Source organism: Argiope bruennichi, chromosome X1, assembly GCF_947563725.1.
Source record: "Argiope bruennichi chromosome X1, qqArgBrue1.1, whole genome shotgun sequence".
Classification (NCBI taxonomy): domain Eukaryota; kingdom Metazoa; phylum Arthropoda; class Arachnida; order Araneae; family Araneidae; genus Argiope; species Argiope bruennichi.
The window spans coordinates 133,234,331-133,378,509 of record NC_079162.1 but is presented as its reverse complement, the minus strand read 5'-3'; the positions used below and the strand labels follow the sequence as shown (position 1 = coordinate 133,378,509).

The window sequence follows — 144,179 nt, the reverse complement described above, 5'->3', positions numbered from 1 at the left end:
GGACAAAATGTCGGCCAGAGTTTTATTAAATCGCTCTGTTAATCCATTTTTTCAGGTAATAAGCTGTCGTCTTCCGATGATCGATATTTAAAAAAATTGATCAGAGCTGAAACAAGTCTAGATTGGAAGACAGTCCCACGATCTGTGATAATTACTCGAGGAGCTCCATGCCTCAAAATAATTTCTTCGAGCAAAAACTTCACTACTTCTTCAGTTCCAGCAGTTGGTAAAGATTTAGTTATTGCATATCAAGTGTCAAGTAAAGCGTGCAGACTAGGATTTACTTGTTACCATGAGCAGATTTTAGAAATCTCCTAAGAAGATCGACCCCCAATGCGATGGAAGGGTGCTATAATCGGAGAGATAGAAATCAAGTGTCCAGGTGGTCGTTGAGGAACGGATTTTCTTCTTTGGCATTCTCGACAATGCATGACGTATCGAATGACATTTCGGTACATCCCTAGCCAATAAAATATTTTGTGTGTTCTGTCATAAGTTTTTGAAAAGCCAAGATGTTCTGCATTAGGAGTGTCGTGAAAGTATTCAAGTATATCTGCTCGTAGATGTTTGGGAATGACTGATAACCATGCCTTTCCAGCCAGATCAAAAAATTTTTCTGTAGAGCACTCCATTAATTAATTCAAATTCTTTCTTATCCGTGGATGAGCAAATTTTTAGAACGTCTGGGTCTTTCTTCTGTTTGATAGCATGGTTCATACTCGTAATGACAGCTAGAAATTTATCTCGTCCCAGTTTCTTCTTCCACTGGATTTCTCGAGAGAGTGTCGGTTTCTTTGTGCTTCTTACCGGTTTTATATTTTATTGAAAAATCATGCTCTTGAAGGTGAAAGGCCCATTTTGCCAGTCTTCCCGAAGGATCTTTTAGACTCATAAGCCGGCAAAGTGAATAATGATCTGTAAAATCAGTAGAATGTTTTCCGAATAGGTAAGGCCGAAATTTGTTGATAGCCCATACAACGGCAAGGCTTTTCTATTCTGTAGTAGAATAATTCTTTTCAGCTTTTGCAAAAGTTGTATAAGCGTATGCAATAACTTTTTTTGACTTCATTTTGAATTTGCATCAAATACCATGCCCGCTGGCATCTGTATGAATTTCTGTCGGAGAGCTTTCGTCGTACATTCCCAGTACTGGGTCAGAAGTAAGTGCTTTCTTCAGATTGTTAAAGGCTCTTTAGGAGCCCAATGGAATTTTGCATCGCCTTTTAACAGCAATTGCAAGGGTCCAGCTAGATAACAAAAACCTGTACTAAACCTTCGGAAGTATGAACGAAATCCAAGGGAACTGCGTATATCGAGTACATTCCTTGGGGTTTGAAAATTCCTTACGGCATTTACTTTGTCGGAATCTGGAAGGACGTCATTATTAGATACAAGATAACCTAGTATTTTTATTTCTTAATCCACAAAAAGGCATTTTTTTTTTTTTTTGGATTTAGTACAAGGCTATCTTTTTGAATGCATTAGTGGACAATCCTTAGTCGTTTAAAATGCTTATGAAACCAATAGAATATAAATTTTTCAAAGAGGAAAATAAATAAAATGTTCCCAATTTTATTAATTTTTTTTTTTTTTTTTTTTTTTTTTTTTTTTTTTTTTTGCAATTTAAAGATTGTTGTTCATGTTAGCGGCATAATACTGAGATAGTTGTGAAAATTCCTGAAACAATTTATTGTTTGAATTATGTAGTTATTAGCAAGTAACAAGAAAGAGGTTAATATTTCAAGTTCTCATTAATAAAGATGTTTCCATTATTAAATGTAATTCAATTAACTTAATTTCCAGTCAAGTTTCTTCCTAAATAAAAAAAAAAGCGCCTCTTAGAGAAGAAATTTTTATGATAAAATTGTAAAGAAAAGAAGTTAACTTATCCAAATGAGAGCATCTATAAAGAAAAAGCTGAGATTTTTAAAATTGATATTAGGAACTGCCTAGTTAAAACCTATGTTTTTTCTAATAGCTTTAAAGAAATTCCATCAAATTGAGTTTAATGTGTTCTTTTTTGTAAAAAAAATGGCCCTTAAAAACTTTTATATCAAATTCATAAAATTTTTAGAAACAAATTTAACATTCATTGTTACTGAAATATATACTATAATGAGATCTATTATAAGAAATTAATTTCATTAGAAAATTGTTCATATCTTTCAAAGTTTCTTATACATACAGTTTGGCAAATTTTCATTCTGAGAGAATTTATATATATATATATATATATATATTATTTATATTTATATTTATTTTCCTTTTTTTGTCGGAAAAAAAATTGGAAAAATTTCAAAAATGCATTTTTGTTTTTAAAAATATATGAGGAATATGAAAATAAGCTGACGGTTATCATCAAAATTGAAATTGCCCTTTTAGTTTTTTTGTTAGTACTATGTAGTTCTTACATTAAATTATTATGTATATTTTCAATTTCTAAGGTTTAAGAAATACGTAGTGTTGAAAAGTTTTGTTTAAATCATGAATATAAAATAAGAAAGATTTATGTTAGCTGAAAATGATTGCATTCTTCCTTAAAAGTAAACCTATAGTTGTGTGACTGTATAATACACTCTAATCTCAGAAGATAGTTGTCTTCAAAGCTATAAACAATATCTTCTGTGAGAATCAAAAGCTTTTGCATCTATTCCATCTTTTTATTTTCTCGTGTATGAAGTATACAAAGAGAAAAATATTGTCAAAAGATTAGACCTTAAGATATTGATGAATCTCCATGCGTCAGAACTCTCTCAATTCGAAAAAGGCATTTTTGGAATTATGCCTATATGTCACTGTGTCTGCCTGTGAACACGGTGACTCAAGAGTTTTTGGAGTTAGACATTTGAAATTTGGTGTGTGGCATTTATACCAAATTTGTGTATTTCTGTCAAATTTTTGATGAAATTCATTTTGATGAAATTTATTGTTTGTCTGGTCGAGAACAAGAGAACACAATAACTAAAAGACATAAAGATCTAGGTACATAAAATTTGATACATAGTTTTATTTACTTGATAGTACAGAATATCATATCAAATACTGAGCCAAATGAGTCAACGGATCGACGGTCTGTATATTCGTGTGTCTGTGAAAACTATTAATCAAAAACGTTCTGAATTAGATAAACGAAATTTGGGATGTAATCTTCTCACAAAAATTGCAGATTTAATTCAAATTTCGGTTTCCATCGGATGAAAAGGAGAGGTCAAAAATGCATACTCGGTAGTCTTAATTACACTATGAAATATGAAACACTTACGAGTGGAACTCTGTCATGCGAAGATAAGAAGAGATAGGGTGGATATTTCATGTATTTTGTCTTTCTTCCGTCTTGACCCGATCTCATATTTCTAAGGTAATAAAGTCTGATTGCTCTAGGAGTTCATGGCTTGACCCAGAGTCCATTGTTGTCATACGGAGAAGGGTATAACACTCTTGTTAGGAAATATACGAAAAAAGGTTCGAGGACACCCTTCCTATTGGGTACAGAGAGGAAAAATGAATGGGCAGCATCCTCAGCAAAACAGTGTCAGTCTCTTGGTGCGGGATTGGAGAATGAGTGTCAATGCCATGTGTTTCTTTAATCATCTGCTTGTGATAAAGCGTTAACCTCAGTAACAGAATGCATGCTACTCTGTCGGAACAGTTTTAACTTTATTTTATGACTGGAGGAATAGTTTCCAAAATTAATGATTTCTGTGACTGCAGGCAGTCAGCTTTAAGAAACAAACAAGCAAGCAAACAAACAAAAACAGCGTATTTTTTAGCAGTCAGCAAAACAGCATATTTAAAAACTGACTTACAAAACAGAATTTCCCATTTTTTTTTTTTTTCATATTTCATTCATATTTCTCCAAGTGTTGTCGAAGCGTAGTATGAAATATTACGTTCGATTATTTTTTTTAAATGTGCAAACCGGATTTTGAAAAGTCTGGGTGGAGAATGACGTACACTCTTCACTCCCCTCTCGTCACACCTTTAGTTAAGTGATAACTTTTTTGCCTAAATATCATTCTTAATTATTTATAAACTTAAAGCAGGTGATATGAAAAATTCGCAGCAAGATAAACAAAGGCTTTGATGACGGAAAAAATTTGTAAAGTTGATTTAGCTGCAAAACCGTACATCATGCAATCATAGTCCAATTTTGATAAAACTGTTGACTTGTATGGATTTAAAAGTTTCAAGCTGTCTGCACCTTACAGTGTGTTTGACAAATTACCCTGCAAGGTGTAGTAAATATTTAGACCTTGAGTGCATTTATTTCAATATTTGTTGTTGTTGTTGTAAGTTATGGCACTTTACAAGCCCGCTGACGAACTCTTTCAAGATTTAAAATGTGATATCTAGAGCCAATTTTGAATATAAAATAGTTGCAAGAACCTTTCTTCTTGACACAAAGGAAGGGTTATTTCATTTAAAGCAATTTCTGACTCATAGGAGTCCGTGAATCCGACAAAAATGAAGGGCATTTGACCTCTGAACAGAAAAGGCGAATCTATTTTCGTCCGCCCATTAATGATAAAATATTTTAAATGAGTAGCAGCCTGAAGTTACAATTCATTTAAAGTATTTCATAAGCAGAGTAAAAAATGTGAAAATTGTCCGCATAAAGAGACCGCAGATGTACGATAGAAATTGTTGTAAAATTTTGTTTATTTTAACCGATAAATTAAATGATACTCAACAAAAAGCCTTGCAAAGCATCTTCATTTTGATACAATTCATCTGAGAGAATATTTTCTACATAAAATCGTAAATTCATTTTCTTTTGTATAAAAAAAGGCAATTTTCCTCTCCCCATCGTAAAAAATATCTCGTAAAATCCCATATCCCCACTCTCTATCATAAGCTTTATCCTTATCAAAAAAAAAAAAAAAAAAAAAAAATGAGACGAGACCTAATGTTTCTGTGATACGATGGAGTTTCTAGCATCAAAATATCTATGGAAGTGTGATCATGACAGAATCCATTTTAATATTTTGATAATTTTTAGCTTTTACTATATGGACTAAGCGTACATTCACCATTCTCTACATTACATTGACTATCACGTTGGCTATTTTGGACTCATTATTGATCTATAAGTATTCAAATATTTTTGATGTCTACTTGGTTTTCGAATCGAGATATATATGACCGTGATCCATTGCCGTGTAAATATCTTTTTCCAAATTCTATGGAATAAAGTTAGAATAACTTTTAAGGATTTTTCTCTGAAATTTTGCCATATTTTTCAAAGCATTTTATCTCGTCCAGAGAATTAAGATATTTATGCAGGGACTGTTTGCACTTTATCAAACGTAAAATAGCAGTTATAAGATTATGGAGGTGAATGAAAATTTAACTTTCATCTTTCTTGCATTTGTATCAATTAAAATTTTACAGAATAAGATTCATCACTGGAAAATTTAACAAATGTTCCAGTTAGTTATTAGCCTTATAAAAAATTTGTCCATTGAGATCTAATAAATGTATTAAATGTCTCTTGCTTTTAGATCCATGATCTTTCCAACTTTATCCTAGAGAACTTTGGAAGATATCTGCCCTTGGATGAATTTGACGCGAAACTGTATAAAAGACCTGTAGTGAAACTGATCTCTCCACGCACATGCTTACTTTTGCACATGTGCAAGTAATTCAGCCTCAAAGGGAGAGGCAGGGCAAAAAACTTCATTCCTCCCTGCGCCAACATGGTCGATTTGTAGAAGTAAAATTGTTGATCTGCAGTTAAAATCCGCATAAATCATGAATTTAACCATTAAATTGCTAGTAATAATGGAATTTTTAAGGCTTGAATCACACCAAACTGTAAATAAGTCCATCCTCTATTCAAAGAGTACAAACCAAATAGCAATAAAATTTTTAGCATTCTCCTTTCAAATGTAATAGTAAGTTTCATGGGAAAAAGCGCATGCACGCAACATAAGTAATGAAAAGCAGACCAACAGGCAAAAGAAGCAATGCGAAATGGGCAATTTTATATACAAACAAAGCTTCCTAAACCACATATAAAAGACCTCCTCCGTAAAAACATGCAAGAGGAAGGGCAAAGATATTGGAGCAATGGTGACATAGACAGAATTTTTTTTTTAATATCCTGCCCTCAGTTAACCTTCATTCCACTAACTAGATCAGAGAGGATATTATTTTCTTCTCAGAACACGGCCCTTTCCCTGTCTACCTTAAAAGGTTCAATCTGTCGGAGAGTGATCAGTGCAGTTGTGGTAGGATTGGCACGGCACCTCATTATGCTACGGATTGCATTCTCACAATGTCTTGGCATATGAAAAAACCATCACCAAGCCTTGAACGAAAATGGCTGCAAACAGTTGCCAGCAACTTTCTCTCCAGGCAAAAAATCCATAGGGTAATTAAATTTATCAGTGAAAATAGAGACATTTTCTTACCTCCCTAGCTTTCAACATCAAGTGTCTTATGCACAAGGACTAAGGGGGAAAAGCACCATAGTTTCTTCTTTAATATCTTTCAAATAGAGATTTTCTTTGCTACCATTTGTCAAATTATCTTATATTAGATTTTTCAACTGCATCCTCATCTACTATGTTACAAGGGCAGTAATCACAGAATTGCTAAGTTTTTTTTATATACATAATATATTTCTGCATATTATTACTCTAGATAATTTTTCTATAGTATTTCAAAGTAGAATTGTTCTATAATAATTCAAAGTATGTAAATTCTGTACATATTTATTTTCTTCTGTAAATTATCTGGTATTTAATAAAATTCCGTAACATGCCCATCGAAACGTTCAGTGATCAGAATGGTTAAGAATACGGGGGTATGAGAAGGCGTTCTGTTCAGTATCCTCAAACAAACAGATTTATACTGATTAATAACTGTTTTAATATCATCTACGTCATTCCAAAATCCCTGAAAATTTCAAGATAAAAATTTTTTAGCCATTATATATTACTTTTTAGGTGAAGAAAGGGCACTATCTCAGTAACTTGCAATCATGACAGTAGTCTCTGTAGGACATCCTTTCACACAATGTCGATCATCTAATACTTTCCGATGCCGTTTAAGAAAATCTTGCCTATTGAATAACAGTAGATTAAATTGTTGTTCATTTTTTTTCTTCCTTCTTTTTCTTTTTTGTTTTTTACTTTCGGTTTCAAGAAGAGAACTACGTTTTATTTCCATTGGATTTTTATCAGATAAAATACAAAAGGGATTATAGTATTTGGAATCGAACACTGTATCGAAGAACAGGTCGGTATTATAATGCTAATGGCAAATGCATCAGTTTGAGATCGCTAATCCGTTTTTGCGGCTGTTTTCTCAATACTATTTTCAAAGTGAATGAATACATGATTTTCACTTTAAGTTTCATAGAGGAAAACTAATTTTTAACTTCTTGAAATAAAATATTTTGTTTAATTTTAACAATTTTTATTTCCTTTTTATTAATACAACACAAGTATGTGCGTATATATGAAGGGCGATCATATATACGCACAATTAAAGATTATTTAAAGTAAACAAATTTAATAATTTAAGTTTTAAGGTTGAATTATGCATTTTAAATATGCTATATTGACAGGTTTTGGAATAACTAGAGTTAAAATAACATGTTTAGTGAGAAAAATATATCCTTCTCTTTTAAGTATAACTCTATGATCGAAGTTACATTTTAATTCTTTAAACATCATAGCTTTTCTTCTTTATCAATCTGAAGTTTTTTTCAGAAACGACCCCATAATTATTATTTATGGAAAAGTGTGAATAATTTTCATATTAAAATGTCCAGTTTTTCCAGCTTCATATAGGTTAAATGAAATAGTAAATGTTCAATTTCATGCTTGCTCTGATGTTGGCACTTCTACAAGTATGTTACCAAGATATATTAATTGGTATTTTTACTTTCTTTACGATATCAGCAAAGGTTTTATCAATCAGTATAATAGAAGGAACTTTTAAACTAATGACATTACTTTTGATGATAATATTATGTTACAGAATCGAATAAAGGATTCTTTAGCAGTTGTGTATATTCAAATTTTTTAGGATTGAAGTATTCGTACTCTTTTAGAAGAGAGTCTGACAACTTTCGGTTTCTTATCAAGGCACAAGTTTGAGTCAGAAGTATCCATAAGAAGTGAAGTTGGCAATTCCGGCTCTAAAAGACCACCCACCATCAAGCCCATCGAGGAATCGTAAATTCATGCAATCCATCGGTTACTAGATTAGATGTTTCTACGGTGTATCGGTGTTTAGGTTACCTAAAGTCCCCACTCAACAAAGACAGTAGCAACCCTTAACGCTAAGCCCCAGAAAAGGATCCTTTTGTTTCACCTCAAGCAGGTGATCAAAGTCTAACTTACCAACCGATCGATGCACTGAGGATCAGAGCACATCTGATGTCAGCCCAGAACAAGGACCGAAGAGGGCGTGTCGGAGAGTTACAACAAATTTGCGCAAACAGCGGAAAATCTCTCAAATCCTTGAAGCTCCTAGTTTCTTGGTAATAAGGTCACCATGCACATATTGGCTGTACATTTGAAGTCTGAAGTAAACAAGAGGAAACAGTTTCTTGAGGAAAATCCATTAATTTGCCATTGAGGATTGGAAGAGAAAAAGAGAAGAGGTGGAAGAAGTAGTGGATAAATCGCAAAGGAGACCAGTCAATAAGGTACATTTGAATGAGCCCTTCATATTTAAAGAAGCTGCGCTCTTGAGTAACCAATTGTTTGACACTGGTGCCAAAAAGATTAACATCCTATTCGGAACATACGAAACCATATATCTATCACTACTTGGGAATGACCAGGTACTATGATGGTGCATACCATCGTCATCTATTGTCTAAATGATTACAAAATCTCATTTCAGAGAAATCGGTCTCATCATCTTCCTGAAAGAAGCATAATTCTATCAATGTAATTCACCGATTCAGAAAACATATCCTTTTAGTCATTTAACAGACTGGACATTTGCACTGTATTCATCTTTTTCCAAATTATGCAAAACGCTTCAATACAGAAGGCACAAATATCAGAAAAAGGAAGATTATTTAAAAACAATTCAGAATTGTATAAAAGTGCAGCATTTAGAAATTTCCAAAATATCATAGTTTTAAAGTGGAGTACCGAACATGAGAATTGAAGGAGAAGCGTAAGCTTTCAGAGCTCATTTTATTAATGATAATATGTACATTTTTGAAAAGCACAGTCTTTGCCACACAAAATCCGAATATTCTGGAAGATTACAGGTATTACACACAAGGCATGTATCTAATTAATTTTCTATAATTATAATTGACATCCAGTAAATCCCTCTAATTAGATTAAAAAGATGTAGTTCTGCTGTTAAAAATCTCACCACCACGGAAATGAAAGAAATTACTTGTAATCCCTCTTTGAATAATGTCTGTTAAAAATGGTAAAGTCATGATTACTTGTTCAAATTCATCAACCTTTAATTAAACATCCTTCTTTTTGGTATGACTGATAAGTTAATTAAAAATGATCCAAGTTTTTCTTGCATTTAATTCAAAATAAGCTTTGAAATTTGTTTCCCCAATTTTATCACGAGTAAAAATAAGCATCCTTTACTGAATGATTAATGAAAACGAAGTTCCAAAACAAAAATTTTACTTACGGAAAAATTATTAAAGTATTTTTTTTATTTTAGCTGAGTTTTCTGAAAATAATCTACACCAAAAATGTAACTTTTCATTCTTTTCCCATTTTATTTTATATTTTCTTAAAGTAGAATCTACAGAACAGAACGCCGTCTCATACCCCCGTATCCATGACCATTCTGGTCATTGAACAGTTTGGTGGGCATGTTACGGGAATTTTATTTAATTAAAAAAATATTTACAGTAGGAAAACGAAACAAAAATAACTTTTTACAGAATTTACAATTGTATAAGAAATTATATTGAGATGAGACCGTTTACATAATTTTTCAACTTAGAAATATAATTTGTAGTAATAAACTTAGAAATATAATGCTGAAAGATAAAATGTGTAAAAATATACATATAATCTGTGTTCACTTATTTTTTATGATATATTAGATCATAATGCAGTTAAAAAAATCAGATGGAAAATAATTTGAGAAATGGAAATGAAGAGAATCTCTGTTTGATTGAAATATGTGACAGGAGACTGCTGTGCTTGTTTTTTCCCTTAGTCTTTTTTGGTGTGAGACTTGATGTTGAGAGCTATGGAGGCAAGAATAGGTCTCTATTTTCACTTATAAATTTGATTATACTGTGAATTTTTTGCCTGGAAAGGAAGTTGCCGGCGACTCTTTTCAGACATTTCTGTTCATGGCTTGGTGATGGCTTTTTCATATGTCAGGAGATTGTAAGGATGCATTCCGTAGCATAATGAAGTGCGGTGCCTATCCCGCCACAACTGCACTGGTCACTCTCAGACAGATTGAACCTTTTGAGGTAGGCAGGAAAAGGGCCGTGTTCTGAGAAAAAAAAATATCCTCTCTGATCCAGTTAGTGGGATTAAGGTTGACTGAAGGCAGGATATTAAAAATTTTTCTGCCTGTGAAACCATTGCTCCAATATCCTTGCCATTCCTCAAGCATGTTTTTCCGGAGGAGGGATTTTATATGTGGTCTAGGAAGCTTTGTTTGCATATAAAATTGCCCATTTGCGTTGCGTCCTTTGCCAGTTGATCTGCTTTTTCATTGCCTATATTTCCCGCATCTGCTTTAACCCATGAAACTTATACTGTTGGTTTTGAAAGCAGGACACCAAAAATTTCTCTTGCTGTTTGATTTGTGCTCTTTGGATTTGAAAATGCCAGGATACTAGCTCTATTGTCGACATGTATTTTAAAAGTATTGTTGTTTGAAAACTGAGATGTATATTTTACTGCTTCATGAACTGCAGTGAGTTCAGCTTGGAAAACAGTATTGTTGTCATTCAATTTGGCAGACCAGTGGTAGGACCAAGAATCATTGAGCAGAACACAAAACGCAGCTCCAACTCCATGTTCTGTTTTTGAGCCATCTGTGAAGATATTGATATTGGTTTATTTGAGATAAATTTATTTCTTCATCTTCCAATGAGATTTGATTGGGATTGAAGTAGAATCTACAGGCATATCATAAGAATATGCTCATTAGGAGAAAAGAGAAATAATCATTATTACAATGCAAAATGAAAAAAAAGGAACCGACTGCTCTATCTGTTCCATTTTTTTTGTGAACTTTTGGTAGGTGGATTCATTTTCAATTATCGATGACAAATACAAGAGAATACACAGGCCTGTTTAAATTTTTCTATTCTGGACAATTATTACTTAATTTAGATGCATATACGTAACTAGGACGGGTTAAGTAGGACATGGTCCCAGTGCATCATTTCAGAGGAGTTTAAAATTAGTAATCAGTTAGTTGCATTTAAGGACAAATTATGCTTTTAGATTCGTATTCCCCGAATTATTTAGAATTAAAATGGTTACAATCGAGTGAGGGAGAGAAATATAGTATAAAATCCTTTTCATAACTTGAGAGCCAACAAAAACAGATTTCTCAAAAGAAAAAAAAAAGATAATTTTATGCTGTGGAGATCTGTTGATCAAAATTACACATGCGAAGGGAAATCTTACTAAGATATTTAAAAAAATTTTTTTTGTCTCTATCGGCGTGGCAGTATACTTGGTCATCTTCAAATCTTTTTAGAATAGAGAAGATAATAAATGCATCGATTAATTTCTCAGAATTATGTCAGGGTGTCCAAAAAGTGGATTTATTTTCTTAAATATTACAATTAGACACATACTTGAAAGTTTTAATAAATAAAACAAACAACTATATGCAAGTATTTTGATTTCTGTAGAGGCTGATAATAAGAAATTATAGAAACTGAATTTTTATACTGCCTCCATAGTGAAAAAAATGTCAATAAGTAAAATTTTTCTCTTATAGTCATCTGTAAGCAAACAACATTTATCTGCAAATTTTGCTAAAAGCTTAGACAGATCACTTTTTCATATCTCAAACTGAAGTTTGAACTAGTATTTTGCTTCCAGAGTTTATCACAGTAGGTTATTATAAGGGCAGAATCATAAAATAATAACGCGTTTATTAACTTATAAATTTTTTTAAAAAAAAGTGAAACAATGCATTAATTTATGTGCTTTGAAATTGATTAATTGATGTGCTTTTCAGAATGTGCACTTTACAATATTTATATAAAACTGCGTTCTTCTACCATTACTTGACCTCAGCGATCCAGTTCATCATATCGGACATTATCAGGCTTCTTGAATTTGTTAGCGATGATATGTTAAGTCAACAGGAAGCTTTCTATAGACAGAAGAATATAAGCGATTCAAAATTAACTGAATATATTGATCACCATTCAGCTTACTGCTGTATAGAATAGGATATTTCTGAAAATGATACACCCCACATTAATAGAAAATTGTCCTTGGTTGTAAATCTCTTATATTAAGAATGAACTTTGTGATTCCAAAAGTAACCTTTTAACAATAGATGCTTTCATCTCGATAAAGCGACATTTGTCTGCTCAGATTACAATCCTCAGGAAAGAAGAATTTGATTCTATCTCAAGTTGCATCCAATTGCAAAACTATAGACTTCGGGCTTGATCGGATTATAGCTCTTTGTGGAGTCCACGAAGGCTATATTGATGCTAGTTATTAAGTTGAAGTGTTTCTTGCCCTGTCGTTTGGGAATGTTGAGTTCTGAATTGGCTATTTGTATAGTCCGTTAAAAAAGTATCCAGATACTGATCTTTATTCCGAAACTAATTACCGCACAATGAATCTGCAAATGCCTGTCGCCGTGGAAATACGTTTGCTAAAAGTGTAGGAAATATTTCATCGTGCCTCTATATTTAGAATTACTAAAACTCATTTTTTTTCAAGCGGAAACACCAAATTCCAAATGCATAGCTGAATTCTCCAGATCAAAATAACTCAAATACATATAGTATTTTGTAATTTTGAGTAAACGGTTGACGAGTTAAAAGTAATTGAAAATTTAAATTCCCAATGTTAAATCGCACTTTCCATTTTTTTCAATATATTTCAAGATTTAAGAGTTCATAGACGATTATTTTTAATTTGCATTGATTGATAAGCAAGACAAATGTTAGCATTTTTAAAAATCTGAGAGTATAATTTATGTTTTTAAATTCGCAAATTAAAAATGCTTGAAAAGAAAAATCAAAAATTTTGATGTCAATCAAAGGAGTAAGGCCTAGAACATCACTACTCCAAATTTTATCCATTTCCATCGAATAATTTTTAAGATAGTGTTCAGAACAGCATGGTTTGCGCTTTCTTTGGGAGCATCTCAATTTTATAAAAGGGTTCGTTGGCAGAAAGGAAAGAATCGCTAAAACAAAGCATGCTTTTTAACATTTCTTTGATTTTTTGAAAGAAACGTGAAAGTGAGATTTAAAAAAATTCTATACAAACAACAGATTCTACTCCTCTTCTTTTTCTAGTTTGGAGCAAATGGGAGTCGATTTCAGTTGTAGAAATGATTTGCGAATCACAAAAGCAAAATTCTATACAAGTACGAATTGATATGGAGTGAAATGTGTGAAAATTATTGAAAGGAATTCCTTGTGGATACATAATTTAGTACTGGCGAAATGTCCTTTAAAAATGAGCTTAAAAATGCGTTGTTCTTATTTAATACTCTTTTTGTTAAAAAGAGATTAAATATAAAACAATTCTTAAAAATGATTTTACGTGTCGCTTTTGGAAATGAAGAGAAAACCAATTTCTGACTAGATTTTCCCTTAAGAATTCCATCAGTGGAAACCAGCGAGAGTTGTTTCCCCGAAACTTTCTCTCTAATAAGAGTGTTCTCCTCTTCCCCCACATAAAAACTGTAGTGAAGGCCATTTTTTTTTTTTTTTTTTTTTTTTTTTCAATGTCCCGCTCGTAAGCTTTTCAGCTCCGTTGTATGGTGAGTATGCATTTTGAACACATTTTTTTCGAAACATTGAAAGCAAGATTTAATACAGAACTATATTTATAATAATAGGATTGCATACCAAATTCCATTTATTAAGTTGATGCATTTTTGAGTTCCTGCATCTTAATGTATACAATCAACGTTTTGCCGGACTTGGCTCGAAATTTGATCTTTAGATATTAAAATTGTTTCACAACTATTGTAGATTTAAATGGTTTATTAAACGGCTAATTGTTTACTGCAGTTATCACATACACTTGCTCTCGGACACAGATATTCCTAGTGAAGGGATTTCTTTCAAAATTTTATAGAAATCTACAAATCTCAAAATGTTTTGAGTTATTATGTTCACAAATTAATAGAAAGGAAAAAAATCTGTTTTTCAGATTCGAAATTATTTGAAATTTGGAGATTCATGAAAGTTTCGAGATCGACATTTTGGACGATTACCATCATTTCTCTTTGTATTCTCGTATAAATGTAAAAATGGACTTGAAATTTAGAATAAGAAATTATGTATTAAGATGCGAATATTTATCTTTCTTTCTTCTCACTGTTATGAAGTTACTGTCGACAATATTTCAAAATTCAAAGATAGGACAATGGTTCTATTTCTAACTCACTATCGATACACTTTTTAAAATACTTTCTATTTTTGTATTTTATATACGAAAAAGAAAAAGGCGTTGATATGAGAATACTATCGGCCACTAATCTTTTCTCTCTTTATAGTTTGGAGGAAGGGGTTGGGAGAAGCGAGCATGATATTATCATCACAAGCGTCTAGGAATCTTCAACAGAATCAGTAGATGAACATGAAATTCATTGTGTCTTCACTTTCTTTTGACGTAAAACTGAAGTTGTCTTAGAAGTGTGTGATTATTCACGTAATTTGAAATGAAATTTCAAATTTATTCCGGTATATATTCACAAGCAACAAATTTGCTGAAAGGCTTTCCCTGTGGGTCCTCAAAATGCTCTGGTTCAATTTCATTTAGCACTGCTCCATACTTTAAGGGTACTTTACTTATATACAGGGGTACTCTTGATATATATAATCCGACAAAGCATTCAACCAGTCTTTGCAAACGAAGCAAATGGGCTTATCGTTTCAGTTTTGGAATGAAAAGAGCAGAAGGAGATAGGAACTCGGTATGTAGCTTCAACTTTCGGAGGTAATTCAACAGCCGAAGATGTTTTGCGAGGATTTCGGAATTCTATGAAACAATTGAGAAAGGTCTGATTCATTCTGATTGATGGCCCATCAGTAAATAAAATTTTTTGAATTATTAAATGTTGAAATGTAAAAATAATTTTCAACTTTGTTAATAAACGTGGGTAGTCGTAGCCTGTATGTTGCTAATAATTCATTTGTACATGGTGAAATAGCATCCACATTGGATATTAAGCTTTATTTTATTTACTATGCATTATTTATTCAAAGTACTGCCAGCAAAAAAGATGGTCAACTTATTTCAGATGGCGGGAAAACTTTCCGAAACTTTTGGCTGATTTAGCTTTCCAGAGAATGCAGCTGCTGCTGAACAATCGATTTGATGTTATTCGTTGCAAATACTGAAAAGCACATCAAAATTTAACCTACGGGAGAGGCTGTATAATGACCGGTGATGGCTCTTAGGATTCAGCCTTAGTTCCCGCCAATGCTGTCGCGGCGTCCAGTCATTCAGATTTTTCCGAATGATTTAGGGTGGTCGGAGTAGTCGTAAAGTTATACTTATATGAGTAAAGTTAATACGAAATTTTTGAAAGATAGAATGCTTATAAGGCTGACTAATTAGAAAGAAATTTCGCGAATAATTTAGATCCGAAGAGGATGCACAAACAGTCTAAAATGTATCAAGATGAAAGCCAGTTTTTATGTTCTTGTGAAATAAAAGAGACGGCAAGAATAAGAATGGAATTGCATTTAAATAGAATTAAACAACTTTCTGAATGTGTTTGGAATTCAGATGATTTTAAGGAATTTAAATTATCCAGGAATCGATCTCAAAATTGTTCTTTTTTTATTTTTTTTATCAAGATATGTATATGTATATTCGAAACGTCAGATTTTAGATGAATTCGAAAAAAGGGAGTGGAGCAGAGAACTTTTAAATCTCATATATATATATATATATATATATATATATATATATACAAAAAAGGCCGGGGTCAAAATTTGTCAACAACATAAATAAGCAAAAATTATGATCTCAAAATGTTTTAAATATTAAAAAAGGAGGACATTAAAGAAGAACTAAGTGATTTAAATTAAATAAAATGTTGAAAATTGAAGATATGGTTAATGCACAGCAAAGAAATCTGCGAACAAATGAGTTAATAAGACAGAGAAGAATAGAGATTTTTAATGAATTTAGGGATTGAGGCTTAAAATATAGTTATAAAATATTTTAATGATATACTGATTTGAGTTACTTTGTTTAGATGTGAACAAAGATTTGTTGATTTATATCTGTTTCTTGCAATTTTCCTCTCATTCTACGAATACAAACTCTTGTCAGATTATCATTTATTAATGAATTTAGTTTCAACTAAAGTGTGAAAGATTTTTTGAAGTGAGCGCTTAGTCAGTTTATGAGTTTAGTTTAGTTATATTAAAGCCCCATTTTAAAGGAATACCAAGGGTATTCTGTGACGGACCTCGTCATTTTGAACCACGGTCAGATAACACTTGAGTTGGTAATCCCTCTCTAAACTTCCACACCAACCAACGCGAGGACATTTGGTCCCGACGGATTTAACGTGCACCAGACCCGCTTACACAGCGATTCTTTGGTGAAATCGAGTCTCGCACCCTCCGGTCCCGAAGACGAGACCTTACCATTAGGCCATCGCGGCACCTAGTAAGTTAATGAGAAATTAGCATCTAGTAGTAGCCGTGCGATAGCTACTACTCAATGCTAATAGCAAGCATTAAGAACGTTTGCATTGTGATCCCGAAATCTTCTTTGAACTTTAAGCTTTGATTTATTACTGACATGAGCACAAAATAAAATGTCCTTAATGCTCTTCAGTTAAATGCCTGGAAGTAATAAGCAATAATAATAATAATGGTTCAATTGAGCGTTGATAGTGAAAATATTTGATTTAAATTCAACATTTTTATTTTTATGTATGGAGTAAATTATTTTATAATTTTTGTATTTTCTTAAAAAGTCCTTGAATTGTTTTCTGCAATAAGTGAGGGAACCCTATTTAAAGATATAATTTATTTAAATTATTTTTTTATATCTGCTTGATTTGAGATTCATCTAACACCCGTGGCATTTAAAATTTTTTCAGACATTAATGTATGAAATTTTTTTCCTTACTATTAATGTAGTTTACCTAAAGGAGCTAGCTGTCAATGAACTTTAAAAAGATTTCTATAAAACTATTTTCACCATAAATTCTACTGAATCTGGGATTGCTGAAAAGTGATAATTCGGATTATGTTAGAAGAAATTCGTCAACGTGTTTAAATGACTTATCTCCAAGATTCAGTATAATATTATTATTACTATTTTTTACTGAATCCTGAATGTTTTGAAAACTTTAATGTTGAAAAAGAAAATATCTATTTTCAATAAATCTGAAATCTCACAAAATATTGAAAAGAAAATTAATTTTCGTGTCTGAAATTTATTCGAAGTCACTTGTATATAAAAATCCTTTCAAATTTCTTTAAAGGGTTAAAAGAATATTTCATTGTAACTTATTTGTGATATCTTTATATGTGAGAACCAGGGGTGTCATTCCAGAAATATACAGGCAGAAAAATTAAGTAGCTCTTGAAAATAGCTCGAGCCATATCTATCCGTACTTTCTAAAACGTGAAAGGGATGTCAAATTAATAAAAATAACAAGCAACTGGCAATCAGTGGCGACTAAGAGTTAAAAACTTTAATGTTGCGAACAGAAAGATCAGAAAGATGTATTTTATGTTTTGGCTCGATAACGATATTTTTTCTATCATATTTTGGCTCTGTGGTTGTGTGAAACGTAAAAATTGCGCGATATCTATTTCCATCAATTAGAAGAATGCGGCTGCGTTTTGTTCTTTCATAAAGACGAAATCGTCAGCAATGCTTTGTAGTGAAACAGAAAAAAATGTGCCGAGTTCAACACGATTATATTCATGGCAATTTCATTATTTATATGTGAGCCGCTTCCATTTCTTTCTGTTTCCCCTCCCTTACCAAATGCACTCGTCTGTCTGGAGAAGAAGATGAATTGCCAACTCTTCAACAGAGATGGCGAAAGAAACATTCCGACGGGGGGAGGGGGGAGAGCAAGACATCTTAGAAGAGGAGGCAAGCAAAATTTCTTAAATATATAGCATTAAAAAAAAATACAATTAATTTTAAATTGAATTAAATGTAATTAAGTATTTAATAGTTAATTAAATTATAATAAAAGTTTTGAGCAATAATTACTTATACATATGATGTCAACACAATAAGAATTGTGCAAAGAGAACAAGGAACAATGATAGAAATTAAGAATGTCATCTCAAATAAAGTGGGAAAAAAATGCTGGAAAAAAATTTCCGTTATTATTTATATCTAGTAACAAAATAAAATAGCAGCCGAAACTCAATTATTAACTGATTGTTGAACTTGATAATTCAACGGTATTTGGCTTTAATTGATAAAACATGTGCTGATGAAATGGTGGATATATTAAATGAAGTCAATCAAATCAAATGTTTAAAAATTTTTCAAATGAAATATGAATTGTTCACCATAGTATAAAAATTCAGATGTAGTTATTTTGATTATTTTCAGTGAAATTTGAAAAAGTTTTATTTAAAATAAAATGTTTCTTAATATAAACTGGATTATTATCACTGAAATGTTGTAATTAAAATATATTTGGCCGAATATTTTTTATGATAGATTTTTATAAGTAAATATTTTTTTAAAGCGGCTGTATTTTTCAATTCTTCAAACTAAAGCGACTATAAGTTCTTATAAAAGTAAGAATTATAATGAACAACCGGGAAAAGTATTCATACGCTCAAAATTCATGTATTACAACTGTTTTTTTTTAAATTCGTAAATGGGACGTGCACTAAAAGATAACATTAAAAAAGTTTCGTTTAGAAACACAAGTTAAAGCAGTGAAATTCAATTTTAAAATACAAAATTAGTTTCAATTAGAATATCATGAGGGTTGAACAAACTTTAAATTGTTTTCAATTACAGAATCAATAACCCCTCACCAGTCCATCCCGATTTCTCCAACATCCCCCCCCCAGCCCTTAATATTACTTTTAACTTACGATAGTAGCACTCATTCATAATTGAAGCAACATTTCATGCCATGGAAATAATGTGATCTTCTCTGATTTCCGATATAAATATAAATTCATATTCTAAAAATATAATTTATTCCTTTTTCATATTTAAAAACAAGACATCTACATATGATATAATAGACCAAAACTAAAACATTTTTAGAATATAATAACTTGATTACAAACTTCTTTATTATTTATTACTTATCAAAATAATTTTGAAATGTAGTTTACAAAAAATAATAAAGTTCAAACTCAACACCTTTCTATAATGAAAAATTAACTTCTAAAAGAACAGAAAGCAAGAAGAATCATCTGTTAAAAAATTCTTTTATTTAAAATATATATAATAATTACTAATATCAAACATATTTCGATACAAAACCAAAGATGAAACTACATTGTCTTTTATACATATTTTTAAAATTAGCAACCTATTATTATATTTTAATTTTCTCTTTGGAAAGATGAATGGAAGAGTTTTTTAACTGACAGTAAAAAAAAACGCAATAAAAAAACATACCTTAAATTTTCCTCTTAAGACAAATATAGAATATTTTATTTTGCTACAAGGCTAATTCTCTGAATGAGAAAGAGCGTTTCGCCTGAAAAGTAAGCTTGGGAGACTCCTTGGAATGCCTGTCATGTTTCATATAATCCACTATCTTAGGTACAATTTTATTGGTTATGCTGTAAGGGGTACACATAATAGATTACTTTTAACAATTACTTCAATTAATTTGGAGATGCTGGAAAGAGTCGCCCTTCCAACTTTTAGTTAGAAAAGCAATAATTTCACTCATCCCTATCATTCTCGGAAATTGTTTCACTCGAGTCACACGAACATTGGGATATTAAATTAGAAGAGGAATCGCTTTCATCTTTTCCTCCAATTTATAACACTTCGTTTCCTTGAAAAAAATCAGTCAAATTTTTTTAAAAAAAAGAACGAAATCTACCCCTTTTAAATATAACATTATGTACAAGATAAAATAGAAACAAGACGACGGCAGAAATGTTGGATTCATTGTACAAATCCTCCCTCCTAAAGGCAATAAATAGTCTCAGAAACAGAATGAATTGAATACTATGATCTACAGTTTATCTTCAAATAGCGGACACCTAATTTGTGAAGCTCTTTCCAAAATCGGAAAAAAAAAGGTGACAGTATAACTGGAGCATCCATACTTGCTTTAGACACAACATATTTTTATCTTTTTTCTCTATTTGCTGTACCAAAGAAGCAGAAAGCTATAACTCTCCAAGCAGCAATGGGAATTATTGACTTCTTGCCCACCACACACAGTATTAACTTTTTCTTAACGTTTCTTCAATATAAATTTTCGAAGGCAAAAAAAAAAAAAAAGCTTCAATGTGTTTTTAAAAATATTAGTATTTTTTTTTTCTTGCTTTTGTCATGGTATTTTACATGAAAGTTAGCTAAAAGAATTCTTAAATAAGATATTTTTTTAATTGCGAAACGTGTCGACTAAGACAATGATTAAAGAATAATAAGAAAAATGCACCTGCTAAAAATAAAATACTTAAAAATTAGATTTCCCATGAGTTTTAGGAATACATTTAGTCTCAAAAACGAGTATATTTCATTCAAAAGAAAGAATTTAGTTAAAGGATTCAAACTTACCTATCTCCATTTTTTAAAATATGTAAGTTTATTTTTAGAGCTTTTCTCTTGAAATTACTTCAAACTTGAATGTATTCTGAAAATGTAATTTTTGTTCAATTTTAATCGCTGAATATTTCAGAGTGTTAAATATGAATATACTATAAATATTTTTTTAATTAACTATCGTTTTATCAAGACACATTGGAATTATGCATTTTTGTCGTAAAGTAATCGGCAATAAATAAATAAATTCTTATTTCGATTTCATAATTATAATATTGAATATAAATCTGAATAATTTAGGAGCGAGCAATTCAATACGTTTAGTGCATTCATGGATACATTTTTTAACTGTGGATAACATATATAAATAACCTGCCATAGCACATATATTTTCTTTTGTCATCAAATTGCAGTCGGTAATATTTAATCAGTAAAATAGTTTTAGTTTAATGAATTACGTCTCTAAAAGAAACATATATTTTATAATTAAATAAATTTAATTCCGATATACGTATTTTACTTATATTTGTTTGTTAAATAAATATCATTTGACTACAATAAAGCATGTCTTCTTAACTTCTTCTCTAAGGTAGTAAACAGGGACAATTTTTCCACTTAGGGTAACTTAGCCAGTTTTTTTAAAAAATAATGATTGTTCCCTATTAAGATCCTGGGCAAAGAATAAAAGTGCCAATAATTTCACCGCATAGAGAAGACATCTAATCAATTGTTTGCAACTTTTAATTAGCGACTTTTTTTAATTTGTTGAATATTTTTTTTTTTGATAATCAACATAGATGCTTCGAAAAGTCCATTTATTCAAACACAACGTCCCTCGGGGGGGGGGGGCACCTCGAAATGAGGATGAGATGCTTCCGGCATGGTGGTTGGATCTCGCCACCCTGGAGGGTACACTAATAGGTGGGGGATCTGGCTCCTCCCATCAATGACGGGACGTACTTCCTTCGGGGAGGGTTGTACCGTGGCCGGTGACGGCTCTTAGGACTCAACCACAGTTCCCGCCAATTGCTGTTGCGGCGGTCCGGTCATTCAGTTTTTTGGTTTAAATCCGTGTGCCTTCGTGGCGGGTCGGAGAGTTAGATGGTTGACTTATTCAAACACAACAACTATTTTTTGCTTTAAATCAACATATATATCCATTTTAGAATTACTTTTAGATTTAAATTTAATGTTACGTTTTGATTTAATTATACAATTTGGCAAAGACGTGCTAGAAATCTGGATAAAAAAAGGACAAATTTATCAATTTAGAATTTTATATTTTTCTCAAATTCTTTCACACTTTTTTCAAGTCGAGGGTTTTTTGGGTTTATTTTGTAAGAATTTCAGAAGCAAAGACGACTAAGACCAAGTTCGGAAGCCACAGGCATCAAAATTATGATGATATTATAATGAATTCTGCTGTCTGTACTGTGGTAAAGAAATAAGAAATGGGAAATCATTCGGAAACTTTAATATCCCTTGAAATATCATTCAGAATAAATATTAATATCTCCGTATAAGAAGCTAAGAAATCAGATATTACTGAGCAGTGATGGGGAAGACGATAGCCTCCAACAAATCCAGACTTGTGCTGACTAGGGAGAGCCTTTTGATGCTCTTGATCATCGGTTCTTAATAATAAATTTCTTAGATTTTTGAGGGAAGGCAGATTCCACTATGTAACAGCTGATGGAGAAAGACCCATACTTTTCTAAGTACTTCTACAACAGTCAAATTGGGTGCAAAGGGTTCGTAAATGAAAGACGATCAGGTGAATGATCATAACAGCCGAGATGAATCTAGTTGTGCAATTTTTTCATATGACGCATTTTACGAACATGATGAAATGTTGGTCAGCGTGATTCAGGAGATTGATGGCACGGTTCTTCAAAACTAAAACTGGGAATTTTGTTGTAGCATAACTCTTGAAGAAAAAGAGAGTCAAGCATTTTATTGATAAACTCACTCAATTTATACGCCGGGGAGTTTGAGATATCATCCTGCGAATGACAGAGAAAAGACTTCCTTAACGCACAATTCTTACGTGTAGAATATTTTTGCATATGTTTCTTCACAATGAAGAGCCAATACGAATGTGTAAAGCATTTTTATTGCTTAAAAAACATTTTTTCTTATGTTTTTAGTGGGTTGTTTTAATACAGTTCGCAAAGTATTTCTTTTTCCAGGGTAATTTTGACAATGTTATGGTTTTTTTAAAACCTATAAATGTTTACTTAAATTGTCATGTATCCATAGAGTATAAATCTAAGGAAATCATAGAAAGTAATCGTTTACTATGATTTTGATATATTTTTATGCATTGCTAATTTACAAAGAAGTTGAAAGAAAAGAAAAAATGTGACTAAGTTGTTCCAGTATACGGTATTGTAAAAGAGTGCCGACAAAAGTTGCCTACGCTTTTACTAAGTTCACTTCAACCAGACAAGGAATTAACATAATGAACAAATTATAATCAATCAGAAAATCTCGCAATTTTAAAGCTGCAAAAAGACGCGATTGGATAAACAATTGAAAATTTGAATACGAGAAAACAAGTTGAAAGGCACCTATGAAATCGCTGCATTATCCTAACAGCTCATTTTTATAATAATATTTATTCTCCAATTTACCCCAACGACTCTACAGGTAAGTGATTAAAATAATTGCTGAAAATAACAACCCATTCAAATTTTCATTTTTCATGCCGATTTCTTAGCCAGTCAACTAAAAACAATGGGTAAAAAGCGACAATTGATTTCACTTTTTATCGTGTAAACTACAAGTCAAATAACAACTGAATCAGATATTTGGTATTCTGCTAATTTAAAAAGGTCATCAAATTTGGATGAAATTCTCTTTATTAACTATTTACAATATTATAGCTTTAAAATCAAATTTTCATATTGTTTGACCCTCTTTCTGAAAAGGTGAAGGTTTTTTGCCGATGAAACTCTTAATTTCTAGACGATAAAGAGGGATTCTCTTCCACCATGTTGACTGCACTCATCAAAGCCACGCAATGCTAACCCATATCAGGATTTTTTTTAAATTTAAGTATAATTTAAAACTAATAAAATTATTAATTAAATAAAATTATTCATGTTTGAATTATCGCATGCATTAAGCTAGAGTGTGATTAAAAATAAAAATGCACTAATAACTGCAAAATATGTATTATTGGTGTTTTATTAATTTAGGATTTTTTCGGTGTCTGATTAAAATAAATATTCATTAGAAATGTTTAAAAATATGTATTTTATTGTGAAGCGATTCCTTTCACTCGCACCATTCTATTCACCATCTTCCCTATCCCCAATAATACTACCAAAGTCAGAGAATGCTTAAGTTATGACTACGCCATTGGTGAGAGCTGATCTTAAGCACTGAAATTTTAAAAAATCTTGCATGCTAATCAGGAGAAAAAGTTAAGATTTAAAAAAGAAATTAATGATGATTACTTAAAATCAAATACATATTTTTCATTTAAATTTTAAAATAAATACGAGTAAAATATATAAAAACTGGAGAAAAATTAAAATGAAATCTACGATCGCAAATTTCAAGTTATCATGTGAGAACATTATTATTTTTAAGTCATTATTTGTCTGAATTAATTTAAGTCATTAACCAGTTTAAACCGGTATGAAGCAATCACGAGACTTCTCTATCGGTCTCTCTCTCTCTCTCTGTATATATATATATATATATATTATATATAATATATATATATATATATATATATATATATATATATATCCCGCTAGAGACAATGCGATTCATAGTATATGTAAATATTTAATTCCTTGATTTTATGTTTTCCTTTATTTCATGTTTCAGAAGATACTGGACATTTCTTTAGTTTACCAGACAAGTGTTCTGGAACTTTCCCTGCTAGTATAAAAGCAGAAGATTTGTCAGTCACTGTGTTCCGAGTTCAGAGTTGAGTTAATAAATTGGTTTAGCTCTACTTCTTGACTTTAAAGGCCTTGAACCAGAATTTGGACTTTATTACCCACCACCCAGAAAGACAAGGTAAATGCTTGCAGAACAAGAAACTAAACCTGGTTCTGCACAGCCACAATACAGAAATCCATTTGTATTTAAAGGAGATGTGGGACAGGACCCAAACAAATGGCTTAAGGAATATGACAGAATATCACAATTCAACAGATGGGATGACATGACTTGTCTCGCAAATGTGTTCTCCTTCCTGGACGGCACAGCGAAACTATGGTTCGAAAACAATGAAGATAAACTGACTTCTTGGGATGTGTTCAAATCAATGTTAAAAGAGGCATTTGGAGAAACGCAGCACTATTCAAAGAAGGCAGAAGATGAGCTAAAGAATAGAGGTCAAAAACCTGGCGAAAGCACGCAGTCGTACATCCAAAGCGTGTTGGGGTTATGCCATCAAGTCAAACCAGATATGTCAGAAGAGAAAGATATGTCTCATTTGATGAAAGGAGTCACCAAAGATGTTTACTAGGCACTACTGACGAAAGATATAACCAATACAGAGGACTTTATTAAATGGAGTAGAAAGATCGAAGAGATGCAGCAAAGGAGGATCCGGGGAAGGAAATTTGAAAGGCTCCCAAATGTCATACCAATGGCTGCAATTGACCAACAACTGGATCTGGTATCACTAGTACGTCAAATAGTGCGTGAGGAGGTTCAACGCCTCATAACTCCAAGACAAAGGCATTGAAGCAATTGTTCGGGAGGAAGTGGAAAATGCTTTGGCTCCTATGTCACAGACAACACCAGAGTGGACAAAGGTCAAACAAAGACGCCAACCTTCCTATGCTGACGTTGCCAGACGACCTACACCCGTAGTACAGCAACCACAGGGGAAGACAGATGTCTGGCGCACTATTGATAGAAGGCCCGTCTGTTTCCATTGTGGCCACCCTGGCAATGTAGTTCAATACTGCCGAGATCGCAAAGCTATTTTTGAGGCATATCGGGCTAATAGGAGAGATTTCGGCGTCCGCCGTCGAATGAGGGACGCTATGCCGATGAATACAGCCGATCAGCAGTCCGAAGTTTGTCGCCCAGCCCATCAAGAGTACGATCGCCGACACGCCGCTATAGATCTCCGTCGCCATATAGAAGATCCAGTCAATTTCCTAGCCGCAGAAATGAGGAAAACTAAGCGGTGCGACCTTCCTTGGGGGTGAGGCCACTAGTGACAAAAATCCTCCGATTGCCGCAAAGATGTCCGGAAGCAACATTGAAGTAATCGTCGACAATGAGCCAGTACCTGCCCTTGTGAACTCTGGAGCCTCATTTTCTGTTATCTCGGAGAATTATCGTCGCCTACTGAAAAAAGTTATGTTTCCAACGACTAACAATGTTCTTTTAAAAGTCGCCGATGGAAATTACGTGAGACCAATGGAAAAATGTACGCTTCGTATCAAAATCAATGGCCGACCTCAATCTTTTGAATTTATTGTTTTGCCGCAATGCAGTCATGATATCATCCTTGTTTGGGACTTTTTGGGCGCTTCTCAAGCTGTTATAGATTGTGGCCGTTCGGAGCTCTTGTTTCAAGACATCATTCGATAATTCCAGACTCCAGCCGCTTATTAACGTTGGAAGACTATACAGTACCTGCTCGTTCTATCAAAAAGATTACTGTCTTAGGGCGTAAGAACCATCCAGCTATCGACGTAATAGTAGAGGGAAATAGGATGCTCCTCTTAAACAAGGAAGTTGTCATTCCGTCTACTATAGTTATGCTCCTTAATGATAAAGCCGAACTATGGGTTGACAACGGACAAGGGGAACCTCAGATCATCCCCAAAGGCATGTGTATCGGATATGCCGAACCCTTAAGCAAAGACTGCGTAAATACCATAGATGAAGGATCACCTTATTCCACGACCACTTCAAAGACAAAGTTGGGTGTCGTCGACTGTACCACGATGATAGCTCCGGATTTGAGGATCGACCAAAAAGAAAGAATGTTTCATCTACTCCAGAGGTTTTCAGAAATTTTCGATCAAGAAAGGACGTTCAAGAACGGAAACCAACTCAATGTTAAGCATCGAATAAACACAGGCGACCACTTACCTATCAGTCAGAGAGCTTACAGAGTGTCCCCATCCGAACGCCGCATTATCAGTGAGGAAGTAACCAAAATGTTAGAAAGAGATATCATTCAACCATCAGAAAGCCCATGGTCATCTTCAGTCGTCTTGGTCAGGAAAAAGGATGGAAGTTGGCGCTTTTGTGTTGATTATCGCCGACTGAACAAAATTACCAAGAAAGATTTGTATCCATTGCCGCGTATTGACGACACCTTGGATTACCTGAAGGGGGCAAAATATTTTTCGTCTATGAATCTCTACTCCGGTTACTGGCAAATAGAAGTTGATGAAGCCGATTGTGAGAAAACAGCTTTTATAACACCTGAGGAATTATACGAGTTTAAAGTGATGCCATTTGGCTTATGCAACGCTCCTGCAACTTTTGAAAGGATGATGGATAATCTTCTGCGACATTTAAAATGGACAATATGCCTTTGATATTTAGATGACATCGTGGTGTTCTCAGAAACATTCGATGAACATCTTCAGAGGTTGAATAGCGTCCTTCAGTGTATACAGAACGCAGGCCTTATCATAATCCAAAAAATGTCCCTTTGGAGCACAAGAGATGAAGATCGTGGGACACCTAGTATCCAGTGATGGCGTACGACCGGACTCAGAAAAAATAAAGGCCGTGAGTGACTTTCCCGTGCCTAGGAATATCTATAACATCAGAAGCTTTCTGGGACTTTGCTCTTACTATCGCCGATTTATAAAGGACTTTTGCCATAAAGCCGAACCTCTACAGTTGTTACTGAAGGGGGACACAAAATTCTGTTGGGGACCTGAACAAGTGGAAGCTTTTAATACCTTGAAGAAAGATCTTATCTCCTATCCTGTCTTAGGTCTTTATGACGAAACTGCAGCAACGGAACTTCACACTGACGTGAGTGGATACGAAATCGGCGCAGTATTAGTCCAAATCCAAGATGGGAAGGAAAAAGTAATAGCTTATGCCTCGTTCATTCTGACGAAGGCTGAGAGAAACTATTCCACAACTGAAAGAAAATGCCTTGCGGCCATATGGGCTATAACTAAGTTTCGGCCATATCTCTTTGGAAAGGCTTTCAAGATCGTCACTGACCATCATTCCCTGTGTTGGCTGACAGGACTGAAGGATCCCTCTGGATGACTCGCTAGATGGGAGCTGCGACTCCAAGACGTATCAGTGGTGTACAAAAGTGGAAGAAAACACAAAGACGCTGATAGTCTGTCTAGAAACCCTTTAAAAGTCGATGCTTCATGGTCTGGGGATTCCATAGGTGCCCCTTTACTCACTAATCTCTCAGAAGAACAGATGAAAGATCCGGTATTGGCAAAAATAAGAGACCAACAAAATGCCGAAACAAGTAGGCTGGGAAACTTTGTATTAATCGAAGGAGTCCTCTACAAGAAGAATTTTGATCCGTCCGGAAGGAAATTTCTACCAGTGATCCCGAAGCATTTACGGCTCAGTATTCTAGAATTTCTCCATGACGACCCTACCTCCGGACATCTAGGATTCACCAGGACGTATGATAGAATAAGAAAACGATTTCATTGGCCAGGCTTGTACAGAAATGTTCGAAAATCTAAAAATCTATTCTTCAGAAGCCACCAGGTCATCTCGTGCCTATTCCACCAGCTGCCTCTCCTTTCCATCCCATCGGAATCGATCTGCTAGGACGATTTCCAAAATCGGACGACGGCAACAAATGGATTGTAGTATGCACCGATTATTTGACACGGTACGCAGTAACCAGAGCTTTACCGACGGCTGAAGCTACACAAATCACCAAATTCCTACTAGAGGACATAATCCTGAAGCATGGAGCTCCACGAGTTATCATTACAGACCGTGGACAAGTTTTCCAGTCCAAGTTGGTGTCCGATATTAATCGACTGTGCAATATCACTCATCGACTGACAACAGCCTATCATCCTCAAACAAATGGCCTCACACAGCGATTCAACAAAACGCTACCAGATATGCTTTCTATATCTTGATGTCGAACAGAAGAACTGGGACCAGATATTGCCGTTTGTCACTTCAACACTGCCAAGCAGGACACCACAGGTTTTACGCCTTTCTACCTACTACATGGGGGAGAAGCTGAAACGCCGTTGGATACGATGTTTTCTCTCTGCCCCAACGATTTCAGCCAGGAAGACGATTACGTTAGCCATCTGATCAAGAAGGCAGAAGAATCGAGGCAATTGGCTCGTGCACGAACTCTCGAGGCTCAGCAGAAAGATCGCCGGCATTATGACTCCAAACAGCGGATGGTGACATACAAACCAGGGGATTTGGTGTGAATTTTTATTCCAGTTCGTAAAAAAAAGGGCTTTCCGAGAAACTCCTCAAGAGATACTTCGGCCCTTATCAAGTTTTGAGGCGGTTGTCCGACGTCATCTATGAAGTAGCCGATTTCGATCCTAATTCTAGAAGGCGGAAACCGAAGGAAGTTGTACACGTTTTATGCATTAAGCCATACCATGACCCAGAAGAACAAGACGACCAACATTCTTATAAAATTATGGAGGTTCCGAAAAGAGACATTTCTCAAGATACTACTCCCCGTGAAGACACGACAACTTATACTGGCCCTGTGACTCGATCAAGAACTAGAGCCACACATTGAAATGTCATAACATCGAGACGCTGTTCTTTTAAGGAGGGACCAATGCCGCTTTGAAGAAAGATAGTCGAATCTCCATGGCCGAATGGTCATGGCACTGGACTCATAATCAAGAGACCGTGGGTTCGAATCCGGCTAGAGACAATGCGATTCATAGTATATATAAATATTTAATTCCTTGATTTTTTGTTTTTCTTTATTTCATGTTCCAGAAGATACTGGACATTTCTTTAGTTTACCAGACAAGTGTTCTGGACTTTTCTTAATGTCTCCAGAAAAGTATTCTGGAACTTTCCCTGCTAGTATAAAAGCAGAAGATTTGTCAGTCACTGTGTTCTGAGTTCAGAGTTGAGTTAATAAATTGGTTTAGCTCTACTTCTTGTGTGTGTCATTGAGTTCCGCATTAGAGTATCTACGTGGAAATCTATATAAAGTAATAATTTTTTAAACTTTCAATTTCAATTTTTCTAGCTGGCAAACAAAGTTTTGGAGCTCTACCGATTTTGAGATGAAATAACAGCTATGATGTCATAGTTTGACGTCAACCTTTTAAAAACACATCTGGTGTCAAAGAAGCATACGTAATAATAAAGCAATACAGGTAAAAGCAGTTTGACCATTTAAAAACGCATCTGCTTTAAAAGAAGCGTACGTAATAATAATGCAATATTGGTAAAAGCAAGTAAAATAATATATGCGATTAAAAGATGATGATGAAAATTTCCATTTATGCTTTATTCATTGCCTACGCGATTTCGAGCTTCAAAACCCCCTAACCAAAACAACATCATGTTCTCACATGATAATAAAAATATATTAAATGTTGATAATCGAAAAAGTATAATACTGAGTTAAAAATAAAGAAAACGATTACCATCGCCAGGAGCTGTACGTGCTCTATATTTAAATAAAATGCCTTTGAAGCACACACAAAAAAAATTACAAGAATGTTTCATTGGAAGCTGAGAAATACGATTGTTTTTCTTTAAATTGCAAATATTTATAAATTAATCTGTTTAGTTGATATTAAATTTTTCTTCTTCGTGTCTTTCATAGATCCTCCGTAGTGATGTGAGATAATATAATTTAGAGCACGATCGTTCTGTGGTTATTCAAACTCTTTCAGAAAACCAGTGGAATTTTTAATAGAGTACATTGTCTTCACTCTTTTTTTTTTGTGTGTGTGTGTGTGTATGTGTGGAAATTTGACTCTGTTTTTGTCAAAATGGTAGCTTCAATGTTCTTGGTAGCTTCAAGTCACGTATCTCTTGGAATTATGATATCACATTTTTTCCCCCAGCTTCCTCTTAGCCCTTCTTGATGAATATGATGATCTATTTTTTGACGGCGTGAAAGTGCTTAGAATTGTTGTTTGTTACTTACTATTGATACACGTTGCATGATCTACTGTATTCGGAAACTTAAATACGCTTGAAATATAAGCTTATTTCCGAATTTCCCCGAAAATGAATGCATTTTCATAAAGATAACATGTATGTTCGGGAAGATGTAAAAGTGTTTTTTAATTCCAAATTTTCCCGCACATTTTTTGTTTATATGACGCAGAGATTTCAACCAAATTATATAAAATTTACCGAATATATACCAAAGTATTAAAATTAAAGCGAATTTTTGAAATATTTAAGGAAATATGAATATTTTTATAATTAAATTTTAACTGTGATAACACAGAATACTTTTTTCTTCCATAATTTTAAAATCAGATTTATGGGGTTGGTTGTTTATCCAGCTGAATATCATTAAGATTCAGAACGATATCGGTATTGTAGTGAGCTAAAATTCAATTACTCTCTAGGAGAGGCTAAGAGACAAAGATTTTTCCACAAATTGACATTCTTTAATTTTGAATATTGAAGTATACTAAAATCTAAAAAAGGTTAGAAATGTACTAAATTTCCTTTTATACATATAAATAAAGTAAATTGCTTCAATCGCAATAAATTAAGCATCAGAAATAACAAAAAAGTTTAATAATGTTATTCAGTATTACTTGCACAAACAGTAGACATCTAGTTTAGTCCAGCCTTTCTGGAAAAATTAGCAAAAATGCATGAATTCTAAAGCGCCCAAATACTCTTGATCACATGCTGAATTAGAGCTATTCCAATTGACCGCCTTTTCTCACATGCATCAGAAAAGTTATATCCAAAAAACCTCTGATTGTTGCTTACCTATTTATATTTTAACTTATTAGTTCTTCATTCATGATGATAGATTAAACAGAAACCTTTATTTGATGCTGTTCACACTTAATGTGATATGGATATCTAGCTTTTGATAAAAATAAGTAGCATAAAAATGTTACAGCTTCCAAAGATAAGATTAAATAATGTAATATAGTTTATAAAATGCTAATAACAATATATTCTAATTTTAAAATACTGATTTTTTTGTATAATTTTTTTTTAAAAAAAGAGAAAAATTTGTTTCTTCCAAATGAAAAAATTCTTCCAAAAAGAAAAAAAAATGTTTTGCATTAACATTCATTTTTAAAAACTTAAAAATACAGCTTCGATTTCCATTTCAAAATCTCATATTATATTTATTCGAAAGCTAGTTTATTAAAAATATTTGAAAAAGAATTTTTAAAGAAGAAAAGACACAAAGCAGCCTCATTAACATATTTTTAAAGGGAAAGGCCTATCCTATCGATGAAAAGTTGAAGATCTCTGCCCCTCAATAAAGCAATTGTTTCCTTTTATATTACATTTGTAAAAGGTGAAAGAATCTAAATTTAAATTGTATTTCAAAAGTGCTGAGAATTTTCTAAATTCTGTCATTAGGTTTATTTTTATATTTTTATTTCTTTATTTCAATGTAGTGCTATATATCTCATCACAACGCATAAACTGTTGTGGGGCTCTATTTCGTAGCATGAATTTTCAAGCACTTTTTTCAAAATGCTTTCCCGCCTATTTTTAACATTGATTATTTAATGATCTCTTTATATTAAGACGATGTAAACAAATCTTCCTATTAATGGCCACAGATATTTTGGATGCTTTACAGATACTGTAGTAGGAGCGTTTTTAAAATAAAAAACTTTGTGTCATGCCATTGTCTTCTATCAAATAAAAATAAGGATTTTTCTGAAGTTGTATTACTTTTTGGATAAAAAATATCTCTTTTTATAACTTTTTTTTTTTTTTTGAAAAAAGGAAGAAAAGCATTTTCTATCTTCGAAATAGTTCAAAAATACTATTATTATTGTCAAATGTACAGCTTCGTTTTAATATTTCGACATTAAAATGGCTTAAATTCAATTTAATATAAAAACATTCCAGTTTTGGAAATGAAAAAAAAATTGACCTATTGTCCTGTATTACCTGCGAATTGATTATTTATGCAACTTATTGGAATTTTAAAGCAACTGCATTAACAAAATAAAAAATATAGAATAGTATTATTAGCAATAATTTTGGAGAAAGAAGGATGTATTAATATAAAAATATTAATAAATTACATTCTTTTTAATATAAAAAATTAACTTTTGATTTGTTATCAAATTCCCGAGCAGCTTCAAATTCTATCTTATCCAGCGCCAAGAATGAATGTCTCTTTGATTCCAGAAGTATTTTTCATTTAAATTTTTCACGTGCTTAAATAGCATTAAAATATGCGCGCCATTTTTAATAAGAAATTTTTGAAAAAAGTGATCCATTCCGATTTTTAGAAGCAGTATTTCTGTGGTAAAAAGATGTTTATTTCCATTATATCCTGATATCCATCTTTAGAGTTAGTAAAAAAAATCAAGAGCATAGAAAACAAATAAATAAGAAAGTATTCGAATCCATTATGAAAGCGATCATTTTTACAGATCACTTTTACAAAATTTTTTAAAAAATAAGTATGTTCTGCTATTGTATTGATTTTGCTTATATTTAGAAAATGAAAAGTGTCATACGTAACAAACATAAAATACTTATAAAAAATAAAAATAATAATAAATAATTATTTTAAAAGCATTGATAGTTTAATGAATACATTTTTAATATACCTTTTTACTCATTATCTGCTTCTAAAATTTTGTACGTTGATATTCTTACTACATCCATTCATTAATCCATTCAATCATTAATCATCTTCCATACCTTTCTTGATGTTTGCCATTTAATGGTACTCATTCGTTTGCATAAAAATTCCGAGGTTTAAAGACCTTGAAATTAGGAAAGTGTAGAAATTCTATCTTGAGAAATGAAGTGTCAAATTCCCAAGTAAATTTCCTTCATTTCAGGCTTATCTGAGAAAAAAATTGGAGAAGTTGAGGTCAAATAGAATAAAATAATGAGAACCTCGATATAAAATACCGCGCCAATTTCATTTACTGAAGAAATATGATATTAAAATATCATTTATGAATAATTCATATTTTTGCATCGAATGGTGATGACCTTGGTGACCATCGAATGGTGAACGCTTCCGTGCAATTCGTGTGAAAGAAAGTGCCATCAAATAGCCTTTTTTGCAAAGCAGAAAGTATTTCAAGTCGTAGAGTTGTTCATTTGAAAGATACTTATTATGCCTTCGAATGTTGTTGGTAAAATTTCCGGATGGAAATCAACTATCCTTCTCGAAAAGATAGTAGAGGTCTAAACTCAATGATGAAGTCATAAAATCTTAGAAATCAGTTTGGTTTCGTTCCTGTTCTAAAAAGTCGCGCCTCTAAATCAACATCACGGTTACTTGTTTGAAGTAAGATCAAAATTTCAGATTTGTCCATCGAGAAAAGCATGGGCATAATCTTTTTAAGAAATTTTTGAAAATAAAAAACAATATTTGTCAATCAAGTAGAAAAGCTTTTATGTTTATAAAAAGAAATACTCCCTGATTTTGTATAAAGCTAAATTGTTTTTAAGAATAACGTTTACATGAAGTATCGAAATGTTTTGAAAACTAAGTTATAAACAGCCCTAAATATTTATTTATTTATGTAAATTAAAAGTTGCCATAACGTTGAAAAGATCTATCCTTTTTTAACTTTATCTTTAGATATTACTCTTTATAAATGTTGAAATTTATAAAATTTCTCTGATTCTAAAACTTAATGTGAATGAAACTGGAGCCCTTACTGAATAATTTAAATAGCTTCAAAGAAACTTTATTTATTATTATATGCTGTGAAATTTTCACCAAATACCAAATTAATTACTTCTTTATTGGATACATATTTAGTAAATATCGTGAAATATTTTCTTAAACATTTTAAAAGATTTTTTCATTAAAACCTGAACAAAAAGTGGCAAAAATTTGCTACGGTAACCGAAAATTAAGGAAAAATTCGTGATATTTGGGTTAATTTATTCTTATTGTAAATAAAGAAAAACGTCATTTTTTTATTTTGATTTGATTATAAAATCAGAAGTAAAAGGGAACTAAACAGGATAAATAGGAAATAATGAATATAATTTTTCATACAACAAAGGGTTGAGGAAACAATGAATTCAGCGAGATGAGGATAAAAAAAAGTGAAAGGATGATTCTATGATAATCAAACTTCAAGCATCGAAACAAGATATACTTTAGAAGCCCGATTAATAAAGTAAAGCGAAAAAATCGCTTTTTCGAGTATTAAATTCTAAAGAAACTAAAAAATTGCAGCTTTGTTTGCTAATAAATGGAAAAATATTTGAAAAATTATACATTGTATTTTCAAATTAAGCAAATGGCCTAAAATTTGGAAAAAAGGCAAAATTTTACCTTTACATTTAAATTATACAATCTAAGATTTTTGAATTCTTGTGGCTTTTTAGAACGTCATTTTAGATGCCTAATTCAGAAAAATTACAGCTAGAAATTGTGCTCAACATATTTAATTAAAAAAATATGAAAAATTTTAGACTTTAAATAAAAAGTTTTCCTTTCTACCGTTTTACAGACAGACGAATAGTGACTTTTTAAGTTTTAAGGCATTTTTTATGGATAATTCATTAATTCATTTTATTCATCTTGTTTTGATAAGAGAGCAACTAATTTGTAGAACTTCAAAATTTCGACTTCAAATTTCACTTCTTCTTCAAATTTTTCTTCAAAAACTTCAAATTTTTCATGATATGAATCAAAACTCACCACGAAAAGATGGCTGCAATTCGAGATCCCCCTACACTTTATCTAGCCATTAAACCTAGAGTGCCTTAAATTATGCAAATTTAGGCAAGATTGTTTTGCTGAATTCAAATTTTTCTCATCATTTTATGGCATCGTAAATCAGAGAACGATATTAATCTAATATATCCGTCTTTGTTCGCACAATTTTTTCTGCGGACTATATGACTAGTTTTAAGAATTCAGACTTAGGAGCGTTTTATCTTACAGAACTGATGAAGCAGTCTCTTTCGTCAAGCTATCTATCATTGAGAAAGTGATAATTTACATTTTATCTAATTTATCAATTCAATGTAGAACATGGCATTAAAATTTTTTGAAGGAGTCTTGAAAGATTTTACAGATTTGGGATTTCAGGTTCTTATCTCTCGTAACACAATTATCTTATGTGTTATCTGTGATTCATTATATTGTAGTAAGTAACGTGTTCTTTGGATGGCAGAAAAATGCGTTTCTCTAAATCATGGGATCAATGATTCGTTTAAATACCATTTGGCTAATGTCTTGTTGAATGATTAATCTTCAAGTTGTGTTCAGAACATATTTTTCAAAATGATATTTCTTAACGTTGAACCAGGCAAGATATATATCATCACAATGTCGTTAATAAAGCATATTGAGTTCGTTTGTGAGAGTTGTCTCGAATATGAACAACTGTAAGGCCCGGTTTGCAAATGCCGACCATCTGGAGTATCGGAGAAATACAGGATTGCTTTCAGCCAGATCTGAAACACATTGCCCAGCCTGAAGATGACCAGCACTTATTTCATTTAATGTAATTACTTCGACATTTATTTCGTGTTTTTGCAGCGAATGACGCTGGTCCTGTCGTATCTCCATACAAATATTCCTATAAATATCTCAATGGTAAGTGGTAGAAGTAAATGAAGCAAATGAGCTATTGTAATGGGCGCTGAACGCAACCTTCTATGTTGCAGATAACACTAGTTCTTTACCATGTTTTTATTACGGTGCTATCAAAATCTCCATTTTCAGTTCAATAATATCAATACCTCCCAGCATCATTACCTCCCAGCTACTTCATTTCCACTTGGCAAATTTCACTAGAGGTTCGACTGGCTTGTGTTATGTAATTCGAAATATGGCTCATCTTTTCTAACTGCTTAGCTCCTACTTTTTTCTTTGAAAAATAATATTATATTTTCCGTTGTTTAAATTTTCCTTTATTACCCTGAGTCTGAGTTATCTATTCATATAGTATGCCTTTTAATAAAGCATTGCTTACATTTGTATAACAGCAAATCCTCGATTTTTAACGAAAGTTCAAACTGTTAATTCTAACACGCGATCTTAAAATGTAGCACATGATTTTTAAATGTAAAATTTATGTCATTAAGCAACTAAAATGAAAGCCTTAAACGCTATCGCATATTAAAAACAATAATATGTATAATTGGAGGATAGAGGTAAATTTTGTACAGTTTTTTTTTTTTTTTTGTCATTTTTTCAAATCTTTAAGTTTATTGAAAAAACTAATGAATCAAGATATGATTTGTTCAATATTTCTTAGTTGATTAGCATGCAAAGATGCAAATTTTCAGCCCCATTAGAATTTGGTAATCGAAATATTGATTTTTTCGTCCCCCCTAAGATATCACTCACTAGCTGAATAATTTGGCGAAGCTGGTTCAAAGCCAAAATTTCTTCAACCAGCTTTCAAATGTGAAAGATACTTCTTCGGGTGAAAAGACACCCTATTTTAGTACTTCGAGAGAAAAAGTAGAGGCTTAAATCAATTTAAAATTGAAAAATTATGTTCAATAATTTCACACTAAACACTATCCATTTGAATTTTTGAGAAAAAAAAGAACAAATACAATTTTCTTTCAAAAAAAGCAGAATCAGCAATTGAGATGCTTGATGAACTTGTTAGAAGTTTTCTTCAAAAAATACTCGTTATTTAGATTTAAATCCCTATGATAATTTTTAGCACTTGGCTTGTATAATTTATTTGGAAAACCAAAAATATGTAATGATTTGGAGGTATATCTATCATATAAAGACTAATCGATAACGATTCTTTTGTAGATACATGACAGATTCGCTGTGTCTCATATATACAATAAATGATACCTATTTGATGAAAGTTAATTTTTTAAGATGTGTTTGTATCTTATGTTACTTTAAAGGGTTATATTCAAATGAATAATGAAATAAATACTTATTAGCATCTTAGATCTGATCTGTAGGAAAAAATATCCATCTAAAAACGATGATTCTCTTTGATTCTTTGAAAGAAGATTTGGAATTGTTATAGTATAGTTCGAAGATGAGTCTTGTATTATATTTTTCAAATTCAAAATTTCTCGAAATTTTTTTTTCACTTTCGGTAGCATCAGTTTTATTTATATTGCACTATAATAAATAGTAAGTGTGCATTAGTTCCTTATCTTTAAAATATATTCACACATTGAAAAGTCTCCTTTTGAAAACGATGAAATAAGGAAAAGAAATTCAAATTCCCAAATTTCCAGGATTAATTTTTTAAAACTGTCCTAACCGTAAGGAAAACTGCTTATAAAAATTTGTATATACAGTCGTTGCTAAGTAAAATAAGCTTTTCTAAAATAAAGAAGCCATTTTTTTAATAGCAACTTAAAGCCCGCCGCTCTCAACTGTCTTTTCCTTCTGAAAATCGAACCTCCCCCCGAATGAGCCAATCTCATGTTCCAACAGTTAAACATTAGCACGATGATTCGAAAGAAATGTATCGATCGTCGTTGCACGTGATCAAATTTTATTTTATCATAAAAGACGTTTTTAACTGAAAGCAATGGAAAATAATCTTCTCTGTCTCCTATCGATTTTTCGCGGAAGGAATCGGCGCTCGCTCCGAAGCAATGCGCAAATGAATTATTCATTGAATTGAAAAAAATAATGGCGGATGCATTTTTCCGGGTTTCATAAGAATAAAGGATGCAATATCGATCAGCTGCATATCATCTCTTTCGAGCAAGGTAGAGAAACTCTCCGAAAGAGGATTCGCGCAGCACTTTTTCAATCATGAATTTAAAACTATTTTTAGAATGAATAGCTGCATATAATTTTTTATAACGAGCGGTATGGATGATAATGGAAAATAGTTACATTTAAAATAGGATTGGCATCATACCTATTTAGTTTTAAAGACATATAGATAATTATTCCAAATGTCTTTATACCAGCCAATTCTTTTATATCAGTCAAATATAATCAGCTGATCAACTCCTTTTGGAGAAGATTTCTAGGTAGAGAAAAATGATTCATTTTCTTAATTGAATTAAAAATAAGTTTGGCACCATTTCGATTTTGAATTTAAAAAATTACAGATAATTATATACATTCTAAATTAAAATGCATTCTAGTTAAGTTGTATACTTATAATGGTTAGCTACATATGATATTTTTCCAGGGAAATTGTATAAGATGGATGTTCTTTTAGATCAAATTAAATTTAGATTAGAAGAAAAGTTGATTTATTTTCTTAATTGAAAAATAAATTCGATTAGTATGTTATCTAATTAATTTTAAAGATGAAAATATAATTATGTAAGATATCAAGAAAATGATTATTTCCATAACAGTCAGCTACATATTGAAAAAAATAACATGAAAAGATACATTTTCATGTAAATAAAAATTCGAATTAAAAGTGAATTTATTTTCTTGTTTGAGAATTCCGTACTTGTTTAGCAACAATTGATTCAAATGCATAAAAATGATTTTGTTAAATTAAGAGAGAGCTTAATTTTATTAAACGAATTGTAGGATCATTTGTATATTATTAAGTTTTCCGAGAAGAAATCTCTTTAAACGATTCAAACATAATATAATGGCCGACTCTAGTCAATGGAGAATAAAAATTTCTTACATCATTTGTAACAATTAAATCTAAAAACTAAAATCAAAGAGTTTGAATCATTAATAAAAATATCTTTTAAGGAAAATGATAAACTTATAAATGACTTTCACCATAAACGATTTCAAGTATCTGTTTTCTAGAATGATGAAATTACAAATCGAGAAATGTCTAAGTAGTTTCAATTTCAGAAAAAAAAATTAAATTAACGTATAAGTATGGAGAATTAGCAATTATTTAGCAAGATTTTAAAGGAATCTTATTTATGTTCTTTCGAAATTAAATTGAACGCTTATAAACAGTGAACGACAGTTTTCAAGTAAAATTGATTCTGCATAATTAATCCCACTTTTAATCAAATATTTATGATCTTTCCGAGGAGAAAATTCTTCGATGGATCATTACTATAATCTGGTTTATTGAAAAATTATTATAGAATTATCATTTTAATTTCAAATAAATGTCTGAATTACAAGGAATTAGTGCATATTTAATAAATGTGTGATAATTAAAACTTGATTTAAATATTTGCAGAATGTTAAAAAAAAAAATGTTACTGATATTTCGCGAAAAATTAGAATAATCTTTTAAACGTTTGAACAATAAACTAAATGAAATAATAAGAAACATTTTATTTGCTTTCTGCACATTTTAACTTATTAAGATATATTTCTATCATTCTAATATTCCACAGAAATTTTTCTTTTTGTTTAAAGTCAAGGGGTGACGAGAATGTATTTTTACATGGTTTTTCATTCATGCTTCCAAAAATGAAGAAAAACTGAGACGAGAGTATTTTTATTTTATGCATATTGTCAGTTTTAAGTAAAAAGAGGCATTCATCCCAGGATGCCTAATCACTCTTTAATGAATCCAATTCTCATTCATTACTTTATAAATTATTTTTAAATTGAATAATTTCATAATCTACAAACTGTTTTTGGAATAATTTTAAGCAATGAATCCTTTCTTCATCTGTTTTTAAATTCAACGGATCTGACAAATATTAGTTAAATTCTTTACGGAAATATTCTATTTGCAAAGATATTAAAATATTTTTGAAGGCGTTCTAATGATTTCTTACAGCTCGTGATGCCCAAAGATATATAACTGCTTCTTTTTGGAAGAACACTTTTGACATCATTTACTGTTGATAAAAACTGTTCACGTTCTTCAAACTGCCGTGATTCTACTTGAAAGCGTCGTGCTTTTTCTAAAGAAATTTTAGAAACTGATCTATTTGATTGTCCAATAGCTGATTAATAAATTAAATTGGTGAAATTCTTGCTTTTTCCATGTTAAGGGGTTATAAAGCAATTTAAAAGCAAAAACTTACTTTTAACAATATTTCAGCGGCAAATATCATTCTCCACTTAAGAACTATGCATTACTTTCAAACGCCTATTTTAAATATGTTGAGAATATACGATCAGCGCAGCTTTAATCCTATTTCAGACATTAATAAATATTTTTCATTTGCTTTTCTTAATGGAATCGAATTTAAGTTTAACACATAGTCGTATGGGAAAGAATTTTAGAACTATGGTTTTATTCCATAATATTGATATCATTTTTACGTACAGACAAAATTTATTTCAACAAAATTTCATTACGATTTCTGTAACACCTTCTTTGAAAGGGAATGCACATCTTATTACTCTCTGAAGAAAATATATGCAAAATTTCGTTGCTTATCATTCATAAATTCCTCAGTTCCTTCGAATTTTAAATAATCAACATTCTAGCACGTGACTGAGTGCTGCCAGAATCACTAATAACGCGCTTCGTAATCAAACAATGCAGCACAAAGAATCCCACAAGAGCTTCCAATTCTCTCCCTTTGACTACATTCGAGGGAGTCAAATGCGTCATTTCTGTCGGCAAGCTTCCACCAGATTACGCCGCTCATACCAAACACTTTTTTCTCCCTCGCTTTTGTTACGCAATTTTGAAATAAGACTTTAGTATTTTTTACTATACAACACAACTACTTTGTATGAGTATCGTAGATCACTAAAAGTGTTCACCTGATCGAAATGTTGATTTCCGAAAAGTGAGTTTGGAACAGAGAATAAGTTTTTTGCCACCCCCGCTAGTAAGGTGAGATCGGAAGTTAAGTGTTTCCTATTTTGGTATGTTTCCTATGGAAAGCACCAATAGCTGAAAACTCTCTTCCCATTGACCAACTGTAGGAGAGGGAGTATTTTTGGTATAGGAATTAGCTCCTTCCGGCACTTTCACTTTACTCTCAACTCGCAAACGGAGTGCAAGCAAGAATGGCTAACCGTGGACCTTCTTATGGCCTTAGTGCCAACGTTGCTAACAAGGTAGGCTCTTCATGTTATTCTTGTTTACTTTTCACTTAAGTGGAGTTGGATTTCTCTTTATACTGGCTGTTTCAAATATTATGATTCCAGAAAAAAGGATTTTAGAAAATTTCTCCATCTAAAAAGTCTGAAATTAAATTATTGGTTTGGGTATTTATTATAAGTTCATGCATACTTACTTGTTGCTTGTAATAAGTATATACATCCATTTCTTGTAGCATATACGTCTAAATATTATATATATTTCTATTTCCTGTAGCATATACTTCTAAATTTTATATATGCATATACATCCATTTCTTGTAGTATATACAATTATTTCTTGTGGCATATACATCTATATTCTGTATATACATATACATCTACTTCATCGAAAAATTTGTTTTTAGAAAGGAAAACCTTTAATTATTATAACAGTTACCTGGTGCAAATCTTAAACTCTTTTAAAATCGGATAATTGCCATTCCGAACGATCAAATTCTGCGTTCATTTCGTATGCTCATTTGTCTTTTAGTTTTATTAATTCCAATGCATGCATTCTTACTTTTTCTTTGAAGATTAGGATCTTCTAATGTTTTAAATAATGCACTGAGAAAAAATAAAATCATGGTATTGATGTAAAGATGCATAATTTTTAATTTATTATGTTTTCAGCACAAATAGGAACTACATCTGAAAATTAGAGATAAGTTTATTTGCTCTAATCCTCTGTATAGAATTGATTGCTTGCTTTACGCTTATTTCTTGTGTTCAAAGAAGAGCGGATGCTTATGTGAATACTCTACAAGTATAATAAATTATTCATATGGATTCTTTGGAACGAGTGGATGTTTAAGCATAAATGTGCAAATCTTGCCGAAATGCAGTCTACAAGAGTACACTGAAACTAATAGAACTGAAAAATAAATATGCATAAGAAATGAACTCTGATTTTCATTATTTGGAATGACAATTTTCTGGATTCAAAAGATTTTAAGACTTCCAACCAGATAACTGTTATAGTTATTGAAGACTTTCAATTCTACAAACAAACTTCTTCGCAGTTGTTATGTGCGGACCTCTCTGGATATCTGAGGACAGTTATTCATTTGCAATAAGCTATTTGTTAAAACAATTGAAGAAAAATTGGATTATCTCTCTATAGACATAAATATACCAAGATGTTTCAAAATATATTATGCATAGTATTTTATTGAAATGCATGAATATTTTGAAATAACTCTTATCATTTGAAACAGACAAAAGATGTTAAAAGCGTTAATAAAAGATTACATGAAAGATTTCTTATAGAAATTACGTTTAAGAAAGGAGTAATTATTTTTGACTCTTAAAATTATAAACTTACGATCCCTAAAGCAAAAATTTTGTTTCTGGGCGACTTTCAAGAGTATTTTTTTCTTCCTATTTTTCAGATTTGAGAAGATTTTCAATCTGAACAATGTTAAAAATGGATATTATTTCAATATCAAAACGAAGGAATATTATTTATCCAAATTAATCATATGTGAATTAATCATATAATGCATTATATGCAATAACTTAAATATTTGAAATTGCACCATTTCATACTATAAAGCTACTGCATTTATTATACTTATGCATCAAATATGAATTTTGGAGAGCACATTACAATAAACAAAATTTTCAAGGCTTCCCTGTTTCCAAAGAAACATTTCATCAAGAGAAAATTAGATACATTTCACAACTATTTTTTTAAATGTTTTTATGTTTCTATTTTATTACATATGTCTGATTTTGTCAAATATAGTATAAATGCATCTAAGAATCCATTTAGTCAGTTTTAAAGTCCATTAAAGATGAGATTAAAGTATCTTGATGAACGGTTTTAATTACCTAATCTGCAAGATTCAAAGTAGGCAGAACTTTTAAACAATCATTTTCATTGATTACCATTTTCATTCCATGAAATTCGATTTATTTCGGAAATTTCTTAGAATATCTTACATCATTTTGTATATAACAAAATATTTCTACAACAATAACAAATATTTATAAATGGGAGTTTCTCGGGAACTTAAATGGAAAACTCGCATATAGGCAATTAGAATGATATTATTAAAAAATTTAATTGAAGAATTTCAATATAGCCGATTTATACTTTTATTTTCTTCAATTTTCAGTGTTTCAATCTTTTTAAGTAAGCACCATGTGTGTTATAAAATTCAGTACTCCTTTGGAAACATTTTATTAGAATAGAATTCATAATCCATATTCTGGTTTTCATACTTGAACTCAATTTCTTGGACTTGCAAATATTTCCGGTAGCAGCACTTGCATCAGTCATGGCAGAGTACTTGAATGTAAAATGATGTTCAGGAATTGAAATGGTTGAAAATAAAAATGATTAAAAAAAAATTGGTGTAAATTGCCTTTTTATTTTCATTATCACAAATCCTGGATATTTTAGTTCATAACACTTTATTTTTATTAACACTTATCCCCAATTTTAGAATGCTATATTTCTTTATAACGGGAGAATTTCGTTGTAGAATTTAAGAATACTAACTGATGCAGCTATGGGGGGGGGGACGGTTGCCCGGAACACTTTATTGGATATTTTTTTACTGGTATCTAAATATTTAAATCAATAAAAATATTATATTTTAAAATCTTACTGAAACAGTAAGGACCATTCGACTCATCTGACTCATTCTCCCCCGCTACCGAGAAGAAAATTTGATTGGTGATACACTAGAAATAGGGGTTTTTAGAGTTGGTCTGTACTGCATTATTTTTGGTATTTGTTCTTGGACGATAATATCCATGAGATTACTGAGGAAATATGCCTGACATAAAATTGGGAATGAAAATCAGTCTTTATCCTGTAGCATGTGTGGTCACTGCAAGTATAAATAGAAAAAAGTGAGAGAATGTTTTAAACCAATGGTACCCAAAGTGTGAGCCTGGAAGAATCTCACTTTCTTGAGAGGTGCCATTATATATTATATAATTTTCATAATTATATTTATTTTTACATTTATATAAAAATTATTGACTGTTTTGCGAAAAGTACACATAGGAGTTTTTTTTGCAAAATCTAAATTCAACAAGGGTATCGTGAATCTAAAAAATCTGGATACATTTGCAGGTTTTTAAACATGAATTGGTTTATAAATTTTGTTTTGATTTCATTCCAAATTTTTTGTACCTTAATATTTCCAATAAGTTAAAATAGGATTATATTTAATACTAAAGACAAAAATAAATAAATAAAAAAATAAGGATGTATACGTGATTTTCTAGCAGTTACATAAATTTAAGCAAGACACTTTTATCCGTATGGTCTTTAAGTAGAGAGGTCAACTCTCGAGTTGCTTTTTTTAAAATTAGAGATTCTACAAAAGTCAAATGACTATTATAAAAAAATGCCCGCACTAGTTAACTTCATCAAAAAGAAAGAAAGTTGTTTTGGCGATGACGCATCACGGCGCGGGGGAAAGATTCCATATCGAAGTTTCGTCGAAATGGGAAAAGGTGAACTTGGTGTGGCTGAAAATCAGGAAGTTATTTTAAGTTTCTGACAGAGGGAGGAAAAAGAATGAAAAGATGGAGCACGTGTCTGGAACAGTCGCCGTGGGCGGACAGCATCGTGCTATTTTGAGCAGAAGTGGCAAATTCTTCCAAATTTAGATCCCCCTGTGTTCGCAAAGTTATACCATTTAGTAACTAGTCGAGGCGTATGTGTAGGATTAAACGTTACATAAAAATTGCACTTATCAAATTAATGTTGGTTGGTGGTTAGGCATGGGGCCAAAATTTCATTGTATTTTATAATCATTATTTTGAGCCTAATTTTCTTTCTTTTTCTTTTGGAGCAACATATAAGATACAAAAAGCGCAGCCCACTTGTCACAAAGAACCTTTTCATTTCTTTCAAAATAAACACTGTCTAGAAATCTAGACCTTTTCAAGCGCATCATTGATGCTTTGGCCACTTCACAGTTGTTATTTAAAAAACACGTTTATGCTTTTTCTTTCCTTTGAAAGTATTATTTTATTTGTTATAAACTGAACTCCCTGTATCTAACGAAATGGAATGTAATAAGATCGTTAGACGTGTTTAGAATCTTTTATGTTTATTTCGATTTTGTCTTTATGCATTTCCTTCAATATTTATTGATTATCAGTTTTCGATTATATAGCTTTTAGTACAGACATAGCAAGATGTTTCATTATTTTGATTCCACACCATTAATAGAAGAAAATTTCAACCCATTCCACACATAAAATTTAAAGCAAGTCGTTCACTTTTATGCCGTGTCGTTTTGTAAATTATTTTCGATACTTAAGACATAGTTATGAAAAATTCGTCTAAAAAAGATGTTATTTCATGATCAATATTAAAAGCTTCTGGAGCTCCATGGTCAAGGTCTTCATACATATCTTTTGCATAACTTATTGCATCGTTTGACATTTCTCGTTTCTCTATCAATACCGTCTGCAGACCACTTACATTTTGAGCGCCCAGTTTTATATCAATTCAATTTGTTTCTATGTACTGTTGTACATCATTTCGTGCAGCACAGGTTGCCAGAAGTCCAAGAAAGAAAGAAACGAAAATGTCTGCATTGTAACTTGCAAAGTTCCTGCGCCTGTTGTTGCGTTTAAGCTTTTATTCGTCTCTGTCAGTTTTTCCAAAATGACCAAAATATCTGTATAATAATGCCGTGTCGTATAAACGTTATCGCTTCATTGCATATCCCGAACTTATTTTTTTAAGCTTTTGCCCGTAGTTGCTATCAGAACTCCCCAAATCAAATGAATTCCAAACTACCAAAGAAAGTTACTGCACTCGCTTCAACTATGTAAAGAGACAAGGTTTAACTAATGGTTTGAACAAGGAACAAATTCAACTTCGGTATTTCTTTCTTTTATTGAGCTCCTGAATGCCTCCTAGCCATAACAGCAGCTCTATTATACAGTTTCAGTGAGTGCCTAAACGAGATTGTGATTTCAGCTAATTAATGAAGGGGAATTTTTATCGTAAACATCGATTTAAAATAATTTAGATGGTCTTTTCACAAATATGCTTGGTCTCTACATATGATCTCACAATGTGCTTGGTTTTTACAGTTCATGATATCGAGAACATCAACTTCAAGTAAATTCCGGTTATAGAATATTATTATTATTATTTTGTGAAATAACAGCTGCACTACGTCACTGTGTCTAATTAGTTCACGCCTGCTTTCTAATCATATAGCCCCTTCTCTACTACAGTTAAGAGGTTGCAAAGCAGAGATTATCTGATCAAACAGAAAATGTGTTAATGAATATCAGCGATGATCGATCAAATCAGATGAGTGTTACATCATTGTTTCAATAAATGTATAACATTTATAGTTAAAAATTGCATGCGAATTTTTTTTACATTAAATGACAATTATTATCATTTAAAGTAAAAAAAATCACAAAAGATATTTCTTCATTTATACTTTACTTAATAGTTCTTCCTTTATACTTTATCAAAAACTACAAAAAAAGCATTTTCAAATTTATTATGGATATTTTGATTGTAAATACATGAATTTTCGTAATAGTTCCCAAACAATGTGTGTATCTTTTCAGTTTCATCCTTAACTGTATTAATAAAGTTCAATTCTTTCCAAAATGCCTATATTTTTTCCTTGTATGCAAATTAAACTGTGGATCTCGTTTCAGTTAAATTATTATTTGAAAAAACGTTTGTGCTTTTATGGGACTCACTTTGTGTGTATCACTCATACGAAAACGGAAGCTTATCATTCCTGCTTTTCACGTATATTTATTATTTAGGTAATCTAAAACATATAAAAACATCTGCTCATTTTAAAGCCATTTAAATTCATATTTTTGATACAATGGTAAATATCAATACCGATTTTCACATCGGTAGTTAGCAGTAAAGAAATCCGGGAGTAGTTGTTATAATGATAAGTTGTAACACACAATTTACACAAAGGTTTTTAAATTTTTTATTATGAATTTTCGTTGCATATGATTTTTATGATAAACCTTACTGTATCATCACAATCAACGCCTAACCGAAATGAATATTGAAAGATTGCGAACATGTGCTTCATTTTAGCCAAATAATGGGAAATTCTTTTTTTCTGAAACTTTGATTGAAGATAATTTAGATGATCTTTTCAAAGATGCTTAATGCACATAATGCTTATGTATTAAGGTTGGAAAAACTATATTCATTTTTCAAATCGTAATATTTTTTTTATTAATCAACAAAAAAGCCCAAACCTACGCAACACATAACATGTTGCGAGATTTCTCTAGATTTGTTACAGATTCATGCAGTTCGACTTTCTGCTTTCAGTATTACCGCTCACTCTCAGAGATCTAAGGTTTCACCTCGGAAAGAATTGAACAAAGGCTCACTTAAAAAATACATCCCTTTTCAATCGACCCATTGGAATGATGACGTCTTTAACATTACTTCTTAGAAATATGAATGTGTGTTTTGGTTGGCGTGTGTGGGTTGGCTCTCTACAGACTAAACCGTTTGATCTAGAGTTACCAAACTTGGTGCATACATACTTTCAAGTGTGGGAATGTGTACTTGGAAGCAATGTTTTTGAAATTTTAATAAAAAATTAAACAAAATTTTGACGTTTTCCCGCTATAACTGCCAAAAATATTACACTTCAAAAATAATTTTTGCACCATTTTAAAATTAAAAAAAATTATCGTTTCAATTATATCTATCATTTTGTGCCATAGTTTATTTTTTTGATTTTTTAATTAATTTTTAAAAAAATATTTTAAGCATGATTTCTAAAAATAAATATTACACAAAATAAAAATAAAATTTTAACCTGCACGAGTATGTTATTCTTACATGAAAAAATTAACCTTTATCAACGTATTACCATCATGCAGAAAAAAAAAAAAAACTCAAATTAAAAGTTTAAGAAATTAATTCTCTCTGCGAAATAAATTTAGAAAAGTTTAATTTTTAGCAGTGTCTGTATGAAATAAAGTAAATATAAAATGATATTTTCAAGAAATATAAATTTAAGAAAAAGGTTTCTGTGACTTTTAATTATATATAATTATAATTCAATAATTAGTATTATTTAAGGCAAGCATTATTTATTATATAAAGGACAGCCACGTTTGTTAGGGTTCAACAGCTAATTTCTGAAACGTTAGTAATGAGAAAATGTATTTAATAAAAAAATGGTCTAAATGAAAAAAATAATTACATTTTATTCAATTTGAATCAATAAATTATCTGATGAATTACAAAATTTCAATTTTTTATACACACTTTCTGTCTTATTAATCATAATTAACAAAATATCCCCGAGACTTTAATAAAAAAACAGTGTCTTCCTTTTGCGACAAAAACTTATTAGAGTTATAAAAATATAAATATCTTTATTTTATAAAAACGCGCAATTTTAGATCACTGAGCTGTCCTTCTTAATTAGCGCCGGAGTTTCCTTACGTCTGATTGTCCTAAAATAATGATATTCTTCATAATTCGGGCAGATTTGGTCGCAGAAGACTGAAACGTTTATTAATTTAAAAGTTAGAGTATCAAGAATATTTCACTGAATATGGTTCATAGAATCGATGGATTGTATGAAATTAAATGTTCACAATTGTTTCAGATATTGATTCAATATTGATTGAAACAAAATCAATTATTATTATTTACGTTCATTTAAATACACTTGGAAGTGAAATTGAAACTGAAATGTGCTATGATTTTGAGAGATCTATGTTTCATCATAAAGAAATCATATAGCTATGAGGAATTGCATTCATTTTACGAAATATTCTGTAGTATTCATAATGTTTCAGTGCTGAAGCGGTTTTATTTCCTGCACTCATCATTTTAAAAAATATGTTTAGTTTCAGCAAAAATGTATTAGTTGAACTTATACATTGTTGTTGTATAGCAATAGTTGATCACTTCTTTCTGTTACTTTTTATGCAGCTGACAAAAAAAATAGGGAAATGCTTAGTACAATGAACTGAATAGTGTAAGGCTTCTAAAATAGTGCGAGTTATATGTCTATCAAAATTTGAAGCTTAGAATTATTTTGCCGAAGAAGCCATAAATGCCAAATTACATAAAATATTTAATTGAAAATTTTAGTGACCATTGATCCCGTCTAAACAGTTGTTCGCCAAAGGCGGCTAGTAATTAACAAGAAATGAAAATAAGAAAAAGGGATAAGGGGAAAATGAAAGGTTTGAAAGAAAATAGTGCAAAAGTGAAAACCAGAGAAAAAAGGGCGAAGAAGAGGAATTTGAACTTACACATTTTGAAAAGAAAGAAAGGTTTATTACGATATATTATATTACTCTAAAATCTTGCTTTGAAGCAATGCTAAGGTTATTTTGAAACAGATCACGTAATTTTGAGCCACATTCTGATGACTATGATAGTGTCTGAGCTGGCACCCTTCTTTAAGCTTCCACGCGACATCAGCGGTAATACATTTGATCCCGGCAGATTTAGCGTACATGAGACCCGAATTCACTGCGGCTTTTCTATGAAATCGGGTCTGAAACCAAGTCACTCCATACCCAGTGACGAAATATTAAAAACCTATTATCGCTGTCCGCAATTCTCGTAAAGGAAAATGGACCCAATGCTTAATTTGCAACATTTTGGTATAAAATGTATGCAATTAGAAGCAGTTTATCACTTGCTTGTTGTAACTGCAATTCTGTTGCAGACTGACTTTTATGTTGATTAGTTAAATAATTATCTTTACTTTATTGTAAATCACTTGATAATATTGACAAATGACAATAATTACCAAATGTCTTGTGGATTTTAGTTGATAAAATGATGATAATGAGAAAATCATTATAAATATTGTTTTTACTGTTACTATTTGTCACACGCCTGTTAGAATTGGTCTCATATCCAAGGCAAGCTGTAACAGCCGACAAGTTTTGAAAAATATTACTGATGCTAAAATCAACAAAATTGTTGAATGTTTTTTTTAATGCATATTTTGAATGAATACTTAAGTTATTAAAAAAAGGTAGAAAAACATTAAAATATTTAAGCGGTTTTACAACTATCCCCTGTTTTCTCTAAGTATTTCAGATCAAATACGAAGATGTCAATATTCACCAGACATATACAAAATATCTCACTTAGAAATACTGAAGACGCATAGAAATATAAAAATTTCGTTTGATCTCTGTCTCGCAGCTCAGCTTATGAAACTTAGTATAATCAAGCTCTTTGATGAATAAAGGTACTATTGGAATATTTATGAATCCTGAAGAATGATTTGTTTCTTCTCCGATGTGCTTGCTACTTTGGTTAGTGTGTAGATCCTTTTTTTCGATCCAGCTTTTTTAAACACTGATTTGAATGAACTCGTTTATTTCAGAGCTGAATGCTTAACAAGACTATTCTTTTACTGCTTTCGTTACGAGCTCTTTTATTCCATTTTCGTACCACATACCATAAAAATACTGCAAAATGTTTCTTATTTCACATTTGAAAGGGTTTTAAAAATTGAAGAAAGTACTTGCTCAAAGGTAATTTTTACTTATCTGCAACACCTTATATAACGATGCAATCTTAATTTTATAATAGATGCTAAGCCCAATAAAATATAAACTTTTTAAAAAGTGATCAATATCTAGGAAGGAATAGATATTTTTCAGTCTTTATTCCCATTTTTCGATAATAATTGTATTTTTTTCTCAGATAAACGGTTTCAAGAAATCAAAGGGAAGAGAAAAAACAATTGTAAAACGACTGGAAATAGTAGCAAATTTTTAGTTTTAAAATTTCAATAATATCTTATAATTGTTTATAACTTTTGTGCAAAAAATAATATCATTTTATCGATAAACAGAAAAGTGCTCTAACATATCGAGACATATATCAGAGCACGAAATATATATCATATATAAATACACACGTGTGTATATATATATATATATATATATATATATATATATATATATATATATATATATATATATATATATATATATTCTACTTTTAGAACGCTTGTGGCAGCACTAATGAATAGCCTTTTGGTTTGTTTACCTTTTTCTAGTTACGGAAATTTTTCTCGGCCAGCAGTTGTCTGAAAATGAGAGCAATACACGTATTAACCCTGCATTGATTTTTAAATAGTAAAATATATATCAGATGAAAAAAAAATGCTTAAAACCGAGCGAGAATTTGGCAGTTTGAAAAGAAAAGCTGATTTTGAAACTGCTAAATTGGCGGCAAAGTGTGAAAAATTGATTTAAAATTTTGATATTGGAGTTTAAGCAAGTAATGTTCTCATAGTGAGGCTTTGAGTTTTGAATCGGAAGTAGACCAATCAGAAAAAGTATTTTCTTTCCATGGAAATATTAAGCTTCTAGCATTAAACGAATGGCCAGTGGAGTTAAAAAACTTATTAACTGGAATTTGATGAATAGCATCAAACAACATCGGGGTTGGAGAGGAGAGCAAGCAGGAGGATATATATATAAACTGAGCTCTTATTTTAGGGGGATTGCTAATTAAATACCGGGAATGAAATTTTATTTAATATAGCTAAAACAGTTTAAACTGCGATAAGTTTTAAAGAAAAGAAATATACTATCATGAGTCATGAGTGCTTTCCTTTTATCATTTCAGCTTTTTTTAATTTTTATTTTGAAAGACAAGGTACTGATTCTTCTTTATTTTTATCGTCTCACTTTGTCTTTCCAATTTCCTCTTCAGAAATTATTCCCATCCATTTTTCTTGAAGTTGGCTTCTTTAGAGTGGAGGTTTCTTCAGATAGAAACTTTTCTTCCTGCTTTAAAGGAACGCAGAAGAAAAAGATTGTTTGTACATTAAAAGTGTCCAAAATATCGAATTCAAATTGGACATTTGAATTAAATACTAAAATTTTTGCGACTCATTCTTTGTTTCGAATATTTTTATGTAGATGCAAATAAAAAAAATCTTACTGATACTGTCGCATATTGATTTTCTTTCAGCAGTGAAAAACAGTCATTGTGTAAATACAAATTATTATGTTATTTGTTATTCATATTTCTTTGTCATTGAAAATGTTACGTTTTATTGAATGATTTGAATATGAAAGCAAATTAACAATAACCTGCTAAAAAGCTGATGAACCTTATTTATCATGAGCTATATTAAGCCAAAATGTGAAATCTTAATGCCACAAGTTTAAACGATTAAAAGGATGTATATCTCAAGTTTTTTTTTTTCATTTTTAGTTATAATTATTTCACAACTTTACTTAAAAAATAATGTTTTCGAAAGACAAATATTATCAATTTCCATATATTTTTCAGTTGATTATGAAAAATCCATTTTAATCTTGCTTGAACATTTTTTTTAATAAAAAGTAAAGTTCCTCTAAATCACTAAAATAAAATCGTCATCTTTTTAAATATATGGTACAAACTGAAAAAATAATAATATGTACTATTATAAATTGGGTTTTTATTTTATTATTGAGGGGCAATAATTGGAAGAAATCCTTTAAAATCTTATTCTTTTTTCTTTTTTTTTTCCCCTTTCCCATTGAGTCTAGTAAGGTTGGTTTGATTTACAATAAATGGCAATTAAATCAATGTAAATGTTTTAGACATTCCAAATTAAGGAAATGTCCATCTCAAGCTGAAAATATTGAATCGACATGAATTATTTGGGCATGAGAAGATATGATATTCTTTTTTTAATGCTATCCTTCAAATGATTCCGTGAATATTCGGAAAGAGTGATATCCATCACGCAGCCATAAAATAAACCCGAAACTTTTATTCCCTTTAATGTTCTAACAGAAAGTTGCATTCCCACTTCTATTAACAGTAGATAAGACGAATCTTCATTCTTGATAAGATGAAGACATCAAATTTGGATATGGAAGTAGTAAATTATAATTTTTCAGTGACCAAAATTCTATATATCTCATTCATATACGAAAATAGTTAAAGTGAAATTTCTATAAAAGTTACGAATTGCTTTCTTAACAGCCATTTCAGATTTATGAATTGGTTTAAGACAGCAATTACTTCGGGGAAGAGAGTTAGAGTCCCTTAATTATCAATATATCTAACTTTACATATTTTCCTTGCTTGATTTAAGCAAATATTTATAAAGTTCGTTAAGTAAAATTTATCTTTTGTTATGTATTGATCTAAGAAGCAATTTTCACAGTTTAACAAGTTATTGGAAGCGTAACATTCATTTTCATTGTGTTGCATAATGAATTGAATGCTATAATATTCAAATTTTCTTACCACATTAAGAGGCATTCAACTCCATGCGATCTGAATCATTTAAAATTATTATTCATTTTAAAGTACAGGCCAACTGATTCATTGAGTAATTTAATTTTGTTTTGTAAACAATCTAAATTCAACTTATAATTCTCTAAAAGTTTTTATTTCAGAAATATCTTACTAAAATATATTGCGTTGTTTAAACTGTATAATTTACCTTTCACGAAGAAATATTTCATATCGCATGAATTTAAGAGCTTTATAAATTTTACTTAAAATTTATTTATTTATATTATATTCAATATTTGTCTAAAAAAATTCACTAAGCTTTATACGTTTTTTAAAAATGATTAAATGATTTTTTTAGCCAAAATAGTGTGTTTGTTTGTTAGTTTCAAAGATATTTGTAACGAATTTGGTGACTTTTCTATTCGAAATTTCAACTGATTTATTTTCTCACCTTGAAAAGAATATTTCAATATAATTGTTGAAGGAATAAATTTCATCTCAATATATTGTAAGATGCATTCTAAAATTCTTTAAAGAACGTTATAGATGTAGGTGACTTTTGGAAAAACAACTCAATACATGACCAATTTTGCTAGTTTAATTCAGGAATTTATCTTTAGAAAAAGGTTTATCTGTAATATTTTTGCTCCTTAATCTTTTAATAGGTTGATCAATTTTGGATTTATTTTTATATTAGTTTCTTTATCCCATTCTAGCTTGCTGGAAAGCGCGACCCTCAATTAGAAGCTGAAATTTTGCAGTGGATTGAAGCAAATTTGGGACAAAAATTACCCAATGGACCATATGAAGAAATTTTGCGTGATGGAGTTATTTTGTGCAAGTGAGTTCTATATTTTCAAAAGTTTTCGTTTTCATCATTGCTTCATGACGAAATAAAGCTTAGAATATTTAATACCATTTCATGTTTGTGAACGTATAAAAGTGAAATTATTTAAATTCTACAAAACTAAAGACAATTATTTAGATCATGTTGTACCAATCAAGCCAAAATCTGGTCTTCATAACATAACAACTCCCTCAATAAATTTTCTGTTTTTCGTTTCAAATCAATCAGGAATCAATTGACTAGATTGGAAAATCAGTAAGTAAATTCTTTAATGTACATTCTATTTACAGATCCAAAATTGGTTGAAGAGTTGAAGATGTTACGCAATTAGAAACAAAAATGATGAGAATGCCCTTAAATTCAGAAAATAGAATATATATATATAATATAATTTTACAGCATCAAAATCTTCTAACCCCAACATTTTTTAGATTGATAAATTTTTTATACATTTTTGCATAAAATAAATAAAATGCAATGTATATATTATATTTTAGTTACTATCTTTAACCCCTTAATAATTGTGAATATGCTTTATACGGCCATTGTATTATCGTTTCTCAAAATTTAGGGAATTAAATCATTCAAAGACTTTTTTTTGATACAAACATTACATCTAATACCCAAACACCTCAACTATTTTATGGATTCTTAATTGAATCAGATAGACACCCCAGTTACAAGACGGAAGGTATGTAATAAAGAGGATAGTTAAGAAATGAATCAGCATCACCTCTTAGTATGAACGTCATTGAATGTTTTCTTATTAATAAAACGAAGAACGAGAGAAAAAAATAAAGAAAAGAGTGTATGAACATCTGAGGAAATTCTACTCAATATGAGAAAACATATTACCTGACAGGTTAATTCAACAGAGAAATGTCTGCTCTGGGACATTATCTTAGCTCCATCCCAATTATATGGTATTAGAATGCATATTTCTTCTTATGCAACTCAAATATATTACAAAGTCAGTGAAGGCTTTGCGACCTGAATAAGACAAAAATAAAATTGGATTTTGCGTATCATTTTTTTCTCTTTCAGCTGCTTTTTCGCGGCGTTATAAATAGATCGCTGTTTCTTCCAGAGCTCCTTTAATGAGCACAGCACTTGTTCAAAAATTAGGTAACGTAAGATTCCGCGCAAGTAAAAAGTGTCTTTTCTTTTGTCACAGCTGGGAGCGAAGTGCTTCAAAGTCTTTGAGAAATGTTTATTTTGTCTGCAAAACGCGAGCGTTTATTCTTATTCATTCTTTTAACAAATAGTTACTCTTAATTGTTTTTAAAAAACTGTCGGTTGTAACTGAAACATAGATAGTAAGAACAATCTCCAGAAGATGAATAATTAATATTTTATTTGCAATATAAAACAGAAGCCTTCTAAAAATATTTGGATTGCTAAATTAGTGAATGTAAGGGACCCAAACAAAAGTCTGTGACTGATGAAATAGCATAATCAGGACAGGGAATACACTGAGTCAAAATTTTCTATGATATATACTCATTTATGACACAAGAAAAATCGAGCATGAATATTACCTTGTTCGGGATAGGAATTTTTTCCTCTAGTATATTTCATTTTCGAGATGTTATTTTTCTAAATACCAATACAGAAGACATTTTCAATTCTTAAATTCATTTTTAAAACTGTTACTTGCCATTTTTAATAAGTTTCGACTTATGGTTATTGGGTCAAAAAAGTAAAGAGCTTGACTTAACAATTTCAAAATCAGAAATATACATACATATTGAATCTTCATCATCTGTGAGGCGATGACTGCTGAATTCCAGAAATGATCTACATTTTTTATCTTTTATATTATAAGAATATTAACTGCTTTGAATTTATATTAATACTTTATGCCCGTTTAAGGAATGCAATCTATTTAAACAAAAGATTATAATATTTCGTTAAAAACGTCAAAAAATGATAAAATCGTGGATTTTTTAATAACGAGCAATCAAACTTAAATTCAAAACAACATGCAAACACATTGAATTAAGTTTTTATTATGTGTCATTAGTATTCGACATAACTTAAATATATAAATGAAATATTTCATCTGCAATGTAGAAGAGGTGAAACTAAAATTTACCGTAAAAGAAATATTATTCCACCAATTTATAGTCATTTTTTTTACATCTTAAAAAAGATGATCAGTAATTAATAACTTTATTCCTTTCTAAAAATTATAAAATATAGTATAGTATATCCGATATCCACAGTATGTCCCAAAATAATGAAATAAGCGTTTATTTTCCTAAATATTGCACTTATAGATATACTTCCAATTACAAAGTTTCTTTAAATAAGTTGGATAGTTTAATTTTTATAGAAATTGAAATTAAATAGTTAAAATAATCTAAATTTTATACGGTCCTCACAGTTTACAAGTGTCAATCAGTAAAATGTTTCTTTTATATTCATTTATTTCAGGCTTCTATTTACAAATTTTCTTTCGATATGCTTATTTTGAAATTTAGAAAAGTTCATCATACATTTAAAAGGAAACATTTATTATATTCAAATTTCTATATAAACATTCTCTAGATCGAAATTTGAGAAATTGAACTTTTGAGATATCTCAAAGAAATAGTAGAATAACAAACAGGAAGGAAAATTTTCACTTGCAATTGCACGCGTGATATTTTTCCAAAAGAGTGATATATTTCAGTACCAAGGAATGTTTTGAAATATTGATGATTCACATAGTATAGAATCCAATCATATTTACAGAACATTTTAGAGATTCCAAAGTACAGGATTTTTTCTTCCCCTGGAAGAAAGAAGAGATGTTATACAAGTGATACCGAAATTAGCATTTTGGCTTATTTATATTTTAAATTACCTTCATGCTAATGTATGAACAGCCAGTTTAAAGCCAATTTTTTCAAAAAAGACAATGAGGGAATACTTCAACGTAATTGCTGGCATCCAGGACCGGCCTTAAGAGATGAGGGGCCAATTGGAAACAATTTTTGATAGTAACTGGCTCCCAGTCAGGCGGAATGACAGGGGGACAAAGGACTATTAGATGCTCTGGACAGCATACTTATTTGATTCTGTCTAATTAACATCTTATATCTCAGATATATCAACCATGGTAAAGGATGTGTTTGTGATCCATAGCACAAGAAATAACAGTTCTAATACGCGGGGGTCTTTACAAGTTACGTTCGAGCTTACAAACAACAAGCCGGTTAATTTTTTAGATTGCACTTCACAAGATGCAATATAGTAGAATTCTTGTCAATAAAGAAATATAATTCTTTAAAAAAATTTATTTTCTACATAGAAAAAAATTCCATAGCTCCACTCATAAATAAAACAAAAAGGTAAATAATAGCAGGTTTCTACTGAGTACTGCTTGAGATTATTCACCCACTTTGTACAAGATGGCAAGCCGGGATAAAGATTAGTAATCCAAGGTACAACAATCTCTCTTAGACATTGAAATATTTCATTCCGTTGTTTCTCATTGCTATGCATTCTTTTAAAATTGAAATTTTTTCAGTTCTCATGATTTAGATCATACATTCATATATTTTCAAAAAACGTATGTTTTGAAAATTTGTCTAATAGAATTTGCAATATTTTGAAGAAACCATTTGTGCCATGTTTTAAATGAACTGTTTTGTTACGAAAATTCATGAATCGGCAGTAAAATTTTTATATATTTTTTTCTTTCTTTCTGAAGTATTTACGTTACACTTCTTGAAATAAACAGATTGTCCCAATATTTTTACGAATAAGTACATATTTTACATATTTATATAATGAGTACGAAAATTTATACACCAACAGCTGATGTTGAAGCAGAAAAGAGCATACACAAGTGAATTGAAGCGACAATTTTCTATAAGAACCGTAACAGAAATTTCTTATTGTCACTGTTATCAAAATGCCACATTAAAAAGACACACATAACAAAAAAATAGCTGGGACTACTAACGACACACGGCATTTTATGACAACGTGTACCTATAACGAGCAATATTCTGAGAGCGTACGTAGCTATAAGCTAAACCAAGATAAATGTTTTGTATTAATAAAATGATTGGTAAGTTTTATAGGTGTGTGATGTAGCAGTGATGATAGATTCCAGGATTACGAACACAAAATACAAAAACTATTTTTAGTTTCGAAAAGAGTCCTTCGCAAGACACAAAAATTTTAAACAATTCACAAATTTCTCTCAATTTTTATTGTCATAATTCCAAGATTTTGGTTGAAGCAAGAAGAAGATTTATTTTATAATCTGAATCTTTGTAATGAAATAATGACCAGATAAATACGATTTGTGATGAATTTCGGCAACAACTGTAAATAAGAAAAAACATTTAATGACGGTAATTCTATAAGTTATCTATAAACATTTCTTTCATAGATTTGTTAATGATGTACTCAATTTTGAAGTTTTATGTTTTTTTGAAAATAATTTGCAAATCACTCCAATAATTTTCTAAGAAATATTAATGTTCAATAATCTGAAATGAATCATTGCTTAAGCACCCTATCACTCCTATTCAAAATAATGTTAAAACTACTTACAACTATAATCTATTTTGTGTATCTGATATAGGAATAAATAAAAACAGAAATTTTTATACTGATGAGTAATAATATTAAAAATACACATGCGTATGTATTTCGACCAGCCATCATATTTTGCTCACATTATTTGTTTTTATTTATTCGACGGTCGAAAGCAAAAAGCGTTTTGAGTTTAATAAAAAAATCGCAAACATGTAAGGATTAAATTAAAGGCAACTAATTATTAAAAGTCTTTAAAGAATTTTAACAACTTGATGGTATTTAACTGGCAGGGACTACGAGTACGTAAGCAGAGAAGGTACTAGTACCGATTTAGCATGCAAGTTCTCTTTGTCTAAAGGAACAATAATGTTGGTGTCGGCTGGTTGATTATAGTATCGCCGATGAAGGGATAGAGTGAGATATGCGCATGAGCCACTCGTCATGAGGGCTATTCTGCGTAGATCACCTTATTATTAAATCCGGTTACTCAGATACAGGTGGTGTCACACTAATGTTATTTTTTTATGTATTATCGTGGTATTATACCAGAACATTATTACCCGAACATCGGTCCAAAATTTAAATCAGATTTATCGGAATTTAGAGCAATGTTAGAAAAAAAAAAAACGAAATAAAGAAAGGAACGATAATTGATTGTATTTTTTAACGGTAATTGATAAATGAAACTACTTAGATTAAAGAAAATAAATCATGCATCCATTCATTTCCATTTCCTTTTGGTTCATTTTTCCATTTCAGTTTGCTTTATGCTATATTAAACTCGAGCTTGCAGTTTAGTATAGCGTAAAGTTGCCAGCTTTCGAGCAGGGCAGTATTCCTGATGCCGTTACATATTCTAAAACAGTTTAAGGCTACGTCGGTACTTGTAGAGTATGTGCGCTGCTTTTTAAAAGTTTGTTTCAGATTTTTAGAAATTATAATTTTAAACAATTCATAATTATCTGCGAAGTTTTTTATTTTTTTTTCTGTTCAATCGAAAACTTAAACAAATCGATTCATTTTTTATTTTATTTTTAATAAACGATAAAAAATGAGCCAATGACTCCATCCTATGCAAATACATTGTAATGGCATCCAATGAAATTTTTAAAATAAAAGATGTATACAGAAAATACAAACTTCGAGCTGAAATGCTCATTTATTTCGCAGTCTGATGAACAAATTGATGCCTGGATGTATTCAAAAGATCAACACTTCTGGTGGACAATTCAAGATGATGGAAAATATCAATCGCTTCCAGGAAGCTGCTAAGAAATGGGGTGTACCCGAAATCGACGTTTTCCAAACAGTAGATTTATGGGAACGCAGGAATATATGCCAAGTCAACCAGTGCCTAATGGCTTTAGGACGCGCCGTAAGTATCAATTGTCTTATCTAATAAATCTTATCACTTTAAGCGAGTAATTCTTATATAAATTTATTTATTTCGCGTGGATTTGGATCAAATTTTATATTTAGATGAGGTTTTGCTTTTTAAGTTTATCTATAGAGGTGTTTTTCCTGAAAAAAAGCTATTTTACACAAAAAAAATTTTTATAATTTTTTTAGAATGAGTATTTTCAACTTCCACATCGAAGTATGCGTAGTGCGGTGTAGTGATCAGAACAAGATAAAAGACGTGTGTGTTGCGGGTCCTCGGTTCGAGTTGAGCTGTTTGCTTTTTTTTTTACTTATGTATTTATATTTAATGTTTTTGCTCTTTAAGTTTATCTATATAGGTGTCTTTTCTGAAAAAAAAAAAAGCGATTTTACGCGCACACACAAAAAAGCCATTTTTATATCTAACTGTTAGAGCCTTTTTTCTGTCTGTTCTCCTGCTGACAGTCATCTAGCGTCATCTCGGAGCCGATTTCACCATAGTAAAAATGAGTGCAAGTTCAAAAATATAAGTAATGATAGATAAACTGTAAAATGAATACTATAATATGGCAGATTGATTCGAATAACACTTTGAACAAAGAGCTGATTCATGAATTTTTTTTATTTAAATAACTTGCTCATATGTAGGTAAGACTCAAAAATATTCTCATGTAATCAGTATGTGATTCGTATCTAAATATTTTCTCCGAAAAAATACACACACAATTTTATTAAAATTACTATTTTGAAAATATGTTATGAATTAGGATTCTCGTAAAGTCTCGGAAGAAAGCTTCAGTTTTTTTAGATTGCGAAGAATTTTCGACTGAGATGTTTTGATTCCTGCCAAAATTATACGACTCCAAATTTAAAAACAATTAGAATTGCAACTAAGTAACATCGTAATGAGTCGATTCTTAGTGTTTTTTTTTCTTTTTGTTTCGTAACACATTTTAAATGAAAATAATTTTTAGCAAACTATTTTATTCTATCAGTAAATCAGAAATAGTAGATTCTTCACATTTATAGAGAATGACTTATAACTAAAATACAAAAAGGGAAAACTTCTATCTTGCAATTTTCATTTAAAGTTGCAACTTTCAGAGATATAGAAAAAGAAAATATCTCATTAATTTGAGAAAAAAAAATCAGATCATTTCGTTTCTGTTGTAATAATGGAATTCAGCTTTCAGATTCCAATTTTCTCGGATTCTTATCGTAGTTTTGAATGTTTGATGAGTTGAAACTAATGACACATGAAGCATAGCATATCAACTATTGAAAGAAGATCTGAATATTAATTGCGTCTATTACAATTCCAAATACATCGTTTAAAGATTCTCTTGGTCTGTATTATAGATCTCCAATCATTTTTCATTCTAAAATTTAAATCACGTAAGAAAGTGATAATTGAAGAAATCATGATTTTAAATTGATCCCAATTTGTTATCGTTTATAGTTTATTTCTTCTCTGAATTTTAATGTATAGAAGAGACAATTCATTTAGTAGCGTCAAAATACCTTAGCGATTTTCTTATCTTACCTGCAAAAATATCGATGAAATTTCGTTTCCGAACAGAACTTTATTCTTTAAAATTAGAAAAATTTTGAAGCATTTTTAGTACAAAAGAACCTCTATTGTTGAAAACTTCGAAAACAAGTGATAACTCGAGTTAAAAATGAAATTTTTGATTTGAAACATACTATGAAGAGAAAATTTCGTGTCAAGAAATATTGGGATGATACACATAGACCAGTCATTGGTAAACTAAATCTCCTATATATTTTATAATGGTTACATCTCTTAGGAATATTGCAACTATATCTCTATAGGGCAAATGATAGCTTTTACAGATGCCCACTTTGACTTTTTTCATTAAAATAATTTTTCAAATAATATTTTTCGTATCATTATTGAGTTTTATGCTAGATAATATTAGCCTAACCACCAAAAAAATTTTTTTTTGGACCTGCACTTAAAAATGTTTCCTAATATAGACACGTTATATGTTTTTTAACTCATGTTCCAGTAAAAATATATATAATAATTTAAAATTTAATAAAAAGATAAAAGTTTATTGTTAAATTATATGATAATGAATAACTATTTGAAATAATGAAGATAAATGCAAAAAATGAGTCATTCTCATGCGAATTTTAATTAAATATTTTAAGCATAATTTTAACGTTGTTTAGTAATATTTGGATGAAATAAATATACATTACTAAATAATTCTAAATAGCTCCTTAAAAAGCAATTATTTAAATGAACAAAAAGGAATTTGACATAATTTTGAAATACGTAAATAATATAAATATTTTTTATATGCGATAATGAGGAAATCATAGACTGACTACTTCGACCCCGCCCGAAGGCACACGGAAAAACTTTAATGACCGGACCGCCGCGACAGCAACACTGGCGGGAACTGTGTTTGATTCCTAAGGGCCATCACCGGCCACAGTACAACCCTTCCCTAAGGAAATACATTCCGTCATCGATGGGAGGTAGTCCCCTCCCACCATTTCGTATACCCACAAGGATGGCGAGAAACAACCACCATGCCAAAAGCTTCTCGTCCTTAATTATGAGGTACCCCCCTCCCCCGTAGCACTAACGAGGAAAAACTGCGAATGTGATTAAACGATTATTAAAGAATTCCATTATCATGTAATAAATAAATTTCTTAGAAATGCGAAGAAGGAAAAATGCAAAATTCTACAAGCTTACTATCCAAATAAAAAAATGTACTAAACACCATTAGAAAACATGAATTTTTTTATAAAAGAATGCCTTTTCATATATTCGAATTGGGAGGACATAAAAGAACATTAAAAGAATGAATGCAGTTTTTAAATAACGATTGCATCATTTTTAAATAACTCAACTTCGTTTATAATAATATTATAAGCAATTAATATTTTAATTATCATTTGTTAACAATTAATATTGTTATAATTATTATAGTTATAAATAATTTTAATACATATTCATTATTTTTTATTTTCAGTGTTATTCCCATCCTGAGTACCAAGGACCTCCTCTTGGACCTAAGCCATCGGAAGAAAACAAACGTCAGTTCACTGAAGAACAACTGAGAGCCAGCGAAGGCATTATTAACTTACAATACGGAACCAACAAAGGAGCTAACCAGAGCGGACAAAATTTCGGAAACACAAGGCATATGTAAAGGAACTTTGCTTCAATGCATCGCCAGTAATCGGGGACATTTTTAGATGAATCTATTTCAGAAAGAGGATCTCAACTAACACAAATCAAATCAACAAATATTTATAAAACTAGAATAATATCATTTTGATTACAATGCATAGTTTTATTTTAATATTGGATTTCATTCACTGCTCTTTTCACTTACACACATTGTAAACTTATGGATCATTCTAATATTACTGGTGATGCACTCATTGTACAAGCTACGATGCAGCTGCTTCACTTCAGAAAAAGAATCCCCTGTCTCTTACAAATTGAAACATGCATTATGCTGTTCACGAGGACAGGAATGCGAATAAAATTAATTATTTAAAAAATCATGTCTTCTTTTTTCTTTTATTTATTTATATTTATTTATTTGTTTAGATGGTTTATTACAACATCAGACTTTTCAAATTTAATCTGCAGTGAAAAAATTGTACTTTATTAATTCCACGATTAAATAAAAAACAGAGATTTCTCACTAGAATAATATGACAGAAATTTATTTATTCACAGACAACAAAAAATAAGTTGCAAACAATTTTATGGAAGACACTTGCAAGAAGAAATTGAAGTAGAACTTCGGAGATCCTGTTTCTTATTTACGCTAATCTACATGTCATACAGTCAGTGGAGGCCGCAGACGCTAAATTATTTCCTATGCTATATGTATTGATGACAAGAAAATAATATGAGCTAAACTTATTACTTAGATATTTTTCTAACATTCTCTATTTGATTTGAGGGCTATTTTCATACTGTTATTTAAAGCATTTAGAGTGCTTATTTTCAAAACATAATAGAAAGAGATTCTCAGATGCAGAAATTTGGGTTCTAAACTTTACAATTTTTTGAGAAAAGTGACTAATTTTTAAAAAAATTCTTAAAATTTAGTAAATAATACTCAAAAAAATTGAAAAAGATAATAGAATTAAAATAAATTATTTGGGGAAAGTGATTAATTAAAAAAAATTATAAACTTCAAATAAACAGAAATTCAAGTTTTTTTCTTAATCCAATTTCATATCTCGATGAAAGCTCCCTAAAAATAAAACAATAAAAACTTACCTTGCCTTTCGAAGGAAAAAAAAAATAGCTTTTTTTCTTTTAATATTTTAGAACTTTCCGTTTCATAATACACAAGAACTCGGATTCGAATTCAATTATATTCTAACACTTCCTTTTATAAGTATAGAAGAAAAGCAGCCACAATATAACTGAAAAATCAAACAATAAATTCTTCATTTGTGTCATAAAGTATTATTCTTTGTATTTAAATGAATGAAGAATAAATGCATAATTAGTTTCATCAATAAGTTTTTTAAAAGTAGGCAATTGACTTCTAGTTCTTGATTAAAGTATTTACAAGAAATGCCAAATCATTTGTAGGAAAAGTTCTTTGATGGGATCAATGAAAAAAATCATTCAACTCAATCAATGCAAGTATTTCGATCGCAGGATATTATTTTCAGACCCACATATCACATGGATGTTAAGAGTACCAGCACAACAATGCGCTTCTACTCTGAATGAGTGTTCAGAATAGTTTGAGATGGAATTTACTTGAAAGTGTTTGATCTTGAATTGAGATGGAAGTCTTCAGAGACGGTGCAATTTAAATATGGGTTAGACGTTTTTAAAAAATAAAAGTGGAGAGCAAAGAACCAGATTTATACGCCTTGAGTGGAAGTGACCATTTAATAGTACACTCATGTCCAAAATTAAGGTCACAAAAATGTTTTTCAAGGTAATTCTAAATGGCTACCAGTAAAATTTAAACAAATTATATTTTATATATTGTGAAGGACCGGTAACACGATATTAACCTTTGTTGTGGGAAATAATGTTGTTTAGCATTAGTTTTTGAGGAACTACTGAAATTAGACCGTTTAGGCATCTGGGAATTTTGCCTGCAATTTTGTGAATATTGCATTAAAACAAAAATATTAAACTGTTTCCAGTGAGAATGAGTTCTCATAATCGTTTAGAAGATTCCTTGAGATGGAGAGCCATTGGCAGGCTTGAAGCTGGGCTGTCTCAAGCGGAGGTGGCTCGATGGTTACAAGTGGCACCGAAAGTGATAACCAGGTTGTAGAATCATTCCAAACAAGTGGTACTGTAACCAGGATGGGCGGCCAAGGCCGTCACTGAGCAACGACGCCTGCACAGGATCTCTATTTGGCATTAAGCGCACGGCGGCATAGGCTGACAACGGCTCCTCAACTTGCTCGTGACCTTGCTGCTGCGTCTGGAATAAAAAGTTCCAGACAAACAGTATACGGACATCTAGCAGAGAGGGCCCTTTATGCCCGGCGACTAGTTGAGTGCGTCCCTTTGACTGCATCCAACAGAAAAGCCCGATTGTTGTGGTGCCGAACACATCAGTCTTGGGCACAGCAAGAATGGGGGCATGTTGTTTTCAGTGATGAGTCGAGATTTACCACACAGAGGGACACTCGTCAAATCTTCATCTGGAGAGAGCGAAGAGCTCACTATCAGCCCTCCTAGGTAAAGGAAATCGACAGATTTGGTGGCAGAGGAATCCTTGTCTGGGGTGGCGTAATGTTGGGCAGTCATACACCACTGCACGTCTTCGATGCGGGTATTGTCAATGCACATCGCTAAAGGGATGAGATCCTTGAAGCCTATATGAGGTTGTTCCGGGGAGCTTTTGGCCCAGAATTCGTGTTTATGGACGATAACGCGCATTCACACAGAGCCCAGATCATTGACGATTTTCTTGAGGAAGAGGATATTCGACGTATGGACTGGCGCTCGAGGTCTCCTGTTCTTAATCCTATTGAACATGTTTAGGATGGTCTCAGAAGAGCCATTGCACAGCGTAACTTCCCTCCTAATACCTTCCAAGAGTTAAAAGGCGCACTTTTGGAAGAGTGGGCTTTGCTGCCCCAAGCATTTATTGACATCCTCATAAAGAGTATAGAACCTCGTTGTGAAGCCTGTATAGCAGTGCACGGTGGTCACATTTCATATTAGACATGTTTTTCCCGAGATAAAAGCTTTATCTCTGATTCATAATGTAACACTTTTTAATATATCCTGTTTCTTAATTCCCAATTAAAATCTTTGCCATGTTGTTATGTGTTTATGTTCTTTCTTCCATTGTAGTGTACCTCTGTGCCAAATTTCGTAGCAACACATTGAATAGTTTTTCATTTTTCGCAGATTTTATGTTTGTGACCTTAATTTTGGACATGAGTGTATATGGATATGGGTATTTGCCATTATTATGTGTAAACTCAATTTGGCCGCTGATTAGATGATTCTCACGCATGGATATTTGATCAAAGAATTTTCTTGAGAGATGTTTGACGTATTCTTTGATCGAATCCGTCTGAACCAAGGGGTATTCGTCAATATTCTAAGAATTTTGTTTTGTAGAGTTAGAATCTTTTTGCGAAAGGTTTTAGCTGCGAGATCCCAGATTTCCACTGCGTAAATAGGGATAAGTCTAAGAACCAGTCTGTACAGTGAAACTTTGTTGTTGAATGAAAGTGGGGAATGTCTGCTAATAAGTGAGATGGTAAGGTATACTTTATTCCAAAATTTGTCAGTACTGTACTTAGCATGGAAATGGAAAGTAAGTTTGCAGTCAAGTATTAATCCAAAGTATTTCATTTTTTTTCCGTGTTAACTCTTCTTCAAAAAAGGTAAGAGATCTCATTATCTTGTAGAGTGACCTTTTCTAAAAAGAATTGCTTTGGTTTTGTCCGTATTGATAGCAACTCGCCAGAGAGTGCACCAGTTCTCAATCTTGATTAGATAGTTTTGAAGTGTTTTGATGATGAACTTGATATCACTGCCTTGAGTGAGTATAGCGGAGTCATCAGCGAAGAGATAGTTGAGGATTTTATCATTTTTGGGAAAGTCTGAATTGAATATATTATAAAGGTAAGGGAACTTCCTTTTGGAGTGCCTACTTTTAGCGAACCTGTTCCAGAAAGTATATCACTAATTAGGACTTTAAAGAATCTGCCTTTTAAAAATTTATTAATGATAATAATCAGACATCTAAGGAATTTGTAATCAATTAATTTTGCAATAAAGCCTTTGTGCCACATTCTGTCGAAGCTTCTGGATTCTAAAAATGCACCGCTTGTAAAATGCTTGACGTTGAAGGCGCTGACGATTTTATTGGTCACATGGAGGAATTGATGAGCACGACTATGGTTTTCTTTGAATTCGAATTGTTCCGGAAGGATAATGCTTGATTGCTATATTCTTTAATTCTTAAAAGTAAAAGTTTTTCATTGATCTTGCCAATATTGCTGAACAGACTAATAGGACGATGTGAACCAGGAAGTTTATTGTTCTGTTTCGGTTTAGAGAAGGTGAAAATATGAGAGGTTTTCCAGCTGGAGAAAAAGAAGTGCAGGGTAGGGCATTTGTTAAACATTTTGGTAAGGAAGGTTCACTGCATTTAGAGTGAGTATTCTAATGGCTTTATTAGAAACACCGTCAGGGTCATGGTTTGTCTAGGATTTATTTTCTTCATTATGAGGATGACATCGTGTGGTGTGAAAAGTGATCCTTTAAAGTATCAAACAGTGAAAAGCTTCTACAAGGTGATTTTTAAAAAAACGTGGACAAAATGACATGGTAGATCCATAATACAACAAGGATCACAAATCTCATAGGAACAGAGGGTCACAAACTCCTGTAGAGGGCGCTAGAGTCACGAGAGGGCATTGAGATACAAACACGAGTTGAGAAAACAGAGATTGTCTTCATTCGATCCTTGGATGTGTTGGGCGTAACATGGCTAGTTACACGCACCGCGAAATGGCTGACATGCATTTAATTTACGGCATGGCCAACTGCAATGGACGAGAAGCCTTGGGAATGTATCGAAAGAAATATCCTGGTAGAAAGTTGCCTAGCCGCTCATTCTTTGCCACTCTGCATCTACGATTGTGTGAAACCGGCTCGTTTGACGTGTACAAGCCGGATGCTGGTTGCCAACGAATAACTCTTTGTTGTAGTTGATGCTGAAGCAAGAGTTCTCCAAGAAATGGAGCGTAATCTTTCAACAAGTACACGAGTTGTATCCCGAGACACCCGTATCCCACAAGCTACCGTCCGGCGCATTGTATACTACGAAAGACTACGTCCTTTTCATTTACAACGCGTCCATGCACTGAAACCGGGAGACTACAACAACTGCATGGATTTTGCAAGAAAATGCTGAAGACCGAAACTTCGCAGCAAGTGTTCTCTTCACGGATGAGACTGCGTTCTTATTAGAGGGTGCCATGAACTTTCACAACCTGCATACGTGAGCGGATGAAAATCTGCATGCTACCCGTACGCATATCGCACAACAAAAATGTTCCGTTAACATGTGGGCTGGCATTATAGGAGACTGTTTAGTTGGCCCGTACATTCTCCCAGAAAGACTTAACGGTTCCATTTATCTAACATTCTTGCAAGAGGTTCTGCCAGAAATGCTGAATGATATTCCGATGCGTATTCGTCGAAGCATTCGATTTCAACACGACGGAGCTCCTGCACATTTCAGCACAGACGTCAGAGCACATTTGCAGGCTACTTTTCCTGGTGTCTGGATTGGTCGCGGTGGACCAATCGCATGGCCACCACGATCACCACACCTGTCTCTCTTGGATTGTTTCTTATGGGGATTTTTAAAAGGACTTGTGTATGAAGCACCTGTTGCAACGCCAGAAGACTTGGTAGGACGAATTGTGGCAGCAGGATGTGTGCGAGATACACCCGGTATCTTTGAGAAGGTGCGCCGTTCCATGCAACGTAGATGCCAGGCGTGTCTCGATGCATCTGGCAAAAATTTTGAGCCTCTCCTATAGACTCAACATTTGGCTTGCATTAGTCGCACGTGAGTGAGTAATTATAAATAAAATGGTCTATAATGGTTTCGTTTCTTCTCTTTGTATTATGTATTATTTTAGATGCCCTGTAGCGGCTCCGGATCGCAGTTGCGACCCTCTTTTCTGGTGCGATTTTTGATCCTTGTTGTATGACTGATCTGACATGTAATTTTGTCCTCGTTTTTTTAATCACTCTGTATAAAAAAGAGTTATGCTTTCGATACCATATCCACGTAAACCTAGGAACAATTCATTTAATTATAAATATAATTTATAGAATTTAATCATTTAATCATGAATACATATTTTTTTATAATATAGATGAGATAAGGGGGATAAGGAAAGGAAAATATGCTGTATCGGGTAAATGATAGATGTTATATACTTGAAAACATATATACTGAATTGATTGTGAAACAGAACATAAACGAGGATGGTCATTCATTTTTTCTTTTTGATAGATCATAAAAAGGAATATGTGAACAATTCCTTTGCATGCTGGAACACGAAACTTAGTCATAAAAGCGAAATTATAGACATTTTATGCTTCATAAAGTGTAAGAATCCATTTCACTTTTTAACTATTCACATTTCGATATAAAAATAACGCCACGCATCTAAACCTAATCACAGACCTCTTTTTCTTGATAAGTTCTTGCAGCATCAATACTCTTTCAGATTGCAAGCCATTTCCATTTCCGACTTTAACATTATATAAGCGTCTGATAGCCTGCTTTTAAAAATGACCTGCCTTTGTTTTTTGCTAAAAGATTGCTTAATGAGAATGTTATTTTTCCACACGATGAAGAGAGCAACTAGTGTGCCATCTACCTCAGTAAAAAAAAAAAAAAGTAAAGTAAAAACAGTTCGGTTTGAAGCAATAGAATCAATTGAGAATAGTTCTGCTGAAGTATCTACTTTCAATCATTATTTTCATGCAGATGATGGCAATTACATCGCCGTTTCGGATTTTGGTGATTATTATTAAAAAAAAAATTACAGAAGAAAAAAATTAAAGTAAAAAAATTGAAGTAGAATTTTTCGTAACGAATCCTATCATGAAAGAATTTGTTTTTGAACGTTTTAATCGTACATTGAAAACAAAAATGTGGAAATATTTCACGGGGATGAATACCAAACGCTATATTGACGCTTCAGATAAATTTTTAAAGAGCTCTATTAATACATGACACCTGCCTTTGTAACAATGCAAAAACGAACTGAACCCTCTACATGAATAAAACTACAAAGTAACCAAGTCTCAATTTAAAATTGTTATACTGTCTGAATCAGAGGAGAGAAACTAGTGTTGAAAAAGAATACTAGAAAAATTAGGCTAGAGAAATTTTTACGATTCATCAGATTATTAGCAGAAGTCCTTTCGTTTATAAAGTTACAAACTTGGCAGAAGAAATCACTAAAGGTATTTTCTATGAGAATTAGTTTCAAAAAATAATGTATACTGATTATTACCCTATCGGAAAAGATTCTGAAAGTGAGAAAGAAAGGAGAGAAAAAGGAATATTTCGTTGAATTTCAAGGCTGTCCTGAGAAGTTCAATATGTGATTGAATGATATGAAGTAGCTATAAAAAGTGAGCTTATATCTATTACATAGTTAATCATGAGAATGTCTTTCTACGTAAAGTTTGGGAATGACAGTTCAAAACACTTTCTTTCCAGATAATAAAATTTATCATTTTATCTCTCAGTTTCCGATACCTGTCACAATGAATGGTGAATAGAAATAATACATTTCATATATTTTCGTACTTGGAAAAAAAGTGTATTCGGGTTCAATTTTGGTGATGGTAAACATATACAGAGCATTCCTTTTGATTGTTACGAATCAGAGCCATATTCTACAAGGAATGTGCTTACGATTACACAAATACAACATTTTTTATTATTATTCCGTGACCAAAACAATGAGAATTAAATCCAAAAGATTGGCTAAAGTGTTTCGACACCAAAGTATTTCTGAACTGCTGGTATTTGATCGTGGGGAGTATAAAGAAAATGTCGAAAACCCATAAGTCTCTTTTCTTTTGCTATACGTTTACAATGATTTGGTGGAATCCCAAATTGGTGGGAATGTTCAAAATCCACTTTTGACAATGATGAAGGTTGAACGAAGAGATGGTGGTGTGACTGATGCTAACTACGCAAGGCGTCATTACGCTGCTATTATAAAACAACAATTTCAAATAATTGAATCAGCATTCAGAAAATATAATATGTTTAAAAAGAGGAAGATTTGTAACTGTTTTACATTTTAGAATGCGCCAAACAGTATAAAAATAACTGATAAAGAAAAATTTGCCATCATATAGATACCAAAACTTATAGAATAAAAATGCTTGTTTCATACGAATGCTGTAGAAACAATTTGAAGATTACTATATCAACGAAGCTGGTAATGGTCTTTCATATTACCAAGATCAATCTATTTCTGAAAAGTTATGGTATTGGCGATTGGTTTAAAAAACCTTTTCACTCGGTTCTACACTTCTTGCCTCGAGGAGTCAAATCCATTAGTAAAGAAATTTTAAAAACTGGTACTCAAACAGCAATTGATTTATTTGGAGATCAGAATTTTAAAAAATTGGTTAAAAAAGAACAACAGAAACAGGGAGAAAAATGGCAAAAAAGTAATTCGGAAAGCAGACGATATGTTTGGAGAAGGACGATGGTGTGAGAGAAAGAGAAAAGGCTACAAAACTTACCATTTCAATAAAAGCAATGTGGAAGAATGTGATGTTTTCAATAGGGATTTTTATGGCTTATCTATTGAAGGATTCCCCAATAAGTGCAAAATCTGAGCTAAATTGTTTTGCTCAACCACCAACTCAAGCTGTCATCGGAAAGGTTCAATAAGTTCAGTTACATCCTATTTATAATGTGTCAGACTTTGAACCTATTGAATTTCTTATTTCTGGAAATGGAGAAAAAACAACCTTGACTTATCTCAAATCCAACTGCACGTTAAGGTGAAAAATTGAAAAACAGACTGTAAAGTATTTACGCAGATCATTCTCTCTTTTCTTAAGTAGATATCAGTTTAAATGGTAGAAAGGTTTTTATCAAGCAAGAATACCTATTTTTATCGATCTATGTAGGAAACTTTATTGAATCATAGATATGATAATAAAATTTATTTTTGAAATTTACTATAAAGATGCTCTTGCCGTTTTAATGTTTTCGTTGAAGTAACTCTAATCTTAACGAAGGGTTCAATCAAAGAACTTCTCTCATCGAAATCAATGTCACGATCTGCATGATGTATCATTGTACATTGATTTATTCAAAAAAGATAGGCTTTTACTCAATCTCGTCGATTTGAAATTCAAGTTAATAAAAAACAAACCAGAATTTTGTCCCATAGGAAGCAATGACAATAATTTTTTTTTATCCCACTTCATTCTTTGTGAGAAAAGTAAGTACAAATTCGGGTGTTCTTATTATTCACGCCAATGCTTTGAAAGGGGAAAAAAGTATTCTATAGGTAGAGAAATTTTTAAAGCATTCTCAATCAAATTATTCTTTTGTTCAGGATAACGGAATGGCATGTTTTAACAATGTAAAACAATTTAAATAATGACGCATTTAATTGCAATCATCAGAAAGCAGCATTTGAAATCAATCATAATAATATGAATTTTATCGTTGTCTACGTAGGATATTTTCATATGCCTTACCGATTTTTGGAATTAGATTTTGAAAAGAATAACTACACAAAGGCGTACCAAAATTTATTTTTAAATTCTGAGGCAATCTATTAAGAACTGAATTCGAAAAAAATTCTTTTTATTTGATTGATTTTAATGATAAAAAATTCTTTTTATTTGTTTGATTGAAATAAACGAAACATAAAATGTCTTATTCAATTTTGGGAGTTAATGTTTGCCTCACAGATTCACCGAATTTTATCTACCGATATAAGTGAGGCTAGATATTTTAGTGGCGTTTTTGCTGCTGATACTTTACACTCGGAAAAAAGGTTACATTGATAATGAATACTGATACTCAGAATCAAAAAGGATCGTAATTTCCTCTGACAACTTATGGAATCATCATTTCCAACTATTCACAACAATTTACAAATATAAAATGGAATCAAGTCCAATGTCCTGTAATGTCCAATGTTTGTGGACATTTATGTACTTTTTTCGTACTAAAAATCAGTAAAGGTTGTTCGATAGGTTTTACTTTGCATGATTTTGGCCGAAATAAATGATTATAAATTATATCAATATTTTAAGAAGAGGTACAATGTGAACATGATTTTTGAAAATAAATATACTTTCGACATAAACTTTCATATTGTTACGGATCACCAGGTTCTTTTAAGATTTGATGGTCGAGGCAGAAATAAACAGTTCTTTAGTAGAAAACAACAACGACGTTTATTAAACACAAAGACACAGACGACAAATATATACAGACGAGACGAACACACAGGACAGCACACTACAACAAAAAGTAGCCCACAAGTAGTAATCGACCACAGCACACAAAGCGGCCAGACAGAATTCAGCAGGAGAGTAGATCCTCGGAGCTTCGCTCTACGGTCTTTCCAAACGGTTGAAGTTCTCACTGTCTCCTCGCTTTAGCAGTTTCCAACTGCCGACTCACTACTAAACGACTGGCTACTCCACACACAACACGACGCTGCTTCCACAATAAACAACAAGACTCGGCACATAGCTCAGCTCAGCAATAGCTTGGGCTCCACACAACGCTGGCACTCCGCCGTAACTTCGCTATCCTCTCGAAGACTCGTTACTCGTCTAGGACTCCGATCTGGCGATTATGGAGCACCCGCCTGGCGTAGCCAGGCTATCTCTTTCCTAGCAGCTTGGAGTCTTGGCTGAATATGGTTCCTTGCAGCTTGAGACTACCGGCCTTTTATAGCTCCCGGGAGACGGGTCGAGAAGGTTCTGGGTGTATCTCAGTTCGTATTGGCTGGATTGTTAAAATTATCGAAGTTTCCAGCAGTATCTATTTTCTTGCCAAGTTCTGGGATCACTTGCTCGGCACCGAGCAGCATCCAATACAGATGATTGTAAATCAGTCTTTCCTGTGATAGAACTAACCGTGCTGGGAAGTAACATTACAAGTTTGTAACAATATTTTCCTTTGTGTTTATTCACGTGTATTATATAGTTTTAACAATATCTATGTTTTAAATTTCATTCTATCTATACAAATTAAACTTTTACTTGCTTATGTTTTTTTCTATTTTTAAATAATATATAAATGTTAACAGAACGTCAGGAACTGACAAACTGCCTAAGGTAGAAAATAATTTTTTAAAGGATAACATAAATAACAATCATATAAACTGTAATAAATCAGAGTAATACACATTTATCTATTAAAAATAATCTTTATCTGAAATACAAAATAAAATAATTTAATAAAAAATTTATTATGAAATTAGAAAAGAGCATTTTTTGATACAAAACTGGAAAAATTCTACATTTTTAGAAATATAAAAGTGCATAATGCAGATTAAAAAAAATCATACTTTCCTCTGATATAAAAACAATGCTTTGAATTCCAGTTGTAAAATTCTGCTAGGACTGATTCTCAATAGTCATGAAAATTCTATAATTATCGAAATTTCGATTAGCATTGAAAGCTCGAAAATTATCAAAAGTTCAATAAAATCCGATCAGCATTGAGCAATCGATTAAGTTTATTGTTCGATTATTTTAATTCACATTTTCTGAATAGGATTACGCTTTAAATCGGTTGCTTTTTGATCGGCCAGCTGTAAAATATTCTCAATGTTTTTCTATCATGAACTTCTTGCTATTTTAGTGCCACAATTGTTTAAGAAATAATTCATTTATATTGTTTCGTCTTTTATGAGAATTAACTTTTTAAAAAATTATATTGACTCTTTACTCGAAATCAAATATTTCCTGTATCATTTAAATGAAATGCTAACACCATCAGAAATATCCAAAGTAGTCCTTTAAATTTCAATAGCAAAATACTCAGAAATAAGAAAAACACTTCGATAAAAAGCATTTCAAACTTAGTTTGTAATGAAAAATAAAGTAACAGAATTTGAACAGTAATCTTTTATTCTGACCGAGAAACATATACTTCTACTTGCAATAACGTTCATCAATGGTAAGTGCCTTAGTTGCCATATTTCTTGATAAAAACTATATTTCTAGATCCATTTCTTTAAATATGAAATAAAATAGTTGTTAATTTTTTCAAAGTGTTAGTTTCAACTGTAGAGCAGTTATATTTTTCTATTTTATATACGATATAAGCAATATCGCATTTTACTGTACCAAGCTAATTATATTTGTTTAATTATTTTGATAAACTGGGCATCAATCATGTGATACTTTATTATTATTGAAAGAGAGAAAATAAATATTCGGTGCATAATATAATATTTAAACCATTAATAATCGGTTTTTCGGTACTGAGGAAGATAATTTAACTCTAACAAATGCAATAAACTACAGGTGTGTAATCTTCTCTTTTTCATAAAATACAAAATACTTTATATCCATGACGTTGTGGTGGATAGAAATGCTTATTTTTACACGTATTTTACTTAATAGTTACGTTGGAATTAAATTTAAAAACTTCATTTTTCCACTTTTAAGTGTTATAAATAATAATTATAAATTTCAATTTGTCCCTTCTTTGTAAAAATTTCAAAAAGTGAAATTACAACCTAAGGATAAATGATTGATTAAAATTATTATGTCATCACATTATGTCTTCTATCGACATTTCTTGCTTTATCTCTACTAATAACAAAGGAGAATGTGTGCATTGGTTCTCTATAGGAGAAACCGTTAAAGCTAGAGCTAGACACACATACATTTTCAATGCGCACCTTGGAGGGATATTTCCTGAAATTTTAACTAGCTAAAAATTAGGCATTTTTTTTACACTTTCCCATCATAAGTGCCAAAAATATTATAGCACATAAAGGAATTTTACACCAACTAAAAATATATATCTTTTCAATGATCATAATTTTTTCTGACATACAACTTTTTGACTATTTTTAATAAATCTGTAAAAATATTTATTAATATTATTTAAATAAATATTATTATAATTAAAAATATGTACTTTTTTAATAATAATTAAAATAATTTTATTTTACAATTTTTGTTTCATTGTTGAAATGAAACTCAAATCGTTTTCACTATTAATAGATATTTCATCCTAGATTTTTCTTTAATTGTTATTGGCAAAAATATGAAGTTGCTTTTCCCTATTGAATAGTAAGATTGTGCAAATTTTCGATGTAACGAAAAAATTTATATTTCAGAAATACTGAATTTTCGATATTAATTTTGGAAAATAATCGATTTGTCGATAGCACAACGATGCATCTTCTGCTACCATGAATCGCGATTTAATGAGTCAGTGTACACAATTAATTTTAGTTTTCCGCGCTTAATTGATATTCATAAGAACTTTTATCATTAGTGCATCTGCAGAGTTTTTACAATTGTATGTTTTACTGTTGCAGCGTCTTTCTAAAATCCATTTAGATTTAACTATAGTATCAACACGAAAGTAACTGTTTTGAAATTAAAAACAACAACAAAAAATATACAGCCCAAATTTACATATTTTATTACTTTTTTCAATTCAAATGTAACTATTATGCAAAATTTGTTGTGCAACGAAATAATTGCGCTACAAATGAAACACAGTAAACTGCACAATAAGGTGGTGGTTGGTTCCTTATAGTTAAATTCCGTTCAATTTATATATATCATTTAAACTGACACTTGTATGGATTTCATGATTAATTTTAAAGTCGTAAGATTATTTGTATCTATAAAAATTTTCTGTTTGTAGTATTTACTGTTCATTAAAAATTTTAATTTAAAGTTTTATGTATATGTATTTATACTTATAGAATAAATTTAAGACATGTCAGCAATTTTTTAACCTATTTTTATGCTTTATGCATATATACTAAATTTAGATCCTTTTTAAAAATAGTCATTATATCATTCAGTTTTTAATGATCATGTATTAAAAGATTTAATTTGCATTATTTTTTTTATTTGAGATAATTTACAAAACTTTTGGATAAATACTTTGCTGACTTAATAGCAATGATAAAATCATGACGGTAGCAAAAATGATATAAAATATTATTAAGAAATAAAAATTTACTAAGACATGTGTGTCTTGAAAACGTTCTAATATCATTCATTCAGCAAAAAGTGATAGTCTTGAGTTTCTGAAACAACCAATATATAAAATCGTATAAACAAAATGTTAATATTCCTTTTTTATATTATTTTGAGAAATACTGAATATATACTTGTATATCAAATGACAAATCTGAATTAAATTAATGTGTTTAATATTATTTTATTTAATGTAGGAAGCTTTTTAAAAGAAGCGCAGAAAAAAGAAATGAAGAAAACATTAGCAATAGTATTCGCACAATATTTTGAGAGATCCCATGACTTGTATTGTTTTCCAATACTCAGAAAAACAAAGCATGCACAAACAAAAAGAAAATATAAACAATACGTCCGATACTTCTTAATTCAATGAAAAGTTCGCCGAGTAATTTAATTTTATTCTTATATCATGCATATTTATTGACAATAAATTAGCCCTAGATTATAACATTGGGCAGAATTATACATGTAGTTTAAAATAACTATAGATATTAAAAATACAAAATTCATACTTTCGCAAGTCGAAATACGATCGTCTTAACGTTCGAAGACGAAACTAGTTAACCTGGTCTCCCAAAACCTACTCATATACTCCTTAGAAAAGTGTAATCAACTCCCTCCCCAAGAATGCCACGAGTGTTCAGAGTACCGCAGATAAGTGTTCTGTGCTTCGTAATACAGAGAAGTAAAAGAGAATGCGTTCTGGGCACATTTTTACGATTGAATTAAACCAAAATATGACACATAATTAAAATTCTAGTAAAAAGACTATAAACCAATTTAACTACATCGCTGCTTTTGATGGTTAATAGCGTTTAAATGCATGAAAGTGTACAGACTGACAGGCGTTCAATCTCTATACGAATTTGGCCCATATTTGATATTAATCTACTCTTTTAAAACTAAATCAGCTAACCAGATGTTATCTATCTAGCTCTTTATATTTTGTTGTTATCGTGGTTTCAAACTCAAAATTAAAGTTTCATCAAAATCTCGAAATAAAATTTTGACGATTACAATGCTTTCTATTTGTACGTGATTTCTTTTTACTAAAATAGGTCCATTACAGCTGATAATCATAGTATTAATGTTAATTGGGCCTTAGTAACTTTACATTTTCCATAGAAGACAAAAACAAAACTATTTTCGTTAATTATGCCGTAATTATATGTTTCGCAATTTGACATTCTAAAAAAATTGGGAAAATTATTGTCTAAGCAAAAAATTAATTATTATGAATAATTTTCTTTCTTCTCCACTGCAAATCTGAATGTTAGTATCACCAATTTTATTGTTCCTATATTATTTTGACTAAGACTATGAATGATAATCTGAGCCTCAGTCACGATTCGATCTAAAAACAACGAATCAACAAAGTATAATATAATGGAATCATGTATAATATAATCTTACATAACTTATGATCATAGTAATATCATAAGTTACGTAATAAACCGCGGTGGAAGAATTAACTTTTTAAGCTCGATAGAGTGCATAACATAGAATATAAGATAAGTAATGAACAAAGTGGTTTTAAATCATTCAGCAGAATCTATCTAAATTGGTGCATGAACTTCAGAATAGAAGTCACTTAATTCGCTGACGATCCTACCCAAAAGAAAAATTCCGGTCTCTCGAAATTTCAATGTAAATATCCTGCCGCCAGGCGCGTGAGCAGAAAAGCTAATGGCCTCCGTTTCTGATTCCAACAAAAGACTGTCACTGGTTGCCAAAGATGTTCCATTCTACTAATAAAAAAAGACCAATTCATTGTCAACTACGACAGTAATTATATAAAAAAAAATACAGTTTTAGAATAAATTCCCCTAAATTTTCCCGATATCTTGGAATTACCAGACCATTTCAGGTCGGCTAACCATCCTGCTCGTGATTCAGCAAGGCTAAATATATTTTTTTTCAGCGACTAACATGTTAAATGTGTCAAAATGCAAGATTTTTATTCTTAATTTGAACTACTTTTAATGCTGAAGAGGGAAAAAATGATCAGTTTAGTTTAATCCTCACAACTCATCTACAAGGGAAGTTAAAATCCTAGTCAAACTGATGTATTAGGGATCATAGTGCAATAACCATTAAAAGGATTTTAAAAGCCAGTATGTGTAGTCCTGCCTCCCACCAGAAGCAAAAAATAACAGGCCATAACTAATAAACTTGTCATGATCAGTCCCCTCATTCACCATCAAGGATGAGAAGAGAGTGAACAGAAGATAAATAAGAAACTAGATAAGATCACTAGGTTACTTGAGGTTATATATAAAACTGCATACATTCCTATGGGTCTGACACAGTTCATGTGCCTAGTTCATAGTTTAAACTAGAAACTAGTTCACAGTTTAAACTAGTGAAATATTTCACCCTTTTCTTCGGATAGTGGATAAAAAATCTTAGCCCAAAGATGCACTATCAAGACCCTCAAACTCTGCAATACCGATTCCTAGCTTATAGTACATAAAAATAACCAAAAGAACTGTGCGTCCGATATCCATAGGAAAAACATGATGTGGCATCTGGTATATAAAAAAACAATATAAAACACAAACATCGGTATTTGGTGACGAAGACGCTTAAAATATCCAACGCGTATGCCGTAAAAAAGTCGTATTTAAACGTTTTCAAGTTTTCTTTCGTACAACGTATATGACATCATACATTTTCCCGAAATCTAGGTTCGCAGAGGTATGGTTCTTTGGGCAATTTTTATGTAATCCAATCGAGTAATTTGGCTGTAAAGAGTTTGAGCGGTCTTTATATTTCACTCTGTAAAATGAAATTTCAGTTCAAAACATAAAAACTGAAGGGAAAAAAAGATCTAAAACTAAACTTAAAGTTAATGCCTTTTCAAAATTCATATATTGCTTTTCTTTAAAAAATCGCAATTTGATTCTGCAGTGGAACAATTATATCAAAGAGAAATTTATCAAATGGCTCAGTTGGTTAACTATTTATACTGCAAAGATAAATAACAACAGACCAAAATATAAAATTGGTTTAATCATAAAAAATAATTGCATGTGCAAGTTTTTAGTTTATTTATAAGTGTCTAAAATAACATGAATCAAACACACCTACCAACAATTAAAATATTTATTCAAATAAGCAATTCGATTTATTTTACTTAATTTTCATTCGTTTGCATTATTATTCTGTAAATGATATATAAATAAATAAAAAGAGAAAAATAAATAAATAGCATTTATGAAAGGTTTAGTCAAGTTATATGAACTGAAACAAAAATTAATGACACTGAATGTAATGCATTGTTATATTCCAAAATATATGTATTTGTTTTTCATCCATGCAAATCACCACTAATATATTAAATGAATACTGAAAGTGGGGGAAAATATTTTCAATAAATGTAATACAAAATCTTGAGATATTGTGAAGAATTAGTATTATATCAATTAATAATTAAAATGATAATTTTGTTAATAAAAAATAAGGGCATCTTATGTATTATACAGAAGAAAATAATTTTCATTACATATAGTACTGGATTAAAATAATTCCTCAAAATTTCACTAAAATAACAAGACACCATACAAAACAAAATATTATAATTCAATGATTAAATTAAACATTTTGTTTAATTTTATTAAGATTTCTTTTATCATAAATATCAACAAAAAAAAATTAAGAGGAATATAAACATTTCAAAGGAAACAAAAGAAATGTAAAAGCGATTGTAGCAACAACTAATACAATATACTCACTCTAGGAATATACAGTGATTAAACAAGTAGTAAATTCAATCATTCATATAAAATAATTGCATATTTATTTCATATATATGCTGCCTTATGATCATTTCAAACTTGCTATAAAGATACTTCAAATTTCGAAGTAACTATTTTAGTCATATGCTGCAATTAAATATAATTCTGACATGCATGTAACACCCAAAATTCATACAACAGAAGCTACTAAAATGTAAAAAATAATTTTAAATTTCATAGGAAAATATTGATAATTGAAAAAGAAATACTTCAACTGACAAAACTCGCAAATAAACTGTGAAAAATTTGCACTTGTACACAGCAAATAAAGGAATTTAAAAAAATCCATATAATTAATGATTGTACTAAGCTCCAGTTAGGAAATAATTCTTCCTTTCTTACAACTCCGCAACAAATAACATTTTTTATTCTCAAATATTCAGCACATAATATTCCATTTAATATTACTAGGTTCAGTTAAAACAAAGTAATGTCATTCACAAAAGTCAAGCAGTTAACTATACCTCAACATTAGATTGATTTTGGGACGATTAAAAATTAGAAATCGTAGTATGACTTTTTTTAAAAATTAGCCAGCAAAGCAAAGGTATGTTTCTTTCAGAGTAATCTACAAGCCAAAAATAATAAGTGGATAAATACAATAAAATAGTCGTGCTGTGAGTTTTAAACAAAGTTTTGATCAAAAATATTTAAATTAACAGATTCAGCATAAATTGAAAGCAATGAATAAGACAATCCACATAAAATTGAAGTTAAAAGAAACTAAAATATATACAAGTAAAACAAAAAGGATATATCTATCTAACGGTCATATAGTTATTTTTGACAACAAACAACGATATATTTTTATAAAAAAGATCACGAGTATACTTTTTGATTAATCTGCTAAGCTTGACTACTTTTATTAAAAATTTGTACGAATATTAATCAAGATAGTGCTTCTCGAAACAATTACTTTAAGAATTCACCATAAAAGAGTCAAGACTGTTTACAGACACTACTGGCTTTTAAATTAATACAACTAATTTCCTTATTTTCATTTTCTTCAATATATTCTTCACTTTCACACGGAGTATTTTCAGCAGAAATATTTCGAGGAGCACCTAAAAGGAGAAGAGAAAAATTTCAATCTAAAAAAAAATTACATCATCTTTATATACAGATTATTTTAGCTAGTTTACTTACATACGGTTCATAGTTTTTGGCAATTATATACAATCGTTATGCTTAGATATTTTCCAAAACATAAGGAGAATAAATAAAACAGAAGGGGAAATTCGGGATCCTTAACCACTGATTGCCACAAAATGTGAGACATTTAGTAAGTTGAAAATGACATTTTTTCACTAATGCTTTGTAAAATAAAAGACATATAAGATATTTAAATACAAAAAGCAATTCAAGTGCCACATTTTTTAACTTTGGCTAAGAAAATGAATTCGAATTTTAAGCATTAGGTTAGTAAAAAATTTCAGTAAAAATTTTCAAATTCAGAAAAAATTGAATTATTGATGAATTAAAAGATCTAATTTAGGCAGGTATTGCTGTATAAGGTTACATGGATTATGGTTTAAAGTTATATAATTATTTCTGGGAATACATATTACATATAAGTCACTGTTCTAAAAAACCAAGCATTTTATGATGTCTAAAATACAAGGTGTCCATAAAAGAACGAGGTTTTAAAAATCATATCGAGTTAACGGTATGAGTTTGGTCACACCAGTTTCAATTTGTTTTTTTCTTTGCAAGGTAGCGTCGTGCGTCACTAACCTTGAAGTAATGCAGCAGAGGCTCATTCCATAGTTCAGTGTGATGGCGACGTTACAACAAAAGGCTCAGTGTGTTATCTGGCTTATAGAAACTGGATCTGTTATCTCTGTACAGAGGAACTTTCGGCACGAATATGGTGATAATGCGCCTATAGACAAAATCATTCGTCAATGGCTACATGCGTTTAAAGAAAAGGGAAGTGTGTTGAAACAAAAGACGTCTGCTAGACCAAAAGTGTCTGAAAATGTTAAGAGGCTAATGTCTATAAAATCTATATTCCATGTCAACGAATTCCGAAAAAGTCGTTGAGACGACTCAGTCTTAAATTGGATATACCCAAACAAACTGTTCATAAGTGGTTCACAAAATGTCCGCTTAATTGCATACAAGGTAAAACTTGTACAAGGAATCAAATTAACAGACAAAAAGAAGAGACTAGAGTTTGCTGTACTATGCTAGACACGATAGCTACTAATAATGATTAAAAAAAAACTATTAAAAATGTGATTCTCACTGAGGAGGTCACCTTTTATTTAAGCGGTACTGTGAACCTATACAGATTTGGGGGTTCACATGGGGTGGCTGCCTCATGAATTCGTGGAATATCAACGTGACTCACCGAAAGTGAATGTTTGGTGCGACCATATGCATAACCAAGTTATAGGTCCCCTCATTTTTGTGGAAAATTCCATAAATGATGAAGTCTACTGTGAAATATTAGTGGAGTATGTTTTCACTCAGTTGGTTGATACTGAGGCGGAGAAGGTCCCGTCTACTTTCAGCAAGACGGAGAACCACCTCATTTCAGTTTTCGTGTACGTAAAGCATTTGATATTCGATTTGACAAGTGGATTGGAAGAGCAGGGCCTATTTGTTGGCCTCCAAGAAACCCGATTTTACTAAGAGGCATGACATACATCCACATCATAGTTTGGAAGATATCAGAAATAAGAAGTGTTGCATGAATTATAAACATCATAAGTTAAAATACAGAAAATATCTGTTATGAAATATACCACTGATAACAACTGTGAAAAATTGCTCTTTGAGACACACTTGCATAAGTAAAAATAACAGAAAAGCTTTAATTACTAATAAATCAAAATATAGCTATGCATACATGGAATAACTCTATAAAAAATATCTTCATCATCTTCAGTATCTTGTTCTTCTTCACCACAATGCAATACTTTTAAATAAGGAAGCACTGTTGTATTTCTGTAAACATCTCTGTCAGATCTGGTAGGTATAGGAACATCTTTTGATAGTACAGGAGGAGGTCGCTTAACCCAACTAAAACAAAATGTAAACGGTAAAACAAAGTAGAAAAAACATTACAATGTTTTAAACACATGGGCCATTCTATATCAAATACCCCCCTCCCCACAAAAAAAAACAAACAAAGATTTGATATCCATGATCTCAGATTTTGATGATACTTTGCATGTATATTCCTTTTATCGACATCTTAAACTATTCATGTTTTAGAGCCCAAAGGTTTAGAAATTTCGTGATTTGAACTGATCAAAAGGAGTAAGGAACAGAATCAGATGCACAATAAAAAAATAAATGTAGACGGAAAACATATAGCTTATTTATTTACTATTATCATGGTAAGTTGTTATATTTAAATTTTAATCTAACCGCCGGGTGAATTTTGTCCCGCTAGATAATAACTTTCATTCGAGTGGCTTCCTTGATGATCATTGGAATGCCTGCAGTTATTAGCAGAGAGAGTGCTTGGGTAAATATTGATTGTAGATTTAAGAGTAATTTTTCTTTCTTTATTTGCTTCAGAACCCTTGGAGATATCTAAGTAAAGTTTCCACCATGAGAAAGTCTATACTTTATATAAGTAACTGCTTATTTAAATAAATGTTCTGCAGATGTCAAAAATACCATTCACACGTATGAAGATGTGAAATGACGCAACATGGGACCACTGGTTCCTAGCTTCTTTTGAAATAGTTATTACAATGCCCCAAGTAGTTTTGATTTTATAAAGTTGACAACAAAAATTATGTAAGACGATAGGCATACGAGCATACATGAACTATACTTGAATTCAACAAAATAAGAGAAAAAGTGGCTGTTGATTGTAAAAGGTGCCTTGAAAATGGGGAACTTCGCAACATTCCAGAGATTTTGCAGTTAAGTGGAAATTGCCAGTCGTAATTTCATTCACTCTTTATTTTATGATTTAATTAATAATTAAACAATACAAATCAATTTTACTAATTTTTGAAAATATTTCTAGAGATGCTGCACACAAATTACATTCATAAATATTTCTTTATTTCGAATCTAGAACAAAATGTGCTAACTGTTTTCTATATAAAAAAACTCTTTGTTTTCAACAATTTTTTTAATTGTTGAAACTATATTACCATATTTCTACTGAGAAAGCAAAACCATTGGCATATCGGTATGCAATTCAAAATCAAATTTTTAAATAACCCTGTGCACTGGATTCAATATGAAAGCGCTTCAAGCAGCTGGCTATCAGTTTTTCTAAAACGTAAAAAGTTTTTCTTTGCGTACACATCTTATGACTAGCCTGTGCAGAGTCATGAGCTTCAATGTAAAAATCTTTTCCATCAATCTAACCAGTATTCGACAGATTCAAACTTTAGTGTTAAGATATTTACAATGTTGATGAGAGTGGAGGAGCAATAACGGTCCAGAAGCAAAAATGATATTTGCAGAATAGATACCAAAGCTGAAGTATAATATTTGCAGAGTGCTGAAGTGTAATATTTTTATTACACTTTAGTCATCATAGCTCTTGCTGTTAGTACTACTGGCAGTTCCATTACAACTTTTCTTTTTATTTTTGTAATAAACATTACTTCGCTTCGAATGCATCTGAAGAAGACGCTTACGAAGCCGACTCAAAAAATAAATCTGGGTACATGATTAAGCAGGATTGTCAGAGCTTCAAGAGACATTTTATAAAATAATCAAGTCATCAATGAGAAGCCTTTTTCACTTTCGGATAATCACCATTCTCAATTCGACCAACGAACATTGGATTTGGCCAAAGAAAATGGAGTGACACTTTCGTCCAACCCATCACATAGGTTGGAATAATTGGACAGGTTTGTGTTTGGTTCATTTAAAAAATTCATCAATAGTACTAATAATTCAGGAATAAAAAACACACTGGAAAGACTATGCATGATATTCTTTCAAAAGGCAATTCGATAATGTCCTCCCAAATGTTATAATACTAAAGAATGTTATAGTAGATTTCTGGGCAACTAGTTGTCCATCCATTTAATAACAACATTTTTGATTATGAAGACTTTTATTTTTATTTTATCATCGCTAGCCATTGATAGCCCATAGCTACGGATTCGCCTGAGAAATGAAGTGTTGCAGAAGATGCTCCAATCAGTGATATAAAAGCACAAAGACATCCTTTCACATCAGAAGAAGACTTTCAACATCACAAGCATACAATTTATTAGATATAAGTCCCTCCAAATCGAACGAAGTTTCTCTATATCGGTGCGGACGGAGGTTCATGTCAACTCACGGAAATAAAACTTTTTTCAGAAGCTGGGAATAGGACGATAAGTAAAAACCGATAAAAAGTGTTCACCCAACGACTTTTTCCATTATTACCATTTTAAACCACCCCACGACACAAATTGTTTTGAAAACTGAAGCAGCAAAACGACAAAAATGAAATAAAATAACACACACACACACACACACACACACACACACACACACACACACACACACACACACACACACAAAAGCAAACGGCATCAACCAAGAAAAATAAACCAAATAAAAGAAGAAAACAGAAGTCTATGGCTCAAGAGGACATTGACTACCTTCTGCACAGAGTGTGCTGGACCATTTTTAAAGTTATGCACATTATGAAGTCATTCTTTTAATAATCAGTTAAATTACAGATTCACATTTCAATGCATTTTTAACTTAATCTATAACTATATAAAGCTCAATGTGTGTGTGTTGGCGCTTTACAGGCCAGACCGTTTGACCTACAGCTACCAATTTTGGTGCATATGTTACTGTGAAAGACCGAAATTAGAGAATGTCGACAAACACCAAATACGTCGGTGAAAGATCGAATATTTCATTACATTCTTGTACATTCGGACCCTCACCGGTGTATGTCGACAATCACAGATATGCTCTAGTGGAGGTCGAAAAGAGAGGAGCCGGCAAAGAGGCGACTGGCTGTTTCTCGCCAAATCCTTTGTTCTGGTGGAGGTCGAAAAGAGAGGAGCCGATCATTAAAAATTAATGATGAAGAGAAGTTAATTGTACCATTAAAACCAGGAGAAACGAATATACAGTATTATGTTACCAATGAGGAATTGTTCAGTATACTATATGAAGCTCACACCAGGGCAGGCCATGGAGGAAGAACACATATGCTTAAAGAGTTGCAAAATAAATATAAAAATATTACATATGAAGTTGTAATGTTGTATTTAAATCTATGAAAACAGTGTCAAATGAAACACAGTGCACCTAAGAAAGGTATTGTTGTGAAACCAATGATCAGTTCTGAGTTAAACTCAAGATGTCAAGTTGATCTGATAGATCTGCAGTCAAACTCAGATGGTGAATATAAGTTCATAATGGTGAATCATGATCATTTAACTAAGTTTGTCCAGCTACGACCTTTGAAAACTAAGAGGGCTGAAGAAGTAGCGTATCACGTTCTTCCAATATTTTTAACATTTGGTGCTCCAGTAATATTGCAATCAGATAATGGTAGAAAATTCAGTAATCAAGTCATATCCGAAATATGCGCTATGTGGAAAGATGTTAAGATAGTTCATGGAAAGCCTCGTCACAGTCAAACACAAGGCTCAGTTGAAAGGGCCAATCAGGATATACAGAATATGCTAACTGCATGGATGAACGATAACAATACAAAAAAATGGTCAGATGGTTTACCCTTTGTTCAATTTGCAATGAAAACTACATACCACGAAGGAATACGCCAAAGTCCTTATGAAGCCATGTTTGACATTAAAGAGAAAAGAGGCATAGCATCGTCTTTTTTGCCTAGCGAACAAATTGCAAGTATCGAAACTGAGGAACAACTTGAAGAAATCGCCAATACTTTTGAAACCGAAGAACAGCTTGAAGAAATTGGTAATACTTCTGAAAAAAATTTAAGTGGCGGTCAAACCGAAAACCAAATTCCAAAGAAAAATATTGAAGAGGACTTGCAATCTACCAGGCCTTCACATCAAGTTCTGAATGAAAAACACGAGTTAATTTCTATGAAAAAAAAACGGCCGCGAAAGAGAATCTTCTACTGCAAGCAACAAAAATGTTGCGAACCTCACAAAATCAATTTCCTCCTGCTCAAATTGGTGATACTGTACGAATACAAGTCCCTGATGTCGACCGTGGTCGTACAGATAACCGAAATGTGTTAGCGGTTGTTGTTGGAATAGAAGACTCCGACTTCTATAAACTTGCGAATGAAAATGGTACCCTTAAGCAGCTTTACACACGTAATCAGTTCGAAATTTGTAAAGAAAAGCTCCTTTCCATAGATAAGATTTCTTTTCAAGAAATTTCGCTGAGAGAAGCAGCTGCAGCTAATTCGAGAAGCGGTGGGCAAGACTATACAAGCTGTCATAGCAAAAGATGGTGTTCCACAAATAAATGCAGTTGTAAAAGCAAGGGCCTCTTGTGCAATTCAAAGTGTCATAATAGTTTAAGTTGTTGCAATAAATAAGATTTGAATCACATAATTTAGTAAGTTTTTTATTACTATTATTTTATTTTCTCATTTAGAACGTACTGTATAATTAAGTAAGTTTTTTACTTCTATTGTTTTCCTTTCTCATTTTGAAAGTACTGTGTGTTTTAAGTTCTTAGTTATTCCTCTCAGAGAGAGAGAGGGGGGGAAAATTTATCGCGACTGAATTACGGAGAAAAAAATATAAATCTCGGACATGTTCAACATTCACCATTAGTGCATGGTGAATGTCGACATTCACCGGTTAAAGTCAGAAATAAGGGTATTTAGCAAATATTTCGGACATACACCAAGCGACTATGTGTTTGTCGACATTCTCCAGATTTCGGTATTTTACCGTAACACATATATAACTTGGAGGTCAGGAATGTGCACCTGGGGCCCCTTTTTAAAAATTTTTAATAAGAATCAGGGGTGTTTGTGGGACCCCAAAAAATCCCCTGAAACTTTTACGGACTTACTACCGGCATTTTGGAGTTTCGAGAAGGGGGGGGGGAGAAATGAAAAATTACAATTATGAAGTATTGAATGACCTAATTATAAAAGTTCAATGAATTACTTTTTTTGCAAAATTAATAACCATAAATTTTCAAACATATAAACTACTACATTTTATGCAAATATTTTAAATTACCTGAATTAATTCTTTTAAAAAAAATTATCTAATTTCTGCTGCTTTTTTTTTTATTTTCTGATGTTTGTGGGCTTGTCTTTCTTTTGTGGTGAACTTCATAATTGCAGGAAGGTTGACTTTTATTTTCCTCATTTACAGTTGAAGAAATTTCCTCGAGAACTGCACATGCAGAGGTAGAAGCAGTTTGCTTTTCTGCTAATGTAGAAGGTTTTTCAGAGACTTTTATAGGTGACTCATCTGAAATACATGTTTTTAAGTCCTCTTGATATGTTTTCCAACTTCTGTTCATATTCAGTAAGAGATCTTTGTGAATTGGATCAGTCATTGGATTTTTTGAGCCATATTTTTCACATGAGGTTTCTTTAGAAGCCATTAAATCATATTTAATAGTCTGCACTGCATCTAGGGAATCAATCTTAAGAGAGGTTCTATAGTCAGTGACAAGTGTATCCATTAAGTTGAATGCACTTTCCACTAATGGGCCATGGAAGCAGCTAAGGCAGGCTTTGACCAATTTAGCCAATGTAGGATACTTATAATCATTTGTGAAATCATCTTTTAAATTAAAAACTTTAGACCAATATTTATCAATTGTACACTTGACTTGATTTCCACTTTCATCAGATGTGTAGAGCATTTCTTTGGTGATATCAATATCACTCTGGTATAACCTTATTTCAGCTTCTACTTTTGACTTTTCATTATCACTAAAAATATGGGACATAAAAGATGATAATTTTTCAAAAGCTAATATTGTACTGGTTTTACCTCTTAGCTCTGGATCTAATGCTGTAAAACTAATTAGATATGAATTTTTAAGGGGTAATTTCTGTTTCATATGCTGAAATTTCTAAATGAAATTCTCTTGCGTACATAAATAAAAAAATATTTCAATAAGCGAAACGAAAAATTTACACGTGCATCAATAAATGAAACGAAAATTTTACACAGCGGAGAAAAAAAAGTTCCGAAGCGATCAATGACAAATAGCTAATACGGCGAAAAATACCCCTTCTCTACTTATTGGCGCCACGCCAGTAGAGATAAGACCTTTGAACCCAGAGTCACGTTATCGCACATCTGGTCGAACGAAGTCTCCCCCTTTTTTTCCTGCCGCGCCTACTTGCCGAAAAGAATCCAGAAGAGAATGTCCGAGAACCGGGGGAATGAGTCATAACTCGCAATAAGGAAAGAACAAAAAAGAAGTTTTTTCCCCCTTTTCACGCATTATCACTGCCTTTGGAGAAAGAAAGGAAAAGTTTTCACCACACACACTGACCTTGCGTTTTCTGCTTTAAAAGCCAACAAAATTACCCAGATCAAAATAAATAATTCATTATTATTCCTACTTCCTTTTGAACGACGATCCCCGGAAATTCCGGGGTTTCCCCGGAGCACAAACACCCCTGAAGAATTTTAATTATTAATTAAAAACTAACTTTCCCGCCAAAAAAATCTTCATTTTAGCCACCGCTAAAGGTTTCAGTTTTTTCCCCCCACATTAATGAGTCTAGGGATAAGATTTTTCGGCCGATTATTTCAAACGATTCTGTTTATTTTCTTAATGTTTGATGCATTTAAAATTAAACATTGTTGATTCATCGATCTTTCTGACTCATTCTGAAGTACTTTTGAATTAAAATAAAACAGAATAAAGGAAATTAAAAACTTCTAATCCACATAGCGTTACCCCAACTGGCGTAGAAAAATCCACGCATTTACGTTACCGTAATTGGCGTTGAAAATTCACGCATGCGCATTGTATTCTGATTGTTGACAACGGATGCGGACTTGATTTAAATTATTTTTAAAGGTTAGTTGTATGCTATTGTAATTAAATTGTATTTATGTTATTTATTTTTTGTATATGCTTATAGTTTTAAGTACATCGTTTTTTAAGTAGTTTTTTTAAACCTGTTTTCGACCGATTATTTTAAACGATTCTGTTTATTTTCCTAGTGTTTGATGCATTTAAAATTAAACATTGTTAATTAATCGATCTGCTCATGATAAATCTGAGAAAACTTTGTTGACAAATTCTTGAAATATTACATAAATTAAGAAAGATATTCTTTAGTTCCCATAAGGATTAAATGCTCAGTGACTCTGTTTTCAGTAATCATATTATTAAAAAAAATGCTTTGTTTCAGTAAAAAATATTATTATATTAATTGCAGAGTAATCATTTCCACTTTAATTTAAAGCATAAATTCTACGGGAGCTAACAGAAAATTAGAGAGATACATATTATGTTATGACTGAAGGCGTTTATAATATTATGAGAGAATTATATGACTATCAAAATTTGAAGTTTTAAAATATTTTGATGAAGCTATTAAAGTAGGAATTATATAAAATATTTAATTATTAAAATTTTAACGAGTATTAAGATTGGCGAACCGGCTGGTCGCCAAAGGCGGCTAGTAGTTTATAATGAAAAATATTGCATTTTTAAAAATTCATGTATTTAACAACTAGACTAATTTATCAAATCTATCTGTAAGCGGCCCTAGACGGCTGCCTAATTGGTAATCTATCAATGATCCTCTTCAAAATGTAGATCGGCAATAAAATGGCCACTAAGTCTCATGAACACAGCGTTAAGTTCCACAAATTATTTATTTCTCATAACTTAATTCAGACAATAATTATTATGACTGCCCATCAGAATAACTTATACTAGTTTTTGTTATTCTATTGATAATGCACACATTGCCATTCTAAATAAACATAATGAAAAGATATTTGTTTTGAATGCTTAACACATTTTATGAAAATAATAATAACAACCCCATCTAGTATAACAACATATTACTGTGTTATTAAATTGAACTTATTCAAGCTAAAATCAAGTACCGTTAGAATTAATTTTAGGGCATTATTCTAATAACATTCCAAAATAATTACCATCTTAAAGTTGTACATTATGATATTTTATAACTTTTTAAACAGCGTTTCTAATATCATGAAGATATCAAAAATTGGATCGATTGGTGAATAGTAACAATAGGGTTGTTATTCCAAACTGAAAAAACACCTGTGTTATCCCTGTATGTATATTCAAAATATGAGGAAATGCGCAAATAGCACTCACTAATGCAAGTTACAATACAGAAGAAGAAAGAAATGGAAAAAAGCAAGGAAAGGAAGCAACAATTTATCATTATTCGAAATAACAGCACATTAAAAAAAAAAAAATTCATATTTACATACAAAAAACCAAACAAAACCACATTTTTGTCTTTATTTATTATCTAAATTTTAGTAAGACAAAATTTATATATTAAGGGGGGGGGGGGATATTACCTCACACACTCTTTAATTGTAAAAAAAAAAAAAAAAAAACGAGGACTTGGGTGAAATAAAACACGAAACATTTTTGTAATAATACAAATAATTTAATGATTACTTAACAAAAAATTGTTACAAAGCAAGATTACTTTTTTTATTTATTCCTTTTGTATACATTTCATGTGTTTGAGCATCAATTTATGCAACATCTGCAGATTTTTCAGCCATCAGTTTGATGAAGCTAATCCGTAACAAATAAAGTACATTTTTGTAGGGCCTAATGTACATTTTTTAGTTTTTTCACTATTAGTGAACATAAAAAATATTTCCGACATATCATTGAATGCAAAAAGGACGAATGTAACGCAAAAAGTTTTAATACTCATAAAAGTTCCGATTTAAAAGATTGTTTTTGAATTTAAAAAGTTCAAAATCGGCTTATTTTCGGACATTAAATCTGACGTGCAATCTTCTGTATTCTTTCTAAATACTAACATTAATGATGATTCTTTTGAACTGTCATGAAGAACTGTATATTTTCATCTTTTGGCATGATATTAATTAGGCTTATAATCTTCTTACAAAGCGAAAAGTAAGCAATAAATGGATTTTGCAGAGCTTCTTAAACCCATTCAGCAAAAATCAGGATTTTTAAAAAAATCTGTTAATTCGTATTAAATATGGATTTTGAGCCGCTCAATGTTTCAAATAAATTTTCTAATCCATTTTGGATAAACTCACAGTTTCTCAAACAATAAACAAACCATTCAATAAACTTAAGTATGTTAGAATAAACACCACGGCGCTGCTTCCGCAGACTGAATATCTCTATTTCCGCAGGAGAAATGTATTCTGTTCTTTTACGCAATTACAGAAGTCTCAAGCACTACTCATTAGCTGCAATTCGGGAATCGAATGGAAAAGGAGTAACTGTCTCGCAAATCGAAAATGAACTGATCTTTACAGAAAAAAAGGGCCGAGTGTCCGCATTACACAATCGAGAACGGTACTGCTTCATTTTTTGATCTGCGATTACAATCTTTTATTCGTGCAATCGTTAGAGATCAGCATTTACTAGACGGGAAAACAATAACTAAGAAACTTAAAATTCCCTGTACTTGCCCGGTTTTTATGAAAAATTTCGAATTTCCCTGCATTTTCCCTATTTTTTCTATCGATTTTTAAATTCCCTGTGTTTTTCCGGTTTTCCCGGTGGCGTGGGAACACTGAGGAAAAAATAAAATGTTTTTAAGACAGGGAATCCATATGATGCCAGAAAAATGGGAAAAAAGACAGTGGTTAGTGACGGACAGTATTTTGAAAAGTAATAATGTGCAAAATCTTTCAGAATAAAACCTTGAATTTACAACATAAAAAAATTTCTCAAAATTAATTCGCAGTCCTACTAAGTATGATTAATTGGATAATAAAACGAATAAATTTATACAAAAAGTGTTTGAGATATTAAAAAATTGTAGAATTATTATAGAAAAGTAAATTAATTGATCTCAAGAACAATAAAATTTGATTCTGAAAACGCCGACATTCGTGATTCCGCGGAAATGTGTCATAGAAAAGAAAAGGAACTACTTCATAAAGCACCACTAGAATAGGCAGTTTTCGCAGACGAAGAAGTTACACACAACGTTTACTGAAGATCAACTATTGGAAACATATTGTTGAAGTGGAATCGTCTGCCAAACAAATCCAGCAGAAATGCCTGAATTTATTTGGTGGATGAAGGGGCCTTCCTCCCCCCGTAAGTATGCACATAAAAAAATTTCTTGGTGTAGAAATCAGGGATTTTGCGAGTTTTCTGATTTCGACTTTTGTAGAAATAATTTCTTTTCCTGTTACTAAAAAAACAGTTTACAGGAAATCAAAATGAGGTCTCCCTTACAGATGACATACTTTTTCTAATTTATGCAGTCAGTGCTACATAAAATCTGTTTAAAATTTCAATTTGTTATTCTGGAAAACCTAATTTGAATTAGTTCCCAGATTGTGAAAGAGACCATATTTTGCATGTTATCGCTCATACGACTGGAACTTTTATGAATATGGAAAATTAAAAAAAAAGTACTTTTCTCCGAAATGCAATTAACTGATTTCTCAATTTTGCACCCTAGAGTAATGACACCCACAGCACATACTCTTAGGGATGACGAATATTTTCAGAGCGGTTATTACGTAACCAATACCAAAAAGTCACAAATACAAGTGATCAATACTTTTCAAAGAGGGGTGTGATTCAAATCCTTAATACGATCTTACTGATGATATTTCGATTACAGGTTTTGGATCACGATAGAAAGTAACAATCGATACGATATCACTGAAATTTGTCGGAGAGGTGACTTTACTGGAAAGTAAGAATCGATACGAACTGTCCAATGGAAGCTCTCGAAAGAAATCTGTGATTGGATTGAAAAGTGAACGGACCGGTTATTGGAATTATCGTATCGTATCATTGAATTGCATATCACTGAAATTTATCGGAGCGGTGATTTCACCGGAAAGTGCGAGGCTTCACTGGAAAGTGCGAAGTCACCGCTCCACTTTACGGGAGTGACCGATATTCGTATTTGATGATGCGCTATTCCATACAGATCATTTTAAATTGCTCGTGACATGATTGACTTTGATTACATGTACTCTGTTTACTGCTGGCGCCATCTATTGGTAGAATATAGGACTAAAGTAAACATTTTGAAGAATGACATATATTTTTAACTCATCTTTTCCAGAAAATGGTTCACTCTAATAAATAAATTAAATAAATAGTTTTGAGAAAAAAAAATTAAGAAGTAAGTTGAAACAGATAAATTAATTCAATCACACGTTAATTAAATTAGTAAATTAAGTATTAATTACAATTAATAAATTTTATATTTAATATTAAGTAATAATTTTTAATTAATAATATGATTGAAGTAACAGATATTTGGAACGCATATTTAAAAATAACAATAGCAATATTATTTGTTATTCAAAAAATCGTGGATTATGCATCTCTACATACTCTATCTGCCCTTCCTAATTATACCACTGTAAAGCACCCAATCTTGTCTTTTTTGGTATGAAATGAGCACAAGCTACATAATATTAAAATATTTGTATATTCTTATAAAAAGAAAGTCTTTTCATTTTGTAAAATCAGTCAATGACATGGATAGTCTTACAGAAAATATAAATAGAATACTCAAGAAGCTAAACATTTCAGAAGCAAAAATATTACTTTGTAATATCAGTAGCAACAAAGCAGATATTTAAAAGAAATCCATTGGAATTCTGCATAAAAATAAAGATATATAAATTCAAATCCAAAATAAAGACCTTCTAATAGTTTAAAAGAAGACTTACTGCAAGAATGAGGTCACAGTACCCGTTTCCTAGCTAAATTTTATAATATCAGGAATAATATTAAATAGATGAAGAATGCAACAAAGACCCTTTTCTTGTAATTCAGTATTTATTAATATTTTATGACATTTACTTTTCACATCTTTTTAAAAACTGTGTATATATCAAAGTAGGAAACCTCAATTATGTTGCTTATTCTGATATCTGATAATTTGTAAAGAGGAAATATTGAAAACACTACCCATTTAAAATAAATAGTTGCTACAAATAAGAGCATTTTTCTCGAAATGACGTAAAATTTAAACATAAACAAATTATTTCTCAACACTTTGAAACGAAGACATGCTGAATCTCTATTTGCATTCAGACAACACATCTATCCTTTTGTTATAAAGTACAGTTAGTCTGTAATTGACCTTAAATATAGTCAATTTCTCACCGATGCTAAATTTATATAACATACTAGCCGCCTTTGGCGACCAGCTGGTTCACCAATATTAATGCTTGTTAAAATTTTAATAATTAAATATTTTATGTAATTCCTACTTTAACAGCTTCTTCATCAAAATATTTTAAATCTGCAAATATTGATAGTAATATAATTCACTCATAATATTATAAACGCCTTCAGTCATAACGTAATACGTATCTCTAATTTTCTGTTAGCTCCCTGTAAAATTTATGCTTTAAATTAAAGTGGAAATGATAATATGCAATTAATATAATAATATTTTTTACTGACACAAAGCATTTTTTTAATAACATGATTACTGAAAACAGAGTCACTGAGCATTTAAACCTTATGGGCACTAAAGAATATATTTCTTAATTTATGTAATATCTCAAGAATTTGTCAAATTTTTTTCCCTCAGATTTATCATGAGCAGATCGATTAATTAACAATGTTTAATTTTAAATGCATCAAACACTAAGAAAATAAACAGAATCGTTTAAAATAATCGGTCGAAAACAGGTTTAAAAAACTACTTAAAAAACGATGTATTTAAAATTATAAGCATACACAAAAGATATATAACTAACATAAATACAATTTAATTATAAGAGCATACAACTAACCAAAAATAATTTTAATCGTCCGCATTCGTTGAAAATAGAGTTGTCAACAATCAGAACACAATGCGCATGCGTGAATTTTCAACGTCAGTTATGGTAATGCAAACGTGTGAATTTTTTTAAGCCAGCTGGAGTAACGCTATGCTGATTAGAAATTTTTAGTTTCCTTTATACTGTTTTATTTTAATTCAAAAGTACTTAAGAATGAATCTGAAAGATCGATTAATTAACAATGTTTAATTTTAAATGCATCAAACATTAAGAAAATTAACAGAATCGTTTGAAGTAATCGGTCGAAAAATCTTAACCCTAGCCTCATTAACGTGGGGGAAAAAACTGAAACCTTATTCATTTGGCGGTGGGGAAAATGAAAAGATTTTTTTGGCGGGAAAGTTAGTTTTTAATTAATAATTAAAAATTCAAAAAAAGGGACCCCCAGATGCACATTCCTGACTTCCATGGTATACATTTACCAAATTTGGTAGCTGTAGGTCAGACGGCCTGTCCTGTTGAGTGCCAACACACACACACACACACACACACACACACACACACACACACACACACACACACACTTTAAGTATAGATATACAGGTGAAACTGTTGCTACAATTTTTTATATACCATTAATTTCTTTCAACACTAAAAGAAAGGCCTAATTATTTCTGTTGTTTATAAATAAAATCAACATCATTAATATACTTTTAAAAGTGTTCACAAAGGTTTAGGATTTTTCAAATAATTATGAATTCCTTAAAATTATTACTTTGAATATGAAAAGCCAAATTTTTTGTTTTTACAAAATGAAATAAATCATTAAATCAAATGAAAGAAAAATACTAGTTAAGATTATTCTATGTATGTGAAAGTATATAACATGCTCCATAACATCAAAAATAAAACAAAAATATTTAGTAAATACTTTAAAAAGCATGTTATCGTACGATTCTTAAACTACTAAACTATGACATGTTTTGCTGCACAAATGAAGGGAAGCAGGACAAACATAGAAATATTATTTCAAAAACTATATGAAAATTAACAATTGATTGTAAGATAAATAAAAAAAATCCTAAATATTACGAATTAATTCATATTCAACAAATTATTCTTTTATTAGCATGCACTGCAAAATTTAAAAATAAAAAACAATGAAATAATTAGAGCAAAGATACAGTTAATTATTTTGAAAAATGGCATAACATACAAAGGTGAAGCTTGCTATCACTGATAAAACTTGTCTTTAATTTTTGATGAGTCAAGCCTATTTCTGATACTAAATATTAAAGAGGGAAAAACTATAATTCGAAGTCAGTTGTTATTGAATTGTTGGTTTAAAATGACTCCTAATAATTCCAACTCTCATGTCTGCAAATATTCAGAAAAATATGCTTAACAAAATTGGCCCGCCTAAAGAGCAGGTTTGCTATTAAAAATGTCCCAGTTTCGACATGGAGAATGTTTTCTCCTTCTGCAGGTTTTCTGAAAAGTAGGGATGCTAATTAACTTTGCTACACGAAGGTATTGTCAGGATAAGTTGCTTATCAGTGAAAAAGTTGATAATTTTTGTTTTGATACAAGTATAATTATTGCAAATTAATCAATCCTCCTAAGTGCTACACAATATGTGTGCCAAATTTCATTGAATCCACCCAGAAGTGTGAAATTGTATAAGGTGCAAACAAACAAATGAAAATTTAATTTTACTTATACAAATTATCCTCAATATACATTGCACTGTTTGTGCTTATTTACATGCAAGAAAAAAAATTCATTTTTGACTCCAACAGTTTTGGAATTTTCGTAAAGAATATATATGCTCCTTACCTGTAATTAACTATAATTAATGCTCTAAAGTTTAGAGACAAAAGACGATTTTATTCTTGTCATTTGACACATAAAAATGCAACAAAAACAAATATCGAGTAAAATAAAATCATATTCAATAAACTAAAAAGAATGATTGAAAGCTTTAAATAATAATATTCAATATAGCAGGCTAATTATGATATGTACATGCGAAATACAAGTTATGTTTTCATGCATTCGAATTTATGCCCCTAATTAAAACTTATTTTGGATACGCATTTGCTCTAAATCTAAATAGTAATGGCTCAGAATATGCTACTTAACGTATCATGAGAGGAAGATAAGTTTGACTGACAGTCAATGAATTACTGATCTTCCACTGATTACAGACACTCCCACTCAATATACTTGCAGATGGACACCTGACGCAATAAAAAAAGTGGCAACAAGAAAATCTAGGGTCTGACACTTATAAGCGACTTTTCTTCTCTTGGGCTATCTTGGTATTGCCCGTTATGAAAGGAGAAGATTTCGCGGGCCTTGCGCTAGGGGAATTAAGCTAATACAAACTCTCATATATTAAAAGTTTATCACCCCACTTCTTTACATCATTTCGCCTCTAAATAGAAATCAAATAGACTAACCTCACACACCACATAATTCAAAATTACATTTAACTACTTCAGAACATTACAAATAGACTTAGAATTATTAGAAACTGTTTTTCCCAATGCTGTTAAAATGACCATGCTTCTGTGAAGACTGTTTTAACACAAACAAATATTTTAAAAATACTTTATATGGCAAAAATATCTAGAACTCAGGTTGCAATTTATCTTCTATATGCATACAAAATTCATTAGCGAGAGCTTCAGAAAAAACTCCAAAACTCATGTTATGGGGTTTTATTTGATTTCTATAAAAACAAAACATTTTGCTGCACAACAGATTCTATTCAACAGATAAATTCAATTTTATATAAATGTATGCCTTACATATACTTTTCAAAGCATAATTACTGTAACTAATTTTCTCGGTTCAGTCCCAAGTACATCAATGAACTTTCCAAGGATATTTCAAATATCAAATAATCCATTTCATTTCCTAATTTTGGGTACACCCCATTGCGAAAAGTTAGAGTCCAGCTGGGTATTTAGTATTATCTTGTTTTGGCATTCATTGATAGCATGTATAATTTTGTACATAATTGCATTTCTTATTGCACATGAATTTCTATGTTTTAAAATTACTAATACCTAAAAATACTTACTTATGAATTTTAACTTCATTAAGACTCATTCTGGATGCAGGTTCCTTTTGTAACATACCTAAAATATAGATATTTAACATAATTGCAAAGATAAATAAGGGAAAACATTCAAAGCATATTGAAACTTATTATTACTTTAAATCCAAAAATAAAATTTAATAGCAAAACATTATTATTCATATAATTAAATCCTCACCTAATGAGCTATTAGCAGTGAATGCTATATTATAAATCCTCATATCATGCACACTGAATTTATAAAAATAAATAAATTTTACTAAAAACTATTCTGAAATATTTATAAGTATTGAAAATATAATGGAATTTTAGCATTTATATTTAATAATAAAATTTTTCGGAAATTTCTGTTATTTATAGAGACATTGTTTAAGATCCCCCCCCCCACTCCTTTCTCCAATAAGAAGACACTTTATTGGGAAACTCTTTCAGTTGCAACTCCCCTGTTTATTATTTGATAATAAACTGAAACTTAAATTTGACTATCTGCTTGGCGATTTCTAATTAAAAACAGGAAGTCAAAAATAGATCTTTCACAAGGATGGTTTGGTTTGGTTTAGTTATATTAATGTCCTGGCTAAAGCAACACTAGGGCTATTTTATCTTTCATAAGGAAGTGTCAAGCAAAAATCTGCATACATTAAATATTTTTGAAATTTATGATTAAAAATATTTTAAAGAGGTAAGGATACAATTGATATGCACATTTAGCTATACCTAATGACAATACTAAAAAAAGTAACTCTAAAAAGAGATACAAGTTTAACAATAACTTACTAAATGGTTTAAACTATTTTCTACATTTTTTTTTAAAAAAAAAAGATCAAACATAGTTACAAGAAGTGATAAAAATTTAAGTTACTTATCCTTGTATTTAAGGAATTTTATTAAGGATACATCAGAATATTGAATGCAATATAATTTAGCAATAACTCAAGAAAACCACTTCAGTGAAAAAAAAATTAAGAACATAATTCTTAAGGGAAAAAAAGACACATATTTCAGTGCAAATGAATAAAGCAATCTAACCTTGAAGCAAATCTTGTAGGGATGATTCTAATTCTTTTGGAATGATCACATCACATTCAGCTATGTTTTCATACAATTTGTAAATGCTGTCCCCTTCAAAGGGATACTTTCCAGTTGTAATATTGAATCTAAAAAACAGATGTGTTAAAAAGATGATGTACTAAGCATATCTAAAAAATAAAGAAAAAGAAGAGCTGATAATCATTTCATAGTAACAAACAAACAAAAAATCCTACCATATTTGAGTATGTCCAGATGTTAGATGTAACCAAAAACAAGTGCTGATTCTAATATTTATATGGCAATAACAGATCTCTTGAAAATAGGTATTAGATGTCAGTTTTTGTAGATCCCATTTAACAAAAAGGAAATACCTTAAAAACTTTAAATACTACATTGGATATTCATTAGTATAACTAATTTTAAAATCAATTTTTATTGAATGAAATAAAAAAAAAATAACAAATCGTTGGACAGTTTATTAGGGCATTTTACCTGCACATATAAATTAGCCAGAGATATTTATTTCGGTTACATAAAGTTGATTTTTCTGAGAAAAATATATATATAAAAAATGAGCATTGGTAAAAAACGTCACCCCTTTAAATACACAAAAGGAATAAGAAGCAGACTTTTTTAGTTTGAGAATTTTGAGATTCTGAAAATGCATTAGCTAAAAATAATAGTACATCTTAAAGATACATTTTAAAATTGAGTAATTACTTAACCCAATAACAAAGCTGTAAGGCTGTTTCCAGGCGCTTTAACAATTTTGACAATATGAAGCCACATATTCAATGTCTTTTCTAGAGAAGTTCGATTGATATTATATATGTAATGATATTTTAAAATGTAATTTAAACTGAATTAATTTCCTAATTTAGCTCAATTCAGCACATATTAACTTCATTCTAAAATATTCTCTAATTTTCTGATCACATTCCACTTTTCTATTTAATTAATACAACAGAAAGCTCTGTAAAAATACTTTCGTTAGCGGTTCCCACGCACCATATGATGGGATAAAAAATTGCTGACTGAACAAATTCTTTTAAAAGATCCCTATAATTCCCTTATCTAAATCCGACACATGTAGGAAATACCTATAAAAGTCATACAGTATATAAGAACTGTGGAAATATTCTCTCTCTCTTGCCTATTTTTACGCTCTCGTCTGCCGCGCTGTGAGCGGACGTGTTTTGTCCGTGCTACTTGTATATAAATCATGACCCTCCGGGATGAAATAAAACGAAGTTAAAAATTCCGAGTGTCTTCCCTGTCTTCGGCCACGATTCTGCTTCAAAAATTATGGTGTATATATATATATAACTATAATTTGTTTTCAATTTTACGAATGCTTATCTAAAAATGGTTATTCAGTTCATAAATTTCTCAACAAACCTTTAACATCATTTTTTTTTATAAAGAATATAATTCACTTTGTAAAAGCAATGGGTAATGATTTCAAATTATCCACATTCTAGAAATAATTTCTGAGCTGCACAGACTTTTATTTTCCCACAATGAGTCTAATATGCACCGAAACCAGATTGCTGTTTCATCCAAATCCTCTTTTAAAGCTATATAGATTCTTAATGCTTTCTCACTGTCTCCCCGGCCCACTTTCTGCCTGCATATGGATGTGCGATGCTAGCTGGCTATAGTGCTAACAAAGAAATCTTAATAATGGCTAAAAACAGAACTCTTTCTGGAATCATAAAAGAAATAATTTTAAAGAACTCCACGTGTACTTTCCTTTGCCAGAAAATAACATTACATAAATATCTGAAAAAGATTTTAAAAAAAAATATTTATAAAACCTTTGCTGGCTTTTATCTTTCATGCTATTATTATAACTTTTTTTTTTGATAATGAAAACGAATAAAGCGATAATGATTTCTTTCTGCCCTAAGTCTCTCTCTAAACGGATCAGATCTAATAGTTACTAATAATTAAAATTTCGTATTATGTGGGAATGATAAAAACTGCCCTTATTATGCACGTTTTTTCCCTGTATTTAAGTATTTTAAAAGCAATGTGATCAATTAAAAAATAGGAAACGAGCTCATTAATCAACTTATTTATAAATTTTATTATCAACAAAGCACTATTGAATAAACATTTTATACTCCTTTTAAACCTCAAGCTAGAAAAAACAGTGTAAACATTTTATTTTTTCCCCCAAAAATCTGAAAGGTATATTATATTAACAACAAGGGGGCGGGGAACATGATAAAAACCTTCTTCTTACTACAAAAGCTTTTTAAAAAAAATAGCACTTTGAATAATTTTTAGAAAATGAAAATAATTCTTAGAAAGAAAAATATTACCTAGCTGATGTATAAAGTAAATCATTAAAAATAATTCTTTCCAACATTCTTTTCGAATCAAAAATTCTGTCTGTCTTTAAACCATTAAATAAATGCTTATTAAAATAAAGAGAAAGTGTTTCAAATCTATCATATTAAAATACTAAATTCATTTTATTAAGTTATTTTTTGATGTCGATTTAATCTATACTCTCACGCAATTTCAGCTGTCTCGCGCATGTTCATTTAGCTGCAATTCGGGAATCCCGTGGAAAAAGAACTGCCTCTCAAAATGAAATTGGACTGTATACAGAAAAAAAATTGCGAGTTCCGCAATTACACACCGCGAATGCTGTTTTGTTTTTGGAATTATTGACAACGATATTTTAGATGTTTAGATATCAGCATTTTTTTTTTTTAGATGGAGAAAGTGAAAAACAAAATTTCCTGTACTCCTTTTATTAGGTAAAGTGGTACAGGAAATAGTACTGCTCAACCCCCCCTCCCTTTTAGATGATTTTTAAATTCACCGTATTCCTTGGTTCTCTCGGTGCCATGGCAACACAGTTCAATTTACATGCATTAAATAGGAAAGATTTTATAGTTATCTTAATAGTAAACGGCAAATGCGGATACCGACCCCCTCTTTCCCCAATAAAACATCAAGCACATTTTCTAATACACATATTAAATTCATCGTATTCCTTGGTTCTCTCGGTGCCATGGCAACACAGTTCAATTTACATGCATTAAATAGGAAAGATTTTATAGCTATCTTAATAGTAAACGGCAAATGCGGATACCGACCCCCTCTTTCCCCAATAAAACATCAAGCACATTTTCTAATACACATATTATAAAAGACTAACTACAGAATTATAATTCTAGCCATTTCATACAGCAATTTTCTCACAAATGCAAAATGAATTCTGTTACAGTTGAAGAAACTCATCTCGAATTCCCAGGATTTTATAGAGACATCAAAGGCTGCCTGAACTTTCGATTCTGAACAAAATATATCCACTTCATATTTATCCCATTTTTTTTTTTTATTTCAATGACTCAGAATAAAATAGCCATGCATAAATTTTTGGAAACTTAATATGGGATCTATTTTTTTAAAAAAATATTTACGTTGTCTAAATATTTTTACTGAAAGTTCCAAATAATATTTTATTTACAGAAATTTACCTTAAAAAATCAATAAGCTAAATAATTTTTATTAAAAAAGTGATAGTGAATATAAACTAAAGTAAAAGTCTTAACACTGAAAGCAGAAGACACATGTTCTCAAATTTTATCTGAAGACGATATTTATTCAAATTTCGTTTTAAAAGATTTTCTTATTTCAGTATGACAATAACAGCCAAAAACTTTGGAAACCTTTAATAAAAAGTGAATTTCAGAGATTTGATGGTTCATCATATCAGTAATAGCACCTGCAGTAATACCTTAAAGCAATATAAAATTTTAAAGATAATTTAACTAAGAATGTAATGAATTAAATTGTTTTTTAAGTTATAGCTAAATAATTATAAGAAAGAAGCATGCTTTTTAGTTGGTAAGATAGTTTTTCTCCATTTGAGTGTAACCAAAGACCATGAGTGTTTAGATCTTCAAGAAGAAAATTTAATCATTAGAAGAAAAAAGTAGTAGAAGTCGGAAGTTTAGATAGAATAATTAAAAGACTGTGTCTATGTGACAGAAGAAAATTATATGGGAGTAAACAAAGTGAAATGGCAGAATGCAATGTGAATTTGAGTGTGAAGACCATTTGACTCAGACTGCAGGATTCTAGTCCAAATGCAAAAATTCCTCAAAAAAAGCTATTTTAAATCCAAAATAAGTTTAAACTGGGAAAAATACCACAATAACTGGATAATAAAACAATGAGAGAGCAATTAAACGCGATTAGGTCAAAATCTCACTACTTGGTAGTATGACATAAAATACATAAGAAAAATAGGTGAAGATAGCCAACCTGATTACATTTTAACTATTATTAAACAGCCAGTTAATGTTATCTGGGATTGTATGACAGTAAAATGTGTGATTAATGGAAATGAAGCACTTGTAAGCATATAAATGAAGTACTTGTTTTCCGAAATTGTTGCCTTCTGCCTGTGATCTTTCCCCAGGTATTGAAGAATTTATATTTCAACAGAATTCAGTTCCATTTTATGTTAGCAATAAAAAACCAATTTCAAGACAAACATTTTTACTAATCTGGGAACTATCCCAGACCTTAACCCAACCAAAAATCTATGGGGCTTACGAAAGAAAATTGGGACGCAGATGAAAACCAGCAATATAACTAAAAACTGGTTGAAGCAATAATTCATTTGTGGTATTACATTATAGCAGTTGAGAAATTAAAAGAATTGGTGAATTCTTTAGGATGATATTGCACATATGTAATTGATGCTAAAGGTTACTAAATATTATTAACTGCCATAAATGAGATTTTTTTGTAAACGCCATTATTTCTTTGTTTCATTTTTCTTTTTGATAACTGCTGATCAAGTTTAAATTCTCATTATAAAAATTGAATAAATTCTAGTTTAAATTACCTTAAAAATGACGTATAATGTTATAGTATATGTCCTAAGAAAATTACTGTTTTGAACCATCAAATTTCAAAAATTCTTTTTTCTGAAAGATTTCCACAATTTTGACCACATTTGAATGAAACTTTAAGTACAAGTGATCTTGTCTTTTACAGAACTGTTTTGACATAATTTTTTTTACATAATATGTTGCATATTATCTAAATTCATCAAGTTTTTTATAGATATTTTAAAGGCTAACTAAAAAAAAAAGAGACGAAAGATAAGGATTTCTTTAAGTATATATATATATATATATAAAAATTTCTTTTAGAGATAAGATAAAAAGTTTCAAATATTTTTTTATCAAAACAATTGTTCCAAAAAGTCAAAGAGCAAAACGTTTCATATTTTAAAAAGTAAAACAAATTAGAGGAAAACTATAACTGAATGGAAAGGTAGACTTTTTATTGAAAACTCGCAAAGCAATTATTCAAAGTAAAGTGCTGACAGATCTGTTGCTTCACATAATGGGGAGTAAATCACCAACCAAAAAAGCAGAGTTCAATTCATACTACAAAATGCCAAAAACTCCCAGCCTTAATGGAGGTGCCAGGTAAAAAAATGCCTTGACACCAAAAACTTAATGAATACTAATAACACAAACATATTAGCACAAATAATTTATAAGATAAATGTCTAATAAATTATTTGAATTATGGCACTTTGATATGGTCCTTTTATGATCATTTATAGATAATAACAATAATAAAAAAATTACATCAATTTCAGAAGAAAAATTTTAGAAACAAAAAAGTATTTCAAAACAAAATTTACAAAATAAGACTAACTCTGTTTCTAATCATAAAATTATGAATTTTAAAAAAGTGCATCAGAATTTGATTCTATTTCTAAAAACTGGTTAATAACTATTTGTTTAATGCTATCATATAGATATAGAAAATAATAGTAAGATTTTCAAATAAAAAGTTTTAAAATGAACATCAATTTTAATCCTTCCTCTTTTTCTCCATAATCTTAGTATCTTTTTCATTTTTTTTAATTAAAAAAGTTTGGAAGCCTATTTTGAAATAAATTTCACAATTCTCATTGTCTCCACATGAAAAAAAAAAAAAAAAAATCATCACAACCATCTTTAGAAGATTGATTTTGGCAGCAGCAAACCTTGAAAGGTGCAAAATAAACAAAAGTTTTAATCATCAGGGTTCGATCTCTAATTAAAGGAAATCTGCAAGTATTTTCAATGATCATAAAATTACATTCAAAAATGCAAAAAACAAATTTAAATAAAATATTTTTCCTTTTTATACTTAAAAGCGTGATTACTTTCTTGCTTACTACTTCTAAATTTTTAAAGGAAGAATACAAAGGACACTTTCCATGTTTATCATTAGTTAATAAACTAAAACTTGTAGCTCAAAGTGGGTTCAAGATCACAATGCAAGCGCCTTTATTATAGACACCATTAAATGCTAATTTCACACAAACTCCTATAAGGTGCTAATTTCACAAACACATTCACATTAGTTGAAACAAAATTCATTACAAAATGTTAATTTCATAAGAATCTTGAACCTTACTCTTGACTAATGCTAAGAATGGAAAAATTCTAGTGACAAATTAAGAAATTTTTATTTACATTTAAGAAATGAATTGGTAAAAGTGTTGTGCTATTAATTTTTTTTTAAATTTACATTCTAAATTAACTTGTTAAAGCTTCGATTCCTAAATCTATAAGATTCTGCAATACACTGAAAGTCTCTATTCTCTTCTGCCTTTTCAACTAGTTAGTTTGTAGATTTCTGCAATTTAAAAATTGTCTCTTCAATATTCGCCCTTTTTGATTTGATCACTTATTTTTATCTGCAATCCTTTTCTTATGTTTTCACCATTTTGTGATCTCTACTCAACCATTTTTTTTCAAACATGTTTAGAGCAGGCATTTTTCTTTATATATGTTACCGTTAAAGCGTGAAATTCGTTATTTCATAAAATAACTAGGTATTTCATGAATAACTAGACAAGTCAGTAAAGTATATAAAATTATTGAATTATATGATTTAACTAGGTATTCTATAGAGTAACGATTACTTGATCGTTAAAGTATGAAATACAGCACTCAAAAGTTCTTTGAACCGGTTCTAATTTCTTTTAGTCAGTTTTGAACATCATATAGCTGCTTTGCAATGACGTGTGTGTGTGTGTGTGTGTACACTTCATTCCGTTGCTTTTAGATGTTGAATTTGGTTGGTTGGTTGAGTTGCGTTTTATGGCGCAAGAGCCAGAATTTAGACGGTGTATTTATGTTAGCGTTTTACATTTTGGATTATTAACAAATATTTATCATCTGTTTTCGAGGAAATTTTGATGTATATGTATGAGAACTGACATAGGCATCTTGCACCTCAATCAGTACCTAAGCTCCGTTAATGATTAGGTCATTGTGAGTGCCACCCAACCTCTGCACGGCATCTTCTGATAAAGCGTCCTTGTATTTATCCCACAGCTGGAGGAGGTTTGATAGTCCGCAAGTGCTCGCTAAAATTCCAAACAGGTCATTGTGAGCAAAACCACAAGCCGCCCATCACCACCCGATTGCCGCGGATGTCCTGCAGGCTGCGGTTTAACGCATCTAATGCATGCTTGTGCGACATTGAGCACTCGTCACATAATATTAACTTGCATTGCTACAAAAGGACTCCCAAACCGCTGTTTTTGGCGATGTTGCATGTTGGGGTATCTTTACTTGCAAGATTAAGCTGCAGTTTGAAAAGAAAATGTGCAGGGATAAAATATTGACTTAAACAAATTCTTCTAAAAGATCCCAATCATTCTCTTACCTGTGGTCGACGAGTGTAAGAAATCCCTATTAAAATCTCACAGTATATATTCACAGGGATAAAATTTTCATTAGTTTTTCCTCATTTCGTTTTGTGTTGTCTCGTCGTTTCTGCTTGTACAAAAAATCATGCCTCCCGCGATGGAAATAAAACGAAGTTAAAAATTCAAAGTGTCTTTTCACTTTGGTCACGACTCTGCTTCAAAATATTATATGTTTACATATTATATTATATATACTAACAAATACAAATACATCCTTACAAAAACTATACTAATACTAATTCTCCCTCATACTTTAAAGAACCTTTCAATTCTGCATGTAAACATAGAGCAGGCACAATGAACGTCATAATAATATCTCCAGCTGCCGAGTCTGTTGAAGATTTCTTCCTCCTATAGTAATTCTGTTAGCTGTAGCCCCCCCCCCACCTTTCTCCTTCCTACAATTATACAAAGAGAAAACATTGTAGATTGGCAACTCTGTCATATCAACACTTCTTTTCGGTTTCTGGAATTCCCAGTGAAAAACAAATAGTCCAGTTGAATTGTTAAGAAAAGAGACAAAATGTGGGGAAAATACCTAACAGCCATTTTATTGGTTTAAGTTGTTGAGCTCTTCAAAACAGGCTTCTAAGTTTGCACCTAAATATATTACTGGATAAGGGATAGAAGAGATGGGATAAATCAGAAGTTTTTTTCTTTTTTTTTTTTTGCATTTAAATAAAAAAGATTATATAATGATCTGTCAAATGTTAGGATAGCTTAATTATACCAGGAATCAGTTGTTAAAAAAGCTTAAATTTGAAAAAAAATATTAAATTTTTTTTAATGAAATTTTGTAATTTCATTTAAAGATGAGTTAAATAGATGGTAATACCTAATATAAATATTAGACTGATAAATTGCATCGTTTTTAAAAAAATTCAACATTGTTGAGAAAAAAGAAACAACTGTTGAAAAATAACAAAGTACTTTTCTATCTGTCTAAATTCCCAGACTCTTCCTCCTTCCCCCCAAAAAATCCCATAATGGGAAAAAAACATCAAATTTTACTTTCATCGAATTTTCTTGAAAACTGACTGTTATAATACCATCTGAAATCGTAGAGTAACATTTTTTGATAAGATTTTTTTTTTTTTTTCATTCCACAAATCAAAAAGTTGTTTCACTTAGTTTTCAAGCACCTAAAGAATTGAGTACTTTTACGGAGCTAAAGTACATCAAAATAAAATTCGCAGTTTCCAAGGTCCATGCGAATCCTGATCCTATGGTTTGAGAATAAATTCAAGAAGTGGCCACTCACTGACACAGTTCATCACAAATTCAAAATTTTAAAGAACATGAGAATTTATTAAATAAGATATCTTGCAAATAAAAATTTTAAATATTTATTTACTAGATTTTTTAAATAAAATTCTGAATTCACAGACTGGTTTTTATTTCTGCTAAATTTTATGAAAGTTACATTTATATTAAATAAAATAACATAATTAGATCCGCATGGAATCATTAACAAAAAAGTATTCCAAATTATTGTTTAGTATAAAGGTAGTGATTAGTTTAAATATTTTTGACAATGTTCTACAAATACTATAAAATTTTATCTATTTCATCCCTTGCCATCTCTAAATAATATTCAAGGGCAAATATTAAGGCAAGGGCAATATTAAATAAAAAAAACCATAGAAAAATAAATTATGTATTAGAAGCCCGATAAACAGTTTAGAGCACATGACAATTTTCACATGGAAGTTATTTTAACTTCCATGGAAAATGCAATTTTACACATAGAAGTACAAATCTTAAAAAAAATATATAAACTCACAAAGTTACCCCTGAAGACCAAATATCTACTTTAAAACCAGAAAACTTTTCAGCACCATTTGCAATTTCAGGAGGCTGGAATGCTGGTGATCCTTGACTAGTATGACAAGTATCATCAGGAGCAAAATAATCCAATGCCTGAAAGAATGATACATGTTGGAAATTAAATTATGTGAAAGATAAACTACTGCAAATTTTCATTACTTTTATAATATTTAACACTATTTCAAGTCGTTAAGCATGTTCAAAGAACACAGGAATCACATTAAAATTTATTCGAATATTTTTATAAAATTATTCATTATAATGCCTCCTGCATAATATTTATATGGAATGCACAGTAATTTAAAATCACACCTTTGTCCTTTAATAAAACTAAAAAATAAAAATTTAATGGAAATTGAAATTTATGTGAAAGTGAATTATTTTCCTAAGCAACTTTTTCGCAAAATAAAGCCAAATTCATCAAAATTGCCACAGGATCCTAACCATATTAAATTTGGTATGCTACAGCCAGAAAAAACTCAAAACTATCAGCTGTACCAAGTTTTGAAAAATAAACAAAATATAATCTAAAAGATCTCATAGTCAATTTTCCAAATAAATTTTGTGCAGAATAAAAACTTATTTTCATTTTTCTTCCACAAAATGTCTAACAGAAAAGGAGCCTGAATTATAATAATTGTGAAATTACCACAAAACCAAAAATCTGTAATTAAAAAACAAAGGCAATACTCATTATCACATCATATGAAGTATCAATTTGTAGCAGATGCAAAAAGCTATTTCACTATCTGAAATTTATGAACTGAAAATCAATTCATTTAGCAAGCGTGAGATGAGAATAAGTAAATAAAAATATACTTAAGAGTTAAATGCATATAAAAATCTTTATTAACTATATATATAATAATAAGAAAAAAGTAATGCAATTGAATGATTTGATGAAACAAATAGTTTAATTTTAATTACAACAATGAAAAATATTCTTGTAAATCATTAAAAAAAGTTAAAACTATGAAAAACATTATTATACAATAAAATTTGCATCATTATAAAGAGAATGTTCGAATTTCAAAATGGAAAAAAAAAAAATCCTTTTTGCAAGGTAATATTATTGGAAGATAATTTGGAAAAATTCCAAAATTTTGCTGTTTTTAATTGATGAAATTTTAACTTCATGGACAAAAATAATAGATCTGTATAAGGAACACAAAGATTCTGGTTTATAAAGATGTGCATGTCATTGTTTAGATTTAAAAATACTATTATTGTGACAAGAAAACCCAATGAAAAACACAAAAAGACGATGAGAAAAGAAATAGATATCCTAAATTGTGCAGACTGATGATGCTTCAGACAGTAAAATTTACTATTACTCAACAGAAATTTAATGCTTTAACAATTTGAGGATAGCTATATTGATTTTATATTTAAGTATATGGTCAAAGTCCATTCAATTGATAATTCTAACTTTTCACATGAAGAATTTCTCGTGGTTTCTATTCTTTTAGGAGAATTGGTGCACTTTAAGTCCTCTTGATTGTTTCCAACACACTTACATAAATCATGCAGGCAACCCTTTATTTTATGACATGCAGAATAAGAATGATTATTTAGCCCACATGTAAATTGGCTCTACTCTTGTAGTTATAACAGAATATCCTACCATATTCAGTATTCAAAATTAGTTTTACAGCTTAATCATCAAAGTTCTATTTTATTTTTTGTTGACATTCTATTGAAATTGTGCCATATACTTCCCATAAAGATGTTCTGTCCTCGTGTTTCAGAAAGGAGAATAGACAGAAGAATGCCATTTCTATATGTGTCTCTCATACATGTTCCACATGTCTTTAGAATCATACACAAGAGCACATGAATTCATGCTGCAAGTTTTTGTTTAGGGTAAAGCAACATTCAATGCATAATGAGAAATTGCTGCAAAAATTAAGTACTTTTAAGCACCTTAATAAATAAATAAAATAAGCAGCCTAATACATATATGCATATGTAAACCAAAACATAGGATATTTTCTGTTTCATAATAATGCATAGTTTTTATTGAAAAAGTTTTTTAAAAAATTAAAAAATATATTGTTTAAATTTTAATATCTATTCCTGTATTTGTACAATGTCTTCTATAGTAAAAAAAAAAAAAAAAAAAAAAGAATCAATTTTCAATACCAGAAAATTAACAAATTGTCAATTTATTTAGATAAATACATCATTTTGATGGTGATATAGAAGTATAGCATGATGAATTTTTTTTTTACTTGAGTGCAACAACAAAGATTCAACATGGCTGGGATGGAAAGTGTAAATTTCTTCCTGCACATACTCACTATATTTAGTAATTTTATATGAAGCTTTATAAAGCTATGAACTAAAGCATTCTGGAATGGCTACTATCGTAAGACTGACAAAACTGCTATGAAAGTGACATAGTACAATGACATGCTCTAAATCTGTTATATATATATATAAATTTAAATGTAAACGGGACAACAAATATGAGGGGGAAACTAGTGGTTTATTATAAATATATCTCACGAGCATAGTTAAATAAGCCTTTCTTGAATATTTAATGTACCTTTGCAGCACTTTTCTGAGACATTACTGGCTTTTTGCATTTTTACAGGTGTTTCATTGAAATGATTCATTTGGTATTTCAGATTTTGTTTTTGAGCATTAGTCACATTGGTATCTTCATTTAGTGTACAAGATTTAGATGTGGAAGAAATTTCAGAGAACCTGGGATCTTATTTTTTCAGATAAATCTGCAATTTACCATTTTTTTCAGATATTTTCTTTGCAACTTCCTTTGACACTAACTTTTCATTTGGATTTGATTCAGGGTGCATAGACTAATTTTATTTTTAAAAAATAAGCACTTTATAAGTACTTTTCAGGCCACATTAGAGAAAAAGTAAGAAGCTAAACCTAATATTTTTTATTATCAAACTACAAGTTTGAATAAAATTAATTCTGGTATTAACTAAGTGCCAAATTCTATACAAATATACACATAAAATACTAGCAGGAATCACTGAATATTTTTTACCATCATTGACTAAGTTATTTAAAATCTATCCTTTGAAAAATCTTATCAGTAGTATAAGGGGAAAAGAAAGGCAATACAACTACTTCATTACCATTCCAATTTCTCAAAAAGTTTAAGAATATAAGTAAACAAATCTAGAATATAAAAATCATGCTGTTTATTAAATACTAGTCACATTTGGCAACAGGGTGGTTTTCGAGGATTAATGCTCTCTAAAATTTCCACTTCAATATTTATATACCTTGCTCTCTTAACAGCTTTTTCAGCAAAATATTTTTATGATTCATATTTCTACAGTCATATAACTCATATTATAGGATCCTTATGATATTTTGTTCATTGTACTATATATTTCTCTAATTTGCTATCAGATGGCATAAGATTTAAGTTGCAATTTGAAATGGAAGAAATAAACTTCAATAAATACAAAAACTTTTTTGCTGAAACCAAGCATATTTTTTAAAAATGACTACAGAAAATCAAATCCATAGGCACTGTAATCTTACATGCACCACAGAATACTTTTATTATAATTTATGAAATGTTTCGAAATATTACTCAATACAAATTTCTCTGGTTCATCCTAAAATTCAATTGTAACTACAAAAAGATTTAAATGCAATAAATAATATTTTATTTCAATCAATAAATGCACTTCTAAACAATTATAGTCTAAATTTTATACAGCCCTTTGATTCTATAAATCATATTCAGTAAAATTATCTTGACAATCTAACATTTCAATCTTCTGCGATCAAACCTGACCAAGTTATAAAGCATTGAATATGATTATTTTAAAGCAACCTGCAATTTCATTTTTTAGAAATAGTCTTGGGGAAAGTCCAAGTGTTGATTGGCTATTTTTTCTCAAGACAGTTCAATGGAGGAATCTAAAATAGTGCATTTTTTTCAGAAATATAATAAATACATTGAAATTTTCATAACTCAATCAGTTTTAATTGCAAAAGAGTGGAACTTAAGTTATTTAAAATATTAGTGTTTCAAGAATATTTTATTAAACATGACTCACAGAACAGGAGATCTGTATAAAAATTTAAAATTTGTAATTCATTAGAACATGTATTGATTAAAACTACATAAAATATTATTTAAATCATTTAGACCATTTTATTAGCAGGTATATATCCATTACTAAAGGTTTACACATTAGCTGTTGGGCCCTGTTTAGAGGGGATATCTTGTATATATTAAACTATGTATGCCTTAAATGTAACTGAATATTGAATTAATAATATAGCTATTTTAAAATGTTGCAGAAAACTTGTTCTCGCATTCAATTTTTTGAGAAAATATCATATTTCTTATTTTTTCCATTTCATACAGACACATACTGAAAATTACACTTTTTTAGGTTTAATGTGCAGTAACAGTTAACTTATTTTTCAATTTGAGCTTTTGTCAATGTGATGGCAACATGTTGATAAAAGCTCATTTTTCTCAATGCACGCCTAACATGCCCATGCAGGTTAAATTTTATTTTTATTTTGTACAAAATAAATTGCTGAACAATACAATTAAAATATTTAAAAAAAATTAATTAAAATAAACTTAATTTATAGGCTAAAACAATTGTACCATTAAAAAGATAATTTTTTGAACTTTAACTTGATGTAAAAATCATTTTTGTGCGATAATATCTTTGGAAGTTATTGTAAAAAAAAGCAATTTTGTTTAATATTTAATTTAAATTCTGATTTAAAAAATTTTAAAGAATCATGCAGAGGTGAACATTTTCGGTTTTTTAAGGCATACATGTACCTAATTTTTACTAACAAAAATCATATACATAAAAAGGCAAAAGTGGGTCAGAGATGATACATTTGAAGAAATGGCTTCATGCTTTGTCATAAATACATGTGAAACCAGTTGAGAAAGTCACACCACGGCTTCATTGCATACTTCCTAATGAAGGTTATCACTCTCCCTCCACTGCCATAAAAGTTTGATACCTTAAACAAGGCCGTGAATACCACAAGTACACAGACTTTTATTTTCACAATATAGGAAGAAAAAAAGATAGGGAGAACCCAGTATGCTCCAAAACATTTTGGCCAAGCAATTAAATCCAAAATTTAAGACAGAGCTACAATTTTAGAAATAAAATAACAAATTTCATTTATCTAAATATCTTTGTTACAATGTTTATATGCATATGAACATACAAATGGTCAATTTGAAGACGGATTTGGTTCAAAATTTTGATATTGATTTATACTTTAGATGTTAACACTGAGTGCCACATTTTAGAGATATGGTAGTATTTTGTGTTTTGAAGTATCCTATTCATTTGTACTCAGACAAAAAATATTAGGAATGGATTTCACTAAAAATTTGGTTGAAATATGCACATTTAGTATTAAGAAATTCCAGCTCAAAATGTTTTTCAATTTACTGTGCTCAGAGATAGACATAACACCAAAAATGTGTAATGTGTTATTTGAAGATTTGAATTGTGGATATTGGGCAAAACACCGAGTTCAAGCTTTTTGGAGATTACAATTCTTTTCTCTTTGAATAGTTTGTAAACAAAAAAGTAAAAGAGGAATTTTATTGGCATTAATTTATTTTTGGTATTGTTTTGTAAAGAGTAAAAAATGACCTACAAGTAACTTTTCAGCATCAAGAACATTTTTTTCAATGTATTTTTAAATTTTGATAACCTTGAATCATTCAATGTATTCACATTTAAAAGTCAATAATGAATCAAATGCATATTTTCCGGCATATTTTCAAGAAGTTCTCAACTTTTGCACAAAAATTAATTGAAATAAAAATACTTAAATAATTCACTAATAGAAATTAATTAAATGACGTTGAAATATTACTAACAAATGCTCTACAAACAAATAATCATGTGCAGAAAAGCAAAAATCAGGTGAAGTTATTTTTAAAAACATAACATGAAAACATAAACATAACATAAAATTATGACAAAATTATTTCTAAAAAGAAAGGATTTTCCCTTTATCTTAACAAGCAAAAGGAGATGAAAGAAGAGTTAAGAAACTGAAATAGAGATATTTTTCCAATTCTATCAGTATGTCCCTAAACTGGGATAAACCTTTCTAACTGAACTCTGTATTAATTAAATAAGTGAAACATTGGAACATCCAACTTCGCAAAAAAAATAAAAAAAAATACAGTGTATAATTGGGTAAATGTAGCGTCGTGAAATGATTTTTTTTTCTATCAGAAATATATATAAATATATAAGCATCTGGATAAAAAAATAAACACTTTATATAAGGGCATAAAAAATTAACAGTTTTTAAATACTTTTAATGACATTATGCACCATGATTGTTTGGCACGAATATTTTTTCTAAGAAATTCTGCTCTGTAGTTCTTTGTGCCGAATTCATATTTTTACAGAGCTTTTTGCCCATTTTATCTTTAAATATTTCATCTTTTTACACAGTTAATTAGCAGACTTCATTTGAGATATATGCCCATATTTCATAATCTGAATGGCAAGTGATTCTGCACTTAATCTTTTTGTTTCAGAAGTGATGACCGAGTTCATGAAACTAAAACTCGACTCAACTTTAGGCCCATGAAAACAGGTGAGTATTGCTCATACCCCTTTTTAACATTAATGGAAATTGCCTGGAATTTTCAATTTCTATTCACCAATTATCTATAAACTGGCAGCAGGATACTTACGTAGCTCCAAATCATAGGCACTTCTTTCCGCAACACTAATGATATTAGTCACCAGATCAGGAAGCCTTTAATTTATATCAAAGAGAGAATGTTTCCAACAAGCAGGATCAATTTCCGATACATTTTGCAATAGCAAATCATCTATCTTCTGCAAGTAGAAAGCCTTTTAACACTATATCCCTTAATACAGATTTTGAAGGAAAATGAGATCCCTTAGTAAAATTTTGTGTTGTTAAAAAATAAAAAGGAAAATCACGAATCAACAGAAGAATCGCGTCCCTGACATTGGAACGACAAATTAAAATATCATCATACTAGATTTGACGCAATTGACTAATGCAATTAATTAAAATTCAATTTAGAACAGCATAATTCTTTTAACAGTAGTTCAAGGGATTGCTCCAAAACAACATATTATTGAGAATGATGATCAAATAACAGGGTTGCCAGGGAAAAAAAATCCCTGGATTTTTCTCTATGTGCGTATATTAAAGATATGGGTAAATGCAAAAAAAGCACTCATGTACCACTCCTTAAAATCATATTATAATGCAATATGATTTTAAGGGATGGAAAAAGCAAGGAAAGAAAGCAACAATTTAACATTATTCAAAATAGCATATTAAAAGAAGGTTTTATTTACATTAAAAACAATTTCTCTTTATTTATTATTTAGAATATAGTAAGACAAAATTTATATATTAAGAGGGATATACTACCTTTCAAGCTCTTTAACTGTAAGTCCCACAATATTAAGGACTCGGGAAAAATAAAACACAAAGCATTTTTGCTATCATGATACAAATCATTTAATGATTACTGCAAAACACTACAAAGCAAGACTGTTTTTCTTTATTTAATAATTTTTGCAATTTATGTATTTGGGCATCAATTTCTGCAGATTTTTCAACCATTAGTTTCATGGAGTTAATCCTTAACAAATAAAGCACATTTTCATACCTTTTTCAGCTATTTCATTTTCTGTGAATATATGTGAAAATCCAATATAATATTGAATGCATTAAAGGATGAATGTGATGGAACAAGTTTTAATGACCATAAAAATTCAGATTTAAATTATTGTTCAAAATCGGTTCATTTTTTAGCATTCAATTTGACGTTTTTGGATTTGACATGTCATTTTTTTCTGTATTCCTTTTATCCAACATCAACAATGACTCTTTTGAACTGGCAGACAGTCTTGTATGTTTTCCTCTTTTGACATGGTTGGTAAGAGCCTATTTTTCCGTCTTACTTAGGCTTATTATCTTCTTACAAAGCGAGCAGTATGCAATAAATGGATTTTGCAGAACTTCTTGAACCCATCCAGCAAAACCAAGAATTTTTTATTATCTGTCCAATTTGTATTAAATACGGATTTTTTTTTAAAAAAAAAAATTCTAATCTACTTTGAATAAGCACACAGTTTCTCAAATAATAAACAAACAATTCAATAAACTCAAGTAAGGTAGACTGAACGCCACCACGCTGCTTCTGCAGATTGAAATGTTCCTGCCAAAGAAATGTATTCTATTCTTTCACACAGTTATAGAAGTCTCGCGCATAATCATCAGCTGCAATTCGGGAACTCATGGAAACTGAACTACTGTCTCACAAATCGATAATGGAATTACCTATACAGAAAAATGAGGGAGAGTAGAAAAGTTGTAAGTTTTTGCATTACACAATCGCGAATGGTATTGTTTCGGTTTTGGACGCGAATCTTTTATTCTTGCAAACTTTGGAGATAGCACTTTTTAGATGAGAAAATAATAACTAAAAATTTCCTGTAATTTTCCAGTTTTTATAGAAAATTTCAAATTTCCCGGCATTTTCCCTGTTTTTTTAAAATCGATTTTTAAATTCGATGTGTTTTCTCGGTTTTCCAGGTTCTCCCGGTGGTGTGGTAACCCTAATAACATGTTCTTGTTTTATTTACTTTCAAAACTTGTGCATCCCTCAAAATTCCATATCTTACTACTTCTGCCACTATTTTTGCATGTATAAGAAAGATGAATGCATTTCTCAGACAAGAAAAATCCCTTTATTCAAAAGGAGCTTTGAAGCTTGTGTGCATTTTTAATACTATACCTACTGCTAAATCAATCATCAATGAGTTGGTAAATTAGCTTCAAAAGATTCTTTGGTCATAATCAACAGGTATTTCTAAATCTTCAAAGAAGAGAATACACTGTGCCAGGTGAGAACAGTCTTTTAAAGAATAAATTTTATCACAAAAAAGATAATATTACACTGAATATGCTGATTTTGTCCTAATATAAACAGGAACCTGACACAGTAAAACAGCCTATTTCTTAAGAATATGCCCATTGTGTTCTCCTTTCACGTATACTTCTTTCATAGTTGTTAAAGCTTAACTGACAGTTGTATCTATTAGTGCCCTTATTGCAGCCTTTTCTCTCCCAATGTTGGGAAAAGGTTCAGAAGGCACATGCTTAAAAGTATGAGATAGCCAACAGCAGCATAATAAAACAAACTTAATTTCTTGTGAGATATATGAATAAAAGCAAGATATGACATCAAACATTATCATAATCATCTGACTAATAAGGAGTCCAGCCATTCCACACAGCTTTACAAATTTCACAGCATGCTGTTATATTAAAAATGAGATTGCTATTCAAAACATTTACAAACAAATTCCTTTCTTTTAACAACAAGGAGTTTAATGCTTGGAGGGTTCTGATAGGTTGATACCTTGCAACAATTCTTTACAGAACATTCCAAACATGCTTATCTGATACATTATGGACCACAGGCCAGACGCCACTCAGTCAAGAGATTCTATCCGGTCTGTTGCAAATTTTAAATATAATCAGTATATACAGATTTGAAAGAACTTTTAGAAACTCAGTCAAGATTCATTCACTGAATTAGCCTTAATATTTTTAATTTTTTAATATTCCCTGCATTTTATAAAAAGTTACATTAGCTCATTAAAACTTTATTTGTTGCTCATTCTCAAAAAAATTAGCACTTTTGCCCTATGGGATTCATATTCGGAAACTTAGTTTTATCATTTCAGTATGAGAAAAAGATGATTTATTTCAACAACACTGTACAGGCACATTAGATGCATCAAAGACAATCAATGGTATATAGACATCTAGCATGATGTCTCCCAATATAAGGATTTCCCTCTCACCAGATAACTGTCCTTTATATTGGAGGTATAATGATAAGCACTAAACTTCCTCAAGAAGATTCTTCAAAAACTTATCAATGTTCTGAATATCAATTGACCAGTGAAGAATACAGAACCCTATTATTTTGCCCAAGAATTAACTTTTGGGTTCCACAAATCGAAAGATGTCTTCTAAAAGACATTAATGAAAAAACTTATAAAATTAATCATCTACCATAGAGGCTTTTCTCCTCAAAGCATCAATAGATACACTTTGTCAGGAACAATAAAAGTCTTGAGAAAATCTTTACACCTAATCTCTCAAAAGCATTATGGATTTAATGTCATATACCAACTATTTGCAGGTATTGTTACTCTTTAGCAATCTTCTTACTGACTGTACCAGCAGTTTGGAATAGATATCATAAACTAGATACCACCATTTGAAACAATTTAACCCAACAAACAATAGCCATCTGAGAGTAACCAACCAGCTAATGGCACTGCATTTAAAATTATTTATCAATCCTGATATTTTCCTGGGAAAGGTGAAATTTTTTAGACAAAACTGATCATCAAAAAATTGCCCCTTTTCCATTTTCCTAACTTCAGCAACTATTTGTTATTTTAATGTAACTGATGTTTACATTATACTTAACCTTTAGGCTTTGGGAACCCAAACTCAGAAAAGTTACTTTGAATATGGGCATTCAGTGAGAAAAGCTAGAAGATGCTTTCCCCCTCTTTTAAAGGCGATTGCTGGAAATAACCTTTCCGATTTCAACTATCGTAATGGTAATTGGTCATTGGTCCTCTACATCGTAACCAGGTTGCATTTTTGTGATTTTACCATGTCTGTACCCTAGAAAAAGCTTTAGATCGTAGCTTTCTTTTCTTCTTCTGAAACATTAGTTTACTAATTCTGTAGGAGAAAGTATTGAATTAAATATTATGACATTTAAAAAATTGCAGTTAGAATAACTGCTGAATAGTTATTTAGCACATTAAACAAAATATTGTCAATTTTCCAATCATATTTGCAATTAAATTTCTCAAGAATTACTGAAGCTGTAAATTTAATTCTTATAAAGCTTGAACACATCATTGTGAATTTTATTTTGTTATACTTCTAACTCATCAATTTTGATAAAATGTGAATATTAAAATGACGATTTATGTGACGATTTATATACCATGCATAAAGATCCTAATTGTTTTTATTTCCTTTTTAAAAATATTCCCATTTCTTTGTGCATAACACAGATAACAATCATCTGCTGTTTTGTAGATTAAAATATCTTTAATGTTTTAGTATTAATATATTGCGCACACAGAAATCGAATATAATTTTTATTCCTAACATAGTTCGAACGGTTTTTAATATAATTACTAGTAATGTTTCCTATTCTATCGTCAATTCTTACAATTTATAGTGATTTTTTTTTTTTGCTGAGAATTTTTATTACTCATTGCAGTGTAGTATTTTTGAGAAATATGCTCAATTTCGTAGACAATCAATAACTGAATTATAACAAAAAATTATTTTTCTGCAGAAACATTTACTAATACATAGGTAATCACCAGATTTAAAACAATTAATTTAAAAAAAGTAAGATTAGATATGGTTTACTTAGAATTTGATACACAAGATTACATTACGATAATATTATGCTGAAAAGTAGTTAGCAAAAACACTAAAAAAATACTTTAAAAAATATATCTGACATTCTAAATGATCAGCACTCGTTATTAAATACAAGTATTTTTACTAGCAGCTGATTTAGCTTACCTTCAGAAATGCTTAAAATTAAATCTAGAATTCCTGAGTTTTTTTATGCAGCTACTTTATTTTATTTCAATAGAAATATTTCTGGAATAATTTAAATGTCTAGTAACTTCTCAGAGATTGAAATGAAGGTATAAAGATTTTAATATTTCTCTTCTGATATAGAAAAACTACTAATTATTATTTTTGAGATTTTAACAACCTCTTTCAATATTTTAAAATTAGAATTATAACTTTTAATGAATGATTAATTATAAATAATTAAATCAATCATTTTCATAAATTATGAAAAATAATGGTGAAACCAAAAGCTTACTTAAAAATCAAAACCAAAATGTATTTTTAGCCAGAATATATCCAGTTGAAGCATTAAAATTTAAAACTGAAAAAAATTATAAGTCGTGGAATCTTTAACACTGTGTTTGACTAATACATTAGTGACTGGGAAGTATATATACCCATGGCTCCAGTGGGGGGGAGTAAGCATGAAGACAAAACAAAGTGTTTTGTCACTTTTCAATGTAAAATATAATGACAAAGTGAAAAAAAGTTAGTTTTTCTGCATCATTTGTGACGAATGTGAGTGAAGAAGTAATAATTTGTATAGGATGCTGATTACCTTCATAATACCATTCTGTCAGAAATGAAACTTCAAGTAATTCTTCTTGTCAAAATGTTTAGTAAATTCTTGGATCAAATATTTAGACGAATAGATGGGCCCAACTATAAACATTTATTATTATAAAGTTACAAAATTATATTAAGTTAAAATATTAAGAAATTTATAAAGTTAAAAAATTAAGAAACAGGGGAAAAGACTAAAGTTTTCAATCGAGTACTAATCACAAATGAAATTATGCACTCATTCCATACCTCTTAGGAATGTTACTTAAAAAAAAAAAATGCTGCCAAAGCAGGGTTTACAAGACTTATTAGTGCCAACAATGATTATAACAAATGCTGGACGAAATCTTCTGACCCTAAGGGGTACGACACAAAAAGGTTAAGGGATTTTACGAGGCAATTAGGGTTCAGCTGAAAAGTTCAAGTGGAGGAACGAAATACAAACTCGTTGCTGATACAGCAGTTATACCAAGCCGTAAGGAAACATAAAAAAAAAAAAAATCTGGTACAACAGTTGTACCGCTTGTAAGCTAAAGGTTTTTATTTTTTAAAATATATATAATATTAAATTTTTTAAATACTAGATTATCGATTTCATACAATATCAAAAAATGTCTCCAACTTTGATTTTAGGTAACAGTGTACATGCATCATGATTAGCCATATGCACAGATGTGAGGTTACATAAATGCATGAAATAAAAATATTTTTGAATAAAAAATAATTAAATTACTTCAGCAACTCCTAAATCTGATATTTTCAAAGTTCCACAGTTGGCAAGCAACAAGTTTCCAGGCTTAATATCCTTATGTACAACACCTTTTCCATGTAGATATTCTAGACCATCCAGAAGCTGGCAGAAGTAACTATTAAACACATAAAAAAAATGTGAAATATAAATTTTAACATACATAAGTTTAATTATTTTATGATAAAAAATAAGGTACAGCTAATAACTCGTGACAAAAAATGTAAAAGCACATATATGCGCGGGGGGGGGGGGGGGGGGGTGCTTCTCATCTTCAACAAATTTTTCATTAGATCATGAACTGATTACTTCTATTAAGAAAATTTCTTCCGTGAATAAAATTTCAGCATGATTATATTCTTTCCTTACTACAGTGGCAAAATTTCTACGGCATATAACTAATATTTCATCAAATGTTTGTTTTACTATGTATATTCAATTAATTAAAAATATATAAAATGAGCAACGATGAAAAATTTTTTTGCCTTCATATTTATGAACTGTTTAAAATCTGGATATCAGTTCTGAAACTTAAAATATGAAAATTCCACATTCAACATTAAATTTTGCAATAATTAGAGGTTTCAAGACTAGAAAAAATCTTTCAGCAGCAAAGAACAAGATCTCTACAATAAAACAAATTCCAGGGAGTTTAACAAATCATATTTTCAATAGATATTCTGCAAATTGTTTGAGTGTATGTGTGCGTGTGTTATGCAAATTGTTTAAACAAATAAACTGATAGTAAGAGAAAAACTGTTTCGGAAAGAGATTTTAATATTCCTTTCTACCTTGCATTGCATCTACTCTCAGGTGGGTTTTTTTCCCCCTCCCTTACTACAATACAGAATTTCTGGAAGATGCTCATGTTATAAGGACTTGAAAGCATTTGAAATATTATTTGAGAAAAATGTAATTTATAATTTAAAAAAAAGTTATTTAAAGAAAAAAAAATACTTTTATAAAAATAAAATCTCAAGTTATATCCATCAGTAAATAGCAATTTTCACCAGGAGATTCTTCCAATGAGTTTTAACAATTTTAGATTTTTTTGTCTAAAAAATAGAACCACAATTTTATTTGAGATAGCTTTAACTCAAAAACAAGTTGAATTTCATCTAATTAAATTTCAAATGGAGTCAGTCAATTCAAGTGATGCTAAAACCACATAATATCTACAACCGTCTGACTTTTGGCATTTCATCAGCATTTGAGGTGAGGATTGCTCTGCCATTAACATATTACGCCAAGAATGTTTGATATCTTTCACAGCAGAATGTTCAATCTTGTTATATTTTTAATTATGTGCTTGCAAGTTTAAATTCTCATGTCTTTCAGAAATGTTTATCTGTGAAAATTAAAATAAATTTCTAGTCTAAAATAGATTAAAAGGTTTTGATTCATTTTGAAGCACAATAACATATTATATAAAACAGTGTTTCACTTTAAAATAAAACTGCCTACTTTTATTTAGAATGGTTTGAATATTGTTATTTTTATTTGGGATAATAATGTAGAGCTTCTATGACCAGGACCAGTTAACTTCGTTAAAGGAAATTTTCTAGACTAAAAAAATCATTTTTAATAAATATTTCTCTTATTGTTGTAATTATTGATAACTAAATTTCACATAATTCTTGGAAACAAAATTTAAGATATAAACTCCTTGATTTTTGTAGTGAGTAATCTGATACAAAGTACACAAGATTATAAAATTTAACTATAATGCACATCGAGAAAAGATTTCTAAAATCCAGATTATATTATTTTAACTAGAGGACCATTTGGTTTGAGGAAAAGGTGTCTTCAGATCTATTTAATTGTCTTTTGATACACAGAAATATGATCATGTACCTCTGATAATTCTTGCTGCATCATGCAGAAAATTAGCAACTGATTAATAAATAGCTCTTATTTATTTGATTAATATCAAATGAACTAACAAAGGAATTTACTTACTCTTTACTACAAAGTATTTAAAAATCGTATCATATGCCAAAATCAAATATATCAGAAACACAGTTTACAATATGAAAAAGTTAACTGAATTTTAATGGATACCTTACAATTCAACTTTTTTCTTCTTTATAATTATGGATCAGAATCAAATGTTCAGCAAGTACAAATGCTCTTCAATGGTAATTAATACCTTAACTGCTGCATTTCAAATCAGAAGTCTCATTCACTGATTTTCACATTTTATCAATCAATAACTTTCTAAATATGCTATAAAATAGGTAATTTTATTGAAAGGCATTATTTCACACTACAGTAGTGTTTTTATTTTTATTCTGAATAAACAAGGCATACTTAATTCATGTATAGGGTGACTCTTTTTTAAAAAATGAAGATAATATCAATGATAACATAAATAAGAGTGAAGTAAATATTTACTTTAAGAGTAAAATATACTTTTTTACCATCAAGATGATGTAATTTCTTCACTGCCATATTTCAATCTTACTTAATTTTTTAAAAAATGTCTCTTGACATAAAAAACAGTATTTTAGAGCTTTTTCATTAACTAAAATTAACTTGTTATTTTTCAAAGAATTAAAAAAAAAACTATTTCAATTTAATCAACAATTTAAAAAACTTTTTCAAAAACTAAAATTTATACCCCCCCTTTTTTTCTTTTGATGCAGTCACAAAATTATATTGTTATCTTTAATAACATGCTTATATAATTAAGTGAAAACATATTTAATAGATGAAACAACACTTCAAATATTAAATGATGTTTGAATGGATATTTTTTAGAGCAATTATTACTACATTTAGTTAATATCAATTCAAGTATTATTTTCAAACACATACTTATCTTGTATTTGATGCAAGAATACATTAAAATCAATTACTGAAGCTCTCTCAATATGAAAACACAAAACATTAGTAGAGTTCATATTTCCATTGAGATACTTCACCTTATCAAAATTTGTATAATTAACATTATAATTACATGGATGGTAATTCAATGCAGCAAGATGCTTCCATTAAATCTCCATCAGGCAACAGCAAAGAGAGTATCCAAATTTTATCTTAAAAAATAAGCACATTTTTAAGCATCTTTAGAGTAAAAAATAAGAACCAATACTAAGGAAATGTGTGTTATGATGAAAGTTGAGCAAAATTATCAAATTTTATGTGCATATAAATATAGAATAACAATAATCTAATATATAAAAAAGAATGAATGTTAGTATTTTATATGCTGCTGTACCATTCATCTGATTGCAATAAAACTTTGTCAATGTATTGCTTGCCCTTGCGCAAAGGTTATAAGCATAGCACAATAATTATATCTAATATATAAAAAAAAATGTTGATTTAATGACAACATTTATGTGCTAACCCATTATTTGCATCAGAAGACCAACATGTGACAAGAATTGAGGCAACTTTTCTTAATGGAAAGTCGAATGGTGAAGATGTGTTCATTCCACGCATTCCCATTATTCTCAACAATGTACCTTTTGATTTCAAACAATGTTTTCCATGTTTTTCACAAAGCCAGTTGCATGTTGGATGCTCACGAATCGGAGAGCCAAGAAATTTATTTGCTTTTGCTGAAGAAGGAAAAAACAAAAAATATTGTCTACCCCAAAATACTTGAATAATAAAGTAAAAAAATAAATAAATATTATTTATACTTTTCCTTTATATACGATTCAAGTTCAATGAATGCATTCTTTGTTGACAAGAAAATAAATATTAAACAAGATAGCTATTTCAGATTTCAACTGATATTTCCAAAATTATTTCTTCACTGGTAGCAACACACTGGGTACCAGCTAGTTCTATATATTTTTTTTAAAAACAGTCAAATAAAATTACTTTAAATGCTTGTATCATGAAAAATCTTATAGCACATTCACTGCACATTTAAAATTATTTTATTATACTGTTGTTAGCTGTTTTACAAAAAAAAAAAAAAAAAAAAAAAAAGGAAAAAAAAAAAACATTAAACCAGTATTTCATTGACATATCAGCTCCTCAGGAGGGAAGGGGTTAAGAACATAAATCTAGAAAATAAAAATCCTGCTAAGTTTGTTAAATGTACACATTTTTTTTTTTATCCCTTTTCAGAAATTTTACCACCTTATTCTTTCAATTTGTATTGCTTTTTCATCAATATATCTTCTTTTTGAAAATTAAAAATATATAATATATATATATATATATATTAATCTTCAAAAAGAAAGAAAATAATAATAATAATAAAACATCTGGACAAAAAAAGGAAAGAGTGAGAGAGAGATCAAATGGGTCACCCATTACAAAAAATATTAGTCCTAGAGGAAAACATTTATCTGTAATCTAACAGCTTTTCAGATCCTCTAGTCTGACACTCCCCTTGACACTTATAGTATTATTTTTACTTCTCTTTCCTTGCTATATATGAAACATGCATTTATTGGAATCCACGTGGCAACAGGATGAGTCTCTCTTTTCATACAAGACCATTATTGCTTCGAAATTTCTCAATCTATACATCTAGTTTTACATTCTGGAATGTCTGTTATTTTGTACACTGATTTATTTAATAGTTAATGGCAACTTTAACTATTAAATCGAAGAACTGTGAAAAAGAAATGGAACATTTGAGAATTCTATTAGATGAGGTTGAGTCTTCTCAAAAAGAAAGTGATCAAGCTAGTGGAAATGAACTTGATGCTAAAATATGCAGTTTACAAAACAGCAAAAGTGAATTTGTGCAGAATGAAGAAGATTACGAAAATTCTGATTTTTAAAAAAAGTACCTTAAAAAGTAAAAATAAAATAAGTTTATGGAAAAGAAATAGCAAATCAAAAATGGAAAATGTGTTCTCAAAATATAACTCATTTACCAAAAAAAACATGAAAGATATTACATGCAATATAACAGAGCATTTAGAAAGTTGGGAATTGTTTTTTAATACATAGCATTTATAGTATAACGGATATATATTTATATTCAGAAGATATCAGTAAATTGTACCAGAGATTGAGATACCAAGAAGATCAATGAAATGGAAATGGACTTTTATATTTATGCATAAACAGGGTGCGTAGTGAGAAACTTCTGCAAAAATTAAGTACTTTTTAGGCACCTTAGCTCAAAAAAATGAAGCATCTTTGTATAAGTATGTATATGTCAACTGCATATTTTCTAAGCATAGTATTTTTTTCCCCTATTTTATAACAATGCATAGATTTTATTAAAAAAAATTCTTAAAAATTAATTTTAAATGCTTATTTTTGAAATTTTAATATTTATTTATGTATTTGCACATCTTTTATTGAAAAATAATGCCTTTTTAGATTTGACAAAAACATAGAAATGATCATAAAAATGAGAAAAAAATTAACATAAAAAAATTAAGTAAACTTTTATAAGATTAACAATAAAGATCTATAAGCCTTTTTAACATTTCTTAAAATTAAAATATGAAAATGTCGATAGTGATGTAGAAGCTCAGCATGACCACAAATTTTGTAATTGATTGATTTTTATATAAGCAACAACAATTAAGATCCAACATGGCTGGGATGGAAAGAGTAAATTTCTCCAGCGCTGACTGATTCTATTAAGTAATTTTATTTGCAATCTTATAAAGCTAAGAGCTAAAGCATTCCTATGGCTATCATCATACGACTGGCCATGTTCTAAAAATAAGCCTCCCTGGCATGCGGTTGCAAGTATACGAAATACGAATTTGGGCTTTAGACGTATTCTACCCAATTGATTAAACAAAAATTGGACTCAAAACTACACTTATAGTCGCAAAATTACGTACCAATTTTGCTACATTTAAATCGTTACATTTTTGAGTTATTGTGTTTACATATTTCTGAAAGTACAGATTGACATGCGGCAAACCCCTTGTTGGATTTGGCTCAAATTTTGACAGATGTTTATACAATAGATATTAAATCTGCGTAACAACTTTTAACGATCTAGCTCTTTTCGTTTTGCAGTTATCATACTAACTTATATTCGAACAGTCGGACAGACAAGCAGATTTCCTCTAAACGGATGTTGCTGAAACTTTCATAGAAATCTACAAGTTTGGTGGTGTGAAGACCATATACCAAATTTCATCCATCTAGCTCAAAGTGTTTTTGTGTTATCTTCGTCACAAATATACATTTTCTGTAAATGTGTTTTCGAATTCAAGGAGCTATGAAACGTGGAGATTCATTAAAATCTCGAATTCGAATTTTTTTGACGATGGAAATATTTTCTCTAAATTTTGTATACGAGAAAGTAAAAAGGCCACTTGAAGCTTTTTTTTAAATTTCTTGAAGCAAATGCGAGATAATATATCACATTGCTTCAAAATTTAATAAAACATTTCAAGAATTTTATTCAATGAATATGCTTTAAATTTTTTAAGTTTAAATAAAAGCTAAGAAAGCAATTTTTTTTTTCTTTTACTACAATTCTAACAGCTTCAGAATAATGTTATTCAACGATTTGAAAAAGCAATATCATTTGGAATTTCATTATAATAAAAATCTTTGTTATAAATAGTGTTCAAAACTAAATTCTCAGAAATTATTTTTTTTTAATTACATTCAACCAAACAAAACTTTTATTATTCAAAAGCTATTCTTTTTTTAACCTTTAAAACTGTGTTAAAATAATTTTTATGCGATACTCTGCTTTGATGTTATGATGAAAATACATTAAAACTCTATTTTTTAATAAAACTTCGAATTAAAAGTTTGAGAAATTCGTTCTTAACATGCCTCTAATGGTCAAAAAATAACTTCCCGAATTTCATGCTCCTAACTTCAATGGCTTTATGCTGAGCGTTGCTCAGGACAAGACTTTATATATAAAAAGAGATTTGATTGAGGAAAAAATTTCTATAAGATTCAAAATCATTATAAAATAATAAAACATAAATCCTAAAAAAAAATGTAAAGAAGTTTTTTTTATTTATTTAAAAATATTTAAGTACCAGACCCAGCAGTTTCTTTTTCTCTTAATCAAAACAAATTTGGCAAGATTAGTCCAACAAATAAAAATGTTCAAATGGATGGGGACATCAAAAAATAGCGCAAAGGATATTACGATCATTGAAAATGTAAGGCTTCAAGTTAAAATTTCATCATACTAGACTTTACGCGATTGACTAATGTAATTACACACCACAATTAATTACAATTCAATATAGTACAGTTGAATACCTATAGTAGGTCGTTCAAGTGATTGCTCAAAAACGACATATTAACGAGAATGATAATTGAATATGTTAGTCTTTTTAAAGCAGATTTTCCCATGTTCGATATACCATTTTGGCGCATCAAATTCATCCTGGTATTTTCATATTTTCCATTGATCGGACTAATCTACATATTTTTCTTTAACAACACATAAAAGTTTAAATATATACTTACCAAGCTAATAAATTCTTCAACATTTAAAACATTAAAAATTGAATGTTTTTCGATTCGCAAAAATTATGGCATAGTTCGCATTTTGTACTACCCCTTCCAAATAACTATTCCAGTATTTTAATAAAGGGCAATACACATTGTTGAAAAAATTGAAGGGAAAAAAATCACTAAGCATTATCTTAAAATGTGCTGGAACTCTTGGAATTCTTCCCTTTTGTTGGTTTTCTTTTTGATATATCTGGTAAACAAACCTTTACGACCATGATTTCGAATTGTCATATTCAACTTATGGGGGGAACAAAAAAAAAAAAAAAAAAAAAAAAAAAGGAAAGCTTTCTTTGTTTTCACGAGAAAAGTAAGCACTTTTAAGGTGCTTAAAAATGGTTTTCAAATTTAAGCAATTTTTATGATACTACACACCCTGATAAAGCACCATATACAAATGAGTAATATTCATAGGCTATTGATGTATCAGACATTAAAATTTTATAGAACATAATGTCACATAAAAGATTTATATTCCCATTCAGGTGCTTGCAGTAAGTTAATGAGACAGTTTTTCATGAAATTCAAAGAGTAGACAAACTAGTAGCCTTAAAATAATTTTTTACCGCTTTCACTGAAAATTGCTGTATCATTGTTGAACATGCCATAATTCATGAAAAATTAGAGAAATTCCATGGCGATGTTCTTTTCATCAATATATATTTTAAAAAAATAAGATATGCAATCAGAATCTTTGTCTTAGTAGAACCCAAAACATTTTATTGCTATAAGACGGAAATATATGCTGGACAACAACTGGAAGGTACATTCGGGTGTAAAAGTTTGCCATTTGCAATTGCAAAAATACTTGTGCATTTCTTTGTTTGCATAAGGCAAAAACATGAGGACTGATAATTGGTATACATGCTATCCTCTAACAAAAGAACATTTTTCAAAGAGGCTGACCACTGCAGGATTCCTGAAAAGTAACAAGGTTGAAATTCCCATTAAGTTCTTATAAACAAAAACTCAATACTTAAAAGTCCACTCCTCTGCATTCGGATTTCAAAAGAAAATGACAAATACTATATGTGCCTAATATATCAAAATATGTAATATTATTTACTATGCATTGTGATGACATTATTGATGAAAATATTAAGAAGCCAGAAATAATTCAGTTTTATGGTGCAACAAAAGAGGGGAGTTAATGAAATACCATCATTATACTAAAAAAAAAATCAACAGGTGGCCAGATGTAGTTTTTTTTTTTATTGCATGTTGGACATTGGAATTAAGAGTTGTTCTATCATCAACAAAAAGCCCTCCCTTGCAATGTACAAGTAAGGGAAAGTTTCTGAAGAAATTAGCATTATCTCTTACAGAACTACACATAAAAGATAAGAAAAAATATGCAAGTGCTTCCAAAAATATTATGTGAAAACATGAATGAAGCAGCTTCTAGTGGATTGAAGGAGATTCTATAAAAATGGTCCAAACACAATACAGGCCAATGAGTTATATGCCCAAGATCTAAAGGGGGAAAAAAAGCATAAAATTTAACAATTTTATTTGTAAAAATCATTCCGATGTTTTTAAGAAGTGTATGTAGATTTAAAATTCTTGATAAAGGTATGTAGTTCTTTTGAATGGAAAATTTTCTAGATGTTAAAAAAGTTCTCAACTAAAGAAGTATACTTTTTAAATGAGATAATACATTTATTATTCACAATCAAATGATTTTATTAAAATTTATAACATTTTTTAAAAGTAAAAACTGATTGGGACGATTCAGTCACCCAGAGCAATCTCCAACATAAGTGTTGGGTGCATGCTTTCTGTCAGGTTGAAGCTTTTATATAAAAACCATTAAAAATATCAGGTTTTTAAAGACTTAAAAAATGCTACACACTCTGAAAAATAAATCCGGATATCCACAGGTGTAGAAATATATTTAACTTCCATTTTGAAGTCCCGAAACAATCCTGTAACCACATTCAGACTGTGGTTACAGGATCTAGAATGTAGATCTATGTAGAATTTAATAATTTCAATAAAGCATACGCAGTAATATTGGAAAAAAGTTTCACACATTTTACCAATAGATAAAATTGCCATACACCTACTCTAATCCTTATTATGATTGCCTGAAAAATAGTAAATAGTTAAAGATGAAAATAGCTTTTATTTGTTTTATCATTATTATTATTCTACTTGAAAAATATTTATCAACATTTCCAAAGGCTAAAAATAATTTTAAATTGATTTAATCTTATTTTATATAGGGGGTCAGGTTTTGCAAAATTCTTTAAGGATCATAATATTTGGATTAAAATTGCTATTTATTTCCATCATCAAGCAGTTTTCTCTTGATTGAATAAGATTATTAGATGACACTGAACAAAGATTCTTCAAAAATACTGGTGCAGAAATTCATAAATAAAGTAATAAAACAAGACAAATTAATTTTTAAAAATTAGTCTAAAAGTAGCATTTATCATCAATTCCAAAAACATTAATGCTAATGCAGAATTAAATAAGGTGTAATTATGCAACCAATAAAAAAAAAATTATCTACTAAGAATGTGATCCGATACATTACAAATTATATAAAATATAAATCAATATTTCTAAACTAAAAGCTAAGAACTAATGACAAAACAAAACTAATCATACAAATCAAATTATTCTAATTAAAAATGAATGCACAAAACAATCACAGCAATCGTTTTTCAAAAAAAAAAAAAAAAATCAGTTTAACAATTGTAACCAAGTAAACAAACCCACAAGGCACAGATATTCCGGATTGTTTTGGTTGGTGCGGCTCATTTGGGCAGTAAATCGCCAGTGCTCCAATAGAATAATAACTTGGAATCTATTAATTCTGATTTTTTTTTTTTCAAGAAAGATACAAATAAATAGGTATGAAATGCTTTGAAACTGAATACCCATCAAAGTCAATTTGACTGCTGGGAAAATTTTTATAAAAGGGAACATTAGATATTTCCACCATTTGATTATACAATAAATTCAACATTCATTTATTTTTGGGATAATCTATTCTATTTCCTGAATCAGTTCTCATACAAAATGAATATTATTTACGGCAAGATGTCCCAATTTAAGCGACATACTTAACTTTCTGATGTTTAGTTTTAAAAATATCTTGCACATGTTAGGTCAAGTTTTAACTGTTATTTTAAATATCAAGTTTACACTACCTAAGACTACTCATTCAAAAAATTTACTGTATATTTTTGAATATAAACAATCCAAGTATAAGCTGTGAATGAGTTTTTTCTACAAAAATTATCAAGGTTCCAAACTTGTTTATAAATCGAAACAAAATCAAATTTTAAAAAATCTTGCCACTTTCAAAATTATCCCTATGAAAACATATATAACCAAGCAAGTTAAATGGATGGAATATTTTCCAATCAAGTTGCTAAAAAATAAAATTCCAGATATTAATGACGATAATTGTAACCTTGAGTATCTATCTGAAGCTAGCACATTTTTTTTTTTTTGATATTTGATGTTTTGGATATGATCTATTCTATATGTGCTGCTCTTATTTTCTGTGCCATTTTATAATTTGTTTGACAAATGACAAAGTTTTATACAGTAAATTTCAAACCACAAATAATCATGCTTCAAGAAAATTTTAATAACAACATGGCTGTTCAGCATTTCTCCAAAAATCCTTCATCCAATGCAAAAAGCAAGCAACAGCAAAGAATTCCAAAAATAAAACAACTAATTTTCATCAGAAAAAAGAAAACTAATTTCACCTCCACCACAGTTTAGCTTTAAAAAAAATTCCAAAGTTCTCAACTATATTGTATGAATTCTTTTTCTGATGTATACATACATACATTTCATATCTTCACTAGTTTTTTAAAAGATTTAGTATTTTTTATTCTAATATTTCAAACTGCATCTTTTCTGAAACTTATTACTTTAAATTTTAGAAAATAGATCAGCAGCAAATAGAAATTTTACTATACTTCATTTTATTATGGAACATAGCTATTTATAAAAGTATCAATAACGGAAAATTTTTGCTAGCATTTTGCATAAAATGTAAATATCAATCAGGGTATGCAGTGAGAAACTACTGTAAAAATTAAGCACCATAGCAAATTAATAAATAATAATAATAATAATAATAAAATGTGCCTTAGTGCATAAATAAATCTGCATATTTTCTAAGCATAGAATGTTTTCTGTTTTAAAATAATGCATTCATTTTAAATATGTATTGCTTGAATTTTAATATTTCTGCATTTGTACAACTTCCATAGCAAAACTAATGACTTCTTTTTGATTTTGACAAAAACATTAACACTGAAAACATCAGCATTTTACCAATACATTGGAACTGCTATTGGAAATCGATTATTTGACTCCTTGCAGTAGATTTAGTGTTAAAACAATCAGAAAAAAAAATTCAATACAGAAAAAAATTAGCTAAATTTTATAAAATTAACAATAAAAATCTATGATATTTGTCAACATTTCTTAAAATCAACAAATTACCAGTTCATTTAGATGGGTATATGAATTTTGAAAAATGTTGAAATTGATGTAAAAGCATAACATGACAAAAAAAAAAAAAATGTAAATGATTTTCATATACGCAACAACAAATAAGATTTGACATGGCTAGAATGGTAGACATTCGTTTCTATAACTCACTATATTTAATAACTTTCCTGACAGTCTAACAAAGCTAAGAACCAAAGCATTCTGGAATGGCAACACCATCATAAGCTTCTCAAAAATTGTCCCAAAATCGAAAATAGAACAATGCCATGCTCTAAACAAGGTTAATATAACATTTTTTTAATAAAAAAGAATAATAGCATTCAGAACTGGTCAGACTATATATATATATATATATATATATATATATATATATATATATATATATATATATATATACACTTACAAAAAAAAATGTCTTGCTTCTATTTTGGAAGTTTATTGAAAGTCCTTTTCAAACATTTAACATTTCAAAAATTTAATAAAAAAACCCTTTTTTTAATATATATGTAAAAAAAAAAAGTCTTACTTAAACTTTAAAAAATTATAGAAAAACATAATAACATATTTTACAAATAAATGAAAATGCTTTAACAAGTCCTAATTTTAATAAATAACAAACAAATTCAAGTTTAAAAAAAAAAAAAGTAGCTCTGCAGTTAGAAGCAAAATGAAAATAAAGAATGCCAGTTTAAGCATTTTGTGAAGCCAATATAAGAAAATATATTGCACTGCTTCAAAATTTAACAAAACTGGTCAAATGATGATTCTTATTTAATGAATTGCTTTACAATTAAAGCACAGAAAGTTTTTTTTTATTGCAACATCAACAGCAATAAAATAAAGTGGCTCAATAATTTGAAAAAGTAATGAAATTGTTTTGAATTTCATTGTAATAAAAACCATTGTTAAAGTATCCCCAGAACTAATTTTTCAAAAATTACTAAAACTAAAAAACAAAACGCATTCACTCAAACAAAATTGGTAGCAATGCATGTGTGTGTGTGTTAACTTTTAAAAAATTATAAAAATTTTTGTGCAATATGCTTTGATATTAAGGGGAAAATAAGATTAAAATTGTCATTTTTTTAACTAAAAATTTTGAAAAATCTGTTCTTAGAGGGTGTCAAATATCCAAGAAACTTCCCAAATTTCATGCTTCTAACTTCAATGGTTTTTATGGTGCATTGACTTATCATTTAATCCAAACCTTTGCATATAGATTTCATTGGGGGAGGAGAGTTACAAAGAAAAAAAAGCATTATAAAATAATAGAATCTGAATCCCAAAAAACAAATGTTTTGAATAACATTTAAAAAAATTCTAAGCACCATATTTAAAAGAATTTTTTCTTACTAAAAATTAAAATTTAGTAAGATTGGCCCAACAAATAATAATTTTCAAATGAATGGGGAGATTTAAAAAAAAAATTTTTTTTTTAAAAGTTAAAATCTTATCATGGTAGATTTTATGCAATCGATTAACATAATTACACACAGTATAGAATATCCCTTTAACAGGTCATTTAAGGGATTGCTCCAAAATAACATACTAAAGAGAATGATGATTAAATATGCATCGTACTAAAGAAGCTTCAATGTAAGTGTTTCTAGAGAAGCTTCTCGCACATTGTTAAAGAAAGAAGTGGCAAAAAAAAAAAAAAAAACCTGATTAAGATTAAGAATTATCTTAATATGTGTGGAACTGGATCTATTTCACCTTGGATTCTTACTCTGAATTCTTTCCTTTTAATGGTTTTCATTTTTTGATACATTCCATAAACAAACTTTTACCACCATGTTTTGAAATTATTACATTCAACATGCGGGGGGTAAACAAAATACTTTGCCTTTCTCAAGAAAATTAAGCACATTTAGGGACCTTTTTTCAAAATTAAGGACTTTTAAAGTGCTTAAAAATGTTTCTTAAATTTAAACAGTTTTCACGATGCTATGTGCCTTGAGTAATGGGCAGCATACATCTACCTACAATAATTTCTACTAATAATAAAAGACAAAGTGTGTCTATGGATATATTAGCACTCTATAAGGCAAACTGTTAGAGCTGGAACTACACATTTGGTAGAGATATACTTAGAAATATAAAAATATGCAACTTCAAGCAAATTTTAAATAAAAAATTAAGAGAATTTAACACTTTTTCACCATAACTGCAGGGACTATTATAGCACAAACATAAAAATTACATCATTTTAATATTCAAAACATTGCTTTTTCAATAATAACCAATTTAGTTTGCTGTAAAATATATTTTTTTTATCCATTTTTAAAATATATGCATGATGAAATAATATCAATGTACTCAACTCATTTTTATTTTGAAATAAAAAATGAAGTCAAAAATACTATAGACCAAGACCAACTTAAATTTACATTTCCTGAGCCACAATCCTTAACGGAAGGTTGTAAAACAATGAGGAACAATAAAATAAAACAACATTGAAATCATATCATTCCGAAATTAAATGCCAAAACTAAACTCTTGTATGCAATAATTATAACAACCATTTGATAATTTTAAAGATCAAATAATACAGCATAACTCTGAAAAAAGTAATATTTCCTTCAAAAGTAAAGAAGAATTTATCTAAAAAATATTAATATTATAAGCTTAGGAAACTTGGAATTATTAGCAGAATTAGATGGCAGGGCAAACAAATATTAATAAGAAAATTCCATAGAAAATCTGCAAAATGACTAAAAAAAGACCACAAATTATTATGAAAATACTTTTGAATAATTTTTGTTTATACAAATTTACATAAGATCATATATGCATGTTTGACTTAACAAATATTATATTTTTATAATTGCAAATATATTTTCTTTAATAAAAGATCAGTCAATTCTTTCATTTTATGTGTGCATTAAAACTTCTTTTTCTTTACCAATAAATTTTTTTCCCATTTAAAAAATAATAGAATAAAAGACGAGAAAGGACAATTGAGGAAAATTCATAAAGTATATAATCTCTCAGTAGATAATAAAGAATTTAATGCATTATCACAAATAATGAAGTTTAAAACTTACCCATGAGATTGCCAAATAGGAAATTTTTTTTCAGGAGATGAATCCAAAAGCTCTTGTAAAACAGACACACAATATTCAAATATTAAGTACAGTTTTTGTTTCTCTTCATTAAACATAACTTCAATTAATTCAATTACATTCTTGTGACGCAATCTTCTTAGAAGAGATATTTCTCTGGAAGAAAATTTTAAAAAATGCATTAAAACCAAATAATTCCTTGATTAGTAATTCTGTATATATACATTTTTGTGTGTGTGTTTGTGAAAATTTCAAAAGTATTCAAAAGTATGCAACTGAAAGATCTAACAAAATTGCTAAGCTTTATACATAAATAGCAAGGCAGCAAACAAGATTCAATAAAAAAAAAAAAGCCATGCACCATATATAATATTTAATAATTTTAATATATATATATTTTCTTACTGCTACTTCTCTAATAAAAAGTAAATAATATTCAAAGATAAACACAAAATTGAGAAAATAAATTTAATTACATTCATCTTAAAAAGAACTAGCAAACTACAAATATTCACTTAAAAAACTCTATTTAATAATCAATTTTTAATACTATAAACTATTCAAAATACTATACTATAAGATCATTCAAAATTAATGAACAGACGAAATTAACAGGAATATTTTCTTACAACTCAAAATAACTGCTGTTTTCTTCATTTAACACAAACCATAGAAAAATAATTCAACTTGGCATCATTAATATTTTAATTTGAAGCAAGATGATTTATAAAAAATGTTGAAATTAAATGAGGGGAAAAAATTAAGTATGAGAAAATGTCATGGACCAAAACACAAAAGTTATTAATCTTTAATGTTAAACTTTTGCCAAATAAATAAAATCCAACTTGGTTTCTATAACTCAATGGTATTCATGATTAAAAAAAAATGTTACACATTAAATTACATTTAAAAATCGATCTTGGCACAGTCATTTTTTAAAAAAATATCAAAACAAGAGAACTTGGTACCAGCTTTCTTGCCAAGGTAGAAAAAATTCTTACCAAACTAATATAGCAAAAAGTTAAAAAAAATATTACCACATTTGACGATTTATTATCTTAAAAAAGTTTCAAATTGGCCTCATCTACCATTATGTACCAAATTCTCCAACAGAAAAAGAAGATATATGTAAGAAAGGGGTGTACAGGATCAAAATAACCCAAAATAACTTGCTTTACAGATTTGATAACAAACATTCAAATGCAGCAATAAGTGCATAACTAAGAAATGAAAATAACGTAAGAGGTGTATATTATACCTATCAACATTTCTTTCTCCATTCGGAATTTTTCGCAGCTTTCTTTTTTTCAATATTTTCACGGCTCTACGGCAAAGTGAAGTAGAGTCTAAAGCTTCTTTTACTTTGCCATAAGACCCTTCCCCTAGGACATCTCCCATCACATACTTCCCGATCATTTTCACTCGTTTCTTTGGAGTAGTACATCGTATTTCTTTAGAATCAAAACGATAAAATGCTACTGGTCCGTTATCCTCATTTAACCAGCTATCTATAGGTTCCCTTTGAGTTCTATAATAATCCTCATCCGAGAGTGCATTAAAATTACATGATGAATTTGCCCCGCCATGTGCACCCTCGGGATGCCAAGCATGTTGAGAGTAGTTTTCATTGCTTTCTTCGTCTGAATCTAAACTAAACTTACATGGACGATATCCGTCACCTTCTGTTTCATCCATGAAAATTTTTGAAACAAAGGAAATGAAAAAGAAAGCAAAAGTGAATAACTATTATAGTACGGCATAACAACTCAGTTATGAAGCCGCAAATAATACTTCAAGTGGAAACATCTAAATAGTTTAAGTCGATTAAAGGAACCCCTTGGTCAATTACTTCGTTTTATTTGCTCTGTAGGCCCCAGAGGCCCACAACCAAGGGGTCAAATTCAAATCGCGAACTTCGGACGGAGCGGTATATTTACATTACGTATTGCCAAATACTGCTCTGCAAAATTCACTTCTAGGATACTACGCTATGCAATTACAAGAAAAATTAATTTGATGCATTTTTTTCCTTTTGTATTTCATATCAGATCAAAATAAAATATATTTCAATTTTTTAAACGATATATTATTTTTCTACTTGATAACTGATCAAAGTTCAATGTTTCATCAAATGGAAAGATTTGAGAATGGTATGTCGTGTTGTATATTTTGCACTGATGGTAGTAAATAGGGATAAGGAATAATTTGCGAATTGTTATTCTGTAAGCAATTTCAAAAAAATCAGAAATGCTACTGACGAACACCACACACTGAGAGTCATATCGATTATAACAAATCATCGATATGCAATTAATCGCAGTTTTTTAGATTAAAAGTATTGAATTACGATATAAAAAAATTATCGATTCGGTCTGTCCAATCTGGTTGAGTTTTGAGGATAGAGGAACAATAGATAAACGACCCTCCCAACACAGAACTCTTATTGATCCAAGTTCAAGAAAAGGATTTCTTAAGTAGTTTTAACGGTACACATTGTCAATATGCAGGGTCTGTCCTCAAAGTGATATTCCTTGAGATAATTCTTCCTAGAAGATATCGGCACTTGAGCTAATTCATTGACTAATGTTGCATGTATTCAAGCATTAAAATAGTTGTCATATTGTAAACTTTTTCAATAAAAATTTAGTGCATTGAAACGTGTGACATCTGGTCATCAATAGAGATGACAAATATTTTAAGAATATCAAAAAGTCACAAATATCAGTGATTACTACTTTTCAAAGAGAGCTGTTACTCAAATCTTTGATATGATTTTACTGGTGATATTTCGATTACAGGTGCTAAATCTATCCAGCTAAGGAACAAGAATTCAGTCATGCATAGAGAAAGTCATTTACACATTGCTCCACGTTCCAGGACCCCCCCCCCCTCTTTCCTTCAATGGTTGTTGCTCCCCTTCAATAATTATTGGTAACAAGCAGAGAGTTTCTTATTCCACAAAGAGTCCTTTGTGCGCTTTCAGTCTGGGGCATTTCGCACTCTTTCCCTGCACTTGGTTTTCAGGGGTTCTTTGACATCTGTTCATTTTACCGCCAATTTGTGGAAACCTTCCAATCGACGTCCACAGATGAGAGTCGTCCTATAATGGATCAGAAGGCAGATTTACGACCAAATCCATAAAGGGAACGGCCGTCAGAACGAGGCTCTCCTGAAGCCATGTCTGATAATGACTACTACTAGAAGCAATACACTGCTTATCTCATTGTGCATAAACCAGATTCCTTCCGAGCTCAAACTTGCACAATAATTTTTTTCCCTTAAAAAGGTTTTGTCAAACATTCAGTGGTGCAAATAAATTCCATATGTGAAATCTCTTAAATGGTTATAAGGCCATAATTACCATCATATATTTAATATTTTTCCATGCCTGAAACGATTTGATATTCACATAATTAAATTGTCTGAGCACTGTTAGTAGGAGAATTCCACTGCCACCAAAGAATGTCCAGTTTTTTTAAACAAATATATGACTTATTTTTAAGTCCTTTTGAAAATAAAAGTGATATTTTAAATAAATTGCCACTGATAAATTTCCCATCATAGATATTTAATTACATCTTGGATGATGCATTGAAATTTATACAAATGTGAATACTTTTTTTAAAATGCGTGGCAGAAAATATAAATGTTAGCATAAGGTATACATCAATGATTTTTATGCATCAGTAATATAGTTGGCAGTGTGGTAAAGATAGAGATGCATATTCCACGATTTTTTGAATAACAAATAATTTTGTTATAGTTATTTTTAAATATTTGTTCCAAATATCTGTTATTTCAATCATATTATTAATTAGTATTAAATATAAAATTTACTAATTGTAATTAATACTTAACTTATTAAATTAAGTCACATGTGATTGAATTAATTTATATATTTCAGCTTACTTTTTAATCTTGATTTTATCAATAGTGAGGGAACTTGAGATTCATTTCACTTTTAGAGATTTTAATAATTCTATCTCACTGCTGCTGTTTTCGATAACGAAGCATTGTCTGGTGTTTATCATGAGGTTTCATGGTACATTAATTTGAGAATGATCGACATTATATTAATAAAGTGAAAAAGATTTTTTTAAAGATATTTATTTTCCACGTAATATCCAACAAAGAGGTCATATATTCTTTTTTGTTCCATATATTTTGAAAATAAGGTAAAAATGTTATAGTGTAAATATTTTGCATACTTTTTTGATGTGATTTCATAGATCGTTGTAAAATGAACCATTCATTTCTTCAATACAATTAGAAAGAATCATTAGATGAATGCATTATTCAAAGCATAAATAATTTTGTATTCATTTTATAGGTTTCTTGTATTCTTAAAATTATATTTTGAAGAAATATAATTTTTTTATATTTATAATGTCTGTTTTAAATCTAATTTGTAAAGACGGATGACGTAATATTACGCATTGCTCTGAAATGCGATTCTTTTAGAATGGAATTTCTCCATTTTCTACATTGTTTAACATTTGCTACATTGTTTACTACTTTTAAGCGTCACAGATTGGGAAAAGATATTGCTTTCCCCTTCTGCAGATTTTCCGCCCAGTAGGAATGCTAATTGATCCCCGGCCACCCGAAAGCAGTGTCAGGACACC

General features: G+C 30.3%; 2 protein-coding genes across 2 annotated transcripts; one reads left to right on the top strand and one right to left on the bottom strand.

Annotated features, from left to right (window-relative positions):
- The first annotated feature begins 41,746 nt into the window (after positions 1 to 41,746).
- Positions 41,747 to 64,472, top strand: LOC129958434 (muscle-specific protein 20-like). Its single transcript, XM_056070925.1, has 4 exons — positions 41,747 to 41,907; positions 54,874 to 54,998; positions 60,711 to 60,915; positions 63,932 to 64,472. Exons 1-4 carry the CDS (start codon positions 41,857 to 41,859, stop codon positions 64,109 to 64,111), a joined length of 561 nt encoding a protein of 186 aa, XP_055926900.1. The 5' UTR covers positions 41,747 to 41,856; the 3' UTR covers positions 64,112 to 64,472.
- Positions 64,473 to 81,412: 16,940 nt separating this feature from the next.
- On the bottom strand, positions 81,413 to 141,540 carry LOC129958932 (serine/threonine-protein kinase STK11-like). Its single transcript, XM_056071677.1, has 8 exons — positions 140,813 to 141,540; positions 139,537 to 139,710; positions 124,556 to 124,688; positions 111,521 to 111,657; positions 101,979 to 102,106; positions 100,932 to 100,989; positions 84,847 to 85,019; positions 81,413 to 83,056 (listed from the first exon to the last, which is right to left on the bottom strand). Exons 1-8 carry the CDS (start codon positions 141,247 to 141,249, stop codon positions 82,932 to 82,934), a joined length of 1,365 nt encoding a protein of 454 aa, XP_055927652.1. The 5' UTR covers positions 141,250 to 141,540; the 3' UTR covers positions 81,413 to 82,931.
- Positions 141,541 to 144,179: the final 2,639 nt, after the last annotated feature.

What these genes read in the sequence shown, in the direction of transcription:
- LOC129958932 (XM_056071677.1), bottom strand. Translation starts at nt 141,249, where the DNA reads ATGGATGAAACAGAAGGTGACGGATATCGTCCATGTAAGTTTAGTTTA. An exon ending in CCTATTTGGCAATCTCATGG is followed by an intron (nt 124,689 to 139,536) that starts GTAAGTTTTAAA and finishes TGTGTTTAATAG; the next exon opens with TTACTTCTGCCAGCTTCTGG. An exon ending in TTTTTATAGAGTTATTCCAT is followed by an intron (nt 83,057 to 84,846) that starts GTATGCATAGCT and finishes TTCTCCTTTTAG; the next exon opens with GTGCTCCTCGAAATATTTCT.
- LOC129958434 (XM_056070925.1), top strand. Translation starts at nt 41,857, where the DNA reads ATGGCTAACCGTGGACCTTCTTATGGCCTTAGTGCCAACGTTGCTAAC. An exon ending in GATGGAGTTATTTTGTGCAA is followed by an intron (nt 54,999 to 60,710) that starts GTGAGTTCTATA and finishes TTTATTTCGCAG; the next exon opens with TCTGATGAACAAATTGATGC. An exon ending in TAATGGCTTTAGGACGCGCC is followed by an intron (nt 60,916 to 63,931) that starts GTAAGTATCAAT and finishes TTTTATTTTCAG; the next exon opens with TGTTATTCCCATCCTGAGTA.